This window comes from Astatotilapia calliptera, chromosome 11, assembly GCF_964374335.1.
Source record: "Astatotilapia calliptera chromosome 11, fAstCal68.1, whole genome shotgun sequence".
Taxonomy (NCBI): Eukaryota; Metazoa; Chordata; class Actinopteri; order Cichliformes; family Cichlidae; genus Astatotilapia; species Astatotilapia calliptera.
In genome coordinates, this window is record NC_137432.1 from 38,230,969 (window position 1) to 38,373,016 (window position 142,048).

At 44.2% G+C, this 142,048-nt stretch overlaps 5 protein-coding genes, 4 long non-coding RNA genes and 1 pseudogene across 17 annotated transcripts; 4 read left to right on the forward strand and 6 right to left on the reverse strand.

The window, feature by feature from the left end:
* The first annotated feature begins 1,563 nt into the window (after positions 1–1,563).
* tmem116 (transmembrane protein 116) lies at positions 1,564–10,162 on the forward strand. The gene is made up of 11 exons (XM_026185794.2): positions 1,564–1,754; positions 3,440–3,486; positions 4,070–4,133; positions 4,929–5,060; positions 7,232–7,336; positions 8,257–8,306; positions 8,399–8,482; positions 8,576–8,711; positions 8,792–8,936; positions 9,031–9,110; positions 9,491–10,162. Exons 1-11 carry the CDS (start codon positions 1,665–1,667, stop codon positions 9,659–9,661), a joined length of 1,104 nt encoding a protein of 367 aa, XP_026041579.1. The 5' UTR covers positions 1,564–1,664; the 3' UTR covers positions 9,662–10,162.
* LOC145432008 (uncharacterized) lies at positions 3,374–13,136 on the reverse strand. Of its 2 annotated transcripts, none has more exons than XR_013912350.1 (3): positions 12,997–13,136; positions 12,576–12,684; positions 3,374–3,515 (listed from the first exon to the last, which is right to left on the reverse strand). It is a non-coding gene; the product is annotated as an uncharacterized LOC145432008 (long non-coding RNA). The 2 variants fall into 2 exon arrangements; XR_013912351.1 differs by lacking the exon at positions 3,374–3,515 and adding an exon at positions 11,905–12,038.
* A 2,569-nt stretch (positions 13,137–15,705) lies between these two features.
* LOC113032144 (C-C chemokine receptor type 6-like) lies at positions 15,706–20,673 on the forward strand (annotated as a pseudogene). The gene is made up of 2 exons (XR_013912349.1): positions 15,706–15,847; positions 19,020–20,673. The product of XR_013912349.1 is annotated as a C-C chemokine receptor type 6-like (transcript).
* A 6,423-nt stretch (positions 20,674–27,096) lies between these two features.
* Positions 27,097–28,830, reverse strand: LOC145432009 (uncharacterized). The gene is made up of 4 exons (XM_080308610.1): positions 28,534–28,830; positions 28,280–28,424; positions 27,652–27,760; positions 27,097–27,272 (listed from the first exon to the last, which is right to left on the reverse strand). The coding sequence occupies exons 1-4, from the start codon at positions 28,601–28,603 to the stop codon at positions 27,147–27,149; spliced, it is 450 nt and encodes a 149-aa protein (XP_080164736.1). The 5' UTR covers positions 28,604–28,830; the 3' UTR covers positions 27,097–27,146.
* Positions 28,831–36,746: 7,916 nt separating this feature from the next.
* LOC113032727 (gamma-aminobutyric acid type B receptor subunit 2-like) lies at positions 36,747–49,431 on the reverse strand. 3 transcript variants are annotated; one of them, XM_026185789.2, is made up of 19 exons: positions 48,876–49,431; positions 47,653–47,790; positions 47,411–47,581; positions 46,467–46,568; positions 46,298–46,363; positions 45,940–46,128; positions 45,183–45,425; positions 44,973–45,033; positions 44,798–44,878; positions 44,487–44,637; positions 44,285–44,417; positions 43,696–43,794; positions 43,459–43,581; positions 43,076–43,186; positions 41,923–42,150; positions 41,478–41,600; positions 40,176–40,257; positions 39,984–40,083; positions 36,747–37,861 (listed from the first exon to the last, which is right to left on the reverse strand). In XM_026185789.2, the coding sequence occupies exons 1-19, from the start codon at positions 49,125–49,127 to the stop codon at positions 37,717–37,719; spliced, it is 2,598 nt and encodes an 865-aa protein (XP_026041574.2). In that variant the 5' UTR covers positions 49,128–49,431; the 3' UTR covers positions 36,747–37,716. The 3 variants fall into 3 exon arrangements, with proteins under 3 accessions (XP_026041574.2, XP_080164737.1, XP_026041573.2); XM_080308611.1 differs by having other exon boundaries at positions 39,984–40,086; positions 43,459–43,578; positions 48,876–49,427; XM_026185788.2 differs by having other exon boundaries at positions 39,984–40,086; positions 48,876–49,409.
* Positions 49,432–51,474: 2,043 nt separating this feature from the next.
* Positions 51,475–53,682, reverse strand: rpp25l (ribonuclease P/MRP 25 subunit-like). Of its 4 annotated transcripts, none has more exons than XM_026184300.2 (2): positions 53,537–53,682; positions 51,475–52,458 (listed from the first exon to the last, which is right to left on the reverse strand). In XM_026184300.2, the coding sequence occupies exon 2, from the start codon at positions 52,456–52,458 to the stop codon at positions 51,799–51,801; it is 660 nt and encodes a 219-aa protein (XP_026040085.2). In that variant the 5' UTR covers positions 53,537–53,682; the 3' UTR covers positions 51,475–51,798. The 4 variants fall into 4 exon arrangements, with proteins under 4 accessions (XP_026040085.2, XP_026040086.2, XP_026040088.2 ...); XM_026184301.2 differs by having other exon boundaries at positions 53,083–53,550; XM_026184303.2 differs by lacking the exon at positions 53,537–53,682 and adding an exon at positions 53,299–53,527.
* A 5,978-nt stretch (positions 53,683–59,660) lies between these two features.
* LOC113031844 (collagen alpha-6(VI) chain-like) lies at positions 59,661–113,373 on the forward strand. Of its 2 annotated transcripts, XM_026184299.2 has the most exons (40): positions 59,661–59,705; positions 64,062–64,169; positions 64,663–65,250; positions 66,162–66,719; positions 69,706–70,320; positions 70,646–71,203; positions 71,438–71,983; positions 72,254–72,826; positions 74,456–75,025; positions 78,478–78,836; positions 79,489–79,567; positions 85,531–85,673; positions 86,152–86,244; positions 86,851–86,904; positions 87,445–87,516; positions 88,965–88,991; positions 89,098–89,142; positions 90,012–90,065; positions 90,277–90,339; positions 91,663–91,728; positions 93,134–93,187; positions 93,346–93,381; positions 93,460–93,522; positions 98,101–98,163; positions 98,445–98,507; positions 100,692–100,754; positions 100,837–100,887; positions 101,393–101,428; positions 101,545–101,607; positions 101,688–101,750; positions 102,327–102,362; positions 102,878–102,914; positions 103,070–103,081; positions 103,348–103,841; positions 106,429–106,525; positions 107,442–108,083; positions 108,157–108,241; positions 110,010–110,155; positions 111,079–111,126; positions 112,570–113,373. In XM_026184299.2, the coding sequence occupies exons 2-40, from the start codon at positions 64,091–64,093 to the stop codon at positions 112,743–112,745; spliced, it is 7,470 nt and encodes a 2,489-aa protein (XP_026040084.2). In that variant the 5' UTR covers positions 59,661–59,705; positions 64,062–64,090; the 3' UTR covers positions 112,746–113,373. The 2 variants fall into 2 exon arrangements, with proteins under 2 accessions (XP_026040084.2, XP_080164739.1); XM_080308613.1 differs by lacking the exon at positions 103,070–103,081.
* LOC113017790 (uncharacterized) lies at positions 79,575–85,495 on the forward strand. Its single transcript, XR_013912352.1, has 6 exons — positions 79,575–82,660; positions 82,778–82,877; positions 82,996–83,055; positions 83,145–83,235; positions 83,402–83,559; positions 84,223–85,495. It is a non-coding gene; the product is annotated as an uncharacterized LOC113017790 (long non-coding RNA).
* LOC145432011 (uncharacterized) lies at positions 93,942–95,144 on the reverse strand. The gene is made up of 2 exons (XR_013912353.1): positions 94,204–95,144; positions 93,942–94,118 (listed from the first exon to the last, which is right to left on the reverse strand). It is a non-coding gene; the product is annotated as an uncharacterized LOC145432011 (long non-coding RNA).
* Positions 113,374–117,593: 4,220 nt separating the features above from the next.
* LOC145432012 (uncharacterized) lies at positions 117,594–118,368 on the reverse strand. The gene is made up of 3 exons (XR_013912354.1): positions 118,118–118,368; positions 117,914–118,031; positions 117,594–117,782 (listed from the first exon to the last, which is right to left on the reverse strand). It is a non-coding gene; the product is annotated as an uncharacterized LOC145432012 (long non-coding RNA).
* Positions 118,369–142,048: the final 23,680 nt, after the last annotated feature.

Sequence of the window (142,048 nt, forward strand, 5' to 3'; positions counted from 1 at the left end):
AGCAATGGTTTTGACTCGATCAGCGTTAACCCCGCCCCCTGAGTTTGATGGGTGAGGCTGACAGATAAAATTATTTCATGATGAGAGCCAGGCGTCAGGACTGCCAAAATGAAATAAATAAATATATCATTAAATAATTAATTAAATGTGTCAATAATTAATTAAATGTGTCAATAATTAATTAAATGTGTCAATAATTAATTAAAATGTGAAATACATAAATAATTAATTAAATATGTCAATAATTAATTAATTAAATGTGTCAATAATTAATTAAAACGTGAAATACATAAATAATTAATTAAATGTGTCAATAATTAATTAATTACATATATCATAACTATTTATTTAATTAATTAATTCCAATTTTAATTAATTATTGCCACATTTAATTAATTATTTAATGGTGTATTTAATTAATTCATTATGGCAGTCCTGGCGTTCCATACACATCAGCCGCTTTGCTAAAACACCGGTGTCGCACATAAGGACGCTGTCATAGCCTGTCAGCGATGTTGATTGGCTGCGTATATACGAATGTGAATCGCATCATTGGCTGGACTTTGGGATAAGGTGGCATCGTTCTGATCCCATACGGGAGCAGCCAGTCACTGACTAACACTGCAGAACAGGATTGTTAAAGTTTAAGTTTCAATTCAGGTTGGATTTTTTGTGCGCAGAGACGTGCCAGCAGTGCGCAATTGCGCACGCGCGCAGCTTAGAGGGAGCATTGACCATGCGCTCCTGTGTTTTAAATGCACTTTAGAACAGCACGCAGCAACACTACATATCAGTGTCTTCACTCACCCCTGTTCTCTGTTAACCGTCGGGGCTGGGAGGAGGTGCTGGCCGTCAGATTGGGGTCTGGGATGCGGGGCCTACCTGCTAATGGAGATAAGGGGGCGGTCTGCTTGTCTCCACTTCAGGGAAAAGGGTTACATCTCCTGGGTCTAGGTACGGTTTGCCCCTTTGTGGCACCTGGGATGTAGAGAAAGTTTGGGGAGTGTCTGTCTCCATGTCAGGTGAGCGCCGAGGATCTGTTTATGTGTATATGGGGGTGGGAATGCATGTTTGTGTCTGCGTGCGCCTGTTCGTCTATATGTCAGGTTGGGTCTTAGACTCCACCTCTCTGGGAACATCTCAGGCTCTCCGAGGTATGGAGGCTTATCTCCCCTCACCACTCTCCCTGAATAAAATAAATACATAATTATAATAAAGGTCAATCAAATGGACCAACATGGCACGGCCATGATGATCCGCTTGGCATCTTTCTTCAGGGAATAGTTCTGATGGCTAACGATCCAAACGGGACAGGGAAAAAGATCAGCAGTTCCCTCAGGAGTCCTGAGCTAATACATAAAGTATAAGTAACTGAAAATACTGAGCATATCACACAAGTACTGGAGTAGAAGTACTCACAGCTGCTGCGTCTTCATTTAATTATTTATTCAATTTAATAAAAGCGAAGCTGCGGCGTCGTCAGGCAGGTGGGTATTCCCCTCACGGGCAGGGGGCGTGGTCAGAGCCCCGGGGGCGGGGTCAGCGGATACCGTGCCATCCCGCAGGATAAAAGCTGGTCCCGACAGCCTACGGGAGGCTCAGCTGACCGCTCCAGGACCAGGCACGATCACGTGACCTTCTCACCTTCAGCTTGATTATCTGAAATGCTCAGAGAGTTTCTGATGTCTTCAGACGAGATGATTATGACCAACCACACAGCAGCAAACACCACCGGAGCCGAGGACTGGACGCAGGTGAGCTCATCGCGATCAGCACCTCCTGTGCTCTCAGAATCACTGCGCACATTCAAGCACTTTAACGAGCTCAGCAGCTTTACATGCGGCTGGATAAACGGTGTGACGTGGAAATAAACTCGAACTATGTGTTATTGTGGGATCTACAACAATACAATAACAATAAACAACAACAGTCGTGATTTGGTGCTGCATGAATAAAGATAAGCTGTTTTCCATACTTAGATTATATTGATGTAGACGCGTGATGCCGCAACTCGTTCTGTGCCTTAAAGGGACAGTACACCGCGCTGCTACTCTGTGTGAACAGACCATCCAAGTGTGATTTACTCTGAGCCACGTCCAGGATGTGTTCGGCTTGTTTTCTGTGGTGAGTCTCGGTTTGTTCCGTCTGCACTCGGAGACTCCGTCAGTTCAACATCTGCCAAAAGTCCAGTAAAACAATCAGCTCGTACTTTTGTGCTGCTGCACTAAATCGAGCATCTCTCACTGAAGGAAGTGAAATAAATTCACAAATTTCACTTCCAATAAAAGCTTTGAAGTGCTCGCGCTCACCGCTGAACAATAATAACCTGATGGTTTAATGCAGAAGCAGAGAAAGCAGTCATCATAAACACACACTGGGTTCCTCTCACTCTTCATTTGGTGCACAACTCATTAGAGACAGACTCAGTGATGAGAAACAGGGTCGCTGTATGAAGAGTTCCATGATGAGTCATATTTATATGTATTTATTCTCTTGTACATAATCATGGATTTGTTTATTTTAAAATGTCTATTGATCTTGATCATAATTAAATATATATTATATGTATTATATTTATATAAAGTAAATATAAACATTTACTTAAAACATTTTATTCATATTTATACTTTGATGTATTCTCACAGACTGTATTTAAAAGATGGGTGATTCTTAAAACAGGAAGTTAGCATTTTCTCGTGCACAGGGTCTATTCCCCGAGTTATGTGACGCGTCCATCGGAGTGTGAGAGCGTCAGATAAAATGACTTTCGTGAATGTTGAAAGCTGTCACCTGCTAACTGCTGCTCACTAACGTCCAGATAAATCTGCGAATTACACTTAGCAGTGAGGTTACCACGGTAACGTCACTGCTGCAGCCTCTGCTGGACGTCAGAGGAACTGCAGTTTGTGATGTTTGGACCGTGTTTAGTTTTATTCTGTGTAGGAGGAGGCCGCGGTCAGCGGGCACTTTGAGGGTTGTGCGCACTCGCCGTTATCTTGTTGGTCTTTTTGTGTGTTGAAAACTGAATTTCAACCCTCATCGGTGTAAGACGGTTAAACTGACATCTTAAAAAGAAGTAATAATGAGACTACAACGGTTTCCTTTTTCTCCTCTCGGAGTGAATTTCTGAACTTCCTCTGGGGTTTTTTGTGTTTCCCCCACAGTTTGTTTGTCTCTATTTTTAACACTTTCACTCCCACATCTGCAGCTGATGTTAACTGACCTCACCGAGAGACGAACACTCACTGCAGCATCGATTAAAGCACAATCGCTTTAAGAGTCACGCAGCTCTAAGAGCTCGAATAAGTAACAAAAGAGCGTTTGATGTTTGTGCTTCATCGTGAAGAAATGTGAAGTTTGCAGTGTGTGCGCGTGTGCAGACACCTCAGTGTGTGTCTGTGTGTGTCAGCCTGCTGACCGCCTGCCTGTTTCCCTGCAGGTGTACGTCGTGGTCAGTTGGATCCAGCTCGTCATGGCTGTGCTCAGGTCAGTGTCTTCATCCTCCACAGGCACAGCTGGAAAGTAAAGAAAAGCCATTCATGAGTAATTTAGAGCTTATTTGACTTCAGTCAAGTTCAGCAGCAGTAACTGTCGTCATTACTGTTTTTATCAGGAGTAAAACTGGAAACATGACTGGGAAAGTCAAGATACTCTAACTACATTTTAGTGACACATACATTTGACCTTTTGATATGTAACGTAGGCAAACTGAGTAGGTGACCCACAGAGCTACTGTCTAAAACCTGAACACCTACACGCTGTTTTTTACTGTAAAACTCTGAAATCCTGCATTTTTAATAATCCGAGTCGTCGTCTCGGCCGGACTGTTGGACGTTCCTGTACAGAGGCTTGTTTGTAATGGGCTGCGTCAGAGCACATTAGGCTTTTATTGCTGGTTCATTTACCCAGTGTGGGACCAGTGGGAAAGACCTGAGGGGTCAGAGGTCACAGCGCTCAGACAATAGAGGCAGGCGCAGTTCCAATCAGCTGTTTTTCTTTCACGCCATCTTTATTAAACACCGAGCTCTTCCAGTGAGGTTCCACTCATCATGTGTGTTTGTGTTTGCAGCATTCTGGGTTCAGGCTCCATCATCTGCTGCCTGATGTTACGGGGACTCAGCCGGAAGCCCGAGGTCAGCCGCTTCTCTGTTCTCTGACGCTTTGCACAAACTGTGTGAGATAAACTGTGGTCTGAACTTTAAAGTTAAAATAATTAAGAGGAAGTGCTTATAAAAGCTGGACGTGGCCGCTGTGAAATCACCCTTTGTGTTATCGAGTTCTCTTTTCCAAACCTCAGCCCGAGCCGCTGATTTGAAACTAGGCGTGATGAGAGGGGGCTGAACGCTGACACTGTGCCTATTGTTCAACGCTGCAACGAGGTCAGATTTCCCCGGCGCAGAGGCATCACTTTAGGACACTCAGATGTAAAGATGTACTGTCATTCACATGTTTACATTCAGTTCTGCTTTCTAACCTTCATGTGGATAAGAATGAAAACATTACGTAACCGCTGGGTGCACTCATCGTTTTATACAGAAGAGTCTCTAAGTAGGACAAAGACACCCGATCAGCCACAAAGAAGCCCCGCCCTTCTCGAGTCCTAATGAGGTTCATAAAACCGCCGTCGTGTTTATTGAGTGAGACGCGAAACCCACCAGAAAGGTCTTCAGGTGAACAGGAGACTCGTTTTCTCCTAAGCTTCTGTCCAATCAGACTTGCCTCTACAACCAGGAGTCGCCCCCTGCTGGTCATCTACATTAGCCTCGCTCCGTCCTCCGTCCAGCTTTTAAAATCCTTTCTCAGCACGCTGTAATCCCTGTGTGTGTGTGTGTGTGTGTGTGTGTGTGTGTGTGTGTGTGTGTGTGTGTGTGTGTGTGTGTGTGTGTGTGTGTGTGTGTGTGTGTGTGTGTGTGTGTGTGTGTGCGCAGCTGCAGCCTCTGATGCTGCTCAGCGTCGCAGACCTGCTGCTCGCCGTGTGCTGGCTGATCGGCTCCATCCTGTTCTTTAAAGACTGCACAAGCCGGAGCACGCACTGTTACTACCTGCACATCGTGGAACAGGTGAAACAACACTACACTGGACTGCTGTGGTTATACTGTAAGACAAGGTGACCCACGGAGTACAATCAAACTGAAAGTCCCGAGGGTCCCGAGGGTTTGTGTGTGTGCGGACCCCAGGCCAACTTTATTGATAAAGCTACTAAAATAAAATAAACAGAGACCGATCGCTGGCACGAACTCCGATCTGACGGAGCAGCAGCTCTGACAACACGACGCCACACACGATTTTCCAGATGGGTTAGGTGATTCCAGCGCGGTGGTCAGACCACACTGGTAACACTTCCACCTTCATCACGTGACCCCAACATGTTCAAAACCAAGCTCCGCCTTTGTTCTCTTTACTTTGTTTCAGGGGAAAGTTTTCAGAGTGAAGCGTGGAGCTGCCGAGGGATTTCCATATTCTCAAAGCAAAGTGTTTCCTGAGAAGTCAGCCAAAGTCGACCTCACACACAACTGAAATAGCATGTTCCAAGAACCAAAAAAACAAGAACTTTCACACAATAAAGTCAAATGTTTAACACGTGGAGCACATTTACAGCTAAAAGCAGTCATCAGATTATATCCATAGTTATCAGAAAAGAGTTTTTTAACCACACAAGAGTAAGTTTACCAAGAGGATTTGTGCTAAAGGGCAAATCACCGAAAAAAGGAAGTGGCAGGAGAAAGGTCGGGGCAGCAATCGTGATGAAAAATTGAAAGAGAAACAAAAATAAATTCAATCAGCTCCAAGGAAACAAAACTAAAGAGAAACTGGGAGAGCTGCAGAGCTGAGCTGCGTCTCGTCCGGATCGTAACCTGCTGAGCTTCTCTCCTCTAAATGTTTCATCATCAGTGACTCATCCAGCTCGTTCAGTCCCGTTTACATCAAATAAAACTGGGTGCGGTTTTACCTCTGTTTCTATGACAACCAATCCAGCACCTGAGGACGAGCGGGTAAATGACAGCTGTGTCCCAAAACGTCGGCTGCATCCTCCGGAGGCCGCGTTTGAAGGCCGATCACGTCACAGCCAGGCGACGAAGGCTGTCCCAATTCGTCGACTCCTTCAAATGCGTCCTTCATTTCCCCGAATTTGAAGGATGGGTCGGGTGTGTCCTTCGTGGCACACCATATCCCAGAATTCATAGCGCGGCCCAGCCAAATTTCAGCTGCCAACAATGGCGGCTGCTGCTAAGTTTTAAAATTACTCTTATTATCTTTCTGGGTCACAAAATAAACTTTTAGCATATTTCCAGGCGAGAAAGTAGCTTTGTAAACTTCAAATATCTGCTCGGTTTATCAAGACATCGCATATTTGCAAAAGTGCGCCGACGTTTTCGGAGACGTCTGTTACCCACCAGCTCGATAGCTAGCCGGGGGGTTCAATGGTCACTCCAGCCGGCGAGAGCGGCGGACTCCCGGCTTCATCGTTTTCAGACCCCCGCTCTGTCGCTACTCAGGTTAAACATGATATTGAAGTCACTCGGAGAACTTTCCTTTTTTCTGTGTTTTATTTGTTCCGGAGTAAATCGTTTGGCTGAGATCAAAGTTATTAGATTATTAGATTAAATAAAACTTTATTAATCCATCGGGTTGGTTCCTCCGGGATTTTCACACAGCTGAATAAACGTCAAACAGAAAACTGATTAAACAGAAGTGTGAGACGTCGAGAGTTTACTCCAGTGTCCTGTTATATTTTAGACAGCAAGGAGCAGACGTGGAGTTTATTAAACTCCACCCACACAGCGCTGACGCTGATCTGAAGGCGAGACCGTCCCATTTCACCGTCTCGCACTTCCGGCCTTCTCGGTCTTCGAAGGACCCGGCCCACGTAGACCGCGAAGGCCGGGTCCTCCGAAGGATGCGGCCGACGTTTTGGGACACAGCTGATGTCTCTGTTGCCAAATATCTATCGAGTGAGCTATTCTGGCCCAGATGACCAGGTCCAGATCCTGAACTGGGTCATTCTGGGATGAAATGGAGCAGCAGAACCAGGACAGAACACAGCCTGGAAGCAGAAAAACATTCCTGACCCACATCTCCCACTCAGAGCAACAACCCCGGGTCAGCTGCCCCTTTTGGCTCTCGCGCTCTATTAAAGTCTGAAAAGGGGGCGGGGTGTCAGGTGACCTGTTTAGAAAATCAGCGCAGCGAACGTGAGCGAGGATTTGGCTCATCACAAACTCTGTTTCAGGTTTTCTACATGGCCTCCTTCTTCTACACCCTCTACTACATTTGGAACCTCTACAAAGGAATCAAGGAGAAGTACTGCAGCTGCATGGATGGATACTCTGTACAGGTACAGACACATCTGTCCAGCTGCCAGGGCAGCAAAACACACACAACAGGTAGTAAACAAAGCTTTCAGGGTTTTGTTTGCAGCTCATAAAGCTTTAGAATAACACAAAGGGCAAACCTGACAGGGTCAAACTCTGCGCGGCCCACAGCTCCCAGACGCTCGGTAAAAGTAGAATGGTGGGGAAACCTAAGAGGATAAAAAGATGCTCCAGTGTCCTGACGGGGCACAGACCTCCCCATGTTTGGTCCTGATGCTTCAAAATAGTTTTGATCTGGTACCTGATCACTTCGGTGCAGCATGAACAGCTTTGTTTGTCTCAGTAAACATGAGGCTTTAAAATGATTTTAAAGGGCCTTGAAAAGCTTATGCACACATCCAGACTGGACGACTGTAACTGCTCTACTCGGGCCTCCAACACTCTTCTCTTTACCAGCTTCAGTTAATTCAAAATGCAGCTGCGCGTCTCTTAACAGCTACGAGAATCTACGAACGCATCACTCCAATTTTAGCCAAACTACATTGGCTCCCTGTTAAATATCGCATAGATTTTAAAATTCTTTTGTTCGCTTTTAAAATTCTGAATAATTTAGCATCCAGCTCTCTCGCTGAACACTTAGATCGGCCAATCACAGGCTCCCAGCACAACCTAGGTCTCGGTGACCGGGCCGTTGCAACCGTGGCACCCAGACTCTGGAATAACCTCCCTGTTCATGTTCGTACCGCCGAGTCGATCCAGTCTTTTAAATCACGTCCTGAAACGTATCTTTGTACTGTGGCTGTTGGTTCTAACGAGTTGGCTGTTCTAGCTTGTTGTTGTCGCCTGTCTCATGCTTTTACTGTGAAGCACTGTGGTCAACACTGTTGTTTTAACATGTGCTCTATAAATACATTCTGATGTGATATTTTGCATCCTTGTGCAGGTTTCCAACCGAGTGAGCACGGCGGGTAAAATCGTTGCTCTGGTTTCATGGTGAGTGAGCACCAAAGCCTCACTCTGTGGATGCATGCAAACACACACACGGTGGTACTGATAACAGTGTGTCCTGCTCTGTGTGTCTGCAGTCTGCTTCCTGTGCTGCTGATGCTGCCGGTAATCATAGAGGGGAACATCAGCCACTGTCAGGCCAACCTTACCGAACCCTACAGGTGAGGCCAGAACACAAAGTGTTCACGCCGCGAGCAAATCCACCGATTGCTTCCACGCAGAAGCTCAGTGGGCTTTTTTCCACATCCGACCAGGTGTCTGATGATGCACACCGGAGCGCTGTTCCTGATGTCGGACGAGCAGCCGATGAGCCGAAGCTGCCTGTACCTGCACACCTACCACATCACCGTCTTCCTCATCACCGTGCTCGTCACCCTCCTCAGCATCACGGTGAGTTCACGCTCGTCGCACAGACGCGTCTTATTCTACGAACATCACGTGGAGGTGACCTCCCCTCTCCCCCCCCGCAGGTCCTCGTGGTCAAAGCGCGCTGTATTTACAGGCGCATCGTGACCTCTAACGGTTACCTGGGCAGCGAGCAGCGGGCCTCGTTCAGCGTGATGGACCGGAGGATGGTCCTGTACCCGCTGGTCTTCGTCTTCTGCTGGGGTCCAGGTTTGTTCGGCGCGGACTCTGATTGGTTCTTGTTGGCGACAGACGCAGTCAGCGAGGTTTCAGCGTGTCTTTGTTTGTCGTGTTGTTTCCTCAGCGGTGATCCTGGCGTTTCTGCGAGTGGCGGATCCCGCGGCGTGCCAGGGCAAAGCCGGGGTGGTGCTGTACATCCTGCAGGTGAGTCGGTACCAGAGAAACACGACGGCGTTTACGCTCTGAGCTCGTTCAGCCTGTTTTTGGTGGCGTGTCGTCTTTTCCTGTTGAACAGTTTGTTTGATTTGGATCTTTTGACAGCAGTCGAACATTTTGTGGTTGAATTTGTGTGTCGGGCTCATTTTGTGGTCTTTGAATGTTCTCTTTGTGTAACTATGTCTCATTAAGCTTCCTTTTTGTGCCGTCTCGACTGCTTCACTGGTCTTTTGTTGCTTTCTGTGCGAGTCATCACGTAGGATATCTCAGGCTCATCGTTGTGGTTCTTTTTGTCGTAGTCACACGCCTCTCTCAGGTTGTTTCACGTGTCTTTCGTGCAGTGACCCGAGCGTGTCTTGTGTCCTCAGGCGTTAACCTCGGCCTCTCAGGGCTTCTTTAACTGTCTGGTCTACGGATGGATTCGCGTGTACCTGCGGCGAGCCCGCAGGACGTTTTCGTCTCGAGACGCGGACACTCAGACGCCTCTGCTGCGAGCGCAGAAGAGGAGAGGCTACCAGACCCTGCAGACGCTCGCCTGAGACACACTGAGACCGAGGGCGTGTCTCTGCCAGCTGCCTCGAGAGGAGAGTCTGAACTTTCGCTTTCCTCGAGGGGGGAAACACTTTGTTTCTGCATCAAACTTCCACCTATGATCCTGAACCACTGAGGCGAGAAAAAAGGGAAGAAGCAGGAGGGGGGGGGGGCTTTACACCGAGAGGAAGAGCGACGCCGAAAACAGGATTTGAAAGAGACGCGACATCGTCACCTGTGAGCTCCATCGCACGGACGGGCCTCACAGGGGTTTGTTCAGGCAGGTCACATGACCCCTGCTGGTCACCGGCGCACAGTGAAAATGAAGACGCGTTTCTTTGGACGTTTGTATGTTTTATGAAATGTGCAAATGACAGAAAATTATTCCTTGTGTTTAAAAAAACAGATTTAATCTCTGAGACTTTTTGTAAATATGCTCCTTTAATCACATCTGAATTTGTTTTCCTTTTATTTCTGTTGACTGCATTAAAATAGAGATTTCTACAGAACGCAGTCGTCGTTTCCTTCCTGTCATTTGCGGCTCCATTTCCACTCTTAGACTCCAGATGCTTTTCCTTACTCTTCTTAGATCAGCTCATCTGTCTGACACCAGCTCTCTTTAGACCCTCCCTTCCCCTGTGGTGGGTCTGCGCCTCCACAGGCCCCACTGGTTTAGAAACTTATTCTCAACAACAACACAATCAGCGATCGATCGATTTTACTTGCTAGCAAGGGAAGGCTGGTTGGAACAGGCTCTTGGAGCTCAACGCTCCTCACCCGACTCAACCCAACTTCTTCAGAGAGGAGCCTTCCTCACAGCTGTTTACTGAAAACAGTTACACAACAGTAAACACAAGCACCTCCCCTCATAAACCCCCCTATGGTTCTAAAAGATAAGGCTGTGTGTGTGTGTGTGTGTGTGTGTGTGTGTGTGTGTGTGTGTGTGTGTGTCATGGTTGTGCGTTTGTGTGACCTGCTGATCACAGAAGGACCATAAAAGCAGGAAGCTTACCACACAGGAAACAGATCTGCCTAAGAAAGCCTCCCCCAGCACCAGAGTAGCTGGGGGAGGTGGTCAGGATCAAAGGAATGTCTTTGATCATATAGTTTAAACTAAGACTTACAAATTTAAGAAACACAATGACAACAATTAACAACTTGACTCCAACACCCTGCCTGCTTTCTTTTGATTGGGAAGCTTGTGGAAGCCTGCTGAGGGGCTACGTGTGCTCTGTGGGTGCTCAGTGCCTGTAGAACAGGGGTGTCGAGGGCCGGTGTCCTGCAGGTTTTAATATCACCCTGGGCCAACACACCCGATTCACATGATTAGTTCATTAGCAGGCCTCTGGAGCACTTCAGGACATGTTGAGGAGCTCGTTTAGCCGTTAAATCAGCTGTGATGGATCAAGGACTCGTCTAACAGCTGCAGGACTCCGGCCCTGAGGCTGAGTTGGACGCCTGTGCTGTAGAAGATGACTGTGTCAGGAAATCTGTGACAGTAGGAAAAACACTTGAAGCGTTTGGCTTACAGAGATAGTTTGCTGCCTCAGTGTTTTTATCATAGAATGAAACATTTTTAATATTTATTTGAAAGAAATAAGGAATATGTCTCCTCTAACGCCTGTAAGGAAAAGAAAATTCAAAGGTTTTCTGAATTTGAAAAGTGGACATCTGTTCCACGTGGAGGTTCAACGAGCAGCATCAGCTGGGCTCACAGGACCAGAGCGTTTTACATTCATGACAGTCTTCTGATCTTTCCTGGAGGCAAAGATGAACGAACATATAATTATGTGTATGTAGGACAGCGTGCTGTGTTTAGAGACGCTCCATTGGAGTCATAGACGAGCAGCTCTGTCGAGTCTGATGTGCAGGACTCCTGCGTCTGCACACGGTAAGGATGTAAGGATGCATCCTCGGCGTGTGTGTGTTTGCACGAGCGGAGATTCCTCAGATGTGTGACGTCAGAGGCTTTCTGCGCCTGCTGACCAACCGAGGCCGTCGCACCACACGACCATCGCTTCTTTCACACCGGAGCCTGACCTCACTCATTATGGGATGTCCCGTTCAGAGGGATCCCTGCCAATTCCCATCGTCTGCTGCGGGCGTTTCACGGCAATCTGCACAATAATCAGTTTGCTCTTCAGGCCGACGTCAGCGTCTCTGAAGTGTTGGCGTCCGTGACGTGACTGCAGAAGAATCTGAGCCCCGTGGGAGAGTTTGCAGAGCTTCACTTCACGAAGAACTAAAGAGGCTTCAAAAGGTCTCCGGGTGAATGTTTACCGCCACGTTCACACCGACACACAGGAAGTGTTTGATTTGAAATGTTGGTTTGCTCTCGTGACATTAATGAGCTCGTTTGGATTTACGTCATGAATGATTCAAAGCCTGTGAACACGAATACAGTGCAGAGACAACAGAGTCAGAATACTAAAAGACTGAACGGAAACACGTGCACACACAGACGGAAACTGGTTTAGCATTAATGTTTTATTTATGACACTGATGTGTTGTTACGCAGTGATTGGGACGTATGTTGCTCTAAGGCAGCAGTAGGCAACTGCAGGCCTCGAGTGCCGCGTCCTGCAGGTGTTAGATGTGTCCTTGATCCATCACAGCTGATTTAAAGGGCGAAATGACTCCTCAGCATTTCCTGAAGTTCTCCAGAGGCCTGCTAATGAGCTAATCATGTGATTCAGGTGTGTTGACCCAGGGTGCGATCTAAAACCTGCAGGACACCGGCCCTTGGGGCCTGGAGTTGCCCACCGCTGCTCTGAGGAGTTTATCATAATGGGCATGTCTGAACTTAGAAACAAACACCAGGGGGCGCTGCAGGCTGTGTGTAGTCTTCGTTAAAACTGCACAGATTTAATGTATCAGGATCTTTACCAGGTAGTAAACTGAGAACAGCACATGACATCTTACACCGTGTGGTCGTTCAGATGCAGATTCAGTGAAGTTTGAGTTCATGAAGCGGACTGTGTGAACGCTGGAACAACAACATCCACCTGTGACGCTGTCTGGGAGCTTTCACCTGTATCATGAAGAAATCAGGTTTACTGCAGCATCATTGTAATAGAAGCTACGTGGCAGTTGAAGAGGGCGTTGTAGGTTTGTCCTCCACGTTTCACAAAAGCAGCAACTTTCTTCCTCCCGTTAAACTGTCTGCTCAGGTGAAACACGGGCTGCAGGGAACGCACACTTTAGTGCTTCATTCTGCCTCCATACTGCTCATCATTCACTGAAACACACATTTTACTCCACAGAGGAAATATCTTTATGTTCAGCAACTCATCACTCTTTCAAAAATGTCTGGCTCAAAGCTTCAGTTCAAACTCTGACTTACCTTCCAGGCTGAGCTCATGTGCCGAGCGCTGGTCACCACCGTGTCAGAGGAGATGCCGTAGTCCTGACCTTTGTGGATCAGCCACTGAGCTCCATCAGCGAGCGTCACTCTGAGGGAAGAGAAAACGTAACGAGTCTGACGCTGCGCTCATCAAACATCTGAGAGTCCCAGATTCGAGCTGTCAAAGCGCATCTGTGAACTCAAGGAAGCAAAGGAACGAATCTGAGGATGTAGGAAGTGCAGCGGAGCCTGGACAGAGTAAGAAATGCGACAGTTGGACGCAATCTGAGCCTTTTCAAAGAATAGCAAAGAGTTGTGATGTCAAAGCTTCGGCCAGGCCGTGGTTTGTCTTTGTTTTGTAGCAAAGGTTAAAAACGTTTCTAGCCTGGAAACATAAAAACCAGTCTGGGCTCAGGTATGATGACCCATCACTGCAGCCGTCAGCAGGAGCTGCTGCAAAGTGGAACTGAAGAAAACTGAAGGAATCTCAGGCAGCGTCTTCTTCTGCGGCGACGGTGGATTCCAGATGGACATCAGCGGTAGTGAAAGCAGCAGGTTTTTAAATAAATACGGTGAGCGTGTAGCCTGCCCTGACGCCGGTGTGGCTGAGCGGTCCAAACGTGGACTGGATCCAAGCGGTCGGACCATCCATTCAGCTTTGTACACTGGAGAGTTGTAGAGATCTGTGAGCTGCTGACCCGACAGGTCGTAGTTGCTGTATCCTCCTGTCAGAAGGAAACGCTGTTAGTTTGATGTAATCTGTGTTCTGTACAACCAGCCACGCAGCTGCTTTTAAACCTCACCACAACATTAAAACTTTTTACCAGACGAGGAGTCCACGGTCAGGGCCGTCAGAGTCAGCGCACAGAGGAGCACTTTGAAGGAACCCATCGTGGACATTTGTCCCGTCACAGCTCAGAGAGACGTTTGATAGTCCTGACAGACTCCCTGCTTGGACTCAGTTATCTCTGCTGTTTGTCTCTTGGCAGATGAGCCGGAGTTTCCACGCTGCTGCTCGTAAACAGGTTTCATCACATCAGCAGAAAGAGCTCAACCTGCACGTATGAAAGGATTTACTGACGTGGATTTCTAGACTGTAACTAAAATATGCTGAAATTTTATGACACATTTAGGACAAAATTTGTACCTTTTTATATTTAAATCTAAATGTTACGGGGAACTAAATATTTAGCTAATATGCAAATTTACTGGTCAAAGAAAATATCAAAATAAAAGCTTTACAAAAACCTCCTGTGGTGGACTGACGGGCACGTCTCAGCAACACGAGCTGCTTCACTGCTCGCCGCTTTGTGCAGTAGTGCCCCCTCAGCAGCCTCCACTTCTGGAGCTCCATAAATATTTGTATAGAGACTTATTTTCTAATGGACATTAGCACAGTGACATGAAACCAGTCAGATGTAGCTGAAGTGCAGCCTTTCAGCTTTAATTCAGTGGGTTGGACAAACGGATTAAAAATGGGAGAAACTGGAGTACTGTTAGCACAATCCCTTTGTTTTAGAGGCTCTAAAGAATTTGGACAAATGAAGTAACTGAAAATAAAATGATTGTTTCTATTACTTTATTCCAAACCCTTTGCTGGCACTGACAGCCTGAATGCTGGTTTCCTGCTGTTTAATGCTCTGCCACAGCTTTACTGCACCAACCTGCAGCTGATGTTTGTTTGTGGCCTTTCTGTCCAAAGTTCAGAGTGAAATGCTGAGCGGGGTTAGGATCAGGTGACGGACTTGGACATTGAAGAAAATTCAACTCCTGAGGTGCTTCGGTGGATGTTGTGAGTCATTGTCCATCTGTATGTCTTTCTTGAAACTGTCGAATTCGTCCTTCATTTCTTGTGTGATGTCTTTCTTAAACGTGGCAAACTCAGTTTTAAACTCGGCTTTAAGTGAGTGAATTTCCTTAATGATGTCCTGGAAGTCTGCGTGAGGGTGGCTAGCTGCATCTCCTTCCATCTGCTCGCCTTGCACGCTGTTCTCGGACATGTCTGCGCTGCCTCCTCTTGCCAGCTCCGCTTGTTTCACAAAGTCCTTAATGTTTCCTTGTCTTTTTGACCTTCTTCCACCTTCCATGGCATTTATTACACGGTTTAGCGGTGGAAATATTCGAATTCTGGTTTTCTTTCGAGTTTTGACCGGGAGCTGCAAGCTTATGCTGCCATCTTCCTTACGTCCCCCTGGTGGTCTCCCAAATTTTTTAAAATTTTCATTGTAAGTGGGCTAAAGCAGTTAATTAAAAGTAGTCTAACATAAATGCTGTAATTTGATTAGTTTAATAAAACATGTAACTTGGATGATTCGATGCTGGCGTGACCACAGTGCACGTCTGCTGTCGCTCACAGTGGTCCAAGGACCGCTCAGGGAGTTTGTGTGTTCAGACACGTGAAACATTAGAGGGAACGTTGGTCACTGCAGCTCAGATAAAATAATTATTGTGGGTGATTTTAACATCCATGTAGATGCTAAGAATGACAGCCTCAACATGGCATTTAGTCTGTTATTAGACTGTAAAAGAACCCACCCACCACTTTAATCACACTCTAGATCTTGTTTTAATACGTGGCATAGAAACTGAACATTTAACAGTGTTTCCTGAAAACCCTCTCCTGTCTGATCATTTTCATGGATGTTAAAATCACCCACAATAATTATTCTACCTGAGCTGAGCACTAAATCAGAGAAAAAGTCTGAGAAATCCGACAGGAACTCTTTTGAAGACCCAGCTGAATAAGAATCAGAAGGAGGAGTTGAGAGGCCATGCCTTATTTCCTGCTCAACTGGTTACCTGTCACAGGTATGAGTGTCGCAGTCCTGGGTCGGTGACCGAATGTTTTCTGGTATGTATTATTATTAGTAGTCAATTTCATTATGATGTCATTGTTAGTCTGTATTCAGTCAGTCTGCATCTCTGTGTACTTCCTGTTTTACTTTGTTAGTCTCCCGTCTGTTTTGCTCTTCCCTGTTTTGTCTGTGCCGGCCGTGTTCCCAGGTGTTTCCTCTTTGCCCTGTTCTCCACTTGTATTTAGTGTCTGCTTCTTCCTATGCTCTTCGTCACATTGTGCCCTCTTTGTGCTGCGTCTCCTCCCTTCGTGGCCCAAGTATTCTTAGTTTCTAGGTGCCTGTTCCCCAGTTCTGCATTTGAAGTTTTGGTTTGTTTTTGTCACGTCTATTGTAATGAGGAGTTTCCCTCGCAATAAAGCTGCGTCCTAAGTTAACTCTCTGTTCTGCATTGTGGGTCCTTTGTCTTTCCTGCACACAGCACGCTGCCTCTGAGCTGCTTCACTTTCACTTTGCTTGAACTGCCTCCCTCTCCTGCGTTGCTGGTAGGTCCTTCATTCCCTCACACTGCAGGTCATTACATCACACAGGTGTAAACAGGTTTTCTATTTGCAGGTTGTATCCGTACAGGTCGCCTCCTTCCTGAACCTGACAGTCAGGTCACCCTTTCACTTTGGCGTGTTCGTGCTTCTCAGGAATGTTAGGCCTGGATTGGTGCTCAGACTCTCCTCCTGCTGCTGATCAGCCTTTTTGTTGTTACTGTGACCTGTTACTTTAGACGTGTTTTGGCTTTAGTAATGCTGCTAAGTGTTTGCAGAGATGCAGATGAAGAACGTGGATTTTATTGAATTATTATGAAGCACGGGTGGATCTAGAGACATTTTCTTAGGCTGGCATGGAAATGAAATGGGGTGGGGTCAAATCAAAGCCTTTTTAAACACATATGTTACATATGGTTACAATGGTTCACATGCACTGAATCTGCACGTTTGTGTAACTGAATTATTTTCTTTAGCCCACATAATGAAACACCTCAGTTACACGTGTGAGTTTGAATGTTAAGTACTGTGTAGCCTGTATAATAAATAAATATGTAGCCCAGTAAAGCTACACAACATGGGGCGGTTCATTTACAAACACAAGTCTAACTGAAGCTTCACACTTTGTTAGAAAAATCTGATTGTTGCTTAAATTTACACAAAATGTCAGAAATCTGCACCGTCATGAACAAAAAGCTCATTTTTCATGATTTGTTGGGTTCACCCTCTGGGGAGCACGACATAACCGCACACTTTTCACTACTTTGTGTTTCACCCTTACATCTTTTGTTACCTCGCCTTGTTTGGTATCATTCAGCTGTAGTAACACAACTGATCTGAAATCACACAAAAACATCAAATCCTAGTCGTAGTTATATTCGCTTTACTGTAAAAACCACAAATATGTTTAGTGAATAATTTTACTAAAGTTGAAATGCAAATATAAACTGTCACATTTTAAAAACTATTTATCTAAAAGTCAGTGCGTCCGGCGTGTCTTAGTACAAACATTTAAAACTACTGAAACTACAATGAGAGAACAAGCAGGTGTCACAATAAGATGCCGCACGAATCATTGGTGTCAGTGAAGAAAATGAGTTTGTGGCCACGAGACAGAGAACAGCACAGGGACAAAGCTGCAGGCCTGACAGCAGGACGTGCATCACTGCTCCTGTTTCCACCTGGAGACAGTGTTTGCACTGCAGCCTTTGTCACATTCACAAAAAACCCAGAACTCTCCTCTTCGTGACGTCGTCTATCATACCACAGCAGAGAGTGAGAGGGGGAGTCAGATCGTGCGGGCACAGCAGCGGGTTGGACGAAGAGTTCCTCACCTCGCACGAAGAAACACTGTGTGAACTAACAGACGGACAAAATAACCAAACAACTTATTTTTGGGGGGCAGGGATAGCTCAGTAGGTAAAGTGGTCGCCCCATGATCGGAAGGTCGGCGGTTCGAATCCACTTAACGGCTACCCTGAGGTACCCCTGAGCAAGGTACCGTCCCTACACACTGCTCCCCGGGCGCCTGCTTAGTGGGCTGCCCACTGCTTCACTGAGTGAATGGGTCAAATGCAGAGAAAAACAAGTAATTTCCCCATGGGGATCAATAAAGTATCCATTATTATTATTATTATTATTCATTAGTGCCCTCACTGACACACAACACACACACAACACGCTGACTACACACTCCATGCTAAACATCTCAAAACTCTCTCACTCGCTGCCATCACTCCCAAAACTTCGTCCTAAACAACTAAATCTCACGTGTTGCCTTTTTTCTTTCTTTACTCTTTGTGTGACAATAGTATTCAGGAAAAAGCAAAGCTTTTGTATATATTTCATCCTAACTCTGGGTTTAGTCACCTGTCATTAAAATGTAAAAATAGGAAGTCCGAACGTTCAACACAAGAAGGAATAGAGACTCAGCGCGGCTGCAGCTTGTTGCTATGTCAGCTGAAATCAGTCATGTGATTCGCAGCGCACTGAGAGTTAATAACACTCACCTTCAGTCCATTTCCACAGTGTCATAACCAACCAGCTGTGTGAAATCCACGGTGTTGTTCAAAAAGTGCTCTGGAACAATAATAGGCATCGGTTGCTACTGACAACAAGAAATATAGCGGCGCCACGCTGTGGGCTGAACCATTTGTTAATGGTAGAGGCGGGGGGAGTGGGGGTAACACTGTGCAATATATTCAGCTTTAGAGTTTATATTCAGTCTTAACTGTAGCTCGGCTCAAAGTGTTAATGCGAGTTGGGAGTTCGTCTTGTAATCGGAAGGTTGCCGGTTCGAGCCCCGGCTTGGACAGTCTCGGTCGTTGTGTCCTTGGGCAAGACACTTCACCCGTTGCCTACTGGTGGTGGTCAGAGGGCCCGGTGGCGCCAGTGTCCGGCAGCCTCGCCTCTGTCAGTGCGCCCCAGGGTGGCTGTGGCTACAATGTAGCTGCCATCACCAGTGTGTGAATGTGTGTGTGAATGGGTGGATGACTGGATATGTAAAGTGCTTTGGGGTCCTTAGGGACGAGTAAAGCGCTATATAAATACAGGCCATTTACCATTTAATGCTGTCTTATATACATATACATCACTGTCATGTGCTAAACTAGGGTGGCAAGAGATCATTTCACTGTGAGTCCATCAGACACCTTTGCTGTAGTTTGATGTTTACTCTCTGCTTCCTTTATAGTGATCTACTCTGCAGAGGATTTGATGTCCAACCAACCATACACCACGGAGATGTCCTACTATGAATATGAATATAATGTCAGTGACTACCTAGATTATGATGGTTTTTGTGTTTTTCACAACAACCCGAATGTGGTGAAGGTGATCGGCGCGTACATCCACTCCATCTTCTGCATCCTGGGCCTCGTGGGGAACAGCATGGTCATTGTCACCTACGCCTTCTACAAGAGGATCAAGTGCATGACTGACATCTACCTGATCAACGTGGCCATCGCCGACCTGCTGTTTGTGCTGGCGCTACCATTCATTGTCTACAACGAGCTGTGGTCGTGGCCGATGGGGCAGGTGGCCTGCAAGCTGCTGCGCGGCTCCTACAGCGTGAACCTGTACAGCGGCATGCTGCTGTTCGCCTGCATCAGCACCGACCGCTACATCGCCATCGCCCAGGCTCGGCGCAGGCGCTGGCTGTCATACAGGTCCATCATCTGCGCCATCATCTGGATCTTCACTATACTCGTGTCCATCCCCACCTTCTACTTCTATCAGTGGTACGAGCCGTCACACATGAATCACATCATATTCGACGATGATAACCAAACTGGTTAGGACTCCTGCGTACGTCTGTGAGCTCAAGTTTGAAGGCCCAGCCATGGCGGTGAGGGTGGACGTCCCCATCACTCAGATCAGCGTGGGTTTCTTCCTGCCACTCTTCATCACGATCTTCTGCTTCAGTGGCATCATCATCACCCTGCTTAAGACCAAGAATCTCCAGCACCACAGAGAGGTGTGGGAGATGCTGGTGGTTGTGGCCGTGTTCATCATCTGCCACCTGCCCTACAACATAGTGCTGCTGTACAACACGGTCACCGTGTTTCAGGAGTACTCGTGTGATGAGGCGGACATGCTGGAGATGGCCCTGACAGCGTCGCAGACCATTGCTTACTTGCACTGCTGCCTGAACCCGATGCTGTACGCCTTGGTGGGGCTGAACTTCAGGAACCAGTTCAGGAGGATCTTCAGGGACCTTTGGTGTCTCGGAAAGGCCCCACGCCGCTTCTCCAGAGTCACCTCCGACTTCTACATGTCCTCCACTCTGCGCTCGATGGATGGGTCCAGCAACAGTGGCGCTTCTTTCACTATGTGAAGACATCCGTGGGTTGATCTCTGAAGATCCAGGTCTCTAACACCGAACGCGATTCACGTCTGTCGCACCGACGAGATTCCTCAAGATAAAGAGATCTAACGCCGAGCTGCACCTCTTATTCTGATTCATTATTTTGATCGTGAAATATCCAAACTCCTGCATTTTCTTTCTTTTGTCATTATTTTGTGAGTGATGACTGTCAGTGTTTTGTCACCTGAAACGGCGGCTGAACGTGCAGAACCGCGAAAACACGTCTGATTTGAACTCGTCTGATCTCTCCTTCATGGAGGCCTCCTCGTGCACCTTCGACCTTTTTCAGCACTGCTGCTGTTTTAAGGACGCCCTGGCGCCGTGCGCAGCTCTGCTGACGGTGTGACTCTGGGCGGTGAATCACTGTGTTTCATGCATGTTTTAGCTGACCTGGAGGTCAGAGTGCGTCTCTTCACCAATGTTCACATTCTTATAATAAAAATGCACTAAAATGTTGGTCAAACAAGAAAAATATTCAATACTCAATTACCCAGTTTATTTTTCCAAGGACAGTTTTTGCTGCTCTTAACTGATTCAAGCAGTCGTTTTGTTTTTGCACAGCCCAGCAGAAGTCTGTGCAAAAATATATGCAGAAAAGAGTCTCACATGTGTGTGACAGTAACGCACTCGAAATACTTTGGTATTGTTGCCTCTGTGTGTGTGTGTGTGTGTGTGTGTGTGTGTGTGTGTGTGTGTGTGTATTAAACAAATAAATAAATTCCCCACTCGCCCCTGCGGGCGGTTTATCCTTCAAGCTCGGGTCCTCTACCAGAGGCCTGGGAGCTTGAGGGTCCTGCGCAGTATCTTAGCTGTTCCCAGGACTGCGCTCTTCTGGACAGAGATCTCCGATGTTGTTCCGGGGATCTGCTGGAGCCACTCGCCTAGCCTGGGAGTCACCGCACCTAGTGCTCCGATCACCACGGAGACCACCATTACCTTCACCCTCCACGTCTTCTCCAGCTCTTGGTATTTCTCGAGCTTTCCTTTCAGTCCAGCTTTGTCCAGCCACTGGTAGGATTTCTGGATATCAGCCACCTCCTCTATCTGCCGGTGGTACATACCGTGCAGGGGCCTGTCCTTCCATGATGGTTCCTCGTCTCCCTCCTCTTTCTTGGGTTTCTGCTGCCTGAGGTATTCACTGAGCACTCGGTCGGTTGGGGCCATCTTTGTGATGTATTCGTGGATGTTTGTTGTCTCATCCTGGACTGTGGTGCTGACACTCACCAGTCCCCAGCCCCCTTCCTTCCGCTTAGCGTACAGCCTCATGTAAGCTTACATATATGTATATATGTAAGCTTACCACTACCAGCTCCACCACCATTATCAAGTTTGCTGACGACACCGTCGTGGTGGGCCTGATCTCTGATAACAACGAGACGGCCTACCTGAAGGAGATTAGGAATCTGGAGAACTGGTGCCAGAGGAACAACCTCCTTCTAAACGTCAGTAAGACAAAGGAGCTGATAGTGGACTTCAGCACTAAGCAGGAGAGGAACTACCAGACCCCCGTCATCAACGAGTGCCCAGTGGAGAGAGTGGACAGCTTCAAATACCTCGGAGTTCACATCACGCAGGACCTGTCATGGTCCTGTCACATCAACACCGTGGTGAAAAAGGCCCAACAGCGTCTCTACCACCTCAGACGCTTGAGAGACTTCCAACTGCCCTCCAAGGTGCTCAGGAACTTTTACTCGTGCACCATAGAGAGCATCCTGGCGGGAAACATCTTAACCTGGTTCGGGAACAGCACCATGCAGGACAGACGAGCTCTACAGAGGGTTGTGCGGTCAGCTGAGCGCACCATCCGCTCCGAGCTCCCTGACCTGCACTCAATCTACAGCAGGCGGTGCTGGACCAAGGCCAGGAAGATCGTGAAGGACCTCAGCCATCCCAACAACAGACTGTTCTCTCTGCTGAGGTCAGGAAAGCGATTCCGCTCCCTGAAGACCAACACAGAGAGACTGAGGAGGAGCTTCTTCCCGCAGGCGATACGGTCTCTCAATCACACCACCACACAGTACTGACCCACACATATGGTTCTTACACACACACTGGACTTTCTGGACTTTGGTTTTGCACAACACTGGTCACTATATTCTTCATTTCCAGTTAATACTTGTACAGCTGCTGTTATTGTGTATATATTTATTTATATTTAGATTTCTTCATACATTCTTATATAGTTCTATATTGTGTATTTTGTTGTACAGTTATTTTATTTTCAACTTTAATTTATATATTTGATCTTATTCTTCCCAGTTAAATTTACCCTTCATTCTAATTTGTGTTGTACAGTTATTTCATTTTTAACCTTAATTTATATTTTATTCCTTCCTAGTTAAATTTACCCTTTTTAATTTTTCATATTTATTTCCTATCTTATTCATAGCCTTTTCCTTTTTTGTTCTCTTTAGGTCACGAGCAGTTGTCCAAGCATTTCACTACATATCGTACTGTGTATGACTGTGTACGTGACAAATAAAATTTGAATTTGAATTTGAATTTATATACAGGGAGTGCAGAATTATTAGGCAAGTTGTATTTTTGAGGAATAATTTTATTATTGAACAACAACCATGTTCTCAATGAACCCAAAAAACTCATTAATATCAAAGCTGAATGTTTTTGGAAGTAGTTTTTAGTTTGTTTTTAGTTTTAGCTATTTTAGGGGGATATCTGTGTGTGCAGGTGACTATTACTGTGCATAATTGTTAGGCAACTTAACAAAAAACAAATATATACCCATTTCAATGATTTATTTTTACCAGTGAAACCAATATAACATCTCCACATTCACAAATAGACATTTCTGACATTCAAAAACAAAACAAAAACAAATCAGCGACCAATATAGCCACCTTTCTTTGCAAGGACACTCAAAAGCCTGCCATCCATGGATTCTGTCAGTGTTTTGATCTGTTCACCATCAACATTGCGTGCAGCAGCAACCACAGCCTCCCAGACACTGTTCAGAGAGGTGTACTGTTTTCCCTCCTTGTAAATCTCACATTTGATGATGGACCACAGGTTCTCAATGGGGTTCAGATCAGGTGAACAAGGAGGCCATGTCATTAGTTTTCTTCTTTTATACCCTTTCTTGCAGCCACGCTGTGGAGTACTTGGACGCGTGTGATGGAGCATTGTCCTGCATGAACATCATGTTTTTCTTGAAGGATGCAGACTTCTTCCTGTACCACTGCTTGAAGAAGGTGTCTTCCAGAAACTGGCAGTAGGACTGGGAGTTGAGCTTGACTCCATCCTCAACCCGAAAAGGCCCCACAAGCTCATCTTTGATGATACCAGCCCAAACCAGTACTCCACCTCCACCTTGCTGGCGTCTGAGTGGGACTGGAGCTCTCTGCCCTTTACCAATCCAGCCACGGGCCCATCCATCTGGCCCATCAAGACTCACTCTCATTTCATCAGTCCATAAAACCTTAGAAAAACCAGTCTTGAGATATTTCTTGGCCCAGTCTTGACGTTTCAGCTTGTGTGTCTTGTTCAGTGGTGGTCGTCTTTCAGCCTTTCTTACCTTGGCCATGTCTCTGAGTATTGCACACCTTGTGCTTTTGGGCACTCCAGTGATGTTGCAGCTCTGAAATATGGCCAAACTGGTGCCAAGTGGCATCTTAGCAGCTGCATGCTTGACTTTTCTCAGTTCATGGGCAGTTATTTTGTGCCTTGGTTTTTCCACAAGCTTCTTGCGACCCTGTCGACTATTTTGAATGAAACGCTTGATTGTTCGATGATCACGCTTCAGAAGCTTTGCGATTTTGAGACTGCTGCATCCCTCTGCAAGATATCTCACTATTTTTGACTTTTCTGAGCCTGTCAAGTCCTTCTTTTGACCCATTTTGCCAAAGGAAAGGACGTTGCCTAATAATTATGCACACCTGATATAGGGTGTTGATGTCATTAGACCACACCCCTTCTCATTACAGAGATGCACATCACCTAATATGCTTAATTGGTAGGAGGCTTTCGAGCCTATACAGCTTGGAGTAAGACAACATGCATGAAGAGGATGATGTGGACAAAATACTCATTTGCCTAATAATTCTGCACTCCCTGTATATACACACATATACATACATGTCTACCAGTCTGTGGTGCAGAGGGGGGGGGGGGGGGTTGGCAGCATCAGTGCCAAAGATGTCAGCATGTAACAGGATCAGCAAACTGGTTCATGAGACTGGAACCATCACTGGCCAGAATCTGGAGGTATTTGAGTGATGAGGGACATTAGAGTCACTGATCCCATCATGGACCGCCCATCTTACTCACTCCACTCCACAGTACCGAGGCAGCAGAGCTCCTTCTCCCTCAGACTGATTCAAACCGTGTGTACATGGACACATACAAACCAAACCAGGCCATAAAGAATGCTTGAGTCCCTTGAGACCTTCTCTATCAAACTGCGGTCCTTATTGCGACAGGTGCTGCTGTTTCTCAGAGGCGATTTGAACTATTTGCTAGATTTATGCTTTCCCAGTCTTTTCCCATCCGGGGTCATATTACCCAGGGCCGGGTTGCGGGGGCAACAACCTAAGCAGAGACCTCCCTCTCCTAGCCACCTCCTCTAGCTTTTCCGGGGGAACACTGAGGTGTTCCCAGGCCAGCCGAGAGACATAGACTCTGGAGCGTGTCCCGGGTCCCCTCCCGGTGGGACATGCCACCTCAGCTGGCTCCGTCTGATGCAGAGATGTAGCGCTCTACGCCCCATCTCCCCGTTATCAGTTCAATCAAAAAATCCTCACAGATGTTGAGCTGCATACAGATACAGACAGAAGAACTCGATCATGTGTTTCTCAGTGAGTTTGATGTTTTCAGGCCAAACTAGTTTCTCTGCTGGAAAACAAACTGATGTTGAACAGCCCCACTGAAGCTCTGCTGTGTCTGTGAGAGCAGCTCAGCGAAGCTGCTCTCACAGACACAGCAGCAGAATCATCTTAGACATCAGTTTACAGCACAAACAGGCTCTTACTCTTTGCCTGAGGGTCCAGGATCAGTACTGAAGCCTGGAGGAGGATTTTTGGACCGATCGCTCTTCATAGACAGACGGCTGGATCCTGGAGACTCTGCTGTGTCCTCGTCTTCCTCCAAACCGCTCATGTTCAGTCAGTCTGACAGAGAAACCAACAACACTGACTGTGAGTGCAGAACAAGAATCAGACAAACAAGTCTGTACAAGACTCGCGCCCAAGACTGGGAAACAAAGAAGTGTGACGGTCAGAGGATAATGAATCCAGAGACAGTCCAGCATTGAGCTGATCCTTCCATATTTCCCCTCCAGCTCACAGAGGGACAGCTGACTCAGAGACTTTGACCACAGAAGAAAAAGAAAATGGGACTAACGCTGTGTTTCTACTTCCTGCTCTGTCGACTGTGGAAATATTTTCAGTTCATGACTCTGGCAGAGGAATCCACGTGGTCACATGACAGGATGTGCACATTGATAATGTACTTCAGAGAGGTGGGCCTAAGTTTGTGTCTGGGCATATCTTTGTAATCAAATACAGACAGTGCTGTTCATGCAATGTTATTCATGTGAGACCAACGTTGAGTTTGTGCTGCAGGAGGACACGGATGCACAGTGAAGTGAAGGAACCTGCACACGAGCGCCCCATTCTGTCATCAACAACATTTTTCCATACACTGTCATTTGGATCAATAGTTCGTCCCATAGAAACTTTCACAGGGTGACAGATAATCATCTCACCTGATGGCAACAAGTTAAGATCTGACCCGATCCCTCAGAACACTCCCTCATCGTATGATGTGTCCACTGAGCTCAGCTGATAAATGTCTTCATCGATAGTTCTGCATTTGGACTTTAGATACCGAGCACAGACACCAGGGGGCGTCCAATCAAAACGCTCGAGCCCTGCAAAGCCTGAGCCATGAAATAACTGCCAGGAAATTAAATGAAATCTTAAAAATGTCATTTGTAAATAAAGAAGTATTAGTTTTAATGTGAGAATGTCCCTCCCACTTTGCTTCATGTCTGTGTTCAGTTACCTGTCCCCAGGTGAGGGGCGCACCCTACTATCAGCAACAGGGGGCGGAGTCCACTACAAGCCTCCCTGCAGGTGTTAATGATGTTTTTTCCTGAAGGGGTAAAATAACTTGAAACATCTGCCAAACTAAAACTCGAGGAGTTTCAGTCCACAAGAATCGCTGTGATTCTCTTACCTCTGCAGAGAGGAAGATGACTCGGAGACTCTGAGGATAGAAGGAGGATGAACACTCACCTGGTTTTCCTCCTCCTCTATCACGGAGTCTGAATACTTCCTGTTTCTCCCTCACCTGTACAGAATGGCTCCTCCCCTCTGTAGTTCCAGGTAAACATGTGGTAAAACACAGGATGTATGTAACACAGACCTAAGGGTGCTATCTTTATCTTTAAATTGCTTACTGATGGAGTTTTCTAATAGCTTTGATGAAGCCGGGGGTCCCTGAGCCCAAATAATGATTTAATAATCATCAACCCCAATCTGTTTGACACTGAAAGGTTTTATTCGTTTATGATTTTATGAAACCTCCATCCTCTGAACAGGCTCTCAGTCACACACAGACATGTGTAAGAACTGATATAATTTCATCTTGTTTTCAGTAGTCACTGTGTGAACAGCATTTCCCATAAGCCCACAGACATCCAGGGTTACAGCTGTCAGTGTAATGTGAAGAGAGGAAGTGGTGGTGTCTCTGTTCCACAGCAGGGACCTTAGTTCCCACAGACATGCAGGCTGTCATCTTTCCTCGTGTCAGAGACGCCTTTAAGAAAGGAGATCCGTAGACATTCTTGTGTATATGAATGTGTGCAGACGTTTGTCTAAAGCTTACAGTCAGTGGGGTGTTTGTTGTGAAGTCTGGAGCCTCCAAGTGGAAGAAAAGACACATCACAGTCTGTGTGAGGGTGGCCTTTATTATCAGGAGAGAAACTTTGAATCATGTTTACTGGTTCATCATTCGACGGGATCCCAGGTGGCAGTTATCAGAGACTAAGTTGTAGTTGGGTCCTCCAGCACTCACGAAGTCTGAAACTGTCTTTGAACCCTGGAATTCTCTAGAACTGACAGGCTGCAGAGAAAAACGAGACAGAAGGTCAGAAAGAATCAAAAGTAAATGTTTGGATTAAAACTCTCACTGAAAGTTTCACGTCAACACAAATTCCAAGAAGAATCAGCGTGCAGGAAATAAAGTGTCTGTTTGTAATCGGGAGTCTGCAGGATCTCGTTTTGGGTTGTTTTTGCCAAACATCTCCTTTTCACTTTGGTCTGGTTCCAATGGTTTCTGTTGGCCACCAGTATACACACCAGCAACGAGCTGAAGGTATTTACTTTTTTTGTCTGTTTTTCCTGACTGTTTGTGGACTTGTTGAACACAATAGAGCCACGTTTCAGAGTTTATGATTAGACTGTAATTAAATGGACATGCTGGTTGTATGTTTGAAGTTTACCGTCCAGGCCGAGCTCATGTGTCGAGCATCAGTCACGACCGTCTGAGAGGATAATCCGAATCCGCCTCCTTTATGGATCAGCCACTGAGAGCCATCATCTAGCGTCACCCTACAAAAGAACGAGAGGTTTGAAGATGCTGCTCTTTGATTTTCACGTTGACGGCTGTCAGAACAATGTTTGTTATTCCAGCACATGTGACGTGTCGACCTCAGTTGGTCTAACACATCTGCTTGCTTTCTGCACAATGAAATCACAACAGCACAGTGATCAGAACGATGCATTTAAGGGTTTCAGCTGTTTGTACAAACTGGAATATGCATTAAAAAAGCTCCACTGTTGTCTTAATGGAACAGTATGATGTTTGTGCCGCCATCCAAAGAAAACATCTGGAGCTTTATTGAATACAAAAATACGACAAACACAAACAAGCACAGGAAACTGTGACTCTACAGTAACAGTCTCCTCAGTTCCCACACTTACAGTGCCAAACGGCACAGAGGGAACATTTTTGTTTGTTATGTTTCAGAATTAAAGTCAAAATAACTAAAGATCTTCAAAAGCATTGAGATTATTGGTTTCAACTTCTGTTTGTTTGTGGAAATGTTTCTGTGTTCAGTGTGGACCGACCGAACCCCGGAGTGGCTGAATGGTCCCAGTATAACTGGCATCCCCTCCAGCGGCCTCTTCATCCTCTCAGCCGTCATCACCGGCGAGTTGTAGAGACGGGTCAGGTCCTGACCGGACAGGTCGTAGTTGTAGTTGCTGTACCCGGCTGACAGAAGGAAACGGGAGGTTTATTGAAACTATGCTCTACAAACATCACGCAGCACCACTGCGAGCGGCTTTAAGCCACACGGCGCTTAAACAAATGAAATACTCACGGCCAGACGAGGCGTCCACAGTCAGAGCCAGCAGGGTCAGCGCAGAGAGCAGCGCTTTGAGGGAAGCCATCGCGGGTTTGTCTCAGTCACAGAAGTGCAGCTGAAGTTTTATAGTCCTGACAGCGTGACGGTCTCCCCTCTGCGCTCGTGTTTGTCTCTTGGCAGATGAGCTGGGATTTCCACACTGCTGATGGCAAACAGCAGTTTTCATCATCAGCAGGTCATCGCAGCACTCTGCAGAGAATCAGTTTTCTGTGAGCTGCAGTTCCTCCTTGATGGGCCTCAGACATCCAAAGGGCATGAGCGATTACTGGGCTAATCATTTATTTATGTTCCTGTTTTATTCATTGATTTACTGTCTGAAGTCCACCTCAGCTGCAGGTTATAAACACCTTGAACATTTTTCCTTTTGTGAGGAGCTCCTGAATCTTCCTCAGTCATAAGGAGCCCAGGCCTTCACTGCCAGAGGAACTCGGGCTGTTCCCACAGAGTCATCCCCTCCGTGTCCATGTCAGCCCGACAGTTAGAGCAGCTTTGAAGTCTGAAAGGACTCGGGCTGGATCAATGAGCTGCGAGCTTTTGGGGTGTGAACGAGATGTCTGTGAAGGTTCTCAGTCATCGTAGTCAAAGGAGCTTGCAAAGAAAAGCGTCTGGACTTCTTTAAGTTGCTTGAAGACGTTTCACCTCTCATCCGAGAAGCTTCTTCAGTTCTAAGGTCAAATGGTGGAGAGTCCCAGATATAAACCTAGTGGGAGTTTCCCCCCACAGAGGGACAAAAGGACCCCTGATGATCCTCTAATCGCCTGAGCCAAGGTGGGAAACTGGGTGTGGGTCCCAATCAGCCAGAGTTTCGGGTGAGCTCATTGTGAAACCTGGCCCCACCTTATTATGTGAATTCCTGAGGTCAGATGGTCCAGGATGTGAGTGGGCGTTAAGGCGTCTGGGGAGGATCTCAAAACTGGATTATAGATGGCAGAGAGTTGGTGTCGTAAACCCCGCCTCTGTTCAAAGATGGTCGCTCACAGTGGACATAGATGCTTCTTTCACTCCTCTTTCAAACCATCTGTCCTCTCTGTCCAAAATGTGAACATTGGCATCCTCGAAAGAGTGACCTTTGACCTTTAGATGCAGATGAACTGCTGAGTCTTGTCCTGTGGAGGTGGCTCTTCTGTGTTGTGCCATACGCTTGTGAAGTGGCTGTTTGGTCTCTCCAATGTAGAGGTCTGAGCATTCCTCGCTGCACTGTACAGCATACACCACATTGTTCAGTCTGTGTTTTGGCGTTTTGTCTTTCGGGTGAACCAGTTTGTGTCTGAGCGTGTTGCTGGGTCTGAAATGCACTGGGATGTCTCCAAGCACGACACAGCACACAACACAGAAGAGCCACCTCCACAGGACAAGACTCAGCAGTCCATCTGCATCTTAAGGATAAAGGACACTCTTTCGAGGATGCCAGTGTTCACATTTTGGACAGAGAGGACAGATGGTTTGAAAGAGGAGTGAAAGAAGCATCTATGTCCACTGTGAGCGACCATCTTTGAACAGAGGCGGGGTTTACGACACCAACTCTCTGCCATCTATAATCCAGTTTTGAGATCCTTCCCAGACGCCTTAACGCCCACTCACATCCTGGGCCATCTGACCTCAGGAAATCACATGATAAGGTGGAGCCAGGTTTCACAATGAACACACCCGAAACCCTGGCTGATTGGGACCCACACCCAGTTTCACACCTTGGCTCATGTGATTAGAGGATCATCAGGGGGTCCTTTTGTCCCTCTGTGGGGGGAAACTCCCACTAGGTTTATATCTGGGACTCTCCACCATTTGACCTTAGAACTGAAGAAGCTTCTCGGATGAGAGGTGAAACGTCTTCAAGTAACTTAAAGAAGTCCAGACGCTTTTCTTTGCAAGCTCCTTTGACTACGATGTGAACGAGAGTTTGTAAGTGAATTTCGATGCACTCGTTTGGGTAAAACTGCTTCTACAGTCACCTGCAGTGTAGCTAAACTCTCCTCACCAGCTTAGCTGCAGCCGTCCCGTCCAAAGCTCAATGTTCGTGCTGGATGGCGTAACTTCAAAATTTCCTGAGCTGCCAAAAAGCAAACAAACAACCTACACAAAGCTTCTGTCCCAAATAATTATCCCTAATTTTCTGCTCACAGGTTTAAACAGGAGTCAGTAGGTTATAAGAGCTTCAGAGTAAAGCAGTGTGTATGGGGCTGATGTGCACGCTGCACAAAGATCAGAAACAATGCAAACCCAGCTCACAGGGAAAGGAATCGTTTTTCTACGAACGATTGTTGCAGGGAACCCACTGTCCTGTCTGGCAGTGTGGAAATCAGAATTGTTGTCTGAAGGCCAAACAAAATGCTCAACATGTACATTTGCCCAAGTGGACCATGATGGCATTTACTATAATGGATAATAGATTTAATCTGTTGATATTCAAAGATCTGTTCTTGTTAACCCCATGATGTCCAACTAATCTGTGCAACGGCATAAAGTCTGTTCCTTTGAATATATGTTCCAAGGATTTAATTCCTTTAAAACTCCAGTCAGGGAAGTTGTTCATATTATTGTTCCTTAGTGTGTCAGGACTGTTCCAGATGTTTGTATGTTTGCATGTGATCAATGAAGACCCAGTGATTTTTAGAAACTCCCAGCATGCTGTCAGAGAGGAGCTGATGTTGATGCTTTTAAAGCAAACATGTCATTTTATGTTTCAATGAGTAGTACGTCCGAAATGCCTGTTCTGTGTCTAGACAGGGATCATCTACGGGGGCATCTTTTAACATTCCTCAGATGTATCGTAGCCTGTTGGCTAAGAAGTCTCCCGTTGAAACAAGTTGACATAACATAAAACGTAAAACTGAACACTGCGGTTTTCGTCCCGGTCGTGGAACATTTGGAGAAGGCGTTCGACTGTGTCCCTCGGAGTATCCTGTGGGAGGTGCTTCAGGAGTATGTGGTGTCTGGCCTGTAGCTTCGGGCACATTTGATCCTTATGCAGCCGTTGCAGGAGCTTGGTCTGCATAGCTGGCAGTGTGTCAGACTCATTTCTGGTGGGTGTTGGACTCCACCAGGGCTGCCCTTTGTCACAGATTCTGTTAAGAATTTTTATGGAGAGAATTTCTAGGTGTAGCCAAGTGGTGGAAGGTTTCCACTTGGGTGGTCTCAGGATCTCAGATGCCAGCTTCAGTTTGGATTCAGGAGACAGACACTATCTCTACTTTCAAGATTAGGCTTCAAACTTTCCTTTTTGCTAAAGCATATAGTTAGGGCTGGACCAGGTGACCCTGAATCCTCCCTTAGTTATGCTGCAATAGACGCAGGCTGCCGGGGGATTCCCATGATGCATTGAGTTTTTCCTTTCCAGTCACCTTTCTCACTCACTATGTTTTAACAGACCTCTCTGCATTGAATCATATCTGTTATTAATCTCTGTCTCTCTTCCACAGCATGTCTTTATCCTGTCTTCCTTCTCTCTCCCCAACCAATCACAGCAGATGGCCCCGCCCCTCCCTGAGCCTGGTGCTGCTGGAGGTTTCTTCCTGTTAAAAGGGAGTTTTTCCTTCCCACTGTCGCCAAAGTGCTGCTCATAGGGGGTCATATGATTGTTGGGTTTTTCTCTGTATCTATGAAGCGCCTTCAGAAGACTTTTGTTGTGATTTGGCGCTATATGAATAAAATTGAATTGAATTTTTTGGAGATGATGTGGTTCTGTTTGTGGTTCTGTTTGTGGTTCTGTTTGTGGTTCTGTTCAGGTGATGACCTTCGGCTCGCACTGGAGTGGTTCACAGCCAAGTGTGAAGGGCTGGGAATGAGAATCAGCACCTCTAAATCTGTGGCCATGGTCCTCAGCTCAAAAACGGTGGAGTGCTCTTGGTAGTGACCGAAAGAACAAGATCACGGATACAAGATGTGGAAATGAGCTTCCTCCGAAGGTTGGCTGGCCTCTTCCTTAGAGATAGGGGGAGGAGTTCAGCCTTTCGGTAGGGGCTCAGAGTAGAGCCGCTGCTGCTCCACATCGAAAGGGTCCAGATACAGATTCAGTGTTCATTAACGGATCCACCCCGTTCCACTCCCTCTGCCCTGCCTCCACCTCTATGGCGGTGGGTGCATCCTACAGAGGTGGTGTGAATCTGCCTGCTCCTGTTAGCAGCGATGTGATCACGCTGTGATTGTCCCCGTTAAACACCAGATCGCTTTTCATGTTGTCAGAACTCGATTTTATATTCCTGACAGAAACTCGGCTTCGACCTGGTGAGTCTTCTTGTTTCTCAGAACTCCTTCCTCCCGATTGGTCACTTCTCATCTCTCTGGTAAAGGTGGAGGTCTAGCTTCAATATTTAAAAATGAATTTCACTGTTGGGAACTTTCACCTGTTTTCTACCCCAGCTGTGACTGAACTCCACAGCTGCACTGTGGTGGATCATCCACTGAAATGCTTTAAGGATATTAATCTTGATTTTGCTGACTTGCTGGGGAGTCTTATAATAATAATAATAATAATAAACTTTATTTATAAAGCACACTTAAAAACCAAGGGTATGCCAAGGTGCTTAACAAGTAAGATAGAGTATAGGAGGAGGATAATAGAAATAGGACCAAAGCAAGTACTAAGTATGCAAGCAGGTAGCTGTCAGGGACACACAGGAAAGCAACAGGTACAGAGCAAGCAAGAATTTAAATGAGCATAAAAGTGCATGCTATAAAGTCATAAAAGAAATATTAACTAGAGGGAAAGGCAAGATTGAATAAGTGGGTTTTTAGTCGTGATTTGAACAGTGCAATGGAATCAGATGCGCGGAGGTCGAGAGGAAGGTTATTCCACAGTACCGGGGCAGCCGGAGCAAACGCACGGTCACCCCGGGACTTCAGCCGAGATCTGGGCTGGGTCAGAAGTAGTTGAGTGGCAGATCTGAGTGTTCTAGCAGGAGTATGTGGCTTAAGAAGTTCACTAAGATAACTTGGTGCTAATTTATTAATAGTTTTGAATGTAAGGAGTAATATTCTGAATTGAATACGGTACTTTATGGGCAGCCAATGCAGGCTAGCTAGGACAGGGGTAATATGGCAAAATTTCCTGGTACCAGTCCAGAGGCGGGCTGCTGCATTTGGACTGTTTGCAGTCTAAGAAGAAGAGAAGAGGGAAGACCGTAGTACAGGAGTTACAATGATCCAGGATATGACCATGTTTTAATTGTTGGTGATTTAAAAGGCCTTCCTCGCCCTTATCGACACTCAGTGGGTGAGCGAGCCAACTCATGGAAAAGGTCACACACTCGATCTGGTGCTGTCAAACGGCCTGAATGTTTGAAATCAAAGACTGTGGGATCATTTCCCTGTGATGCTTAATATGATGTTGTGTAATCCGGAGTTGAACAGCGAGTCAGTTAAATGCATTGACCGCTGTTCACTTTTCCTTTCATTATCTCTGCTCTTTACGATGCCAGCCTACCCGTTAAAGAGCTGATCTGTAACCCTAACGTACTCTAGGATGAGTGACTCTGCTGCTCCGCTCAGGACTAAACGCAGTAAATCATCAACCTTGGCTGGAATAACCCACCTACACTCTCAGTCGTCACACAGAGAGAAAGTAGAAGAAGGACAAACTCCAGGTGTCTTCGGGCATCCTACACGACTACTTATCAAAATATCAGGTCACTTTTAAAGCTGCAAAATCTGCTTTTCTGTCCAACGTCCTTTCTACCAACACTCACAAGCCCCGAGTTCTCTTTAATATTGGTAATTAACCCTGGTGCCACTGTTCCTACAGAGGCTTCCTCTGCACTTTGTGATAACTTTGCAATACTTCAGTGTTAGACCTAGATCCACCTTCTAAGTGCTCTACTGTTTGTCAGCAGTCTGGGACTTTCATTGTCTTACAGGAAGTAATCAGTGAATTGATATGGGCTCAAATTGTGGTCATAAATATTTTGTACTTGTAAATCAGGATTTGTGTGTGTAAAAAAGATTTGTGTGGACTTAGCCAAAAAAATCTGTGTGAAACTCTGCACTCAAGTTTCAAGTTACAAGTACGAATTTTCCTTTCATCTCATTGGCCAATGTCATGTCAATCACAAATTTAACTATCCAATCAGAGAACAGGTGGGTTTGGCTATTGGAGGAGGGTTTCATGGAGCTTCAGGTCTTTGAAGGGAATAAATGCCCTTTTACATGCCAGCCCAGCGTTTTCCTTCATCACCACGAAGGAAAACAGTCTGTGGTCGTCCGAGTTTGGTGATTTTTGTGTCACAGGTCTGCGTGTTTAATACAGGGACTTCCACAGCCTTTTCAACAGCGCTGCGAACCTCAGGGGGGCAGTGTTGTGGAAATGACAGTCTTCACTAGTGGGGATACTTACAAAGCTTTCTTCATTATGAATTAGCATACATGTTTTTATTGAACATTTGAAGAACCAGCAAAAAGAAACAGAAACTCTTGTAGAGGACATAAAGTCAGAGATAGAAACGACAAGGAGCAGGTGCATCTAGTGCAGGTAGAGCTGCTGCACACAGAGCCCAGCAGCCAGCAACAAATCCTGGATCCTTGGCTTTTAGTTAGCAGTTAGCATTAGCAGCACATGCTGCGTCCGATGTGAAAGGACTTTTATGCTGCGCACTGTGACTCACAGCCATGGTCCCGAGTCAGCCCTGACTTTGTGTTAAACTAATCCTAAAGTAATAATGTATTTCTAACCACTGATATACCACAACTTTATCCTTTCAACAGCTGCTGAAAGTTAGGGGACCTAGCTGCTATCGGATATTTATATAGAGATCCTCCAGCTTCAAACTGTATCACCCTTCAAGGACCTGCAGTTCAAAAAAGCCAAACCCATCTGTTCTCTGATTGGATAGTTAAATTTATGATTGACATGACATTGGCCAATCAGACGAAAGGAAGAAAAATAGGGTCAAAATTCGTACTTGTAACTTGAAACTTGAGTGCAGAGTTTCACACACAAGTCCTGATTTACAAGTACAAAATATTTATGACCACAATTTGAGCCCATAAATTAAGACCTTCATATCCCCCTCAGGATGTCCTCCCTTCCCACCTTTTCAAGGAAGCTCTTCATGTTACTGGGGCTAGTATTTTACTTGTAATTAATGCTTCCTTGTCATTAGGTTGTGTACCAGCTGCTTTCAAACATGCTGTTGTGCAAACCAAAAAAAAACAAAAATCTGGATCCAAATGTTCTTTCTAACTACAGGCCAAGTTTGGAAACTCCTAGATTTTGGAAGAGGTTGTTTTCAGGCACTTTGTGACATTTCTGAAGAGTTCCAGTCTGGTTTTAAATCTCGTCACAGTGCTGAGACGGCACCTTTACGAGTTTGTATTGACCTTCTTTTTACTGTTGGCTCAGGTTGTTCTGCTGTTTTAGTCCTTTCAGGTTTGGCTGAGCCTTTGACACAGTTGATCATAACATTCGATTATTGTGACTTGAACACGTTGTTGGTCTTGAGTCACAGTTTTATGATGGTTTAAATCATACCTGTCAGAGCAGTCTTTTTCTGTTGCTATTAGAGAATACTCCTCCTAGTGTGGTGTACCACCTCCTGCTTGTCATCATTCCCAGACTGCAAGGAATTTCAGAGTGTTTTTAAATCGCTCTTAGAAATTAGATAAGAAAGTGTCCACAGGTGAGAAGATCTGTTTTTATCAGCTACCTGAAATTGCCAAGACGAAGCCTCATCTTTCTCTTAAAGGTTTAGAAAAACATATTCATGCCTTCATCACCTCTGCAGCTCTCTTTATTTGAGCGTTGAACACTTAGTCCGAAATGCAGCTGCTTGTCTTTTAACAGCTGTTAGAAGTCATGATCACATCACTCCAGTTTCATATGAAGTGGCTGCATTATTAGCTTATTACCTGGTAGCTAACGGTGCCACGAGAGAAAATGAGCGACATCAAGAAAAGAAGCAAAATCTGGAACCGTTTCAATTTCATTAACAGCAGGCAGAGTGTAGAGTCTGCAAGAAAAGGATATCATAGAGAGCCACAAACAACCTGCGCAGGCACCTGAGAGCTGTCCACCCATCAGTGCAAGGGGAAGATAAAACACAGTCAGTTGAGTGTGATATCAATGAAGGTGCCAGTGTGTCTACTGCTGCTGCTGCATCTGGAGCATCTTGCAGTACACACCACAACCACCTAAACCAACCCAGAGCTCTATGAGACCCAGCAAGACAGAACTCAGCTGATAAAGACCTGCAAACATGACTGCACTTTATTTCCAACTATTTTCAGTTGCGGATGTTAAAGGATTCAGAAAAAATATTCATTTTGTGGATAATTTTATATTGTTGTTGATAATAAATTAACTAAAGCAACAAAACAACCTGAAGAGCCGGTTGTGAGCTGAAAGAGCCGGCTCCCTAAAACCCCCAGAATTCCCATCACTAGTGCCGTGTTTCCAGATGAGTCTTCAATCCCGCCCACTCACATTTCAAAATTATCAACTGCAGACGAGTGGGCGGAGCTTCATATCTGACAGGAAATTACCTCACTTCTTTATTAGAAGAAAAGAAAATTTGAAAACATTTTAAATGTAAATAAAACACTCACATTTTTTAAATGCCCAACAAATTCATTATTTTTAAATCAAATTGTTTTTTTAAATGTTTAAAATGTTTATGTAATGTTTGAAAGAGGAAATAAAAACAACAACAAAGCAATGAAACAAAAACGTCGAGGCCATTTTACTTTTATTCCATTGTCTCCTCAGAATCAGTCCAGCTGTTATGTCAGACTAATGTCTTTATGTTTGGGGTCAAACTGACCTGAAACCTTCCAAACATGACTGCCATATCATTTAAATAAATCAGTAAATTAACTTAATTTTTTAAGTAGCAGGTACTTAATATGCAAAATAGTTGAACTTGTTTAAAAATAATAAGTTAAATTAAACTTAAATTGAACAAAATGCAAAATGAACTAAATGTTTTTTAAAAATCAAGTTTACATTACTTAATTTATTTAAGTACTTTGGGCGTTTGGGTTCACAGTGCGGTGGTCGTGGCACTCCCAGATGGCAGCAGCCTCCCCAACACACCTCAAACACCGAGGTTAAAATATTTGCAGGTGATTTGAATGTTCTGGCTGATTTGTGTAAGCGCAGCATAAAGTCCCATATTTCTTTCCCAAGGAGGTCAAAGTTGCAGCTTCCTGCCATCAGGTGTATAATGAGTTATTGTGCTGATCGACAAAGACTTCCTGGCTGCCGAACAGGCTGGAGCTGCTGGAGCTGACGCCACCGATCGCGGGCAGGTAGGAATGATGGAGGATGGGCAGCTGGACCGACAGGCGGCGCCGCATGCTGACAGAAATCACAGACAGGAAGAGAAGCAGTAAAACTTCTTCCACTTCAAATATTCACGCGCCTCTAATGTGTCATTTTTCTGTTAAATACATTTATTAAGGACACTGATTGGCTTAAGTTTATATTTATGCAAGAAAACTGCACTGAAATTTGGAAAATGTCATTATTCACAGAAATATGTTCATCTTCAGATGAGGACAGGGCGCTGTGGGAATGCGACTAAGTAACCCCAGCAGAAGGGGTTACATGAAGGGGATCTCTGGAATATTTGATACCCGACATGCAAACTGACGGTGAAACATCTGGTAACTCGGTGTACAGACATCGGCAAGATGTAAACGCTGTCACAAGTAGAGGTCGATAAGGTACAACACAAATTCTACAGCAAGGGGGAGCCAGTGTTCACAGAGATGCTTGATGAACAGTCACAAGGAGTAGCATCGAGAAGGAAACTAGAGGCCACGATCAAGGTAGAACGGAGCAATTTCGTCAGCTATCAGAGCTGCAGAAAGGTGTGATGAAGAAAAGGACACCTAAGAAGTACAGCAAGCAGTCCATACCTGAGGCCTTGGAAACTGCCAAGCAAAGACTCACAGCTTTGGCTAAAGCGGTGCGCCAGAGAGATGGAAGGCAGGAGAATAAACCAGCTGTTCTCCACAGACCCGTCCAAGGTGTACTCTCAGTGGCAAGGGACCAATATGAGAACAACACCACCGAGGCTGGAGACGGAGCAATACTGGAAGAGTATATGGGTGAAGGACGCAGAACATAACAAGAAGGCCTTAGTGGATCTAAGAGCAGAGCATGGCAACCTCCCTGAACAGGGACCAGTAACCATCACAGTGGCAGACATACCAAAAAGGGTCTCCAGTATGATGAGTTGGACATGACAGACACCTATACTGGCAAAAGAAGCTGACTGCACTCCATTAGCATCAATTAGCACAAACGAACTGCCTGCTAATCAATGAGAGACGCCTGGAATGGCTAACTGAAGGCGGGACACTCCTGATGCCAAAGGAGCCCAGAAGGAACTGGCCCATCCAACTACCGGCCAATAACCTGACTCAGGACCATGTGGAAGAACCTGCGAGGCATCATAGTGGATGAACAGACACATGGCTCAATACGTGGATGGAGAAACACCAGCTACTAGCAGACCGAGCAGTCACCCAAGACTGCAAGACCAGACTGACCAACCTGTGCACTGCCTTGGTTTGACTTCAAGAAGGCCCATGACTCGATGCCCCTCACTGCCTAATGCCAACACCTGTACAAGATCAACAGGACCCTGAGAGCCTTCATCAGGAACTCAATGGGGATGTGGCGTACAACACTAGAGGCCAACTCCAAGCCCATAGCACAAGTCACCATCAAGTGTGGGATCTACCAAGGAGATGCTCTGTCCCCACTGCTGTTCTGCATAGGCCTGAACCCCCTCAGTGAGATCATTAACAAGACTGGCTACGGATACCGACTACGGAACGGAGCAGTTGTCAGCCACCTCCTGTACATGGATGACATCAAGCTGTATGCCAAGAGTGAACGAGACATCGATTCACTGATCCACACTACCAGGCTATACAGCAATGACATTGGATGTCGTTCGGACTGGAGAAGTGTAGTCGGATGGTAACAAAGAGAGGGAAGATACTCTAAACTTCCAGAAGTGCAATCCCATAGACATAGAGGACAGCTACAAGTACCTGGGCATCCCACAGGTAGATGGGAACCATGAAGAGGCCGCTAGGAAAGCTGCAACTACCAAGTTCCTGCAGAGGGTCAGGCAGGTCCTGAAATAGACGCCACTAACATCAAAACAAGGAAGCTCCTCACCATGCGTGGAGGGTTTCACCCTAAAGCCAGCACCCTGAGGCTGTACGCTAAGTGAAAAGCAGGACATGGAGGCAGTAAGCGTCACTACCACAGGATGAGACAACTAGCATACACAAGTAAATCAGGAAGATGGCCCCAACCGACCGCGTGCTCAGTGAGCCAAGATCCTGTGGGACTTCCAGATAATGTCAATGTAATTATCGATACACGTTTGACTTTACAGACACATGAGCAAGAAAATGTTTGCTATGTTTCCCTCAGGTGTTTTGTGTGTTGGACTCACTGTTCGGGTGAGTTGATGTCTTTCAGGGTCGAAGCTTCGCTCTCGCTGTTTCTGTTTTTCGCACAGATCTGAGCTTCATGAGTCACTGATCCGATTTCGGCTGCTTCACGGGAAAAATGCTTTTATGTACTTATCAGGAATCACACACTGACAGAGTACATATGTTTAACTCTCAGAGCGAGTGATGATTACCGTGTTTGTCTCTCATCAGACGCTGAAACGTCCCCGATGTCTCAGAAAGCTCCATTCTGATGATTTCTATTTCCACATCCAGCTGCAAACAAACAAACCACACACGTAAAAATGCACATCTGGGAATAAAACATTAAAATCCAACCAATATTTAATGAAGCGCAGACAGCGACAGAGACAGACTGTCTCAGTGAAGCTCCATTTAAGTAGTTAAACACGCTTAAGCCTATAATTTGCTATAGCTCCGCCTCTCTACTCCACCACAGTGAGTTTTAAATAACAGATCAAAGTCCAGATGTTCAACTTTAATTTAAGGAATTAAAAAAAAAACTTTGCATGAACTGTTTAGTAATTAGAGACATTTTCTTACACCGATCTCTGTTTTCAGAGGCAGTGCAGGTTCTTCCTGCAGCACCTTCAGCTGGTTTGTGTGTCTCTGCCTTCATTTTTGTATTTAATAACTCTACTGCACTAAGAACATCTGGATGACTTGCATATGGAAGAAAACCCCATTTCATGCCGTGAGAAACTCTTGGGTTGCTTTGTGCAGTTTGATTTGCTCGTTATCCACGTGCACTGTGAAGCTCTGTGTGAATGTGAGCAGAGAGTTCAGCCCACTGCTTCGGTCACATCAGCAGTAATCAGCAGTGAGCTGGCTCCAGGCAGCCATGCATGCCCGTATCATCACGCTGCCTCCGCCATCGTGAGTGTAACCAGCCTTTTGCAGCTTGCTGTGAACTTCATGAAGCTGTTTCCTGCTTGTAGACTCGGACAATGACACGCCACCTCTTTCAAAGTGTTCTTGGCTTGGTTACATTTTGTGATGTTTGTGTATGAAAGCGATAAAATACTATTTCAACACTTTGAATAAACATCAGTGATTTTATCTGCTTCATTTCCCCTGACATAACAGGATCAAAGTGAAGCTGCTCATTGGTCCAGTAAAGTTTAACTCTCAGCGTCAGTGACTGTGTATAAACAGTTTAAGCAATATTTGAAACCCCTTGAATTCAAAGTGGAAGCCTGCACTTCACTCACGTCTTCATTATTAGATTTAAAATCCACGTGTGGTAGAAGTTTTTGATAGTTTTGATTGTGTACAGATGCAAAACGACAAAAACTGTCTTTGTCCAACTAATTATGGATCTAAGTGGAGAAAAAGCTCGCCAAATCTTCAAACTACATCAAATTTAATTTGAAGGAAGGAAAAACAGGCGTCGGTTATAAAACTGTTCCTTCTGTGTTGTGCTTCTATTCTCTCGCTGCAGCTGACTGTTCACAAAGGCAGGTGTAACGCTTCACCTGTGCACTTTCACTCCTGAGCTGCTGATTCAACCTGCTCAGCTGATCTTCATCTTCCTGTGCAGCATCACCCTGCAGCCCGGACGCCCGCTGCAGGCCGCCGCTCCAGCACACAAACACAATCTGCAAGTAGACAAAGGTCAGTCATCATCGTTCATGTGTGATGAAGGAGGAGCCACGAAAACAGCGGTGTCTGCATCTGTCTGCGACCTAACAGCTGACTGCCCTTCAGCCTGTCATGGCCTCCCGTTGGGTAACATTTGCTCATTGCCATAGAAAACAAGCAAGAGTCCAACACGCAGCATCGGTCCTGCCAGATGTGCAGCATCTGTTGGTGTGACCTAAACTGCGGACATCTCTCGATCGTGAGTCTTTTACCCTCAGCGGGTTTGCGTTTGACTCAAAGTCTAAATGAAAGAATGAAAATACGAGGCGTGACGCTGACCTTCGGTCCAAACCACCCGCTCAGGATGAAGAGGTTGCAGCAGAGGATGAGGATGCTGCTCACACAGAACTGAACTGGAGGATTGTGGGACATCAGCAGCGATCCCGACACTCCTGACACGCTGAACGCCGTCAGGGCAAACGTGCTCAGCGCCAGGTGTTTGCCGCTGCCCGCCGGCTCGTTGACCTCTGCGGTCCAGATGTTCAGGGCCAGGAAACATCCGAGAAGCTGAAGACAAAACATCAGGTTTTATCAAAGCGCAGAAATCCAGTGACCCTCATGATGAGCTGCTGATGCTCTGATCCTGCAGCTCTGTCTTGGATGGACTCTGTTAAACTTGGATCACAGCTGCCATAAAAATCTGGTTTCAATCAGCTGATGATTAACAGTTTTAAAACTGGAAAAGTTACAACATTACTGATATTAGAGCATCTTTGTTATTTTTGTTCTGAAACTTATCACAAAACAAACTCAAACTGAGAAATCTGTGAGATCACAATCACTGATTGGTTTTCTAATTGATTTTCAATAAATCAAACCTCTAATTTGTCACACATGTCTCAAAACCAATTACATGGATGCTAATTTATAAAATTCACATTTTAAATATCAGCATAAAAATATTTATTTGCTTTTTTTAAATATATACTACTTGCCCAGGACGAAGTCTATTTTTATGGCATGTGATGAACAGTATGGCCGCATGGGGGTGCTAATGAGGCTACAAACTGTTTTCTTCTTGCTCATTATTCAGTGAACTGTGCATGTGTTTTAACGTCCAGGAATAGAAATGTTGATGTTAGGAAACTTATGTTCTTATATTTAAAAAAAAAAAACAATTTGTTTTTTTTTATTATACATCTTATTTATTGTGATGCTAAAGAGGCTCTGCAAAGATAAAGAAGAAAATAAATAGAGGTAGGACGGCTCAAAATAGGACTTCTTCCATCTGCAACAATTTATATTTGGTGCTAAGGCTCTGTTCATTGTACATGAGAAGCAGAGGTGGTAAAACAGAGCAGGAGAGTGGTCCATACAGGGTGTGCCTGTATTATTATTATTAATAATAATAATAATAGTAGTTCTTAAAGATTGCAACTTGGCCTAAACTGCAGCGTAACATCAGATATTTGATAAGGACTTTGAGTCTGACCAGCAGAGGTGCTTTGTATCCATAGACCACAGTGAGCCACAGCTCCATGTTAACACTGCTGCAGCGTTCAGAGTACGGCCGGATGATGACGTCCTCCTCAGCAGCGTCGCCCTGAAAGACCAGAACAGTTGGTTTGCGTCAGTCCACACAAACAAATGATCTTCAGTTTACATCTGCAGCAGGGGCCAGGGTCCACTCAGCAGCAGTAAGGGTGGATATGGATGGATGGACAGATTTCTCAAAGCAGTAAAACAGTAAATATATTTTTATTTCTAATTTTCACTAAATCACTGACTGATAAACAATAGTGGTGATGAAAGCTCAGATGCATTTCCCATCAGCCCCTTTGCTGTGATTTACAGTAAATATTTGCATTTAAAGACCTCTGTGTTGTGCTGAAGCACCACCCATCTGAGGGGGTCCAGGATTTGCCAGGAGGTTAAAACAAGCGTGTCCACCAGGAATAACCAGAATAGGACGCAGCCTGCTGACGGCGCTCGGCTCTGCTGTGGGACGTACAGAGAAACAATCAGAAACAAGACTTCAGGGATTTCATAGTTTTATAGTCTGAGGCTCACAGGAGTTCAGAAACTACGAGCAGACTGTAGCAGCTGATTTACCTTCTGATTGATGCTGGACACCGAGTAGACCCTCCACGCTTTAGTGAAGAGCGCAGCGAAGCCCACAGTGTGCCCCACGGCGAGAGTCCACAGACGGACCTGCAGGACCCAGAATATCATTTATCATCTCTCACAGTTAGTGAAACCTCCAGCAATCATAAACTGCAGTTCATCTAACATCCAGCAGAGGCAGGAGTGAGGCCAGGTACGCCTCCACCCTCCCACCGTTTAAGCTGTGAATGTGAGGTGAATGGTTGTGTGTCTCTGTGTGCGACAGGCTGGCGACCAGTTCAGGGTGTGCCTGCTGGGATGGATGGATAGACAGATATTAAGGAGGAATTTTCATAATTGATTATGATTATTAAATATTTCAAGGAGCCCCGTTCACACATCACAACATACTTTAATCCTTTTTGCATCACCCTGAGCTAAAAACTGCTCTGCGTGTCTTCCTGATTGAGTTAAACTCTCTGGTAAAAACTCCAAACCACGAATACTCGATTTTTCCAGCCTCGTGCTGTTTCTGGGACAGAGCTGTGTGTTTTCAGTTCGCGGTCGCCGTGTAAGACTCAGGTCAGGCGGAACTCACAGAACAAAGAACCCCAAACATCCAGTCCGACAGCGAGGCTTCGTCCAGGCCGGAGAACAGCACCGAGGAGGAGGAGAGCAGGACGCCCAGCAGGAGCAGCTCGTCCTGGGATGCACCGCCCGAGCCGAGCCGCCTGCGGGCAGAGGGCGCTCAGTTTCTCACTGTTTGCTGTAACGTGTCGGTGAACTTACAGACGTCGTACCGGCGTTTGTGGTTGACGATGACGAAGAAAAGGACGATCAGAGCGATGATGATGGTCACACCGGCAGCCGATGATATGACGATGTACAGGAGGAGGCTGATGTGACGGTGCTGCAGAAGGACAGCAGGCTGGTCTGTAGCTGGTCCTGGACCTGCAGCATCAGCACATCTGATCAGTGTTTATCTTTGGTTCATCGTCACCGAGCAGCAGGTCGGCTTTAACGGTGCAATTCACCGCAGCTTTACATTTTAACTCTTCATCTCTTCCAGTTTTGATGCCTTTCAAAATAAAATGTAAGTTTAGTTTCTGACCTTTGAACCTGAGCAGGTGGTGCATCAGGCGGAGTTGTTGGGTGCTGGTATTGAACTCCCCCACCAGGACACCACTGCTGACTGAGCACACACACATCATGGATTCATCACTGACTGACGGTGATATAGCACGAAATCATTGTTTACATCAAATTAACTTTGGGATCTTTGGCACCTTGAAACTGGAGCAGCTCGATCGACGTCATTCTCTCCCCGTTCCGAAAGAAAACCGGACCCTGAAAGCACAAACATGTTCACGGTGAGGCGCACACCGGGAAAAAGGAGAGCTGGTCTTCAAGCCTTTCAGCTGGACGTCTACGCTCTGTTTTGAAAGGCCTGATGACCACGTGTGGTCAGTGACGCTCGTTACTGTGTGTCTGCTCACTGTGACTCCTTCGAACCGCGTGCTCCTCACGGCCTCCAGCAACATCCTCGCCACCTCCTCCTCGCTGACCGTCACGTTCCTCCGAGGGCTGTATTTCTCTTTCTGTTTCGCCGCCTGCGTCGCCTGGCTCAGAGCTTTGGCAACGACCCAAACGGCATCATAGGCGAAGGAGTGCAGCGAGCTGACCTCTGACCCCTCCTGGATCAGCTGCCTGAGATAGGAGTCCTGGTAGTCCTGAGGAGTCTGCAGGACAAGGCCACCATTAAAGGACCTGCTTTATTCTAAGGATGATCAAAAGTCCAAAAGTTGTCCTTTGATTAAAGCTCAGTTTGGTTCTTCTCCTGTGAAGAGTGCTATATCTAAATAAAAGTTATTATATTTGCATTATTATTACTAGTATTTCAGGCTAACTCTCCATCTGTCCTGCACAGATTCGGGGGGCTGCGAGGAACCTGAAGCCGTAACCTGCAGTTCCACTAATGACCACTTGAGGCCGACTTTGAGTGAGTCAGTGCCCATAAATTTGACTCCCATGTTTTTGGCTTCATTTGTAGATGAAACCCTCACAGTCTGTAGGTTCAGTTTGCTAAAAAGCTCCTCCCTTGTATCCCAGTGTAATCATTTCTCGCTCGAACAGCCAAAAAGCATCAGTGGGGCCATCTTTTGTACCCAGTGTGAGGGAGAGCAGTGGCCTAAAGCCGCTGCCTGCGGCTCTACAAGCCTGACTGTTGCATGTTTGTTTCAAACTGTTTCTGACCCGTCCAGAGACTCCCGGCGTGTTGGCGTTGCCGAGCTCTCGGACCTGCAGCCGGATGGACCCGTCTGCCGCCACCAGGAGGTTGTTGGCCGTACAGCCAGAAAACTTCCACCCCAGCCTCCACCCAGCTGCTCCTCCGCCAGCTACGAGCCACTGGTACCGAGCTCCAAACAGGTTCAGTCTGTACGCCTGAGGAAACAAGACAACAGGCTCGTATTATCCACCAGGTCAGGTCCGTGTCCATCACAGGCTTCTACGCTAAAATCTGGAAAAGCCAGAAATGTTATTACAGAAACCCTGGAAGATTAAAAGGCCCTTAAAGTGTGTCCACATACTTTTGGCTCTGTAGAGTACTTACACAGCAGAACACCTCAGACACAGACTCATCTTCCAGCTGTGCGATGATGATGCGAACGTCCTCATCCTTCAAAATAAGAGCGAGTAATAATCCTTGAGTTTGGGATGAGGCTCAGCTGCTTTGACGGCACTAAGAGACTGAAGTGAGTGAAGTAAAGGGACGCCTGTACCTTCAGTTTCTTCAGGCGGCCGCAGACGTCTCCAGAGAGGCTTTCTGTGACGGCGACGTGAACGCCGGCTCTCAGCAGCTGTCTGATCAGATCCTTCTTCATCTGCACAAATAAAAGTAGTCGGACGTCTCACAGCTGCTTCGTCATGAGGCTGTTATTCCCTAACATTCACAGACCCGTCCCTCTCCTTCATTGTACTGTGAGTACTTCATAAGTGCAAAAACTGCAAGTTCACTTTAAGCCTTAAAGGTTTCCTCAGAGTTCAGATTCCTTCAACTTAAATCGGCCGGTTAGTTTGACCCACATTGAAAATAAGAAACAACATAAAAGGCAGAAGAGACGAAGTACTCACACGTGAATCTGAAAACAAAGAATTTCTTTCTTTAAAAACATGACTAAGATTGTTTTATTATCCACCCCTCCTACTCTGCTGCAGTGGCAGAGCTCATCGTGCTCTCCTGGCTCCTGCTTTTAGGTTTTAGTGCAGCTACGATTCAGAGAAATGAAATAAATATAAGAGGCACTGATGATGGTGGTTAAGTCCACGATATCAGAGTTTCATGAAAATCTTCATTATTTCAGAGTCACCACTATAGACTGTATATAAAAGATGGACATGGCTATTGTGACGTCGGCCCCTGGTTACAACAGCCTGTCTCTGAAGGTTCAGCTGTTTTCATCATTGAGATCTTAGATTTTCTAGGTGGAGGTGAGAGGCCAGAGGACACGGCGCGCTCTCACGGTAAAGGATTGGTAACCAGAATGCAACGCCGCATTAATTCCAGCCCTCCTGACTCTTAGGAGAACCAGCAGGTCATCAGAAAGATGTTCAGTGAGGTCAGAGATCAGGTGCACAGTAGTTTCATGTTCTCACGGTAAACGCGCCCCCTGCTGGGCATTAGAAAGAGTGCATGCTTAAGGCTGAAGCTACGCCCCACGTTCACCTCGGAGAGTCTGGGTCCTTCCTGCGTGACCACGCCGACTCTGGTCCACTTGTAGCGCTGCAGCAGCTTCACGGCGGCCTGGTTCAGCGCTCGGTCTGACGGCACCGTGCTGAACAGGTTTCTGTACAACTTCCTGTTGGACAGGCCGGGAGCCGAGGCCGCAAAAGACACCTGGGAAAGCAGAAGTTACCTGTCATATACACGGCTGCATTACGTCACCACTGTGAGGCTGAGGTCAGCACCTGCACCAGGCCGAGCGCCGGAAGAGCACGAGCGATGAGCGCCGTTACAGGTGGACACACCCCTCCAAACAGCAGCAGGTACTTCGGCCCCGCCCACATGGCATCAAACAGGGCTTTGAGCGCTTTAGCAGGGTCGCACTGGAAGACAGGTGAGAATAGATGTGACACGGGGTCGAGTTCATGCATGTTTCAGCTGCGAGAACATGGAGCAGAGGTTCAACGGAAACATCATTCAGCTTTGCAGCACCACCTGTGCCAGGTGTAGGCTTCCAACAATGGACCTGGATATGACCTGAAATATTTTTAGAAGTCCAAAAAGGTTGATTCTGTTCATGTGGACGTTTTCAAACACTTCATCATCACCCAAGTTCCTCAGTCTCAGCTGACTGCAGGTTCTACTGAGTGTCCGCGTCAGCGTGACGGCTGTGAGGTCACTTCCTTTATCATTAATAAGCACATTTTCATGGCCACTGGTCAAAGGTCACGAGCAGCGCTCGTAGATAGCTGGGGAACGGCTCCAGTAACATCACTGAAAACGTCCAGATGAACAGAATTACTTTTGGGACGTCCTCACCTGGATGACGCATCAAGAAACTCTTTGGATAACTTTTCCTTTTCTGTTCAGATCTTTTAGTTGTTTGTTCATTACATGCATGTGGTCGCTTTAGAGTCCACATCTGAAAAACGTGCATGTTTGATAGTTTCAGAGATACGAGGCTGAGAGTAAAATCTGCTGCTACGGATCTATTTTTGGTGTATTTATTTATTGATTTCTGTTTTGCTTTGCAGTGTGAAATTCTGCAGTGAAAGAAAAAGAGAATAATAACAGACGTATTTGTTCCAACACGGGAAAAAAGATCAGTTAGAAAATTGCCCATATTTAATAGCCTTTGCAGATAAATAAACACAGGCACAGCTTCGGAGTGAAGCTAACGCTTAACCTCCTTTATCTTTAACTTTCTTTATATGACCAGCAGATGGCGACTCATCTAATTACATAGACGTTTATGAGCTCTGAGCTCAGTAACACTTTCCTGGTCTAAAACACGCTTTTTTAAATTATTGTCCCATTAGAGTTTAAAAAGGACCAGAGAGCAGGAGCTGGAGCCTGGTGAGCACGTGCTGTTGCTCAATCATCTCGTCTGGTTTCAAGAAGCTAAAGCAGTTTTTAGAACAGAGTTGTGCCCCCATAGAGGCAGCGAATCACCGGGTCTGAGACCCACCTGTGAGTCCAGCCGCTGGAGCTGGATCTCGTAGTTCCCCAGCGGTGGCGGTTGTTTCTTTAGGTCCTGCAGAGCCAGTCTTACAGCCGGAGCCACGTCTGCCGTCAGATTCTCTCCGCCCAACCTGGAGTTGCCCGGCATCAGCCACAGCATGGGCAGAGGGTGCCGACCCTGAGCCGGCTCCAGCCCCATCGTCAGCCAGAAGACCAGGAGCAACCCCAACCCCTCCTGTACCCGTCCAAACCGACCCATTCCCCACTCCGGCCGCAGACGGCTGCAGGAAAACTGAGTAATCCTCTTGTGCTGTGAGCAGCTGAGAGGCTGAGGAGGCCGACCGAAGAGATAAAAGGATCAAGAGCAACACAAGATGCCACCGGGATCACCAGCAGACTGCTCACACACACACACACACGCACACACACACACGCACACACACGCACGCACACACACACACACACACACACACACACACACACACACACACAGCTTCAAGCCTGCATGCTGAACTCAGGGAGGCAGATTCAAAGGCTTGTATGGAGAACAGCAGAGTTCAACAAGCTCAGTTTCTCTTTGAATCCACTTCCTGTTTGGTTCTGTGGTCCCGGGTCAGTGTCACTTCCTGTCCCCGCCCACTTCAGTTTCACTTTTGTTCAGTTACCTGGTCAGCATACACACCTGCCCGGCAGCTGCACTCCTTATGTGCCATCATGTGACCCGGTTTCGTCACCATGCCGACCGCCTCCACCTGTTCGGCTCCTGCTTTGGATTAAAGATTTGGATTTTGTAAATCTGTAAAGGAGACGACAGCTGGCCAACCTCCTGAGATGACCTCCAGGCTTTGGTCCTCCATTCAATTCCAGTGCCTTTATTTATAAAACACCAAATCCCACCAACAGTTACCAGGGCCGGTGTCCTGCAGGTTTGAGATCTGACCCTGGGTCAACACACCTGCATGACACGATTAGTTCATTACCAGACCTCTGAAGAACTTCAAGACATGCTGAGGAGGTCGTTTAGCCGTTTAAACCAGCTGACACATCTAAAACCTGCAGGACGCCGGCCCTCGAGTTCCCCACCAAGTAAGGAAACCAGAGGGCTGCAGCTCCTCGGGGGAGGACGGATCAGTAAGTCTAGTGCAGAGTCCACAACCCATGCTGTGTTTTTGTCACTTCCTGTAGATGCAGCACTTATTGAAAACCCTAAAATCACCTGTTTTGTAAGGTTTCGATCACTGAACAAAGTATGTGTGTGCGACCTCGGCTGCCTGTGGGATCAAACATCCAAAGCACTGACTGAACTCAGTTTTCTCTGGAAATCCAAGTAATGAAGTCCAATAAAAACAGCTCCCTGTGAGAGCCAGTTTGATGTGAGCACTGACATTTTGTGGGTTCAGCACTTACACACACTGTGTGTGTGTGTGTGTGTGTGTGTGTGTGTGTGTGTGTGTGTGTGTGTGTGTGTGTGTGTGTGCGCGTGTGTGTGTGTGTGTGAGTGTGAGTGAGAGAGAGGTGGCAGGAAACTGTTGTTAAAGACGCAGCGATCAGGCGGCTCGTCTCCAGCTGGTCAGCCTCACGTGTCTGAACGCTCTCGTCTGACACGCTAATGTGGAAGCTCCACGCTGAGAGCAAAGAGAGCTCAAACACAACAAACCTAAGCAGACACTTGATTTTTGAAGAAAGGCTAAGTAGCTATTTGATCAAAATTGCAAATCAGTTTGTAAAAAGGGTCACCAGCACCTTTATTGCCTTAGGAAACTTGTTCATTTCCACATTGACCAAAAAATTTTAACTTTGTTTTATCGTTCTTTTATTGAGTCTGTTTTATCCTTTTGTTTGGTGGCATGGTTCGGTCAGACCTCTGTCACAGAGAAAAACTCTAAATCAGATAGTGAGATGGTCCAGTCGTCTGATAGGTGAGCCACAGTCTTGTTTAGCCTCCCTGTACTCTAAGCAGGTACAGAGGATGGCTTTATCAATCCTTAAAAATGGTTCCCATCCTCTAAAGGGTGAATTTCAGCTTCTTCCCTCAGGACGGAGGTTTCTATTTCCGAGATGCAGGACAAAGCGTTATAAAAATAGCTTTGTCCCCGTTGCTGTCACTGAATTAAATAAGAACTGTTTTTGATTCGAAATATTAAAATTACTATATATGTGCCACAGTGAGTTTTATATATTTACTAGGTATGTGTGTTTTTAAAGGGATGTCAAATGCTGTCATTTTTCTGTAAAGCAAATTTACCTTGCCTTTGGGTATAAATAAAGTTACCTTACCTTACTAAAGCTATCCAGAGCTCAGCAGCCTCGGTACGAGCAAAGGATCAAAACTGTTAGGGAGGGTGGCCGTCAAAGGAGGCGTCAGGTCAAGGCGAGCTGCGTGCAGAGAAGCTGCATCGCCCACGTTTAGCAAAGCGGCATCATTATGAAATGTGGCCCCAGCTCTGCACAGCAGGGCCTCCTCTCCATCTCTTATATTACGTTATTCGGCTGGTTGCTAATTAAAAGCTAATCGAGCACAAATAAATTCAGCCGTGATCCCAGAAACTGAAATTAAAGGGAGAAAATAAACCTGGTTTTACCACTTTAATAACCCACAAACAAACTTTTTCTTCTTGTAAATAAAATCATTTATTTTACAAACAGCAAAGTTCAGTGTGAGAAACACTCGCCTCCTGCTTTCTTATCAGCTCACACACAAATTAAACTCGGGGACTCTGAAACTTAAAGCTGATTTAACTCTGCGGGACCTCCGTGTGAGGTCATCTTCTCAGACGTGTGCAGTTTCCACCAGACCGGCTCTTCCTAGATTCAAACGGACACAAACTCCCCGTTCGTGGTCGCAGCCGTGATGAGAGCTGCGTCTCCAGCTACGACTTTTCAGGAGGACAAAGTTTCCGAGCTCCAAGCAGCTGCTTCAGAAATCTGAATCAACTCTGTCCTTTGGCCGCCTCTCTCGACCGACCGCTCTGACGGACGGATCCTTTCCCTCTGCCGCCACCGCCCCCTCCTCGCTTTCTCCTGTGTCCAGGTCTCTGCCCGCTGAACCCTCCGCCCTCCTCCCTGTTGGCCGCCTGCGTCCACAGGGCGTCGTAGCGGCCCGGCGCCTGGTACCCCGGCTGGTTGGAGTCCAGCGGCTCTCTGGAGAGGAGGATCCAGATGACAGGCAGGTTCCTGCTGACCGTGAGGCTGTCGAGGCCAGCGGCGGGCTCCAGCGGCTCCCACACCTCCTCCACGGTGCCGTACAGGAGCTTGGTGAGCTGGTGCAGCCCTTTCACACGCCGCTTCACGATCTCCGCGCACGTGATGGCTTTGGAGACGCCCTTCCCGCTCGCGGTGAAGACAACATGTCTGCAGAGCGGCCGGCCCGGGGCCTCCTGCGGTGCTTCTACGCCGCCTTCCTCGGGTTGAGGTCGTACTTCCTCGTCAGCCGCTCGGGTTTTGGCCTCCATGCGGCTCAGAGCGTAGCGCAGCAGGTTGCGGATCTTGCTGCCATCTTTGACGTGGATCTCCGGCGTGTCGGCGGCGAGGCCGGGGAACGGACAGACACACGGCTGCTCCACGGTGCGAGCTTTGCTGTAATTCTCCATCTGCAGAAACACAGACGACAGACAGGCGTTACACCGACCGCGGTGCTGCAGTCACTGTGATGGAGGCCGGCCCCGAAGCCAAGCGTGGGCCCGAGTGCAGAGCGATCTCTGTGCTCGCCGTCTAAACTTAAAGCACTTTAGCTGAGGATGGTTTGTGTCACACATCCAAACCTTTATTTTAGGAGCGATTGCAGTCCAGCACATCCTCCCAGAGAAGTCACATTACCCTCCTTCCTGCTTCAAATCAACTGTGTTTATACAGCAACCATTAAAGAAATAACTGCCCTCTGTAAGTGACAGCTCTGAACAGTGACAAAGGTCTGACAGAGCTGCTGCTGCTGTGAGCCGAGCAGACACTTTCTACCTTCCTGTCCGTGTTTCAGAACCTACTCAACACCAAGCAGCTGCTCCACCCAAGTGTCCTGCTCCTGCATCATGAGGTGGAGGCTTCCTCAGCTGCAGGGTCACTGCTGCTCAGACTGAATCATAGAGCTGGTGCTAAGTGAGGACGCGCGGCAAACATTAACTTGGCGAATGGTTTCACTGATAGGTTAGTCGGCAGATTAGTACTTTTAAAGCGCAAAATAGAAAAATATAACAACGATGTGACATCATTAGAAAAACCTGAGAAAGAGCTGCAGGGGTGAGAAACACGCCTGTGGGGTCTGCACGGAGCTCAGTCAGGGGACAGCACGGACGCGGACTCAGTGCAGCCACATTTTCACCCGGTCCAGTAAAACCAGCAGGGCTCCAGTGTAGATAAGGGAGAGTTTATTGAGCAAACGACAGGAGAAGTTCAGCCATGAACCAGTTTGTTTCTGTGAGAGCGAAGCTTCAAACCTGTCAGAGGTTTTAACGGAGACTGGCGCGATAACTTCAAGCTGCTTTTGCGCCCTGAGGCTGGAGCCGAGGACACTAAACTTCCCTCGGTGTGGCCGCTCAACTTTCCCGACACGCACCGCGGCTGCTCCGCTAGCTTAGCACTGCGGCGCTAGCTACAATGCTCCGAGCTAACCGGGGAAGCTAACGGAGACAAACCGCCTTCATTCACAGTCAACGTTACACGCTTATAGCTTACCGTAGTCTTCTCTCACACTACCGCATGTTTACTTCAGCTGCACCGCTTACCTCTACCGTAACACGATACGAACTGTCGTAAACTGCTGTGACGCCCCGTAGTTCAACTCTGTTCACCTGGACGTTTTCAGTGGGACAAACGTTTCGTCATCACCAGGTGACTTGTTCAGTCTCAGCTGACTGCAGGTTTCCAACCTCATAAACAGGACATCTGCATAATGACTGTGAGCTCAGTTCCTTGATCAATAATATGCAAATTATTATGACAATTGATCATCAACCACTGATCAAAGACCATTTAGCAAATATCCTGTTAAAAAACGCAACAAATTAAAAAACCGCAACAATATGATGTGTTTAATATGCTGCTGAGAATATGGCCCAGAAGAAGCGTATAGTATAGCTTTTATTTTGGAAAGAGACATTTCTCTGTAATAAACTCTCTTTTCCAAAGATGAGGGATTCCTCGATCAGATAGATTTATTATTTTTTAAATTAGTTTGTTGTTTCAGCAACATTACATATAAAAACTGTACTTTTGAGTTAAAATATATATTTATAATTTTAATCAATGACAAATTAAAAAGGCATGAACATTTTTTGTATCGAAAAATTATCGAACCGTGAATTTTGTGTATCGTTGCAGCCCTAGTAATTATATCTATAATTATAAATGTGCTATACACGAGAGCCCTGCGATACCCATATGGAAAAGATATACATAAATCTTATAAAGTTTGTATCTGTCTTGTGTGAAACTTGTATGAAAAGCATATAAGTGTGAAAACAGATATAAGATCCCTTGAAAAATTATATAATGAAACTTGTATGTTTCTGATACTTACTAAAACAATGTATGAAAGTAATGCGAAAGTGGCCACTTTCATGAGTAAATCATGTAAGCCTTATATGATTTACTCATGAAAGTGGCCACTTTCATGAGTAATCACATATAAGTTTTTACTATTTCTTTTCCGTATGGGCAGGCTGCCGCCTCTCACCCTGTTCACACAGAATTTCTGCAGAATTTCCTCAGAAAACAAATGTTCTGCTCCCAACATGAATTCTTCCCATCCAGCTCTCTCTGTGTCACACACACACACACACACACACACACACACACGCACACACACACACACACACACACACGCACACACACACACACACACACGCACACACACACACACACCTTTTATTGTAAGAAGTGATTCATGTTTAACTCTACAGTTTCCTTTTGCTCATTAAATCTCTGTTAGTTGCTTCGGAGCTAACGTCCAGAGCAACTAAGCTTCAACTGCTTTTTACACAATTCGTTTCTAGACTGTTTGTTTGCTCTGCAGTGTTACACATTAACATAGACGAGGGCTCGGGAACATTACAGTTAGCAGCCCTTCCTCCATGAGCTCCATCAGAACCATGAGGGAAAATATGACTGAGTGGGACTGCAGAAGCTTTGTGAAGCCTTGGAGCAGATTTGTTTTGGACAGCAGCCTCGCTGTGATGGTCCCAGTGTGGAATTCATCTGGATTCATTCTGCTTGTGTTCAGGCAGAATTTCTGCAGAATTTCCTCTGAAAACAAATATTCTCCTTCCAACATGAACACTTGCCATCCAACCCTCTTTCTCTCACACACAGTGTTTTCCAGTGTGAGCAGGATCAGAGCAGACATGTGTTTTTAGTCTTCAGCATTCAGCCAAATAGCTGGTTAGAGTGCAAAGTTTGGGTGCAGGATTTTCAGGACTGCCTTAACCTGCAGTCTGTCTAATGGCCAGCAGGTGGAGACAGGTGATGTTAGGGCTGTTCGATATAACGATATATATCGATGACGATATAAAAACATCGTTTCATTTTACGCTATCGTTTGTTTTGTGGTGTCGCAAAATAAACTGTTTACAGCAATATTTTTTCATGTTCTGATGTCACTGCAGTGGCTATATTCATTTCTTAAAGTTCTCTCTTTCTCTTATATTTAATATAACCACACTACGGACGGACAAGCGCCTGTTTTAATGCGTTGTCGTTAGCAACAACGACGGTAACACCATCGCGTGTCCGCTTGTTTATGTTCCACATAAACCTTTCACAATAAAGCTCAAGATCCTGTGGAAACCTTTCAAAATAAACTGAATCACGTGAAAGAGCAGAGACGGATGAGAAGCAAAAAAGAGCCGCCAGGTGCCAACAAATAGACCTTAGACTCAAACATTAGAACAGGCTTTTCCCCGCAGCACGCCGTGTACAAACCGGATTCCAAAAAAGCTGGGACACTAAACAAATTGTGAATAAAACTGAATGCAATGATGTGGAGATGGCAAATGTCAATATTTTATTCAGAATAGAACGTAGATGACAGATCAAAAGTTCAATCCGAGAAACATTTGAAAGGAAAAATATGTTGATTCAAAATTTCACAGTGTCAACAAATCCCAAAAAAGTATTATAGATTTTTTGATAAACAACAATTTGACAGATATTTGGAGAGTAAGAAATCCAGGAATTAAGAGCTTTTCCTGGTTTAAACCAAATGGAGCTTGTAAGTCTAGAATAGACTATTGGCTAGGAAGTGACATCATTCTTAGCCACACTGTAAAAGTTGTGATGTCAAATGCACCTCTATCTGATCATTGCTTTATTGAACTGTGCTTAGAATCCGAAATTAGACAATCAAATAAAAGAACTTATTGGAAGTTCAATGCCAAACTTTTACAAAATGAAGACTACTGCAACATAGTCAAAAAAATTATAAAAGATATTATGGCTGATCATCTAATTGTAGGATATATCAGTAAATGGGAATTCATTAAATTCAAAATTAGAGAATTTAGTATTCAATTCAGTAAAAACACAAGTCAAAAGCAAAGAGAATATGAATGTAAATTATTCCAAGAAATTACTTATTGCTGTAGTAAAGATGATCTAAATACCCAAGAAAGGAGTAAACTTATGGAGTTGCAAACTAAATTAGATCAGCTCTACCTAAATAAAGCAGAAGGAGCTTTTGTGCGTTCACGGGCCAAGTGGATTGAGGAGGGGGAAAGAAATTCTTCATATTTTTTTAATTTAGAAAAGAGCAGACAGAAAAGAAATTTTATATCTTCTCTGTTAATTGATGGCATTGAATGTGACGACCCTAAAATTTTGGAGAATGAAACTTATACATTCTATTCCAATTTATACTCCTCACAGTTCTCCCAAGCAGATTGTGATGTCTTTTTTGATCAAATAGATAATCTGATCCCTAAAATTGATGAATCGTTTAAGGGATTATGTGAATCTGACTTCAGAATTGAAGAGTTAGATGCATCTGTTAAGAAAATGGCACTTAATAAATCCCCTGGTCCAGATGGGCTTACAGTTAATTTCTTCCAGTTTTTTTGGGAAGACTTACGGGAAATTTTATTCAAAGCTATACTGGCCAGTATTGAAAAGGGAGAATTGATGTCTAGCATGAAACAAGGATTAATTACATTAATTCCTAAACCAAACAAATATAAATGACAATTGGATAACTTAAGGCCCATAACTTTATTAAATACAGATTATAAAATTTTCTCTAGCTCAGTTGCAACAAGGCTCAAACAAGGGGTTTCAAGTTTAATTAGTGAGACACAATCAGGGTTTTTGAAAGACAGGAACATTCATAATAATATCAGATTGGTTTTAGACTTACTGGACTACAATGATCTGATTAGTGATGACAGTTTTATTCTTTTCTTGGACTTTTATAAAGCTTTCGATTCAGTAGAACATCCTTTTATTTTAGAAACACTAACTCTAATCTAACACTAATTATTAACCAAAATGGATAGTTTATCTAGATTTATATATCCAGCTTACTCTTTATCAATATCGAATAAAGTTATTAAAACAATTAATAGCTTGAATTTTAATTTTATTTGGAGGAATAAGTGCCATTATATATCTAAAGATGATTTGGTTAAACCATACATTGAAGGCGGTGGAAACGCAATTGATTTTGATATAATGAATGGTGTTTTGAAACTTAAATGGTTAAAATCCTTCCTAAATAATCCACACTCCATTTGGTTTTTTATACCAAGTAAGGTCTTTAACACACTGGGGGGTATCGACTTTCTCCTAAAGTGTGACTTTGAAATGACTAAACTACCTTCTAAACTCTCTGAATTCCATAAACAGGTCCTTCTTTATTGGAAAATGTTGTTTAAACATAATTTCACTCCACATAATAGCCCAATTTGGAACAATAGATATATACTGATGAACAGAAAATCTATTTTTATTCAAGATTGGTTATCAAAAGGTGTTTGGGCAATTGCCCATTTTGTAGATGAGGAAGGACATGTTCTAGGACATCAAGATTTTTGCCAGAAATTTAATATCCAATGTTCTAAAAGTAAATTTAATCGGGTTATAAAATCCATTCCATTGTCACTTAAAAACATAGTTGTAAATGATATAATATATTCTGACATCTCCCCCAAGTTAAGGCAATTATATATAGATGGTATTCGATTTTGTGATGTTAAATGCAACAATAAGTTTCTTAGATCTTCATTAAGGAGTCTTTATTCTCCAAATTTACTTAGACGTAATTACATATTAAAAGATTTCCAAAGGGAAGAAATTGAAAAAATAAGAACTGACACCTTCCCTATCCCTCCTAAAGGAAAGAAGTCCAATTTAAAATCTTGAATAAAATTTACCCGACAAATAGACTCCTTGGTGATAGATTCAAATTAGAAACGGGTAATTGTGTATTTTGTGAAACAGAAGAGGAGGATTTGGACCATCTATTCTTTTTGTGCAATTTTATACAAATATTTTGGTTGGATTTTCATACCTGGCTTTATTCCAGTGGGATTCAAATTACCCCATTTACCTTAAATATGATAATGTTTGGAGTGTTTTTGAAAGAAAAGAAAGCTAATTATGGTGTTAATGTGTTATTAATCTTGTGCAAGCATTTTATACATAAATGTCGCTTTTTTAAGACTAAACCATCACTAGCTTAAACGACTTAAACCTGTTGGTTAAATCTTTGACTTTAGTTAAAAAGAAAAAGGCTGCTTTTTTTATTTCCTTTATGGAAGACTTTGATTTAGTGAGTTAATAATTTGTTGAATTATGTGACCCCATCTTTATATTTTATTTTCACTATGTATGAAAGTTGCTAATATGTAAGAAAGGTCTATTCTCTGAATCTGTAATATATGGTGCATTTTGTTTGTATGTTTATATTACTAATAAAAAAATAAAAAATAAAAAAAAATCCCAAAAAAGTTGGGACAAGTAGCAATAAGAGGCTGGAAAAAATAAATTTGAGCATAACGAAGAGCTGGAAGACCAATTAACACTAATTAGTAGGGATGGGTATTGTTTAGGTTTTATCCGATACCGGTGCCAAACCGGTACTTTTGAAACGGTGCCGGTGCTTAAACGATGCTCAAACCGTGTCGCTAGCGGCCACATAGCACATCATTATATAGCAGCTAGCCCAACTTCAGTAACCCTACAAACGTCACTGCTGTTTAGTTTTCTGTCTTCATTTATGTTTGAAGTGATAGCAGAGCTGTACGTTTGAATTTTTCATAAATCTCTCAGTCAGAGCATGCTATATCATGCTTAGGTGGAAGCTAGCGAGCTAACTTCCTGCTAACTGTGTTAAACTTCATAAATCCTGTTTTCATGGATGCCTGGATGTTAAACTTAATTGTTACACCTGGTAAAGCAGCAACGCTGATCATTTTATTGAAGATGAAAGAATTTAGACAGTTTTTAACTCTCAGTGATGCTGCAGTGTTCGTTTGACTTTGAGACCTGCAGCAGAGTTTGGGCCCAGGCACAGCTAATGATGTCAGACTTAAAGACTGGATAGGGCACAGTAAGAAGCTCAGAGAAGCCAGCAGTTAGAAACTCTTCGGCACGACTCTGAGATTTTAAGCTAAAGGTTTTAAGCTAAAAGCGCACAGATGCTTCAGTGTGACCAGAAAATCCTTTTGATTCACAAGTCAAACATGTAAATCCACCTCTAATGAGGAAGATGACGGGAGGAGCCGGAGGAGGTGCCACCTTTCCTCCTCCACCCCCCCCGCCATCGCCCCTCTCCTCCTCTAAAAGCAGCCCTGAGCTGCAGCTCTGGATCAGCTGTGTTTGGTTGCAGAGGTGCTGATGCTGCTGCAGCAGAGCTGTAAGTGGGTTCACGTCTTTTTCTCTTTAATCTTGCAGTCAAAGAAAATATGCAGATTTTTCTGAGTCAATTTGGGAAGTTTGGAATTTCCTGTTGTGTCAGAGAGGAAATGATTGCATGCGCAGTTTACCGTCTGTCTCCTCCTGAAATATCACCTGATGATGTCTGATCACAGGTCAGTTTTGTGTGATTCCAGCTGTGATGTTGTGAAAGCAGCTGCTTGTCTGCTGAGACTTTTAGTGGAGCTCAACCTACAGACTGAGCTGCAGCAGCTCACGGTGTGTCAGAGCAGACGGGATTCATTGAGAATGTGCTGCCTGATGAATGTTGCTTGGATGGACTGACACTGCTGACTCAGATCACTGGAGCAGCAGCTATTTATAGTTTGTAGATTCAGATGACTATTGAGCATGTTTTCAGATCTGCCCATATCTGTCATATTATAATTCAGATCGGTACATTTACATATTTTTGTATCTATAAAAAGGAAGCTGACACTTTCGAGACTTTATCAAAGGTGTGAGCGTCACAGCGAGGCCTTTGTGTCAAAGTAGCTGAAGATAAAACAGAAAAACATGAAGGAGGTTTTCCTGTTCTGGGATTTTATAAAAATATTCTGCAGTAGATCAAAAACGAAAGAAAACCATTAATCAACACATGAACATCACCTCTGACGTTACAGCGGTTTTATTAGAGACACGGCGTTTTGCATTTTGCATAATTTAAAAAAGTTTACATTTGTTCAGAACTGAACCGCAGAAATTAGGTTTTCTTTTTGGAAGTAAGTAAAAGGAAAAAAAAACAGCGGCCGACAGCCTGTAAGCAACGGTAGACTGGTGCGTAACAAGCAAGCGAATAATGCAGAAAACAGAGAGAGAGAGAGAGAGAGAGAGAGAGAGAGCTGTGCATCGCGGTGGAAGCAAAACAGTAAAAGAGTGAATCATGACGATGTTCATGTGAAGCGTAGTTTGGATCTTCTTTTGCTGCTGGTTCGGTCAATATTGTTTGGAGACACATCAAACTAACAGCTTTAGAATCGGCGCATAAAGGACGTGAACACAAAGCGCCGACAGATCAGAGTCAGCGAGCTGTCGGCTTCCAGCCCCGACCGTGAGAAAGTCACATCTCACTGATTCTGATCCGCGGGTCGCGCTGTGTGTTTACGTCTTTGTGTTCCTGCTCTCATTTACTGTTTTAGCTGTTTGGTGGTTCTTGAAATTTTGTCAGGTTCAACCTGAGATTCTGGCGTTTTGGGCAAAATAAATTTATATTAAAAAAATCGATTCAGAATTTTAATGAATCGATTTTACGTTATCCAAGCCAGAATCGATTTTTAATCAATAAATCGATTATCAAAACCCAGCCCTAATGCTGAGGTGCAATTCAGCCATTTGATTCATGTTACAGCAGCTCATGAGTGAATGAACACAGTGCAGTAAAAGTACATTTTTCCAAACATTTAATCAAATTAACCTGAGTAGGGTTGCAACGTCAGCATGCAGTCAGGTTCTACAGAGTCTTGCTACTGATTTTATTCAGGCGTGTTGCAGCAAGCACATGTGGCCCTGAGGACTGAACTTTGACCCCTGGCGTAGAGAATTAAGACGTGCTGTTTTACCTCAGCGGGCTTTTGTGGTGACTGCGTGTGATGGTGTTTGTTGATGAGCTACAGAGATGCAGCCTGCTTGTTCTTATGTTCATCAGCTCATGTGTAAAAACTCATTCTGCCTACGAAGGAGTACCAGGGCCATATTTAAAAAAGAATATTTAAATAATCTCCAAAGGCTGATTCTGTTCATCTGGACTCAGCGTTTTGTGGGAGAAACGTTTCGTCATCATCCAGGTGACGTCTTCAGTCTCAGCTGACTGCAGGTCTCAATCTTATAAACATACATTTGCATAATCACTGAAACAGCCCACTGAAGGAACAATGGGCTGGGAGGCAGTTCCTTCATCATGATTATGTAAATGTGCATAATTTCCACTGAAAATGCTCCGTCCAGATGAACAGAATCAACTTTTGGAGAGTTACTTACCTGGATGACTAAGCATGCATCGAGAAATGTTTAAATAATGTTATTACTTTCTTATACTTTTGCTTTTTATTTGCTTTAGCATTTAATCAAAGTTTATATTTCATGAAAAAGGTTGAAACTGGATTTTAGATCTCTAATCTCACTCCTTTTCTCCAGAATCTGTTGTTAATAGTAATTTTAAGAATAAAGTCAAAATATTATATTTACTTTTCTTTCTCGACATTTTGCTACAGTACGTTTGCGCGAGCTTGCATTTGCAGAATGAATGAGGTTTGACTTCTCGTCTTTTTATTTATTATTTATTTTTGAAATTCTTCAGTATTTCATAGAATTGATTAACGATTCTGATTTGAGTGTTTTAGAATGATTAAAAATCAAAGAAATATTTCTAACTGGCAGAATATAAAAATGTTGGTTCTTGTGTTGTCTGTGTTATAACTAACTCATCTTTGCATTTCAGATTATTCTCTGACTCGAGCGAACCTTTTTTATTTGCCCTAAACACCAAAAAAAACTTTAACCAGTGCTCGGTAACGCCTGACATAGGAGGTCAGGTGGACAGGCCTCAGTGTGGTAAAGGTTAAAGTTCATAACAGTAGAATTAGAAAACTAGAGAAGATTTCTCAGGGTGGCATGGAAACCAAAGCCATTTCTTTTACACCTACTGTTACGTCCTGTAATGTGCATTGTACATATATGGTTACAATACATCAAAGCAGTAAGTATAGGGCTTTGGAACTGACGTATCGGCACAATGTATTGTGGGAGCGTGGCACCATATTTCTGGCGTGAGCTGGAAGGAAGGTTGTTAGAAACATGCTTAAAAGCAGCTCAAAAGAAAAAGGACGGTACAGAGACAGCTTGTGTCCAGATGCAAAGAGACGGTATTTGCCAAAAATAGCGAGCACTGGAAATGTGGACCCGTATGAAGTACAGCCGTGGAGTAGAAACCCTGAAGACCAACCGCTAGTCACCCAGCCTGATATATTTTCTTATCTTGTCTGTGGAGTCAGCGCGTACAAGGTGAACCAGTTTCACAATTATAAACCTCTGGAGGGACACATCCACGTTTGTTGAATAAAGAAACACATTTTTCAAATTACATAATATCACCCACCACTAACACTACTCGGTTTAATGTATCTTTTGAAAAATTGCCGGTATTTACAGCACAAGACTTTTAAGAGTATTTAACAAGAGCAAGTTTCATTTGTGCCTGGTTTTACTACCAGACTGTTCAGCAGACACAGCAAACCTTCACCATCTTACCCAGGAGGGTCCCCTCTTCACCCTCACATGGAAGAAGTAATCTGATTGGCATGGTGGTACATTTGAAGCAGGGATTTCAGAGTGCCCGTGTGTAGCGCTGGAAACCAGTCACGATGTGTTTCATCCATTTCATTGGCAAGTTTTTCTGCAATAATGCCAAATAGCAACTCTATAAATAGAACATAGTTCTGCAAAATCACTCATTAGGATGTTTGTTCTAATTTGTTATGACCCCAGATCCCATCGCAAATAAAACTACCCTCATGATGCTTCCAGGTGGGGAAACAATGAAAAGATAAACTATTTTCAAGCTTATTCTCCTGCCGGTTGTGTGTCTGACGTTACGACCACACAGCAAGTACGTGTTAACCGTGTGCTTTCTCTCCTCTTTCGCTAGCGCTTTGTTTGGCCCAGAAATATGGCGCCTCAACCAAAAATCCTGGTCACACCCCCTCCCGTGACATCACGCTCCAAAGCCTATACATCGGTCATGTGATTTGGAGGCGCCGGCATTAACAGCAATAACCTTCATTCCATTTCCAGACTGGAACAATAAACCTCGTGTGTGAAATCTGGAAATGCCCACGGTGTTGATTCAAATGCGCTCTGGGACAACCACAAGCATCGGCTGTTACTCACATAAAGATGTAAAGTTGGTCCCGAGCTACAGGAGGAACCATTTCATTGGTGGAGGGGTGGGGGGGAGGGGCTCACTATGTAATATGTTCTGTTTTAGAGTTCACATTAACTGTTAATTGTAGCTAGGCTCAAAGTGTTAATGCTAGCTTATTATTATTTTAGGGAGGCACATGCCAGCCCATGCTAGCCCTGTAGATCCGCCCGTGGGCAGAGTCACAGGAGAACGTTCGCTCCAAAAACGTGCACGGCAGCACGGCTTAGGTTTGCAAAGCTTCATCTGGACAAACGACTAGACTTCGTGAAATGAACTGATTAAAAAATAAAGTCACGTCATTATGCGTGAAAGCAAGTTCACGTAATTTATAATGTCTACAATGTTGTTGGCACTCTTTCCGTCTTGTTGCTGGTGTAGGAGGAGAGAACTACGTGAGCGGTCCCAACATGACGGGGAGGGCAGGTCTTCTCTTCAGCCTCATCACGGCGGCACTCTTCTGTGGCGTCGCTGCTCAGACAGTCAGAGGTCGGTACTTGAACGCAGCATGCCGGGCTGTGTCTTTGAAACCTGAGTTTAGATACAGGATAATCCAGGTGCTCATGTGCTTTTGTACATTTCATGTGATTGCTTTCAAAGACAAACTGTTAACTATCAGGGGCACGGTGTTGCTTCCAGACTAAAAAGTCTATTTTATCCTTTCTAAAGGAATTGAGACACCAATTTAATTCATTTTTCTGCTGATATATTTCTGTTTACTCCATTAAAGTGTGATATTTTTCCGTTTTTCACAATGGTATAGCATCCAATAGTAAGCAGCAAAAAACCAAAAACAAATCAAGCTCATAGCGTGTGCCGTAGAGGGTTAGTGGGATTAATAGTAGAGAACAGGAGACAGAACATTTGTTTCATGAGTTCATCACAATTAATGGAGCTTAGTTGATAATGTTATTCTGGGACTGTGTGTCATCTCCCTGTAATACTTGTGTATGAACACTGATTTTCTTTTGCTGCTATCCAGAGTGTGAAAAGGTCACCGTCGGTGACATCGTCTTCCTAGTTGATGGCTCGTCCAGCATCAATGATAAAAGCTTTCAGGAGATCCGCACATTTCTCCGCAAAACCATCCAGGGCTTTGAAATCGACCCCGACAAGGTTCAGATCGGTTTGGTGCAGTACAGCGACGATCCTTATCCAGAGTTCCAGCTGACGGATCACAGGGACAAGAATTCCCTGCTGGCTGCAGTGCAAAACCTTGCCCACCAAGGAGGCGGCACAAAAACCGGCAAAGCCATAGACTTCCTCCGGACGGAGTACTTCACCAAAGAGGCCGGCAGCCGAGCCGAGCGCCGTGTGCCTCAGATTGCTGTGGTCATCACAGATGGCAAATCAACAGATGACGTATTGGAACCTGCCAGTAGACTGAGGCAGCACGGTGTCATCGTGTTCGCCATCGGGGTCGGAGAATTCAGCAGGACACAGCTTATAACCATCGCTAACTGGCCCTCGGAGCGCTTCGTCCTCACCACTGTCAGCTACCAGAAGCTCCAGGACCAGACCAACAACCTGCTGAAAACGGTCTGTCTCAGTCTGGAGGATCAGACGCTAGGTAAAGAAAGCTGATTGGTTGATACAGTGATCTCTTTATTGCACGATTAATTATATCTAAGAAGCACCTGAATACAGTTTTGACACAAGAATCAACAGAAAGCTGAAAATGCACATTTTGCTTGGTCCATCCTCAGCTGTGCCTCTGAGCACTGTGAGGTGGTGTCATGGTCCTGGGTCTGTTGACCCAGTGTTTTGTGTTCACTTGTGTTTTTCGTCATTTGGTGTTATTATTTATGTTTTAGGTTCCTTGTGTTTATTCTATAGAACCTAGGTTGTTCTGTTTAACCTTTTAGATTCCCCTCGTGTCTTGACTCCTGTGTCTCCTTCTGTGTATATTCATTTAGTTGTATGAGTGCTTGCGCCGTGTTTCTCCTTGTTTGATTTTGTCATGTTTTCCTATGTTCCCCAGCTCATCTTGTCCTCTCTCTCTCGTGCTCCTCTGTGCTCTCTCGCCCCTCCAGTCTGCGTCTCTGTGTGCTTCCCGTTTTACATTGATGGTCTCCTGTCGCTGTACGTCATGCTCTGTTCGCTCTTCCCCTGTCTTGTTATGAATATTGGTCTCAGCTGTGTTCCCCGTGTGCTCCCACGTCCCTCGCTGTCTTCTGTGTAATTATGTCAGCGTCTCCCTCAGTTCCATGTCACATCCTCCCTCATGGTTGTGTGCCTCTCCCTGTTTTCCTGGGTCTAGTATTAGTAGAATTTCCCAGTTTAGTTTTGTATTGCCTTTTTCCGTTCAGAAAATAAAGTTATATTTTGAGTTCACGTCCTCTCTTCCGAGAGTTCGCATTTGGGTCCTCTCCAGCCTGCGCACAGCCAGTTCATGACAGGTAGTAGATCACATGAGCGCTAAGCTTGTTGTATACTGAACATGAACTTGTACTAAAACACTTTTGCTTCTGTCTTCCTCAGCTTTGGTCGACAGGTTTGCAGATGTTTTCTTCCTGGTGGACAGTGGAATAGCTTCCAATCAGTTTACCCTGTTTAGAAATGAGCTTTCCAGACTGTTGAATCGACTGGAAGTTGGAGCGTCTGGTTACCGTGTCGGCTTGGCCCAGTACGGTCAGGACGTCAAAGTTGACTTTCGTCTCAACACTTATCAAACCAAGCAGCAGATCGTGACCGCTGCTCGACGTTTCCGACTGCGTTCACAAACAGGCCAACCACAAAATCTTGGACAAGCTCTGTCCTACGCTAAAGAGAACTTCTTCACTGCTGAGGCAGGAGGCCGCGCACAACAGGGAACCCCACAGTATTTGGTTGTAGTGGCTGGAAAAGACTCGGATGATCCTGTGTTTTGGTCTGCTGAAAATCTGAAAGACGAGGGGGTAATTATTGTGGGGATGGACGCAGGTGCGACAAAGGCTGCTCTGTACCGCTTTGCCAGCCCTGGCTATATCTTTGATTCTTCAAGAGTAACTCTGCTGATTGACCTGCTCACGGCCCGGAGAGTGGAGACTGTCACTGAAGGTGAGAAAGCCGCCATCAGTTCATCATCATCATCATCAGTAACTACACAGCAGTGTTTCTGAAGCAGCTATAAATGCAACGATGGTTTATTATAAGTAAGCCAGAGTTTTCCAGAGGAAGCAGTCAGATCATCCCAACTAACGATGCAGAAAGTCTCCACACAATCATCTGAGGGTTTTTTTTCAACGTACCTTTGCTCTTTTAAAACGAAATAGCCGTTCACTGTAGTTTAAGACCCGTTACTATCAACTGTGATCCAGGTGTACAAAAACCTGGATCTGGAACATGTCAGCCTAGCCTTTTCACTCGCATGTCACAGTAGACCATAAAAAGACTCAATGAAGGAAGGAAATCCCCCATTTCTGTTCTTTTATTCATGAGGCTAACATTTTAATATTTTGCTTAGGTTTTATGCTTTGTTTGGTGAGTGAAACTCAATCATGCCTGAAATCTGCCTGCAGCATTATCAGGATTCAACGTTATTATCATTACACAGGAAAACGAAGCACAGTTTGCATCTAATCAGAAATGCAAAAGCAGTAAGTGCAATAGGAGCAGATTATATACAGATATGTGTAGGATAAAAGATGGAAATAGTTATGACAGATTATGTACATATAAGTTAAGTATACAGATATTTATATTGCTCTACAGACGAGCAGATATACAGATGTGCTACATACAGTATATACAGATGTGTCGATGTGAGGTAAACTGATCTACAGAGTGGTATGAGTATATCTACAGCAGTGGGAGAAGACTATAATGAACAGTGTACTCACTATACCAGAGACTATTCTATGTCAGTGTCCCAAACTGTAGCAGTAACCAATGTAAGCATATGGTGAATGTTGAGAATGAAATTATCAGTGGGAAGGATAGGAGGAAGGTGGAGTGTAGAGGTTTAAGTGAGTGTGGATGGAAAGGCTCAGCGGCGGACTGAGTTCAGTAGGGTGACAGCTGTGGGGAAGAAGCTCTTCCTAATTTTACGATATAAATATATATTCTAAATGCTTATTTTCTGTTTATATTGTTTTATAGAGTCCAGTGCAGGAAAACGCCCCTGTGAGTTAGACTGTAGGCCAAAAGTCACAGGGTAGACTGCACGTCTTGTGCAGAAAACAGGAAGTATAGAAAAAGCGGAACTAAGTAAACTGAGTGTGTGTGTGACGTGCAGCAGAACTACATAACCATGCTGGCTTGTAATGCTTTCAGACCTAAGCGTGTGTGTTCGTGTGACAGGTCTCCATTTCCAGAAATATACAATAGAGATCATTTTTCGAACTTGACCACTCTGAGTCGTAAGTCTTTCTTTGTCGCCAAAAGAATTCAAAAGAACAGAATTTAATAATTGGTGCCTGTGACCCGGATTCTTTTGCGGCTGAGAGGACAAATTATTCTTTTAGTCTTTCCAGACTAAAACCAGCATCAAGCCTTCACCTGCTGGTTTTAGTCTGAAGGCTCCTGTAGCGCCTTGTGGAGGACAGGAGCTGGAAGAGTTGATTGGCAGGATGAGAGGAGTCCCTGAGAATGATGCGTGCTCGGCATAGATACCTCGTCTTGTGGACATCCTCAATGGCAGGAAGTGGAGTGCCTGTGATGCATTGTGCAGCTTTCACCACCTGCTGCAGTGCCTTGTTGTCAGCAACAGAGCAATTCCCACAGCACACTGTGACACAGTTGGTCAGGATGCTCTCTATCACTCAGTGGTGGAAGTTACTCAGTATGACAGCAGACAGGTGTTTTTTCTTCAGTGTCCTCAAGAAAAAGAGGCACTGATGGGCCTTCTTGACCAGGCTGGAGGTTGTAGTTGAACAGGACAGATTCTCAGAGATGTGGGTCCCCAAGAACTTGAAGCTGGACACCCGGTCAACAGCTGTGCCATTTATGTAGATGGGGACATGGGTGTCTGTCTCCTGTCTCCTGAAGTCCACAATGAGCTCTTTGGTTTTGCTGGTACTCAGGAACAGGTTATTGTCAGCACCACACAGCTTTAGTTCTTCACTGTAGCAGACTCACCTAGGTCTGCAGTCAGAGGAACGGGCTCGGCACACAGCAGAGCAGTTATACCCTGACCTAACATGCTGGGGTCTGTTGGTCAGAAAGTCCATGATCCAGGTACAGGTGGAGCTGCTGATTCCAAGATCCACAAGTTTGGTGATCAGCTTGGAGGGAATAACTGTACTGAATGCTGAGCTGAAGTCAATAAACAGCATTCTTGGATAAGTATTTTTGTTGTCCAGGTGTGAGAGTACACAGCGCTGTGGGTACAGCATCCTCTGTACTCCTGTTGCTTCGATTGGCAAATTGGTGAGGATCCAGTGTGGGGAGCAAGCATGCCTTGAGGTGTGCCAGGACCAGTTGCTCAAAGCACTTCATAACTATGGGCGTGAGAGCAACAGGGCGATAGTGGTTCAGGCTAGTTGGTGATGAGTGTTTTAGCACTGACACGATGAAGATGGTCTTGAAGCACGCTGGCATGTCTGCCTGGGCAAGCGACAGGTTAAAGATGTCTGTGAAGAGCCCTGCAAGCTGCTCTGCACATGCTCAAAGCACACGTCCTGAAATGCTGTCATCAGGGGGTAGGGTTTCTTTTTCTTTGTTGTCATTAACAAAACGAGCATAGAAGTCATTTAGCTCATTGAGGAAGGACAGATCCATGGCTGTCTGTGTGGAATTGCTGGGCTTGTAGTCAGACATGGCCTGAATGCCCATCCACATATGTTGTGAGTCAGAGCTGACAAAGTGTTCTTCAGATTGTAGCTGTGCTTCGCCTTCTTGGTGCCCCTCTTCAGGTCATTCCTGGACGTACTGTAGGTCTGAGCGTCCCCTGATCTGACGGTATTGGTACGTGCCTTTAGTAGAAGCCGCACTTCCTTATTCACCCATGTTTTCTGATTGGGGTACATGTGACAGTCTAGGCTTCAGATTCACATCACATACAGTTTCAGTTGGGTTGACTAAACTGAGTCTGCTCCTTTCACAGATTGCAAAACGGCTAACCAGGCAGACATTGTGTTCATTGTTGATGAGTCTGGAAGCATTGGAGAGGAAAACTTCAGGCTGATACGTGACTTCCTGCGCTCGGTCATCAGCAGCCTGGAAACTGGTCCATTTAAAATCCGAGTAGGCATTGTTACATACAACAACGTGTCGACTGCACACATCTCCCTCAACTCATTCAGAGACAAGGCAGACATTCTGCAGTTCATCAGCTTCCTGCCTTACCGTCAAGGTGATAGACACACTGGAGCTGCCCTACACTTCGCCCTGAAAAACATCTTCACTGAAAAAAAGGGCAGCAGGGAGGATTTCCCGAAGGTAGCGGTGGTAATCACAGACGGTAAATCCCAGGATAATGTGAAGGAACCTGCGATCGCTCTCCGTCGAGCTGGTGTCACAGTTTTCGCTGTCGGAATCAAAGACGCCAATAAAGCCGAACTGCTGGAGATGGCATCTTACCCCAAGTCTAAGTTTGTTTTTACTGTGGACAGTTTCATCAAGCTGAAACCCCTGAAAGAAACTCTGCAGGCAACCCTGTGCAACACCATCTTCCAGATCGGGGTCCAGGACAAGGAAAGTGATGCAGAGACTAAAGAAGGTTTGAACTAAGCTTTCCTGATAAGTTGCCGTTAGTTTTCCCTGAGAAATGTTAACTTTTGTAGTAGCATTATTGATGCAATGCTCTGTGTTAGTGTTAGAGGTATGTCAAGGTGGGTGACTGGATCTTACCTGATAAATTTCCCAGATAAGAAAAAAGAGTAAGAAACCGCTCATCCATTATTAAGTTATAGTTGTTCATAAGCAGCCTGTAAAAATGCTGGGTGTAAACATGGTTTCTCAAACATTTCAGACTCTGAATGTTCAGTTCAAACTCGCTTTCTTTGACTGTGTGAGAAGATCTAACTCTTTGTTCTTCTCTTCAGCATGTGATAAAAAGGACCTGGCTGACATTTTCTTCCTGATGGATGACTCAGGGAGCATTGAAAATGCAGATTTCTCAGACATGCAGAAGTTTATCATTGAGTTTCTTCATACCTTCCGTATTGGGCCAGACCATGTTCGCATGGGTCTTGTTAAATATTCAGATTCCCCCTCTCTACAGTTCGACCTAACACAGCACTCAGATGCTAAGACAATGGAAAAGGCTGTGAAGGAAATCTTTCACAAAGGAGGTGGAACAAACACAGGAAAAGCACTGTCATCCATGAAAGGACATTTTCAGAACGCAAAGACGAGCCGTGGCTACAAAGTCTCCGAGTACCTGATCGTCATCACTGATGGAGAATCCCAAGATAAAGTTAAAGATGCTGCAGAAGAATTAAGGACGCAGGATGTCATCATCTACGCCATCGGGGTGAATGCCTCAAATGATAATGAGCTGAATGAGATTGCTGGGGATCCAAAGAGAAAGTTTTTTGTCAGTAATTTTGATGCCCTGAAAACTATCAAAAATGACGTCATCAGAGAGATCTGTTCGGAAAGTGAGTTAAATTAAGTTGGGCTTTGCTTTGTAGCACACATCATTGAGATAATAAGAGGAGAGGATAGAGAACAGGACCATAAACTATTTCAAAAACTTGATTAGATGTATACATGATTTCCTCTTTCTTTTATGGGACTTTCACATGTTCAAAATTGCCAATTCTAGATTTAGGTAGGGAAATAACTGTAAAAAGAGAAAACCACACTAACCTCTATTTGTTTTTCATCCACAGCTTGTATACCAAGCGACATATTTTTCTTAACTGACAGTTCTGAGAGTATCTCTGCGGAAAACTTCCAAAAGATGAAAAATTTCACGAAATCTGTCATTAGCAAGTCCAACATTGGACAGGATAAGGTGCATGTTGGTTTATTGCAGTACAGCAGCAACAGACGCCTGGAGTTCGACCTCACCACACACTACAACCTGGAAGGAATGCTAAACACCATCGATGTTATGGAGCAGATGAAAGAAGGCACTCGCACTGGCAGGGCCATCACAGAAGTCTCACAGTATTTTGATGCAGCCAGAGGAGGGCGGCCTTGGCTGAAGCAGTGGTTGGTCGTTCTAACAGACGGTGAATCCCATGATAGCGTCAGAGAACCAGCTCATGCTCTGAGGGCCAAAGGAGTGGTGATCTATGCCATTGGAGTGGATAAGGCTAACAAGCAGGAACTGTCGGAGATCAGTGGCTCATCGCAGAGGGTCTTCATTGAGAATACCTTTGATGCATTGAAGGAACTAGAGACCAAGCTGGCCTTGAAGTTCTGTGAGGAAGGTAAGAGAGGCTGTTTAAAACCATCTGTGATGTGTGACTGTCTAAAAGGTACAACCAAAGGTGGAGTCTGTGGAGGTGCTAAATCATTCAGTCAATTAACTCAAAAAGTTTTTAAAATATTAAACCCATTAATACCTCAGCACAAATGGTTAATGATTGATTTGGTAAAATAAAAATGACTTTTAAAATGTTTGTTTTGCTATTTTAGTTTTTATTGTGACAACAAAAAGTTCTGTTTTTGCTAACCTCCTCTCTTTTTCCTTCATCCAGATTGTAAAAAGACAGTAAAGGCTGATATTATTTTTCTGGTTGATGGTTCTGAAAGCATAAAGAAGGAACAGTTCAAAAGTATGCACACCTTTATGGCTTCAGTTGTGAACCAGACCACAGTTGGTAAAGATCTGACTCGTTTTGGAGTCATTCTCTACTCTGACACACCCAAATCCAGCTTTACTCTAAATGAAATTTACTCCAAAGGAAAAGTCCTTGAAGCTCTGCAGCAGCTGGTACAACCAGGCGGAGGCACCCACACAGGTGCTGCTTTGGCATACTCGCTGCCGTACTTCAACGCTGAACATGGTGGTCGGAAAGAAATGCCTCAGATTCTCATGGTGATCACAGATGGAGAAGCTCAAGACTCTGACAGACTGAAAGCAGAATCTGATGCTCTGCGACAAAATGGGATCACAGTCATCAGTATCGGAGTGCAGGACGCAAGCAGGGACCAGCTGGAGACCATGGCTGGTGGTGACACATCCAAAGTTTTCTTTGTCGATAATTTTAAGGATTTGGAAACTCTGTACCAGAACATTTCTTCTGTGTTCTGCAATTCCACTAAGCGAGGTAAGAGTGTCCCAAAGGGAATTATTATGCTCCCTTTAGTTGTCTTTGAGTCAGTTCAGTTTTATTTATATAGCAATTACCTCAAGCTGCTTTATATATTATATTATATTATTGTCACGATCCTGGGTCTTATGGAGGACCACAAGAGCCACGAGCATCGAAATAAAGATTTCTGTGCTTAAATAATGAATTGTAGAATAAATTTTGCATTTGTGGAGTCCGAAACGTCATCAAACAGCCCTACAGACACAAAAACATGTGAAAATATAAACAACCAGACTATCAGCAGAGATTTAAGTACTTTAGGACCTCTGTGAAAACCATTGACAGTATATATCACAGAATTTAAGGCCTTTATAATCACAGAGCATACAGAGAGGTCTGTCCAACCAATCAGAGAGCTCCTTACATCCCACGGTGTGGCTAATTTGAATAGCCGCACGATTTTTAAAATGAAGTTGTTAATCCAGCAGCTAATCCAGCAGCTAATCCCGGAGCGAACAGGAAAGGGAAATGGATTTTGAAATGCAGTTTATTAAATTGGAATTCCAAAATGAATTTACAAATGCAGAATTTATTCTACAATTCATTATTGAAGCACAGAAATCTTTATTTCGACGCGCGTGGCTCTTGTGGTCCTCCACAGGGTCTTTTGACCCAGCGTTTTGAGTTTTAGTTTAAGCCCTTCAGGTTTTCTACGTTCATTTTTTTTCATGCCTAGGTTGTTATACTTCTTTGTTATTAGATTCCCCTTGTGTCTTACTCCCCTGCTAAGTCTCCCTTGCCCTTCATGTGTTTCATGTCTGTCTTACTTTGTCAAGTTCAGGTTGTCATGTCTGCGTCTTATGTTTCCTGTTTTATTTTGAAGAGGTCTTGTGTTCCTGTGTTCATCGTGTTCAGTTTTACTCTTCCATGTCGTTATGTCGTTGTGTTCATGTGTGTCAGCTGTTCCCCGTGTGTTCCCACTTCTTCTTAGCCTCCTGTGTGTATTTCTATTTGCCAGGGTTTTTCATAGTTCGTGTTTCCTTTTGAGTTTACCCAGTTTAGGTTATTGCTTAGTTTGTGTTGTTTTCGCCCTTTTATTTTGTACTGTTCTGTCTGCTTTAATAAATGGTTCATCATCAGTTAAGTTTGAGTTTGAGAATGTCTGCACCTGGATCCACTCCACGCAGTTTGCCTTGGCAAACTGTGACAATTATAATATTATATTATATTATATTATATTATATTATATTATATTATATTATATTATATTATATTATATTATATTATATTATATTATATTAAGATAAGATAACCTTTATGAGTCCCACACGTGGGACATTTATATTATATTATATGATATAAAATAATTTCCCCTAGGAATCAAAGTATTCTGATTCTGATTAATATATTATAATAATTATATAATATATGTATGTTTAATGTTTCCCAAGTTTTTCATTAATGTCTAATTTTTTGGTCAACCCTTCTTCCGGTGTCACAATAGATACAAAAGTCTAACCAAAGATGGCATCAGGTTGTTGGTTGGCTGATTGATGGAAGCCTGACGATGCCACAGTGTTAAATTCACAGCACAGTTGTGTATTAATGGCATCAAATGTCTCTTTCTTGCTTTTTCTTTGGCAGTTTGCAACCAGACAGACTTGGTCTTCCTACTCGATTACTCGAGCAGCATCAACCAAAGCCAGCACACAATTATGTTAAACTTCACAGCAAGTGTGGTGGACAGCTTTAATGTCAGAAAAGAGTTTGCACATGTCGGACTTGCACAGTTCAGTGATAATCCTAAACATGAGTTTTACCTTAACACGTACAACGACAAGACGGAGCTGATTGAGCATATCCTTAACATGAACTATAACGGTGGAAACACTAATCTTGGAAAAGCCTTGGATCACATTAGGGACTACTTTCGTGAATCAAATGGAGGCCGCACAGGTGTTCCCAAGAACCTGGTGTTGATCACAGATGGTAACTCTCATGATGACGTGGAGGATGCCGCAGAAGCGCTCAGGAAAATGGGGGTTACAGTATTCGCCATTGCTGTTGGAGATGTCTTTTACCTACAGCTCCTGCAGATCACTGGCACACCAGAGAAGGTCTTTGATGTCGAGAACTTCGACAGCTTGGCAAATATCAAGAAAAAGATCATTGATGAAATCTGTGACACTGAGCCTGACGACGAGCCCAAAATTGGTAAGTTGGAAAAAAGAGATGTACATGACTAGTAATTTCATAATTAGGCGAACAGAAAATCTTTGAGTGAATCCTTTAAAAGAGAGACTAAACCAAGACAGCCAGAAGATCCAATTTCCATATTTTAAATGGTGACGTAATGTGGGGCACCATTTATAACAGCAACTGCTTTCACACCACACAGTTCAGGGGACAAGTATCCACAGCTGGACTGGCCATCGGGCATACCGGGCAACTGCCCGATGGTGATTTTTCGTTTTTATGGGCCATTTTTGTTTGTAACGGTGTATAGAGTGAAAGGTGGTAGCCTATTGGTCATGATTGACTCTGGGCTGGACCAATTATAGCCAAGAAGGTTGATGCACCCTCCCCCTTGCTTGGGCAACGACTCTGAAAGCAATCTTATCGTAGACAAAGAGAAGAAAATGGTACTGAGGTGAAAAGGAAGTGATTTGTCCCGGACTTCAGCTACAATGAAAAAGACACAAAGCTGGAGTTATTCTGTCTTTGCTGCACAGCTGCCTCTTCTTCTCTCATTCTCCCCCCTCCCTCTCCCGTTTCTACTTCAATCATGAAACTGATCAATGATCAGCTGATCGGCTTTTCTCTCTTGTTTGTTTATCGCCCACTTTGCACCAGAAAGAGGAAACCAGCAGATGTTGCGCTAAACAACAGCAGCACGTTTAAGCTTGATCAGCTGTTGTTGGAATTTATTTAATATTAATTTCTAGTATCAGCTGATGTTTTCTGGAGCCACAGCTGTAAAGCTGCTGGTCATGATGTCGGTTTGGTTATGTGGTGAGAGGGAAACATGAAGATGAAACCAGGAGATGTCCTTACTGAACCATCAGAGCTGAACAGGTGATGGAGAAACAGGTTTACCTTTTAGGTGACATGGATGAGTTGAAGTTAAGTAGCTGACAGCTGGTAACTGTGCAGGGGCGGGTCTAGCAAAGTGTTGTCGGGGGGCAGGTAGGGCATTAACAGGGAGAGGGGGGCACAAAGAAGTACTTTTCTTTCTTATTCTCATTTAAAATGTCTCGTTTTTATTAAATAATTATCTGAATCTTATGATCGAAGTAGTCATGTGATGTCAAATGCAGTGTTGGCCAAGTTACTTGAAAAAGGTAATCAGTAACTCCCCAAAAACATAATCCCATTACTTTACTGATTACTTATTTTCAAAAGTAATTAATTACTTAGTTACTTAGTTACTTTTTAAAAACACGATTTACAACCTGAAGAGGTGATAAAGTGATAGATCTTTCAGCCCAATTCTACTTTTTCTACATAATCCATCATACAAAATGTAATCAAATGGAAAAGTCTCTTTTTAAAACTTGTTTTATTAGTTTTAATCTTTTAACTTTATGCATCAAGCAAACATTTAATTATCTGCAACATTCTCTGACTGGAAGAAATTAGTTTAACATTTAAACCTATTTTCTGCACATTCCAGCACATGAAATAAAATATTTTTTGTGTTTACACTCAGTCTTTCAAATAGATGCAAGTAAAACACAGCAGAAAATAAATAAAATCAAAGACTCAGCGGTCCTGTTGCTCTATTTTCACCTGTAAAGCAGGAGTGGGGCAGGCGGAGGGTTACCCTGGTGCAGGTGTGCCGCGGTCAGTGGAAGAATCCGCGAGTTGCTTGTTGGAAGTTTAGGGGTTTTTTCGCTGTAAAAAGAAGTTTTCTTCCCACGCACAGCGGACACTAATGTTTTTGTCACTTTTTATGGAATCAAACTCAAAGTAAGGTCAGTGCTTCCACGCTTTAAACGCTGCACACAGCTGTTGTCACGAATGTCGCACTCGCTTGTCACACTCGCTTACTGTCATGAGACATTCTCGCAAAAAAATTATGGTTTTAGTAACGCAGTAACGCAGCGTTCCTACAGGAAAGTAACGGTAATCTAATTACTGTTTTTGCAATAGTAATCCCGATTACTTTTTTCAAGTAATGAGTAAAGTAAGTATTACTCATCTCTGGTCAAATGTATGTAAGTCATCTCTAGTCTTCTCTGTCTGGATTTCAGGTTTCCACCATGTGTTGTAGATTTGTTTTTGGTGTTGGGGGGGACGGATGATTCAACCACCCAACCCTGCCCTGTTTCTTTTTTTTTTTCCTTTTTGTTTTTGCTTCTTGATAAATAAAGGAGAAATGTACTTGCCTATTCTACCTGCTTTTAAACCATTTAAAATTAAAATTCATAGTTTTATATGTGAATTATATAATGTTAAATTACTATTAAACAAATGACTAAGTATTTTAGGCTTTAGTTCACTTCAGCCATATTCCATATAAATCAGGTAACATACAAAAATAAAAATAGCTTCAAATGCAGTCATGACAATAAAAGAATATGACTTTAAGGACTTAACAACATTACTTCAGTTATACTACACCAGCACCTCTTATACAGGCACACTATTGCCCCTATCAGGTCAGTGAGCTGGGATTTGTTATTCTAAACATGAACTACTGTTACAGCAACAGACAATCGGGTTTGTTTTTCATTACTGGAAGAGATCAAATTATTGGTGGGGACAATTCAATAATCGCTGGATATTGGTGGGGACATGTCCCTTCCGTCTATGCCAAATCTATGCCCTTGGTTATAGATGGTTCAGGAGGTTAACTTGACCAAGCAGTCTTTTGGTTTCAGCTAAGTACTGTTTAGAATACCAGAATAGGGAGGATGGTGTAGGTTTATTAGATTGATACATATATACCAGAATCACTGTCACAACAGTGTTTGTTTTCATTCAAAGGCTTTATGGCTTTACCTATACCTCGTGAGCCCGTCTCTAGTCAAAATGCCCAGGCCGATTTTTTGTCCCAGTCCAGCCCTGCAAGTATCTACCGGTGGTGGTTTGCTGCGTGCATTCACCCCACTCTAGTAAGTGAAATGCACGTCCTCGAGTATGAACACACCCAGTCTTCGGTTTGAGTAATTTGTGCTTGGTTTGTCGAGAGCTGCTGTTGTTATTGTAGATGCTGTTAAATATTCCAATTTTTTGATCTGTGGGCTGAAGGAAGAACAACACTCGGTGTATAAATGCTCAATCAACAATCTCTTTATTCCATACAAACACTTTTGAGCATAAACCATCCGGATGGGAGATGTGACCTGACCATTTCTCACATTCTTATAGCTTCAACCATAATATGGCATAAAATAGCATAATGATCTCACAATGCCTAATGTTTTCCCTCTTATCATTTAAAGACTGTTGCTGGTGCTGCATTCACAGTAAACATAAATCATCCAGTATCCACTCTATTGCCTAATGTGGCTAAAGTTAGCAGTACCAGCATGAGCATCAGTACCTTTGATTGTTTAATCCTGTTGTTTGATAAGTGAGCCCCTCTTGTCCACATGTCACTGTCTTTAGCTATAAAAGGTCAAAGACAAACATCCTTTCCCTGCTTTTCTTCCCATGTTCAGATTGTACCATCGACGTTGCAATAGGATTCGACATTACTGACACGAGTGGATCCAACAACATGCTGATCAGTGACTACATCCAACACCTGGAAGAGATTGTCCATCATATTTCACATATTTCAACAGAAGAAAACTTGTGCTGCACTGGCGTCCCCCAGTCCCCGGTCAAGACCCAAATCGCCTTCCATTTGGTAGACAGTGATGGCAGGGCCTTGTATGATACAAATTTTGCAGACTTCAGTGAAGACGTGTTGAAGAAAGTCTTGAGCTGGAAGTTGTCCCAGCCGACCTACTTTAACTCTGAGCTGCTGAATTTCTACAAGGAGAAGTTCAAAACCAAATCCAAGGCTACTGTCAAGGTGAGACATGTTTAGATGAGGGCTGTCAGCGTTAATCTCGTTAAAGTGATGTTAACACCATGACTGCAGCAAATCTCTGTTAGTGAGCTAGCGCTAGTGAGCTGCACGGTGCTAACACGTTAATGAGCTAACCGCACTAACACGTTGATGCCGTGGGGTGATCTGCGGTAACTTGCTAAGGGAGATTTGCCGCTTTAATGTGGTTATGGCGTTAAAGTCATTTTAAGGAGATTAACGCTGGCAGCTCTAGTTTAGACCTTTCAGAATCCTTCAGTTCTCATTTTCACCATGAAATTATCCGAGTAACTGAATTGATATCCTGTGTTGTTAACATGCAACGGTGCTATTTTTCATCTTGTTAAAATTTAGCACATAAACTGCAGCCGTGGCTGTTGGGTAGCCAAATACTGCACACTACATTCAATTACATTAATTACTGTTACCCAGCATGAAGACTGCTAATGGTAAAGAGCTTTGTTTATAACACGGGAGTATATGGGGACTGACTCACTGCTGGAGCCTCTAGTGGACATTAGAGGAGCTGCAGTGTTTAGCGCTTCTGCTATGACTTCATTGTTCAGCCCTGAACATTACCACTTCATGAGGCATCATCCACATTAAACTGTCGGACGTGGTTTACTCTGTCGTTTAGGTCTTGATGATCTTCTCTGATGGACTCAATGAAAACGTCATGAGTCTACAGCGGGAATCAAAGCTGCTGCGAGAGTCTGGTAAAAACATGCATTTACTAAGATCACTTCATTCCCAACTTTGCTTCTGGTTTTCTCATTGTGTCATCTTTACTTTTCATTGCTCATCTTAATTGACATCCCCATGCACTTTGATCTGATGTTAGCACACAAATTCTTCAGTTATTACATTAGATGTATGGGCTAGTGTCCCATGTGTGTCCTAAAACATAAAAACGCATGCTTTAATTTTAATTCTGGGCTACGAGGAAGTCCCGTGGAGCAGAACAAGCGGAAGCACAAGAACTTTCCTAAACAACCAGGAAAAAGTGGTTTGTGTAGAATGACAGAGAGCTGAAAGAACTGAATATAATACTACACTGTAAAAAAAGTCAGTAAAATATACAGCAAAACACCGTCAAATTCCAACGGTAATGGAGCGTAAAACCAAAAACTTCCTTTTACTGTATTAAATAGATTGAATAACCGTTAATTGTGAGACTGGATAAAACTTTGTTTTTTACTGTAATAAAATGTTGAAATTATAAATATTTTCTGTGAAAACAAATAAATATGCATACATTTTACAATTACATATTGTAATGTTGAAAATGTCTGAAAAACTTACGGTATTATTTGAGTAAAACTACATCTTTTGGGGTTGTGCACATTGGAATTCACAGTATAAAGCTGTAGATTTTTAAGCAAACAAAAACATTCATTTTTACAGAAACAAGATGTTAAAAAATAGGGTCCACCATAATAATACAACCAGTGCATACCATTAAAAAAAAAGCAAATATCAGCAGTGAAAGACAATAAAACTGATAGTATTTTTTTATTTTAAAATTCAGATACTGATATACAGATTAAAAGTTAGGCCTGCAGTATATCATTGTTAACCTTCTGATAAAAAAATCAACAGCAAAAGAAGATGTTAAAAATAAAGTTTATGGTTGTGAATAAAATTGATTTCAATAATCTTTTTTAATTATTATTTTAAAACAACTTTATGTTGTTGTGTTTCACGCCATATTATCAGACCACCTTAAGTGGGTCGGCCTTAAATTTTGAATTTGTGTGATCGCTGTTGATTGGTAGCTAAACTGCTGGTAAACTGTGTACAGACGTTTTACGTTCGAATTGCAGAGAAAAAAAATCTGGTAGCAACATTGTGCAGTATGAGCGAACCATTTCACCAAAAAAAGGGGAAGCAAGGCAAGACGTGGCTGCAGCGGTCTGCAGACGTGACTTCTGATCAAATTCGAACCTCCTAAAGAAACAAAGAGCGACGTTACATTGTGGGATGACGTCACCTGAAAATGACCAATAGCGCGGCGCGCTGCTGAGCTGTGTGCCAACCGCTCTTTTTTTCATGCAGGAGACTCAAGTTGGCTTCGCTAACGGACACAGTTTTGAACTCGTATATTAGCGCCATTTATTGCTGCTTGGACCACAGCATCTTCGGAATTTGTAGACATCCTGGCAGCTTACAATTAGTTCGAGGTGAGGTGAGTACATGCAACTTCAAGTTATCTCTGTTATAAAAATCCACCAGCCCAGCGTTTATAGATAATTTTAGCAGTTCGTTTTTTATGAGTGAGGTTGTGAATTTAGTTAGCATTTGTGAGTTGAGTTAGCATTACTGTTGCGAGGGAAGCATTGCTCTGGATTAGTTTCTGTATATGGCGTGCTTAATTCGCTAGGGAGGAATTACCAAAGTACATGGAGTTATGTTAACGTGTAATTTCTGTGGTAAGGTAGTTCAGTCATCAAGGGGCTACGTGCTTCATTGTAAACTGCATCGGAATGAGCCACGTTGTTTCTTTCGGTGTATTGAAGCAGGCTGCAAGCAGACATACACCAGGTATGGCGCGTTTAAGGCTCATTTTTACCGAAGACACTGCCCCCACCCATGTCACTGGTGTGGTGGTGGTTTCTTCGTTTACATGTGCAATGGCGATGTGTGAACGTCAGTGTCAGAACTCTAAAGAGTTAATAGCTCATCTGAAGAGCCATATTGTGGAAGGACACGTGGTCACTTGTCCAGTAAGAGGATGCACAAATACCTTTAGAGTTAAATCATCTTTTACTGCTCACATGTCACGTAAACACAGAGTTTTCAGACAGCAGCATTGGTGATTTATATAGAGAGTCTGCATGTCAATCATCATCTGTTCCAACCACATCAGATGACTTTGTACCCTTGATTTCCGAGCCTGCTGCACAGTCTATTACACATGAAGATAACATGGAAATGCCCCCTGAATTCTGTGATCTTTTTCTGAGAAACGTTTCACTATTCTACTTAAAATTGCAGGGTCAGTTTCTACTGCCTGCTTCAACCATACAGAACATTGTAGAGGAAATGCAGAACATGCATGAGTTGGGACAGACATACAGTTTGGGTAAACTTGCATCACTGTTAAAAGATGACACATCATTATCAGAGGAGGACATCAACAAAGTCTGTGAGTCTGTCAAAAGCTATGATCTTTTTTCTGCATGTCATACCGGGCCATTGAGGACAGTGCACTCCAGAGCTCAGATCTTTAAAAAAGCCTTCAACTATGCGGAACCAAAGAAAATATTTTTAGGGAGAGATGAAAACAGAAAAGATAGGTTTGCCTATTATGTGCCTTTAAGAGAGACTTTGAGATGTCTGCTAGAGTCTGATCTGTGGCAGAAATCAGAAGAGCCCTCTACTGAGCCTCCTGCTGATGTTCTGTGTGACATAAGTGATAGTAAGCTGTTTTAAATAAAATGATTTTTTTGGTCAAAACCCATTGACTTAATTGATTTCTATCCATTAACATCTTACATGAAGTATGGGTACCAAATGGTTCCACTGAAACACAGTGTGCTGTCACAATAATGGTGCTGTTAGTTTGGTACTTACGAAACACTGTATAAAAGTGTAGTATCAAGCAAGATCAGCTTCATATTTTAAGACCAAAGGTACCACTTGGTGTAAATTGACCTTTATTCACATTCTTTTATCAGACATCTTGGAAATGGGGGGCAGCATAAGGAGTTCCATTACTAAGGTGCTGCCGGACCTGTCTGCCTCAATCCTTGAAATTGTACTGGAGGCACTACAATCATTAGGAGTGGAGACATCTGAGAAACAAACCAGTAAGTATTATGATTTCATTGCACAATAGCCATGAAGGACTTTCTGTTTTTTCTATTATGCTTTGGCCAAGGTCCAAAAAGTACAATTAATCTATTGTTTGTGATATTGTTTTACAGCACCAAATATGGAAATTTCAAGCCAGGCCAGCATATCGTCTCCATCTGTTTTAAGGTTTAAGGGTGGTGGCACAGCTAAGACCCAAGAGTCTCTTTCAAGGTTAGTAAAGTAAACAGATTCAAGAAGATATTTTACACATTTCTTTGTCGTCTGTCTCTAAATCTTATTTTGTCTTTATTATGATTAAAAAGGTTTGTTTTGTTCCTGCCCTTTTCAGACACTGAATTTGAGCAGAAACCATAAGGATACTCAAAGGACCTGTGACTCTCAGGAAATGGTGAGATTTCAGGTCATAATCTTTTTTTTTCCATTAAATTAATTTTCCTTTTTCCCTTTACAATATTGCTGTTTTGTTTTTGTAAACAGCATCAAATGAGAGAGACAGATGAAACAGTTTCAAGACAATGGCAGGAAAAAAATGCTGAAGATTGAAACAAACCTTGGCTGGAAATATTTGGTATGTGTTTTACCGTAAATCAAATTGTTGAAAAACATTCAGCTACACTGTAACACAGGGAAACTTGATTTGCACTTATTTTGTTACTTTAATTTCTTGTCTCATTATTTTTGTCAGTTATTATTGTTTATGGTGTATGCCCTTCTTGTTTTCCTTCTGAATGCAGAAGGTATCTAGCCAGTCCACAATGAAAGCTTCGTTGCACCCAATGAGTCTTCTGGCAGAAATGATGGCGGCTGTATTCTTTGGTTTCCCTAAACATCACACCCTGCCTGTTTATACGAGGCTCTTCAATTAAGTCTGCACCCAAAGATTCAATAAGAGGTAAGCAGTGGTATTATTCAAGTTTTGCTAAAGAAAGATGGACAGGAGACACTAATCTTAATCAGCCGAGCTCAGGTTCATGTCCAGGTGAGCAGTTTCATACGCTATAAAATGTAGATTGAATGATAGGTCTCATCACCATGCATTCAGCCATTAACTTCAAGTTCTATGATAAATCAATACGAAACTTAAATACGTTTTCCAACAAATTATGATTGTGATTAGGGCTGCGTTGTCTATGTATAACTTTTACATAAGTAGATTTAAAGTATAACTATTGCCAAAACGCAACCTGGGCTGTTTTTTTTGTTTTGGTTTTTTTTACTGTATCGATTTTGATGCGCTCAAATTTATGCCCCGGCCCCCTAGTATTCCCATTCACTGGCTATTGACCACAAAACAAAATCACGGTCAATCTCAAAAACGGCTTGTTTGTCGTAATTATGCTTTTAGATATATGTTTGTCTCGTTTACAGTAAAAAAAAAAAAAAACTGAAAAAAACAGCCCAGGTTGCATTTTGATAATAGCTATCCTTTAAGAACTGTATATTTTACACTTAAGAAATCATTTATCATTAGATCTGGTTTTGGCAGCACGTTTTGTTCATTTCTGTGCATTTTGCTCAAGCACTGATCAAACTTTGTCCATTTTTTTTGCTGCAGAGGGGATCCTGCCAGTCCAAAGTGAACTCCTGATGGACATTGAAGTACTCCTGCAGAGCTTGTATCTTCAACACCATGCGCATTAGAAACTCCACCGAGTCCTTTCCTTCACCAAGGCAGGACCCAGTGACTCATTACTGTTGATAGGTCAGGGGCAGGTAATATTTTGTTTCATGTTTATTCATTCCTCCATGGATTACCAGCCATATATATGGACACATGCTGTATTCTCAAGATCTATGCTGTTTTGTAGGAATAGAGAAAATAATATGTTTAGTCTGTTTTCAAATGGTATGTCAAATTTTCTCATTGTTTATCAGTAATATTCTCTACCTTGGTTGCATATGAGCATCTTTAGATTTTTCTATATTTAGCGGTTGCAAATGTAAAATGTACGGTAAACCATTTATGTTCCTCATATTGTACTGTATTTTTAGCGGTAAAATACCGGCAGCTGTGGTTGCCAGGAATTTACCGTAAAATGTATCTGGTCAAAATAAAATGCTGTAATTTGTTATACAATTTCACTGTGTTTTTTACTGTCAAAGGTTTTAATAAGGTTTAACATATTTCTGTTATTTTTACAGTTATTTACAATAATAGGGTCTATCCTATTACTGTTAAATTAACAACAAATTACTGTAAATATTATTATATTATTACTTTTTTTTTACTGCAAATATCCGTAAAAAGCTATGGAAAGTTGCATTTTTTACATTAAATTGCTGTATAATTGACAAATATATTTGGTTTTTTCTATCATGATTTTGGTAAAATAATACGTTGTCTACCTTAAAAATTAGGGTTACAAAACCAGTATACCGTATTGTCTTTTACAGATTCCACATTTTTTACACGGTATATTCCTGGCAACCACAGCTGCCGGTATTTTACCGTAAATTTGACAGATTTTTTTTTACAGTGTAGTGCAACCCCTCGGCCTCTGAGGAGACACACCTAAGATATCAATTTCCTACGTCGTCTTGTTCTCAAGTTATTACATCTGCAAGATCTTCATCAGACTTGCTGTGGCTCTGAGGTCACTGAGATTCAAACTAATCAAAGATTTTAATAGAAGCAGCTATGATATCAATTTGAAGCTCGAGCTGTAGCGTTCACATCAATGCCTTTTACAGCTGAGGGGTAAGAAGCACTTGGATCACCATCAGACTGGATCCATCTAATCTACGAGGAGAAGTTACTAAATATTTCTAGACCTAATCAGTTTGCTTGATTCAGATCCAGTGGAAATGTACGTGCACTGTGTTTGTGAAGCCACGCCGTTCCAGTCTGTTGTCCTGTCTGCAGGAGTCAGCGCCCTGCTGGCCGTGGCTCTCAGGGGCACTGACCACATTCAGCTACAGAAGGTGGAGTTTGGCCGCGGATTCGGGTACACCGATCAGCTCATAATCAGCATGCCGAGCATTGGCAGCACCATATTCCAACAGATTGTAAGTCAGTCCCATTGCTCATGAGTGCGTTTCTACCTTTTCTAAATGACAAATAAAGCAAGTTTTAATCTTTAGTCTGAGTAAAAAGGAGCCACGTTCATGTTATTCATATAATGTAAAAAATGTGAGTGAATTTTATTCAGAATAACCAGTAAAGGAGTCATGAGGTGAGATAAGAGGACCCAAGTGCAAAACATGCGGGTAGGTTGAAAGAAAAGTCACGTAAGCAACAAAGAAATCAAAGGGACAATAATCCCATCAGCCATTCAGGAGGCGGCTGACGGGAGGATTGTGATTGGACCAGTTCCCTGTTTCCATTTTTCCTGCTGACATAATCGTTCCTCTTAAAGTTTATAGCGAGTAATATTTTGATGAGTCCTGATTCTCTGAAGACAAAACGTTCAGTAACCGACGTTTGCCTCTTCACAAAGATCGTGCATTGTTCATGTATGTCCTTCGCCCCCTCGTCTGACTGCAGAGCACCGTGACAGCCCGGGAATGCTGCGGAGTGATGTGCAAATGTTGGGGAGACAAAGGCCCCCGTGGTCTTCCAGGCCCACGAGGGGCAAAGGTGAGTGTGAAACCCCAACTTTACACCAGGAATGTTTCACTATAGAACACAGAGAACATATCTCACGTTTCAACTGCAAAAATTCATCATTGCATGAAACTGAGCAGCAGGCCAGAGGTCTGGACTGCAGGCGTGCTGATGCAACAGATGCATTCTGCGCTTTAGCATCATCCCACTCAAACATGAAAAACACGTCTGCACGGAGCAGCTGCTGCTCTGATACCTGTGTATAGCGTTCAGCACTGACGGAGCCTGTCCAGATGTGCCAGCTGCCAGCTCCACAGGGCGGATGCTCCCTCTCCCACAGACCCATCCATGTGGATGGGTCTGACCTGAGATCAGTTTCCACTGTGCCTCAGTCCATTTTAAACGAGCTCCTCTCTGCACGATGGAGCTTTAACCTGTTCATGTGGACGGCAGCCGGAGCTGCTCTGGTGTCCATGACACGATTGTCCAAATATCATAAACTCTAATAACTAAAATATCATTTTAATATATCACGTTACTGACCAGCTGCCACTTAATCTAATTAGTTGTGAAATGTGTCCTGAAGGCTTTTCCAGCCCTTTGCTTTCTTTCTGATGGTTCTGTTTGCTTTATAAACAGGGTGAGGAGGGAGAGCGGGGTCATCCGGGTTTCCCGGGAGAAGAAGGAGTCAGTGTAAGTGCTTCTTCTTCATCCCACCACGAGCTCTTTCCGCTGTAAATGAGACACTCGCACAATCTACATTTTCAGATTTTCAATGTAAAAATTTCCAGATTGTTTTATTTTATTCAGTTATTTGTACATAATGTTCTCTGCTTTTGCACAGTCGAGCAGCGCGTCAGCACACGTTTCACTGCGTGTAACTATGCATGTGACAAATAAAGGATCTTGAACCTGATTAAAAAACTTCAAACCTGAATTCATTTCCATTAAAAATTTGCTTTTAATTATTTATTTTGAATTTTCTAGTTTGTAGTTTGTGTTCTTCTTGTTAAAGTTTAAAATTCTTGTTAAAGTTCTTTTTTCCTACAATTGCCAGCTGCTTGCTCCTGTTTATGGGGGCTACCTAAAAGCAGTTGGCAATTACATTTTACTTAAATGCAAATGTATTATTGAGATAATATTCATATAACCTGATAACTGAAAGATGGACCTACAGGACGAAGCAGACTGAGAGCTCGAACCAGGTGCGCTGACTTTGCTTTTGTGTTGCAGGGCGAGCGCGGTCCTCCTGGACTTCCTGGACTTCAGGGGATCCGGGGCTGTCCTGGAAGCAGAGGACAGAAGGTACGCGATGTGTCATACCTCTGAGAGGAGCACTGCTGAAGTCTGATCATTACTCCATCACGTGGAGAAAATGACGCTGCAGTCGAACAGACGAGTTCATGGAGATGTTTTTCATGTCAGACTGTGTGACGACTGATTTTTAGCATTAACTTTTGTTCTTATCATGAAAAACAAGAGATAAGATAAGATAAAACTTTATTAATCCCTCGGGTGGGTTCCTCTGGGAAATTCGGTTTCCAAAAAAGCACAGCACCGACAGAAGTAAATACAATGACATGTATAGATAAAATATACAAAGGGGATAAATAGAATAAATAGGAATAAAATAAAAATAAAAATACAAGTGAATTGCACATTTCAAGTATGGAGTCTATTGCACCGTTGACTATTAACAAAGGTATTGTACAGTGAGGTGAAGAGGCACTACAGCTTAGTTGTTCCCCCCTCCTTTCCCCTCCCTCTCCCCTCCAGAGAGGAGTTAAACAGTCTGATGGCGTGTGGGACAAAGGAGTTTTTAAGTCTGTTAGTTCTTGTCTTGGGGAGAAGCAACCTGTCACTGAACAGACTCTTCTGGTTGTTTATGGCCGTGTGCAGAGGATGCCCAACATTGTCCATAATGTCCATCAGTTTCTTTAATGTCCTTTTCTCTGCCACTGTCACCAGAGTGTCCAGCTTCATGCCGACCACAGAGCCAGCCTTCCTGATCAGTTTCTCCAGCCTGGATGAGTCCTTCTTTGCTGTGCTGCTTCCCCAGCACACCACAGCATAGAAAAGTACTCCAGCAACCACCGACTGGTAAAACATCCTCAGGAGCTTCCTGCAGATGTTAAAAGACCTCAGCCTCCTGAGGAAGTACAGTCGGCTTTGGGCTTTTTTATACAGGTGCTCTGTGTTGCATGACCAGTCCAGTTTATTGTCCACCCACAGCCCGAGGTACTTGTACTTGTTGACCACCTCCACCTCCTCCCCCTCTATCTGAACCGGCAGTGGACCTTCTCTGGACCTCCCGAAGTCCACAACCAGTTCCTTAGTCTTTGAGGTGTTGAGTTGCAGGTGGTTTGTGTGACTCCATGCGACAAAGTTCCTCACCAGACTTCTGTACTCCTCTTCCTGATCATCCCAGATACACCCCATGATGACTGTGTCATCTGCAAACTTCTGAATGTGGCATAATTCAGAGTTGTAGCAGAAGTCAGAGGTGTACAGGGTGAAGAGAAGAGGGGACAGCACAGTTCCCTGTGGTGCTCCTGTGCTGCTGACCACAGTGTCAGACGTGATGTCCTTCAGCCTGACAAGTTTGTTTATAGTTTGTTATAAATATATCACACAAATATTAAATATATCAGACGTTTAATCGAATCCAAATAACTGAAAGATTCCTGTGAAGCTGGGCTGAAAAAGTCAAACATGAGCGCTTTAACCATTAAATCTGCTGTTTGTATCTGCAGGGCTACCGAGGCCTCTCAGGCAACAAGGTGAGTGACTGAGGTCTGCTGACACTGCTGCATTTACTGGAGAAGTGACAGTTTATCATAGATTGAGCAGTGAGACGTAACAGCTGATTGTGCTCCAACGCTGCAGGGGGACGACGGGGAGGATGGACTGAACGGCATCGATGGAGAGCAGGTATGAACATCTGTGACTGAGGCCTTCTGATCACTGACGCGTTGCTAACACTGTTACTTTTTCACTAACCAGTAATCTAACTAATAATTATTTCTATTGTTAAAACAAGAAAATTACTATTTTTCAACACACAAACGGTTGAAGCTGTCTTCAGCTTCCCGGGAGCTGCGGGGGGGGCTGATGAGGTGGCTCTTCTGTGTTGAAGCCAGAGGGGGGTTTGGTTTCCCTGATGTATAAATCCTGGCACAGCGCGCACTCCGTTACTCTGTGTCGGGCACCTGCAGGCCAGTGGACACACTGGTTTGAGTCAAGGAGGCCCTGGAGTGGCTAACATTAGCCTCAGCTAATGTTAGCTAATGTAGCTAATGACTAACATCAGCTAACATTAGCTAATGTTAGCTAATGTAGCTAATGTCTAACATCAGCTAATGTTAGCTGCTAACATTAGCTGAGGCTAATATTGTAATGATTTTTCTCCTCTTTGTGAAACAGAATGTAGCCTGACAAACATCTGGGCTGAGGACAATGTCCCACTGCTGACTGAGGCCTTTGTTCCTTGTGCTGTGTTAACACACACCTGAACACAGCTGTGACAGACATGCTGACACCTGCTGATGAGCAGTGAATTTATCATCACCTGGCTCCTGCTGTTCAATATAATCATTTGAATGCAACTGTGGATTAAATTATACATATAAGTTTAAATTAGATAAATGAATTATTACATATGAAAATTATTCTTTATATTAACATTTACACATGCTGTATTATCCTAGTGATTTACAAATCATGGTAGGAGAGTATGATGGTTTATGTCACGTGACTGTGGAAGAAGAAGAGATGACGCGTTCTTCTGGTTTTGTTTGCAGGGAGAGACGGGACTCGGTGGACTGAAAGCAGAACGAGGACCTCCGGGAAACCCAGTAAACAAAAACCACTCAAAGTTTCTTTGCTTCGTGCTGCATCAGCTCTGATCGTTGTTACCTAATGAAACGATTGATCCATTTTACTGTTATTGTTTCTGTTTTCGTTTTTTTAAATGTGTTTTGACTTCAGCTCGTAAAAATGAAGCTGTGAGCTGTTGACCTCTGACCTCTGGGTAGGTTGATTGACAGGCTGAAATATCATCTTTAGGGCATCCCGGGGACAGGAGGCGAGAAGGGGCTGAAAGGACAGAAGGGACTGAGAGGAGACCCGGTGAGTTTCGGTGCTTTCATTTCAGAAAGGTCGGCAGTCACATGGACTTTTTTTCCTAATTATTTAATATGTGGGAGCAGGAGGGGGACGAGGAAGAGGAGGAGGCAGGTCAAGTTCAGGTCAATCAGACTGCTAAAGCAAAATAAACCTTTCATATTTCAGGTTTTTTGTTTTTACAAAGAAAACCTGTTTCAACAGCCTGAATATGAACAATGTCCTGAAATAATGACTCTTTAGTTTCTGCACATATTTTTATGATACAAAGATTATGGTGAAGATATTTGATCGTGTAGTTTGTCTGTGCCCGTCTGATCTGTCTAACAAATACAAATAAGCTGGGATTTATCGAGAGCTTTTCCAGCCTGGTGTGATCACACACTACATTCACTCATAAAACACTTTATTTACAACAATAATCCACAAACGTCGTGCTGCCATAAAAACCCATCACAGAACTCTGCATGTCGATGTTTTCTCAGGATGTTTTTGTGTGTTTAAACGTTTAAATGTCACTAATGTCAGTTAAAACTAGGGCTGTTCGATATAACCATATATATCGGATGACGATATAAAAACGTTCTTTCATTTTACGCTATCGTTTGTTTCGTGGTGTCGCAAAATAAAGTGTTTACGGCAACATTTTTTCATGGTTTTGATCACTGCAGTGGCTATATTCATTTCTTAAAGTTCTCTCTTTCTCTTATATGTAATATCACCACACTACGGACGCACAAGCACCTGTTTTTATGCGTTGTCGTTAGCAACAACGACGGTAACAGCATCGCGTATCCGCTTGTTTATGTTCCACATAAACCTTTCACAATAAAGCTCAAGATCCTGTTGAGACCTTTCAAAATAAACTGAATCGCGTGAAAGAGCAGATTATTTACAGATGAGAAGCAAAAAAGAGCCGCCAGGTGCTAAAAAATAAAGCTTAGACTCCAACGTTAGAACAGGCTTTTCCCCGCAGCACGCCGTGTAATAAATACTCACAAAGAAAACGGCGGCCGTTACAGCTTATGTCTAAAACGTGTCGTTTCATGCATCCGTTAAAACACTCGACGCACAGCTGGAAACACTTCACGCAAGTCGAGCTGCCCGAGATTCACAGACTTTACAGAAAATGTTACATTTTTGTGATTTATATCGTTATCGGACGATAGACGTCAGATATCGGGATATGAGATTGTGGTCATATCGCACAGCCCTAGTTAAAACTGTAATATCGGCTCTTTCTTCTGTCGGAAAACCCGACAGCTGATCGCAGCTGGGAAACAGCTGGAAGCTCCACTTCAAGAACCGAACACTGTTTTTGTCTGACAGGGCACCCCGGGTGTCGACAACAACAGACCAGGACCCAAAGGAGACCCCGGCAGCCCAGGGAGACCAGTAAGACACGTCCACATCTTTATGTAAAAGCTGAACGTTAGCCGCCATGATGCCACTAGTTTACCGTAAATTATCTACAGAGACTAAAGCTGATTTTCTTATCAGGCTGTAAACGTTTTTAATATGGACTGCCTCTAAATTAGCACTTGAATGCTCAGAGCACTTCGTACAACATGCCTCATTCACACAAGCACTTTTTCACTCTCTAACATTCACCCTCTGACGATGCATCAGGGAGCAGCTCGGGTTAGTATGTTGCCCAAACCTCCAGTTAGTAGATGACCTGATCTACCTCCTGATCTACAGCCAACACGAGTGTCTATGGAGACTGACTCACTGCTGCCTCTTCTGGGCATCAGAGGAACTGTGCGTTTTTGATACTAAAGTATTTGTTGGGTTTCAGGGGATGCAGAGCCTGTTGTTCACCGAGGATAGGTTTCCAGTCTGTCCCAGAGAGACACACAGTCATTCACACTCATACTCACACTTCATACCTTCAGAATCACAAGTTAACCTAACGAGCATGCCTTCGGACTGTGGAAGGGAGCTGGAGGACGCGGGGCGAGCGTGTGACACCCTGTCACTTTCTTTTCAGAAGAGAGGATGCCATTGGATCAGACAGTCAGTTCTGTTCTTAGCTGACAGGAGTGCGTGGTGTGGTCTTCTGCTGCAGTACACATCTGCTTCAAGTTTAATGTGTTGTGGATTTAGAGACGTTTCCTCTGACCTCTGACATCAGTGAGGTCGTTTCTCTCAGAGATCTGCTGTTGACGCTGCATGTTGTCTTTTCAGAGCTTCCTCTGTAAATGATTGTGTGCAAAGTCCCGACAGATCAGCAGAATAGTCAGACCAACCCGTCCTGTACCAACAACCATGCCACATATACACCTATATGCATTCATTTGGTGCCACGTGATTGGCTGATCAGATATGTGGCCAGTGATTGAACATGAATGTGAAGCCAATACAGAAGCATCCTAACCTGGTCGGCAGGGGGCGAGTCCTCTGGTCTGATTGGATAGAAGTCTATGACAAAAGGAGCGCTGAACACTCTTTGGTGGATTTATGGTTCCAGTTGCTAATTTAAAGTGTTTCTGAATAAAATGTGATTAATTTTACTTTTAAATCAATAAGCCCACCTGATGTACATCACAAATGAGTGAAGACTATATGAGCTGGTCCTGAGTAGCTCACTCAGGATACAACGACCAAAATGTTGAAATTACCAACCAGTGACTGACACCATGCAGCCCTGACCTTCTCTGGTGTACGGTCTGAGGAAAGCCAGGCCAAATGGTCACAATATATAATTATAATATTTTGACCAAAGTATATAATTCTGTGGATGGACGGGCAGAAGGACAGATGGCTGGATGCAGTTATCAGAATGTTTTTTAATCCACAGGGTGGTCCTGGTCCAGACGGGTACGGGGGTGACAGTGGACTAGATGGAAACCCGGTGAGATTTCTCAGAAAAATCGTTCTTCTGTTTCTCTCTAAGAGAAGCTGTTTTCATGAAGAGCAGTGATCCTCACACAGAGACTCGGGTAGGAAGGTGCTGCTCTGTGCTGCAGAAAGACTTCAGCATGATGATGGTGACATTTTTTTCTTGTGCAGGGTCGTAATGGAAGAAGAGGTCCCAGTGGTGAGAAGGTAGAAGACGATATGAAGCAGCATCAGGATTATACCGTATATCTGTGACTGTACACAGACGTCTGACTCTGTTTGCAGGGGTCACCTGGTGAGAAAGGAAATCGAGGCCCTCCCGGTATCCCAGGTGCTGCTGGGCCACAGGTGAGAGTCCGGTTCTGTCGTGACGGTCTGCTTTGTGATTGGACGCACGGCAGGTTGACCTTAATTGTGAGACCGAACATATTTAACTCAGAAAAGACTGCTGTAGTTTAACCCCTCCTCCCCGCACTCAGCCTTCCTCTCGCATCGCTGCTCTTACTATGAATGTTGTGGGAACGCTGACAGTCATTCAGAGTGGGAACACCCTCTGGTCAAGACCTCAGTTCTGATAAAAAGAGTGATCAAACATGCAGCCAGAATTATGCCAGAAGCTTATCGACAGCTACCAAGAGCGTCTGTGAAGAACTTTGAGACATTTAGCCAAAAATTAGTATGTTTATTTATATTTGAGCCTGTGTGTGTCACGGTCTGGCTGGCAGACCGTGGGGATGTGGGGAAAGGAGGACCCAAAACGCAGACTCTGCGATGCAAACAGTGCTCTTTATTCACAGTGAAAAACTGTAAACACAATAACTCCCCGTTGCTCCCTTGAACCCCGTGTGCGTGCTTCCCTCCGACGTCTGTGCTCGTGCTCGTGCTCCCCGCTGTTGTGTTTCCGCACACCCCGTGCGTGCTGCCTTTCTGGACCACTCTTCCTCCTGCAGGGAAACCATAGAGGCAGCCGTCAACACTAACCCTCGGCGGGCATATACGAACAACACAGACATATGCTGACACACTAACTTGGTACGATAACTCAATGATCCCGCGCCGGTGGGAGCTCCAACACTCTCCTAAGTAGCTCCCCCGACGAGCCCTGATCACCAACAGGTGTGGCAGGAACTTCAGGTGTGGCCAGTCCTTCGCAGGGCCACACCTATCAGGCCTGCAGGTGGCTGTGCTCCATCCTCCAGCCACACCCGCAGACATACACACGTATACACCCACACCCTGCCTATACATACGAGTGGGACACAGACTAACACAGCATTGTGGAGAAAGCACACATCACCAAATACTAATAATACTAACAACAATAACAACAGTCAAAACTGGTCACGGACCCCCGAGTCCTCCAGAGCCGGGTCCGTGACAGTGTGGATTAGAGAAAATCCATTTGGTGCACGCTAGTGCTGGGCCATATCATACCATCCACGGTAACACCGGTGTAATGTTGGGCAACGATAAGAAAATGAAACATGGCGATAGAATATGGGTAAAACGCACATGCACAGTGCCTTTGTTTACATACGCACATGGCGGCGACGCAGAATGAGAAGAGCGAAAGTGGATCGTTGAATGAAACGATGAACCAGAACTGGTTTGTAAAAACGCTGCAGCTTCACTGGTGTGGAACTGGTTTAGCTTTCGTCCGTCAGATACACAACAAAGCACTATTTTTGGTAGCGCATGCTAGCGGGCCGTCGTTATTACCGCGTTGTTTGGAAAATACGGCGCACTTAAAATCCATCCTTTGATTTTTCTGAAAGTCGACAGAGCCCCTTATAATCCCGTGTGCCTTATGTATGAACTCTGGTTGTGTTTACTGACCTGGAAACGATTTTATGTGCACGGCGCTCGAAAATCTGTCAGATGTTTCAGTACGACTTTGCTAAGCTACGAAGCCGCACCGCTTGATGGATTGTTGGAGCATTACGGCTGTCGTAGGCGGAGCCTTGCGGAGTGATACGTGCTGTGCTTCAGCATAATGTTACCGTATTGTGTGTGTATGACCTCTTTTTAAGTGTTGTGGATATTATACATGGTTACACTGAGGATATGTCGGCCAGTTTCCACTGGAAACGCCTTTTGGTTAAACTGTCAGTTTGCACTGTTAAATGTTTATATAACTTTAATGCAGATAAAAAACAGCTGCTTGTTTCAGTGAAAACACATGGATGGGGTTTTTTTTGTTTTGTTTTTTGCACTAATAAAGTTGAGGAGTTCTTCTTTGGCTCTCGGAGGAGGCGGACGCACTTTTTCTCCTCTCCCTCATCTTCCCTGCTTATGTCCTTGTCTAGTCTCTTTTTTTTCTGTATTCCTTTTCCCTGGAACAGAGAGGGAACAAAAAGGAATTATGAATTTGATCAACTGGTCCCTAAATGCAACTGACACCCCTTCCTCAACGAGAAGTCTGGGCTTGGGTGAGCCTGAGTGCTGAAGATATCGACCTATTCTGAACCATGGTAACAGGGTTCTGGCTGATCGGAGCTGGCTTGGCCCTGACTTATCGAAGAATAAAGAAAGCGGAACCGGCTGTTCAAACCCCCACAAGGCTGCCCGCTGGGATTGAAATGATAGGAGAGGTTTGTGTATTGTAGGTACGGTCGGCAAGGTCTGTCATCTCGGTTGTGGGCAAAAGACCTGCAACTGACACATAAAGGCTATCTCATCTCATCTCTCATCTCAATTTGTCTCGTGTCAATTATATCGTCAGTTATATCGTTATTGCAAATTTTCAAATGCATATGGTGATAAATATTTTTGGTCATATCGCCCTGCTCTAATGCACACTCTCTACGATCGTTGCACACTGGAAAAGGTTTAAAGAAATCATTAAAAATCCAAAATGACCTGAAATTCATGCCCGTGATGAACATCTGACCACAACTGTATGTAACCACTACGCATCATGTTCAAGTCGCTGGGCCTGTAAAGGGATCTCCACTGCGTTGTAAGACCCCTCGATATGTTGGAACTAATAAGCTGTTTCAAATATTGAAGTCTCAACTGTTCAAGAGCCGTGATTCAGAGCCAGGCTAACAGAGTTTACAGCTGAGGCAGTAAGCTGTAAATGTTCTCCCGCAGGCTGCATCTGGTTGAATTTAGCATTAAATTCCTGAAGGATCATTGACAGTAACTGTACACATTATTCCTTAGAAGTTTTGTTTTAGTTGAATAGGCAGAAATCCCCACAGGACTCGAGAGGTGCCAGTTTAGTCTGTGTTTTTGCATCACTCCGGTTACACTTTGGCTTTCGCTCAGCTGGATTTGGCAGATTTGTGCTGGATTTGGCCCATGGACAGACTTCCAGAGAAATTCAGTGGAACTATTCATGAATTTCTTTTTTCTCTGTCAAACCACAAAGCCAGATAGGATGCAGTTGCAGCTCTGCTTGGTATTAGTTAGCAACTTAAGAAAAGCTGTTTCTCATTTAGGGGAGTGTATTTGTGAACACATGTTGTATAACAGTCTCATGGGCAGTGTTCACGTCGACAGAAAGTGATATTCTCCGTCTGCACATTCAGGCTGCCGTACGTTCATGTGATGAGCTAAAGCATTAGGAGGTATCACACAGACACAAATAAGCTCACTGTTGATCTGAAATGTGGCCAACGTCAGATCGTACTTCCCCAAAACATGACTGCACTGATCCACACCATGACTGTTTTCTCAAAGCAACATATGAAATCCTGCGCTCTTTAAGACGAGAGCGGCTGTGACGATGTGTGAATGACGCCGTCCTGCTGTCACGCTAACACAGTGTTTCTGTTTCTTATGTTCTCTTTGCTATTGTTTAGTTTCCTCGTTCTTCCAAGTGTAATCATTTGTACTTCCTGTTGGTTTAGTTTGTTCCCTCCCTGGTTAGTCTGTCACGTCTCTCGTATAAGTTCTGTCTCTGAGTTTCATTCATCTGTTTTCCTTCCTCCCACCTCATTATGTTTCATCTCTCCCCCATTCCCCGTGTGTTTCCACCGTTTGCCTTTGCCCATTGTTGCATCGTCCCATATTGCTGCGAGTGTCCCCCCTTTTCCTTGCTCTTAGTTGCTTGTTCCTCACTTTCTCAGTTGTCTAGTTTCACGTCTGAGTTACGTTTTTTTGTATTTGGTGTTTTGCCTGCCTTAGTTAATTTTTTTGAGTTTTGAGTCCTGCGTTGGCTCCTCCCTCTTCCTGGCACACAGTGCTTAAATGACACCAACCAAATTCTTAAGGCAGGTGTTCCACGCCATTTGGTCAGGGACACACAAAATTATTCCAGGTGAATTACTTAGCCTCAGGCCCTGGTGACTGAAAAACATCTGGTCTTTCCATAAGCTGTGTCCCAAAACCTAGGCCGCATCCTTCGGAGGCCGCATCCTTCGGAGGCCGCATCCTTCGGAGGCCGCATCCTTCGGAGGCCGCATCCTTCGGGTTGTCACACAGCTGAATAACCATCAAACAGAAACTGATTAAATCGACGTGTGAGATGATAGAGAATTGACTCCAGTATCCTGTTATATATACATAGACTCCCGGTATCTGTACTAGGATGTACTTCATGCATGATGTCATGAAGTTTGGCCGTAGAAAGGATTCTGGCAGGCGCATGCAGACAACCACACGCTGTCTGATCAGATTGCACTGATTTGCTGTGTTTGTCATAGCTCTGTAATTATTGTTTGATGGAATGTTTTCCAGGATTGACATCCTAGCGCCCTTGTTTTTTCTTGTTCTTTTAATTTCCTAATTTTATTATTATTTTTCAACACTTCTTTGTTTTAGAAGCAATACAAATAAAGTGTAGTGACATATATATTATTATCAGCGTACACTACAGATGACTACTAGTGTACAGCTATGCAGACTATCCATCAGTCATCATTGATTGGAAGAGCAGAGGTGTAAATAATCACCAGTTATCAAACTGTGATGACCCTGCAGGGCCCTGCTGGGGACAATGGGGAACCTGGACCCAAAGGAACACCTGGTTTTCCAGGAAATCAGGTGCGTTCATCAACTAGGCTGTATGCATGCACTGACCAACGAGTTCAATTATGATGTACTGATTGTGTTTTTCTAATGAAGCATGTGTCTGATTAAAGGGAGTTTTGCATGAGGAAAAATACCAACATTGCTTTTTTAATTATTATTATTGCTTTAAAGGTCATTTAAACATTTAGACATTTAAAGACTTTAGAAGTATTTCCAGTGGCTGCAACATAAAGAGTGTTCAGTGTTTGCATGATGTGAATAGAGTGAACAGTGGCAGCTCTGCTCCTCCACAGGGTGAACATGGATCTGTTGGAGAACCAGGGCTACCTGGACGTCCTGGCCCTAATGGGCAGAAGGTGGGTGACATCGCTTCCTTTCTTTGCATTCAGGAAAGCTTTTAACCAGAATACCCATGTAGCCAGCGGGTAGAAGTCAAAACCCAACCCCTATCCAACTACAAGCTTTAATGGCCCCAATGAGATTTTGTGTCACAGTCTGGTTGAAGCAAACTGTGTGAATGTGAGTAGATAATAGTGGAAACAGACTTAATATTAGCTGAAAGCGAGCTGTTTATTGTAGGCTGGTAAACAGTAGTGATGGGCAGATGAAGCTTCATGAAGCACTGAAGCTTTTCATCCAATTGGTTCACCCCAGCGCGAAGCTTCTTGAAGCTTCATTTGCTCTAGCAGGACACCTACTGGACGTAAAAATAATAGCTGGCATGAATTTGAAGAGTGTGGCCTTTTGCACACAGCCTGTAAATGTCAACAACAAAAGGAGTGTGTAAAACATGTATATTGTAGTGATGGCAGTATACTGTGTATATTTATACTGGCAGTATGGGAAATGATTATTTGGAAATGCTTGAAATGAAAACGATCATTTACTGTGAGGTGAGGTGTGGTTGGGGTGTGGACAGTGGTTGTGCTTTTGTAACGTTGAGGTATGGACAGCTACACACTGAGGCTTTGAGCCTCAGTCCTGCCTGTTCACATTTTATTCTGTAAAAACTAAATTTTCACTGCTTTTACGTCCTTTTTAGTGGGGAGAACATAGCTGGGATTTAATGATTTAACAAGTCTTTTGAATCCTTTGTCCTCCACAATGCTAAATGGCTGGGAGTCCTCAATCACCATGCTGACCAGGTCTTCATCTATTTGAGATTGTTCTCCTGAGGAAAGACAATAAAGACAAAGCACAGATATAAATATCACACACGTAACTTATAACAGTTGTATAATATTGTTATATCATTTAGTAACATTACTGCATGCTATATTATCATTGCATTTGATGGCTCACCTGGTCTTGCTCCACAATCGGTGTTCCTCTTATTCTCATGCAAAGCTCTGTAGTGCCTAAGCATGGATGTTGTTGTTATATCCCAGCTCCCTGGCACATAGCAAACACTTCACCTTGTACAAAAGTAACGACAGCTTAACATAAGTTTTATTGCACCATCAGTATCATGAAAATACATCTTCTGTAGAAATGTACATACTTTGTTGGGAGGAATAAGATCAAAATGTTCCCACACAGGGGAGGACATCCTCCTCTTCTTAGCTGGCTCCATTCTCTCCTGACTTTCTCTCCTCACTCTCATAAACCTCCAAACTGTCTCCAAACTCTCTCTAACCGCAACTCTCCATCAAACACCCACATTTTGAATGAAGTCTGAGGGGTTTATATCGCTGTCATAGCTCGCGGCAAAGTTCGAACCACTTCATGAACCAGTCACGTGGTACAGCCGGGCAGCGAGGCTTCGGACGTCATCATTTTCAGCTCCTCCCATAAATGAAGCAAGCCTCGATACGCGCATCGCGGAAACGCCCCCTCCATTACTCGACACAAGCTTCGAAGCCTCGATACAGAACGTCCCATCACTAGTAAGCAGCACAAAAACAAAAGGCAAAGGAGAAACTAACAATAACCTAAACTGGGTGAGCTAAATATAAAAACACTAGAACAAGGACCTAGAAACCTGAAGACCTGACATGAATCCATAAACCTAGAGGCATGGAAACAAAGCAGACGATTGGACGAGGAATGAGTGGAAACACACACTAAATACACACAGGAGGTGATGAAGCGGAAACACAATGACGGCACAGGGGAAGTGAAACTAAACACAATGAACATGGGACACCAGACCTCTTCAAAATAAAACAGGAAGCATAATGACACGCAGACATGAAACACGTGAAGGCTGAGGGAGACTTAAACACACGGGGTGAAGACACCAGGGGACTGTAATAAACAACAGCAACCTCAGTATAACAGAAATGAACTTAGATAACCTGATGAACTTAAACATAAACCATAAACATCCAAATGTATAAAAACTCAAAACGCTGGGTCAAATGGCCCAGGATCGTGGCCATAAACCACAGCAGCAGTTTAAACGTTTAAAATGTGAATAAAACTGGATTCAGCCTGTAAATAATGTACTCTTTATTTATAAATGGAAAGATATTTTGGCAGGGTTTTGTTGGATGGGGGTGTAAATTCTGATGGAGAAATGTCCATGGTTGTTATTTAAGGGCCAACCAGGAGAACCAGGTGTGAAGGGTGCTCTGGGACCACCAGGACCCAGAGGAATGCCGGTAGGATCCCGAACATGAGCTGAGCTTGTGTATATCTGTAATTCAATGCAGTTATCTCATGCAAGACTTTCTCTGTGTTCAGGGTCTGGATGGTCGTGACGGGTTTGGACCTGAAGGACCGAAAGGTTCAAAGGTAGAGCTGAACCTTAATTTGACATCAACCAACAAAAACTGAATGAATTCTGTTTTCATCAACAATGAAAAGCAGTAAGAAGAACGCCACATGGTTTTAGTTTCAGCTATTCGTTTGATGGAGGAGAAGATGTTCTGGTTCTCTCAGGATACACCGTGGTTTGTGTCACTGGTGACCCGCACCCAAGCTCTGTGCTGGCACAATCCAAAATGTTCCCTCCCAAGTTTTCATAAGAACCTGAAGAACCTCAGTTTTACCAGGATTCAGAAAAAGGAACGTTCGTCCATTTTTCACTGGCAGTGGTGAAGTGATTGAGGTCTGGGAGGCTGTTGAGATTTGGGGGCTTAGTGGAAAAATACAGCTTAGTATCATCTGCATAGGCATGGGGATGTCTTTGGTGCTGTTCAGCTGGACAATGATGTGGGTAAAACAGATTTACACATGTGGCCGAACATTTTAGAAAGTCTTAATCGTGAAATCGTTGCTTCTTCCTTTCTCTGTACAGGGAGATGCTGGTTTTCCTGGTTACCCTGGTTTACCGGTGAGTCCTTCCATTTTCCACACACTAAAACTTTGATGCCACCATGTGGTTCAGCCAAAGTAAGCTAGAAGTATGTTGGACTCTGTGGTGATTGAGACACGGCATTTTGTCTTCAGGGCGACGACGGTGCGAAGGGACCGAAAGGGTATCCAGGATCCAAGGGGAACCGGGGTCGTGGGGTAAGAAAGGTTTCTTTGATGTCGCGTCACTGAGACGTTGGCTTTTTGCTTCTTCTGTGATTTATGTGTGACCCATACAGGGGAACTCAGGCATGCCAGGAAAGCCAGGTGAGCCTGGAGGTGACGGATATCCAGGACACAAAGTACGTTTAAACTGCATCTTCACCTGCCTACCTTCACTCTCATTAGCACGTCTAATAATTCTTTGAATGATGTTATCTTCTAAGCAAATCTTTCAATAAGAAAAAGCTCATTTAGTTTTTAAATTAAATTAGACAGAGGACATATTAAAAGATGGAGCTGCCAGGCAGGATGAAAAGAGAAAGACCTCATAGAGGTTTCATGGATGTATTTGGCGAGATCATGCAGAGGGTTGCTGTGACAGAGCAGGATGGTATCTGAGCTGGAGGCAGATGGCTGTGAGCACGTCCTGGTTACTGATGGACGATTTCAGTTCAAAAAGCTGGTAATGACACAGCATCACAAATTGCTGGGATCACTGTCCATAGGAACAGACATCACACAAGATCCATCCATGACTGGCAGACTCCAGCAGTAACGCTGCATCCTGTTCCGTTGTCAGGGAGGGACCACATCAACGTAAAACCGGCACCATGTAAAGGAAGCGGGTCATCACCCTGTGGAAGCCACAGATAAAAGTCACATTTGATTATCCTCCCAAATAAACTTACAATAATCTCTGTTTTTCCTCCATCCAGGGCCCGAAAGGTCCTCCTGGGAGCAGAGGCCTGTCTGTAAGTCCACCTTTAAATCGCTTCACCTGCTTAAAATAACAGAGCGTTCTCACTCCCGAGGCGTAACATGTCGACGTTTTGTCACGTCCCGCGGCGTTCCTGAGGAACGCGAAAGGAGACCTTCGGCGTTCTTATGGTACGCGGCGGGTTATTGCTGGAATCCAGTGCAATGACGCTCCCGCGGTAGTAGACGTTCCAGCCCTGTATTCCAGCCCTAAACCTAACCTTATCCCTAGCCCTGACCATAACCTTATTCCTGACCTTAACCAGGACTTTAATGATGTTAAATAGCGTGTTTCTAAGCGATTTGAAGAAAGAGAGCGAACATGTGTAGGTTCAGTCCAGACGGTTCTCATATTTCCTCTTTTTCCGAGGTCGTCATTTAGGAACGTGGTGGGTAGCCGAAAACGTAATATGGTGACGATTTGTCACCTAGCGTAAAATGTTACGCTTTGGGAGTGAGAACGGGTTGAAAATAAATATGTTGTTACAAAGAACATTTTCTGTCGTCTCAGGAATGCGAACTGATCAACAAAATCAGGGACAACTGTGGTAAGTGTCATCGCTTTAAACACGTTTGCAAAACAATGATCAGCTGTTTGTTTATGAGTTTTTATGTAGAGGATGGAAACTAAAACGAACGTTTGTGGAAGCAAACTGCAGAGTACGAGCGCTGTGATAAGTGAATGTGTTTCTGCTTCACACAGCTTGTTCACACGGTACGTACGTCTCCTCTTAGTGAGAACAAACATGGTGAGTACAGCACAAAGACTTTGTCCACAGATGCCGACTGACTGAGATCATCGGGACATATTTGCACCTTTTTATCTGAAACTGTCTCCAACTGCTTGGTGGATTTTACTGAGTAGCAGAAGTCCTTTGTAACTTGTAACTAGTCGTCTTTGAGTATCTGTTAATCGGCCTGAGCGTGTTTCCAACACCGCGGTCGTTTCACTTCAGCTCTTCCTGACGTTACCTCCTCCAGGTGAGTCACAGTGTCCGGCCTACCCCACCGAGCTGGTGTTCGGCTTGGACATGTCTGACGACGTGACTCCGACGGCCCTCGAGAGGCAGCGCTCCGCCCTCCTCCACCTGCTGGAGGACTTGAGCATCGCTGAGAGCAACTGTCCACAAGGCGCTCGCGTGGCTGTGGTTGGATACAGCGCCTACACCAAGTACCTGATCCGCTTCCAGGACTACCATCGCAAGACTGCGCTGATAGAAGCTGTGAAGAACATCGCCCTAGAGAAGACGTCCAACAAACGCCAGCTGGGCGCCGCCATGCGCTTTGTGGGTCAGAACATCTTCAAACGAGTGCGAGCTGGGTTCATGGTGAGGAAGGTGGCCGTGTTTTTCACCAATGGAGCGTCTCAGGACAACACTGACATTCTTGCTGCCATTATGGAGTACCGGGCTCTGAACATCGTCCCAGCAATCATCTCCCTGAGGAACGTTCCCGCGATTAATCAGGCGATGGAGGTGAGTTTGATTTAGCCTCCATCAGGTCCATGGTGAACATGCTAAAATTAGACGATACATTACAAATGAATTCTCAAACATGTTTCATAGTTTTTCTGTTGTTGGAAAAAACGATGTTGATGAATTAACCTGAACACTTTAAACTGCACCATCATGCACAAAATCATCTTTCATTTAGTCTGACTTAAAACCTGACTGAGACCATCTGGGGATGGGAACCAAAAACAGCTTTTGTAGGAAACCTGTTGCTGATGCTGCCCAGACAGACTTTACCTTCCACAGGTAACAAACAGCAGTCGGGCTGCAGCCTCCCTGTCTACCTGCTCACGTTTCTAAAGTAGAATCAGTCTTTGCTTCGTGTTCTGCTAAGAGAAAGATCTCAGAGATGTGAGTCCTCGTTAGGGATTTGCTTTGGTGCAGCCTGAGGTTCATGTTACTAAACTGTGGTTGTGAGACAGCTTTTTTTAATGTAACAGGTAGTGAAGCAAATTACTTTTTCCCAGGAGCAATCAAGTAGCAAACTGCGTTACCTTTAAGAAAAGTGTTCTGGTGTCTTGCTAATCATTTTATCTTGACTCTGGATTCTGTAGAAAGAATAGAGCCTGGAATGTGAAGTGCGTGACTCCCTGGGGTAGCTCAAACACACAGCTTTGATCAGAAAACTCATAAGCTGGACATTATTTTATACAACCGACAAGGATTCAGGGTCACCCCAACTATCAGTTTCTTCTTTAGTCTGAAGTACTGAAGTAATAATCTGTAACCAAATATTATGTCTTGTTTGTTATAACAAATGAGAACTGCTTATTAACAGTTTTTTAAATGAATTCAAACTGTGTCTTTGGTTGGTTAATAAGCTGAAGTGCTGCCACTCCTCCTCCTCGGCCTGTGCGATGAGGAGTCTGGCTGTGACTCAGTGGGTCAGGATAACTCAGTATGTTGATACCAGCATGGACTAGCGTAGATCCATCCATCCATCCGCTTATCCTTTTCAGGGTCGCGGGGGGCGCTGGAGCCTATCCCAGCTTTCATAGGGCGAGAGGCGGGGTACACCCTGGACAGGTCGCCAGTCTGTCGCAGGGCCGACACACAGGGACAGACAACCATTCACACTCACATTCACACCTAGTGGCAATTTGGATTGTCAAATCAGCCTATCCCCACAAGCTGCATGTCTTTGGACGGTGGGAGGAAGCCGGAGTACCCGGAGAGAACCCACGCAAACACGGGGAGAACATGCAAACTCCACACAGAAAGACCCCGGCCTGATGGTGGAATTGAACTCAGGATCTTCTTGCTGTGCGGCAACAGTGCTCACCACCGTGCCACCGTGCTGCCTCTTTTTTTTTTCTTTTTTTTTTTTAGCGTAGATGAAAAGGTTAATAAATGAAATGGGAGCTGCTGTTACGATTGAGGTGGAGGACTCACACGCAGGACACACCGGGTGTATATACAAAAAGGTGAGGGGTCAGGGCTCCAGGGAAATCCAGGGGCAAAGTGCTCATTCCTCTTCAGGCAATCCACACACGCGACCAGCCTCTCTCTCCGACACTCACCACACAGGAAGCAGTCCAGGGAGTCTGTACACAGGGAAACGTACTGAAGGTTTCTGTTTGAGGCTACACTTCCTCCTCGTAGTCACCAAACTGGCCTGATTTCCCACTTTGGACACAGTCAACCAGGCCAACAGTACCTTTGCAAAGCACCACAGGGCCTGGCTGGCTCTGTGGGGAGCCAGGCCTCCAGAGCTACAACCAGGCGACCAGGTGCTAAAGGAGGCAAAGGAATAATTGGACAACCGACAAAGTGAGCAGAAGAGAGCCAGCTTCTCAGACAGTTACTGCTGATGTTGCTGCTCTTTAGACAACTGAACAAGCACCACTGATGTGGTGCACCAGGAGCAGGAAGTGATGCAATAATGCAGCGAGCGTGCCACCCTATCTGTCCACAAAACCTACCATGCCTCTCAGTGTGAACATACAGGAGTGTGGAGTCGATATCGTAATATCTGGTTTGGATGAAGATGGGACTTCATAAATCAGTAAGCACTGTTACAGCAACGGCGCCCTGAGATTATCGGAGTGTTTGCCTTGGATTAAAAAACATTTGGCTCTTGATGCTACAGTCAGGGTGTCCCCGTTTCCTTTTTAGACCTTACAGTGTGATGACTTCTGGAGGGTTCCACGGTTTCATCATCTCCCTTTTAAACTCTTTGCTCTCACTTGAGCCAATACATCTGGGACCTTCTCAGCACATGATGTGAGGGCCTTTTTCCCAGCCTGTTTGGCCTGCAAGCACAAAGTCGTTCCAGCTCATTGTGCACTTAGTCTCCCTGTGCGGCTCCAGTTACGTTTACAGTGTGTAGCCAGAAGTTAGTGTACAACAGGAAGAAACAGCTGTGGTGCCTGAAGCCTTCTCTCATGGCTGTCAGTTATAAAGCACATACAAGACAGATGGACCGAAGAGGGAAAGTTTAATAAAACATCATTTTCTTTAAGCTGCTTGTCGTCTTCCTTCAGTCGTTGAGGAATCTGTTTGTCATGAACGAGCGAAGCGGTCGGTAACGGTAGCTGCTGTCTCCTCTCAGGCTGACGACACAGGAAACTCCATCTTCACGGTGCTGAGGAGGCCACAGGAGCCGGCTGCTGACCTGAGGAGGGTCAAGAGCTGTGCCGTCTGTTACGGTAACGACTGATGCTCATACCTCATCTGCACTGCACACTTTTTTAGTTCGAGTTAGATGAGCTGTGTGGGATCAAAGTGAATATGAGGAAGCTTGACTTTACAGTCCTCTTAAAAATGTAAATCGCCACATCTCACTGCTCTCAGGACGTGCGGCTACTTTTATTGATGCCATTATCGGCTCTGCAGCAGGTGACTGTGATAGTAGGTAGGGGTGGGACTTTATTTATACCGATATGTGACAGAAGGAAGGGGGCCGACACTCCGAGGCAGCAAGTGTAGCTTCAGGCCGAGTGCACAGACAGAAACACAGGGATGAGACCGCAGAGCTGAGTGCAGAGTTTTTAAAGCTGGCCTGGTTTTATTTTCAGCCATTTTTCCACGATGGAGAACAAAACGATTCAACTTGTCCAGGCCTTAAACGTGATGCGTGTTCTCCCCTGCGAGTCTCACAGCCCTGAATGTGCACTTGAAGCCATTTTTGATTCTAACTTGTTGGATCTGCTGCTCACCGCCAACAAGTTGCTGCAGTTTTACGACTTTCCCTGCTGATTAAAACCTCCCTGAGTCATTAAGCAATAACAAATGAAAGGTTTTTATACGACTGCAGTTAAAAACAAAACTTCCAGAACTTTTTCTGTGATTTCACACATTTCTTTCTTTGTTCATCGTGTAGAAAAACAGTTAAATATTTAACTTCTGTACACTGACAGAGACTTTGGTTGATACATAACTTTATGCCTTTAGGTGTCTAATCCTTCCCTGGATGAAAAACACTTACACAATATCAGACTTTTTTGTTTCAGTTTTGGTAATACATGAGAAAAATCACTTTTTACAATGAAGTTAACGTTAAATACACGAGCAGCGTATGTGGATGAATAAAGGTGTTTTCAGTGGCTGCTGCTGTCTCTGCAGACCCCTGCAGGCGTGCAGAGGAGTGCGCCTTCATCCAGGAACCAGTGCTGCCTCAGCAGGCGGATGTGGACCTGGTCATGGTGCTGGACAGCTCCAGGGAGATCCAGGCCGATGAATACGCCGGTGCCCGGCAGCTGCTGAGCTCTGTGGTGGAGCAGCTGGCCGTGAGTCCACAGCCCCGCCGAGCCGGCCGCCAGGCCCGAGTAGCTCTGGTCCAACAGAGCACCAAGGTGGAGTTCGGCCTGCAGACCTACCAGAACGCTGGAGACATGAAGACGTACATGATGCAGAACATGCAGCAGCAGGGCGGCTCTTTGGCGCTGGGACAGATGCTGGACTACACCCTGAGGGAGGTGCTGCTGAAGGCCGGCCAGCCGCGCAGCAAGAGGGCCGTCCTGACTGTGGTGGGCACCAAGACGGCCTACAGAGACCAGGCCAAGCTGCGCTACATCTCCCAGAAGGCCAAGTGTGAGGGGGTGGCGCTGTTTGTGGTGACGGTGGGTGATCGTTACAACCGGATGGAGGTGGAGGAGCTGGCCAGCGTGCCGATACAGCAGCACCTGATCAGACTCGACAGGCTGAAGGCCGATGAGCAGGGCTACGCCCAGCGCTTCATCAGGGTCTTCCTCTCCGCCCTCAACAGTAAGAGCACGCTCAGATCTCCCTGTCGTCTGTAACCAGACACACACTGACGGGCTGTTCGGGTTTATTTCAGAGGGACTCAACACTTATCCTCCACTCCCATTTAAACTGACCTGCAGCCAGCTGTCAGAGCCAGGCGACACTCTGGACACGAACAGGTAACACTTTCCACAGACTCACACAGACTCACACTGAGCCACAGCTTCCACAGACTCACACTAAGCCACAGCTTCCACTGACTCACACAGACTCACACAGACTCACACTAAGCCACAGGTTCCACAGACTCACACAGACTCACACTAAGCCACAGGTTCCACAGACTCACACAGACTCACACTGAGCCACAGCTTCCACAGACTCACACAGACTCACACTGACTCACACTGAGCCACAGGTTCCACAGACTCACACAGACTCACACTGACTCACACTGAGCCACAGCTTCCACAGACTCACACAGACTCACACTGACTCACACAGACTCACACAGACTCACACTGACTCACACTGAGCCACAGCTTCCACAGACTCACACAGACTCACACTGACTCACACAGACTCACACAGACTCACACAGACTCACACTAAGCCACAGGTTCCACTGACTCACACAGACTCACACTGACTCACACAGACTCACACAGACTCACACAGACTCACACTAAGCCACAGGTTCCACTGACTCACACAGACTCACACAGACTCACACAGACTCACACAGCTTTGTCATCAACAACACATCTGTGTAGCTCACACAAACACACCTTAAAGCAGATAACCCATAAGCTGGAGACAATGTCATCTCTTACTGTTTGGCACTAATTAACTGGAATAAGTTTCTCTTTATTGCTTCATGAACTTCTTCACAAATAAATTGAAGACAATAAGAACAACCCCAGGTTTCTCTTCAGCTCTGTAGCCAGGCTGACAAACAGTCAGAGCTCTGTTGAGCCAACCATCCCTTTAACATTCATGAACTTCTTCACAAATAACATTTTTATCATTAGAGAAAAAATGACCAGTAATCATCCCACAGATGTAATATTATCTACAGCTACTCTTAGTACCATTGATGTTAAGTTAGACTCTTTTTCTCTAATTGATCTTTCTGAGTTAACTTCAATAATTACTTCCTCCAAACCATCAACGTGTCTTTTAGACCCCATTCCTACAAAACTGCTCAAAGAAGTCCTGCCATTAATTAATTCTTCGATCTTAAATATGATCAACCTATCTCTAATGATCGGCTATGTACCACAGGCCTTCAAGCTGGCTGTAGTTAAACCTTTACTCAAAAAGCATCTCTAGACCCAGCAGTCTTAGCTAATTACAGGCCAATCTCCAACCTTCCTTTATATCAAACATCCTTGAAAGAGTAGTTGTCAAACAGCTAACAGATCATCTGCAGAGGTTTATTTGAAGAGTTTCAGTCAGGTTTCAGAGCTCATCACAGCACAGAAACAGCTTTAGTGAAGGTTACAAATGATCTTCTTATGGCCTCTGACAGTGGACTCATCTCTGTGCTTGTCCTGCTAGACCTCAGTGCAGCGTTCGATACTGTCGACCATAATATCCTATTAGAGCGATTAGAACATGCTGTAGGTATTACAGGTACTGTGCTGCAGTGGTTTGTATCATATCTATCTAATAGACTCCAGTTTGTTTTTTATGGCCCCGCCCCTCCCTGAGCCTGGTTCTGCTGGAGGTTTCTTCCTGTTAAAAGGGAGTTTTTCCTTCCCACCGTTGCCAAGTTCTTGTTCATATGAGGTCGTCTGATTGTTGGGTTTCTCTGTAGTATTTCTATGCCTTGAAATATAAAGCACATAAATGTTAGTAAACAGCAGTTTCGGAGCAGCAATAATTAAACGTGTTATTCAGAAAGCTATTGTGATGGCTCAGCGAGTGCCGCTGCTCTGTGTCCAGTCAGGGCTCAGCAGACTGGGAGCTGGAGATTTCCGATCAGCCGAGAAACTGGTTCCAGGAGCAGACGGGAATCTTGGCAAGAAACCTGAGCGTCATCAACACTCTGAGCAAAAGAAAGAGGTCGTTTTCAGGAGCTGACCTCACAGGTAGAGCACTCACACACACACATAAACACACACACACACACTCACTAATTAGTGCTCAGTAACATTCAAAAACATTTTGGAAAGAAAAGCATCTGCACTTTCAGTTTCTTGAAGACGTTTCACCCGAGAAGCTTCTTCAGTTCTCAGAGCGACTGGTGGAGCGTCCCAGATTTTTAAGCCCTGTGGGAGTGTCCCTACGAGGGTCGTGGACCTCCTATTGATCCTCTGCCTGGGTGTGAAAATGGGTGGGGGTCACAATCAACCAAGATGTTGGGTGAACCCACACGTGTAAAGAAAGCTCTTAAAACATGCGGTTATCCTAATTGGGCTTTCATCAAATCAGCAAAGAGGCTGATTCCCTGAGGTCAGAAGGCCCAGGATGTGATTGGGCGTTAAGGTGTCGGGAATGAAATCACATGATAGGGTGGAGTTAGGTTTCACCCAAACCCTTGGCTGATTGTGACCTGCACCTGTTTTCATACCTCGGCTCGTGTGATTAGGTACAGGATCATTAGGGGGTCCGTCGTCCCCTCTTGGGCCGGGGCTTAAACCAGTTGCTGTAAGAACTGAAGAAGCATAAACGTCTTCAAGCAACTTAAAGAAGTCCAGACGCTTTTCTTTCCAAGCTCCTCAGACTACGATGAGCTGGATGACTGAGAACCTTTACAGACATGTTTCTAATTAGTTAAAAACAAACAGATTTTAACCACGAAGGGTTCACATTCAGTCGTCAGTGAGTCCACATCATTAACAAGCACACACTCGGATCACTGGCCTGTTTATGGCCGTCTGTGTTGCTGTTTATTTCTCCCCTGTGGGTGTAACTCAGCCTGTGGTGTTGTAAAGTGCTCTAATGAAACCTGCTTCACTGAAGCTCTGCAGCTTTAGCTCGCACTCCCTGCTGACTGTTTGGTCTCTGACAGATGTGGACGTGGAGCCGACGAAGCAGCTGGACAGCTTTGTGTCCACAGGTGAGCATCCACCTGCTCTCAGTCACACTGTCCTTTCTCTTCCTCGCTACGATGACGGGAAGAACGCTGAGTTTGAGGAACGCAGATGATCTCAGTGACATCGCACCTACAGTCTGCAATCATCAAATAGGGAGACATTGACCAAAACATGAGCCACAAACATTCAGCCTACTTCAGTTTAACCAGCCGAGAACTGAGGGAAAGTCTTTTAGTGGGGTAGCTCAAACCGGTCAAAAGATACAGACTAAAATAAATTCCCCTTCAGAGGACATAAACGAGTGTGCTGGGTGTCAGGAGGTTACAGTGTTATTAGTAAGAAGCACAGCTGCACTTTGCAGCTCGATACATAAACTGTGCCCAGTGTCCTGCTAGCCTACCGTGTGAGGACAACGACTGATATTTCCCAGCCTTCAGAGCAGACGGCAGATATCCGAGCTCAGACTTCCTGTTCAGTTCACTCTTCATTGTTTATGCATTTAATAATAGTCTGCAAAAATCAAATCAAACACCCTGGCAAAGAAGGCCCAGAGCTGCTGCTCTACCCTCCTCAGTGGAGAGCGTGATCCTCCTGCCAGGTGTTTGTACTCAGGGGCCACGACTGAGAGCAGGAAGGCTGCACTGAGGGTCATTAGCACCCCCCAAAAAAATCACTGGCTGCCCTCTGACACACCTGGAGGCCATCGCCAGATCCTCCTGTCTCAAGTAAACCAGGGCCATCACAGGTGACCCCGCCCCCCACCTGTTTGACCCACTGCTCTCTGGTCTGCGCCTCAGGTCAGTCAGCTGCCACACCTCCAGACTCACTAACAGCTTCTTCCCCGACCCCTGCCCACCAATCTGAGGCATGGTCTGAGTGACCCTCATCACTCAGGACGCTCACACACTCACATTCCTCTAGAGCAGGGGTCGCAACCTGCGGCTCTTTAGTCCTTATACTGCGGCTCCACGTGGTTTGGAAAAAAATGACAAGTAACTGAAGTGTATTTTAATTGTCTTGGTTCTTTTTTAACTTGTAGTTCGCAATTGGAAGATTATCGTGATCTTGAAATACAAAAATAAAATGATATGTTAGTATTCTTCATCGCTCAAAATAACCGTACCCGCCGAAGCGCCGTGGATTTATCGAGGCTTTCAACCCCAGGCAGGCCAAGCATGGATCTTTGGATCCACAAACGTAAGTGAGCAGCTCCTCCATGAACTATGGTAACAACAAGCTGGGTCCAAACTGCTCTTTGGGTGTTAAAGGTTGCTGACCCCGATCTGTCTGCTATGTATTCCTGAAGCCCTTTACTATTGATATATTTTCTTCCTCCGTTGCAGAGCGCCCATAATTTTGCACATGTACAATGACAATAAAGGGCTCTTCTATTCTTCTGTTCTGTTTTATTGAGTTTGTTTTTCTGTGAGCTGATTTTGCCTCCTCGCTCCTGTCACCTCTTGCAGGCATCTGCTTCCTCGGCAAGGATGCTGGCGACTGTGTGAATTACACGGTCAGGTGGTTCTTCGACCACAAACGCAGCGTCTGCTCCCGTTTCTGGTACAGCGGCTGCGGAGGCAACGAAAACCGCTTTGCGACGCAGGCAGAATGCGAGAGAGTTTGTCTGTCAAAGCACAGATGAGGCGCCGGGCCACCGATCTGCACTGAGAGCTGACACAGCAGCAGAGCGACCTCAGAGCAGCTTCGTCCACAGTGGGTTTTGTTCTGGGCAGTTAAAGTGTAAAGACTTAAACACACACAAGGAGCCGCCTTGTCCTCCACCCATGTATGATTAGTTTAGTTCACTCCTCTGAAACTACTTTACTGAAATGGAATAATCTTTTTTATGTCACAGGGTGCTATTTTTAAAGGTATTTTCATTTTTAAATACTTGAAATGCTTCCAAGAAAAGACATCACGAGAATGTGTTGAAAAATGATTTTATGCCTAAAACCTTTATGAATTATGTTTAACAGATGCCAAAGGAAGCAGGACTGTGATGCAAATTTCTACCAGGCGTTGGTGCAGTGCCTTTGCAGCTGCAGCCGGGCAAACAAAATCTGTGAGAAAATTTAGAAACATCAAAAACTAAAGTTAAAACAACGCCAGCTCAAGAAACGCTGCCCCCTGCTGTTGAAAATATTAAAACCTGCCTTTAAAATCCAAATATTTCCAAAGCTCGCAGGCGCCTTGAAGCAGCTCCTCTGAAACAGCTGCATGTATTTTGTACTGTTTGTTTCTGAATAAAAGTTTGTGTTTAGATAAAAGTCCGACATGTGTCCGTGTCTGTGTGCCTCTTCAGGATTTCAGTGAAAACAACCCAAACCTGACATTAAAACAGATAAACGCAGCACAACAAAGTTTAAAACATTATCCACCTGATATGTTAAAGCTCATATGGAATATTCAGTGATCCTGTCACGCGAGGTTCAACCTCTGCGTTCAGGTCAAAGACGGTACTGCTGTGCTGTGTTCCTGCCTCAAGGTGGCGCTGCAATGCCTAAGAAGCAGTCAGCAGGCCCAGGCTCCCTCACTCAGTAAAAATGAGTTATTGGTAAGCGCTCAGCAGCGACGCTGCCCACTCTGCAGCACAGGGACGCCACACGTCTCTGCATCGAGTGATCGTTGCAGCGTGCGGCAGTGGAAGCTGCGCTGCTCTGAGCTCCATCGCTTCCTGTTAAAAACAGTCTTTTCATACAACAGTTTTTGAACTTAACGGGTTTTCCTTTGGATAATTTACTGTACAACGAGTTACATAACAGTGACAGGATGATAGAGTCGTTTACTGGGATGCACCATCGTGAAGGCTGGAGTTATCCTCCAGACTGGTATCTGATGTTTTTGTGGTCACACGCTCAAAGACTTTATCACAGGTCATTTTTTATTGTGAAGAAAGATGGAAACACAAACATCCCCATCAGCCTGAAGTCTCATGGTTTATTTATTTGATCATTTTAAGACTTCGAGCTCAGTAAACTGGTGTCTATTAGACAAGTTGTGGTTTTAATCGTCTTTGCTGTCTTTAAACATTACATTTCACTTCCAAATGTGAGCACAGAAGTAATAACAGTAACTCACCTGAAAGGAGTTTCCCCCCTCTGTTGGTAAAAAGCAGGTTTAATACCATGATACATAACACAGGACGATGCTGCTCTGCCTCGTGGGATTCTTCAGCAATCCTGAAACACTGACTACACTACTCGGGCCCACAGAGCAAAAGTAATGATTTTATTCCACCTTATTTTATTTCTATAATACAAAGAAAGATTAGTGTGATTATTCATTTGTGTTAAGTCTTTTTGTTTTATTGGATTCCAGCCTTTGTAAAAGAAAATCATGCGTCTTTGGGTTTGAAGGCTGTCACATGACCTTCAGCGCCGGCGGTGTCACCGCTCCAGGACGGTCCACCAGCAGCGCTACGAGCCAAAGGGAGCATCATCAGGAAGCAGGCATGTCCCTCACTTTGCACAGACTGTAAAGATGAAATGTGATGTTATTCATTAGTCTGTGAATTCCAGTTTTGCCCCATTAAAAATGCACAGAAAGATATTTAACCAGCGTGAAAAACTCCAGGCAGACGTTGTCTTACAACAGACACATAACTGTGCAGGCAGCACAGAGCGGACCCAAACGCAGACTCATGCACTGAAACATGAACTCAAAATACAGCTTTACTGCTCAGAATGGAAAAGGGAATACAAAACGATACTGGGAACACTGGGAAACGCACACAACCATGAGGGAGACGCTGACATGAGAGACGGATAACGAGGAACAAACACGGAAACACGAGACCTTCACAATAAAACAGGAAACAGAGGAACATGAGACAGAGGGCAAAGACACGAGGGGAAATCTAATAAACTGAATAAACCTTGGACCTAAAACACAAATAGTAACACAACATGACAAAGGACACAAGGAACTCCAAACACTGGGTGATATGACCGAGACCATGACCCACAGGCCTGTCACAGGTTTCCTAACGTGTTCTCAGCCTGTATGTATGTAGTGAGCTACAAAGGGGTTAGCAATAGACATAAAAATATTGATTTGAAAGTACTCACAGTCATAGATCAAGAGATTAGATTCATAATTATTAAATGATCTATACTTGACAACAAGCTGTGTATCGTAAGTGAATATGGCCCAAATGTTGACGACGCCTCATTCTTCCACTGCACTCTCTGAACACCTAAATTACTCACTCGACCTCATCTTCGGACTAAATAGAGAGAAAGGCTCAACACAGCAGGAAGTCAGCGCAGTCCACAAATATAATCAAACTGTAGATGAGCGATGCTGGCTTTGCGACTTTGGCGCTCCCTTCACCCCAACAGTAAGGAATATTCTTTCTTTGTCACGGTTAGCGCTGGCCAACCGTGGGGATGTGGGAGTGAAGACCCAGATGCAGGACTCTTAATGATGACGAGTGCGTTTATTTACAGCGATGTAAACAGTTCATTGGCTCTCGTGCCACGTCTTCTTCCCAACTGCCTCGTGCTCTCTGCTCCCGTGTCTCTACACACATTTTAAAGAGTTAACTGGAAATTTTTATTTGCAACTTTACACAAAACTCCTCAACAGCCTGTGTCCGAACAAATGAGCAAACATCGTCCAGCGTCTGTCTCCTGAGGGGCACCAGGCAGGGATGCCCACTCTCCCCTTCACTGTTTGCAGTGTTTGTCGAAACACTAGCAGCAGCAATTAGACAGAATACAGTGATTAAGGGCATAAAATGTAAACATAAAATCAGTCTATGTGCAGTCTCTCCAAAACTCACAACAGATGCTTCAGTGTGACCAGAAAATCCTTTTGATTCACAAGTCAAACATGTAAATCCACCTCTAATGAGGAAGATGACGGGAGGAGCCGGAGGAGGTGCCACCTTTCCTCCTCCACCCCCCCGCCATCGCCCCTCTCCTCCTCTAAAAGCAGCCCTGAGCTGCAGCTCTGGATCAGCTGTTTGGTTGCAGAGGTGCTGATGCTGCTGCAGCAGAGCTGTAAGTGGGTTCACGTCTTTTTCTCTTTGATCTTGCGGTCAAAGAAAATATGCAGATTTTTCTGAGTCAATTTGGGAAGTTTGGAATTTCCTGTTGTGTCAGAGAGGAAATGATTGCATGCGCAGTTTACCGTCTGTCTCCTCCTGAAATATCACCTGATGATGTCTGATCACAGGTCAGTTTTGTGTGATTCCAGCTGTGATGTTGTGAAAGCAGCTGCTTGTCTGCTGAGACTTTTAGTGGAGCTCAACCTACAGACTGAGCTGCAGCAGCTCACGGTGTGTCAGAGCAGACGGGCATTAACGCTTCAGCCCAAAAAGACGAGCGTGGTTCTTACCTTGGCACGCCTGTGCAGCCGCCTCTTCAGATTGGGATTCATTGAGAATGTGCTGCCTGATGAACGTTGCATGGACTGACACTGCCTTATGCCCCTCATGCTGTTTCAACTGTTATCTCAGATCTTTGTGCTTTAATCAAAGATCTTTTTTATTTTTGTTAATTTTGAAAATAAAAATATTTCAGTAATGAAATAAATTATATAATAATAATTATTATAAAATTATATAATATTTCAGGGTTAAAGTTGAAATACTGTTTACTCTTTAATCCTGAAATAGTACTGTGAGATCTCAGATTTTGTCTTTCTTTCTTCAAATTAACAATACAGTGCACTAAGGGTTTTGTTCTCTTTGTGTCATTTGTTGTTCTGGCCTCTAGTTTAAGTCACTGTCTTCTGTTTCATGGGTTATATTCCTTCTGTCTATCCTTCAGTGTCACGTTTGAGTGTTTGTGATTTGTGTCTTATTTCCTGTTTTATTTTGATAGTCCCAGTCCTATGTCAGTGTATTCAGTTTTACCTGCCCCTGTCTCGTTAGTCCTAATCTCTCCCAGCTGTGTCTCCCTCCTGTTTCCCATTCCCTGATTACTCCCTGTGTATATAAGCCCTCTGTTTGCCTTTGCTCTCTTTTGTGTCGTACTTTCTCCATGCCGTGTGTTTGTCGTGTTCCAGTGTTTCTACTTTTTGTTTTTGAGTTATTTTTATGAGGGTTTTTCAGCATTAAGGCAGCGTTTTGAGTTCCAGTCCTGTCTGTGTGAGTCCTGTACAGTTAGTGATGGGCAGATGAAGCTTCATGAAGCACTGAAGCTTTTCATCCAATTGGTTCACCCCAACGCGAAGCTTCTTGAAGCTTCATTTGCTCTAGCAGGACACCTACTGGACGTAAAAATAATAGCTGGCATGAATTTGAAGAGTGTGGCATTTTGCACACAGCCTGTAAATGTCAACAACAAAAGGAGTGTGTAAAACATCTATATTGTAGTGATGGCAGTATACTGTGTATATTTATAGTGGCAGTATGGGAAATGATTATTTGGAAATGCTTGAAATGGAAATGATCATTTACTGTGAGGTGAGGTGTGGGTGGGGTGTGGACAGTAGTTGTGCTTTTGTAACGTTGAGGTATGGACAGCTACAGACTGAGGCTTCCTGCCTGTTCACATTTTATTCTGTAAAAACTAAATTTTCACTGCTTTTATGACCTTTTTAGTGGGGAGAACATAGCTAGGATTTAATGATTTAACAAATCTTTTGAATCCTTTGTCCTCCACAATGCTAAATGGCTGTGAGTCCTCAATCACCATGGTAACCAGGTCTTCATCTATTTGAGATTGTTCTCCTGAGGAAAGACAATAAAGATAAAGCACAAATATAAATATCACACACGTAACTTATAACAGCTGTATAATATTGTTATATCATTTAGTAACATTACTGCATGCTATATTATCATTGCATTTGATGGCTCACCTGGTCTTGCTCCACAATCGGTGTTCCTCTTATTCTCATGCAAAGCTCTGTAGTGCCTAAGCATGGATGAGGTGTTGTTGTTATATCCCAGCTCCCTGGCACATAGCAAACACTTCACCTTGTACAAAAGTCAAGACAGCTCAACATAAATTGTATTGCACCATCAGTATCATGAAAATACATCTTCTGTAGAAATTTACATACCTTGTTGGGAGGAATAAGATCAAAATGTTCCCACACAGGGGAGGACATCCTCCTCTTCTTAGCTGGCTCCATTCTCTCCTGACTTTCTCTCCTCACTCTCATAAACCTCCAAACGGTCTCCAAACTCTCTCTAACCGCAACTCTCCATCAAACACCCACATTTTGAATGAAGTCTGAGGGTTTATATCGCTGTCATAGCTCGCGGCAAAGTTCGAACCACTTCATGAACCAGTCACGTGGTACAGCCGGGCAGCGAGGCTTCGGACGTCATCATTTTCAGCTCCTCCCATAAATGAAGCAAGCCTCGATACGCACTTCGCGGAAACGCCCCCTCCATTACTCGACACACGCTCCGAAGCCTCGATACAGAACGTCCCATCACTATGTACAGTATCTCAGCTGTTCCTAGGACTGCACTCTTCTTCACAGAGATCTCCGATGTTGTTCCTGGGATCTGCTGGAGCCACTTGCCTAGTTTGGGGGTCACCGTACCAAGTGCTTTGATTACCACTGTGACCACTGTTACCTTCACCCTCCACATCCTCTCCAGCTCTTGATATTATTAGAGCTTCCCTTTAAGTCTAGCTTTGTCCAGCCACTGGTAGGATTTCTGGATATTAGCCATCTCCTCTACCTGCCGGTGGTACATACCGTGCAGGGGCCTGTACTTCCATGATGGTTCCTCGTCTCCCTCCTCTTTCTTGGGTTTCTGCTGCCTGAGGTATTAAGTTGGAACAATTCAATTTTATTTATATAGCGCCAAATCACAACAAAAGTCACCTCAAGGCGCTTCATAGATACAGAGAAAAACCCAACAATCATATGACCCCCTATGAGCAGCACTTTGGCGACAGTGGGAAGGAAAAACTCCCTTTTAACAGGAAGAAACCTCCAGCAGAACCAGGCTCAGGGAGGGGCGGGGCCATCTGCTGTGATTGGTTGGGGTGAGAGAAGGAAGACAGGATAAAGACATGCTGTGGAAGAGAGACAGAGATTATTAACAGATATGATTCAATGCAGAGAGGTCTGTTAACACATAGTGAGTGAAGAAGAAACACCCAGTGCATCATGGGAATCCCCGGCAGCCTACGTCTATTGCAGCATCACTAAGGGAGGATTCAGGGTCACCTGGTCCAGCCCTAACTATATGCTTTAGCAAAAAGGAAAGTTTGAAGCCTAATCTTGAAAGTAGAGATAGTGTCTGTCTCCTGAATCCAAACTGGAAGCTGGTTCCACAGAAGAGGGGCCTGAAAACTGAAGGCTCTGCCTCCCATTCTACTTTTAAATACTCTAGGAACAACAAGTAGGCCTGCAGAGCGAGAGCGAAGTGCTCTAATAGGGTGATATGGTACTACAAGGTCATTAAGATAAGATGGGGCCTGATTATTTAGATTTAACAGGAAGCCAAAACAGGAGAAATCTGCTCTCTCTTTCTAGTCCCTGTCAGGACTCTTGCTGCAGCATTTTGGATCAGCTGAAGGCTTTTCAGGGAGTTTTTAGGACATCCTGATAATAATGAATTACAGTCGTCCAGCCTGGAAGTAATAAATGCATGAACTAGTTTTTCAGCGTCACTCTGAAACAGGATATTTCTAACTTTAGAGATGTTGCACAAATGGAAGAAAGCAGTCTTACATATGTGTTTAATATGTGCGTTGAAGGACATGTCCTGGTCAAAAATGACTCCAAGGTTCCTCACAGTGTTACTGGAGGCCAAGGTAATGCCATCCAGAGTAAGAATCTGCTTAGAGACCATATTTCTAAGCTTTTCAGGGCCGAGTACAATAACCTCAGTTTGATCTGAATTAAGAAGCAGAAAGTTAGCGGCCATCCAGGTCTTTATGTCTTTAAGACATTCCTGCAGTTTAACTCATTGGTGTGTGTTATCTGGCTTCATGGACAGATAGAGCTGGGTGTCATCTGCATAGCAGTGTAAATGTATGCTATGTCTTCTAATGATACTGCCTAAGGGAAGCATGTATAATGTAAACAGAATTGGTCCTAGCACTGAACCCTGTGGAACTCCATAATTAACCTCAGTGTGTGAAGAGGACTCTCCATTTACATGCACAAACTGGAGTCTATTAGATAGATATGATACAAACCACTGCAGCACAGTACCTGTAATACCTACAGCATGTTCTAATCGCTCTAATAGGATATTATGGTCGACAGTATCGAACGCTGCACTGAGGTCTAGCAGGACAAGCACAGAGATGAGTCCACTGTCAGAGGCCATAAGAAGATCATTTGTAACCTTCACTAAAGCTGTTTCTGTGCTGTGATGAGCTCTGAAACCTGACTGAAACTCTTCAAATAAACCTCTGCAGATGATCTGTTAGCTGTTTGACAACTACTCTTTCAAGGATGTTTGATATGATATGATATTGATATATCTACCACAGCATCGCAGGCAATACAACTTTATTTATAGCACATTTAAACATCAAAGTGCTTCACAACAAGGTTAGAATATAAGATATAGGAGTCCAAAAAACCCTAAAAAGTACAGATAAAATAAGCAATAAAACTTCAGAATATAATTTAAAAGAGAATTACTGAGTATAAATATAAGGTGGGGGTATTTATACAGTGGAGCATCAGTAGAAGATAAATACTATAGGATAAAATATAGGGGATGTGCACTAACTAGCTGAAAACACTCGGTCAAACAGCCAAGTTTTTAACAGCGTGTTAAATGAATAGATGGAATTAGAGGCGCGAATAGCAGCAGGAAGATTGTTCCAGAAGCTCGGGGCTGCCAGGACAAAAGCACGGTCACCTCTTAGCCGGGATCTAGGCTGCACTACGAGTCTCCCAGGGGTATAGGAGAGCTCTGGACTACTGCAGGACTTTGCTGGTAGATGACGCAGGCGAGCAGTTTGAGTCTAATATCCAAAGTACCAAACAAAGAAAAGAGTAAACAAAAATCACAAAATAAGAAACTGAAAGGGCAGCTTTACTCTTACTTAAATGTAATTGGGAATAAACACTAAAACTAGAAACCGCTGAAGGGGACAGTGAGGGTGATCAGGCAGACAGCTGTGCACACAGCTGGCACAAATCAGGAGTAATGAGCAGGAACTCGATATTAAACAAACACGACTGATTTCACGAGGAGACAAAAGGACGAAACACAGAAAGTAAAATAACTAAATGGAAAGATAACATACACGTGACCAGACTAGATACAAGGAAACTTAAATGTCTTTAATGTCAGTAAAAATGTAAAATCTGCTCTTTCTTCTGTCAGAAGGCCGACAGCAGCTCCACAAACAGCTGGAAGCTCAAGAACCGAACACGACTCTGGATTTGTTTGTCTGACGGGGCACCCCGGGTGTCGACGGCACCAGACCAGCACCCAAAGGAGACCCCGGCAGCCCAGGGACACTGGTAAGACACATCCATACTCTGCATGTAAAACATGGAAGTAGTGACCATGACATCACCCACTGGTTGGTGGAGTAGTCCTTTGAAGCCACGACTTTATGGTCGAGTTTTAGGGGATCAGAGGTAACTGCACGAGAAGGTGTCTGCTGGTAAGGAGACTCGTTTTAGGAGCATCGGGTGGACATTAGACGAACTGCAGCTTTTGGGGGTCTCAGTTATTTATAGTGTTAAATGTTGGGGCTGAACTGTAAGGTTCATTTTTCTACATCCATCTGGATCAGTGATGGATGCTGGAGATGATTCTGGTGAGCTCATCAGACTTACGACATCTCGTTCATGCTGTTACATGAAGGCTGATTTGCAGTTACAAAGCACTTGGCCTCTTGTATAAACAGATTTGTTTAAGAGTTTCCTGATGTTTTTCATTTAGTTACATAACTGGTCTTGAGTATGTGAAGTATTGCGGTCTGACAGGGTTTTTATTCATGGGCCTTTTTGTTTGTTCTCAGTGTTTTTGGCAGCTTTCGCAGAGTATTTGTAAAGCTCGTTGTACCAGTGTAGCATCAAACCTGTGTCATTAATCACTGATTGCTGGACCCTTTTGCTACTCCACATTCAGCTCGTGCACTGGGGGAGTGAACATTTAAGACATTCCCGGGCAAGCGGATCTATATAATCTCTCTCATTGGTTCTGGGTCTGCCGCCGGTGTTCCTCTCAGTTGAGCATTGTAACAGGGCGGCCCTTAGCGGCTGGAAACACAGTAAGATGGACCAAGGCAAGTGTAGTGGAACAATAAGTATTTATTTGCCTTACAGCTCCTTACAAACAATTCACTTGTCGAGCTTCTTCACAGCACATCAACCCTCTAATGACAGCCTTAAATATGTTCAGCTGTCACAGACTAAACCATTATTCCACTTTCAGGTAAATTCTTAAATCCCAACCTTCCACCACAGTATACATTATACCAGTTTGAATAAATACATAAATACATTTCACAAACCTTGGATTACCCCAGAAATTAAAGCCGTCCTCAAGCAGAAGAGGAGGGCCTTCAAATTTGGAGACAAGGAGGAGCTGGAAAGGGTGCAGAGAGAGCTGAGGGGACTGATAAGGAAAGGGAAGGACAGCTACAGGCAGAAGATGGACAACCAGCTTCGAGAGAACAACGTTGGTGAGGTCTGGAGGGGCCTCAGAGCCATCTCGAGGTGGGCAAACGAACTGAATCATTACTTCAACAGGTTTGATTCATCATGAGGCGGTCTCCAACCCTCACCCACCCCCACTGCTGCTGCTCCACCTCTGACACCTCCTCTACTCACCCTGCTCACTCCTCCCCACCCCCAACAACAGCAAGACTGTAAATAATGAACAGGCTGTCAACTTTAATTCAAATGCTCATTTTAAGTGCAGACTAAAACATATTGATCACATAATCCCAGCACACAATCCTGTCAATTAAAAGCACTAACAATTAAAGTTTTTTGGGTTTTGTCCCTGGATGTCTCTACAGTACATCAGGCAGTCATTGGATTTTCATCCAAGTTTAAAAACTTATATTTATATTAATATAAATATATTATTTAATTATATTGAATTGTCTTTTTTTTTTCCAATTGCTTTTAAAGCTTTTGAAAATTGGAGGCTGTGCATGAAACTGTCTGACATCCCTGAACAGTTAATAAAACCTTTGATAAACCGAAGCTGAAAGTCTTCAGTCACATTTTAATCTGTTGCCTTAATCGCACAGATACAACTTTAAAGATTTTATAAGACCTTTTTTGTGACGCACAGGGTCGCTCTGGTTTACAACGCTGTTAATAAATACATTTGATTCATGTTTTTCTTTCTTGTGCAGGGTCGTAATGGAAGAAGAGCTCCCGGTGGTGAGAAGGTCTGTTACTGTGCACAGATATCTGACTCACCTGGTGAGAGAGGAACCCGAGAACCTCCCAGGTGCTGCTGGGCCACAGGTGAGTCCTATCGTGATGGTATGCTCATGTAACACTAACAAAGCGCTAATGAATGAATGCATATCAGGTATTAAGCTAAATATCGGGCACTTTGAATCACCTTGTTGTTGAATTGTGCTATACAAATAAACTTGCCTTGCCTTGCCTTGCCTTGCCTATTATTAATCAGAAGATGTAAGAACGGCTACTGGAGTTGATTGTCAATAATTAATAAATACAACACAAAAGCTTTTGCAGGTATCATGTATTTCAACAAAACAAAGAAAAAGCCAGTTGGGGTGCACAAACACAACTAAATAATCCTGTAGCTTATATTAAGCAATATAGGTTCTCAAATCAAAAAATGTTCCCCATAAATAACACACATCTGTATCAAAACGAGTCCGGCTCGCCATCCTTTTTAAACCCAAAAGGGTCACCTGGCCTGTATTAAATAAACAGGGTCAACAAGAAATCACAAAAATAATATTAAAATGTTAATGCCAGGTAAGCTAAATACAAGTTATTCTTGTTCCTGTGTACACAACTTATAAATAAAAAAACAACATATTTAACCAATTAGGATTTAACAAACAGTTCAACTGCAATATACAGATTGTACAACTTCAAAACATTTATCCAACAAATATCAGTCAACTCAAAACAGTCCTTCAAGTAGTTTGGACCTGGAGGTTGCTGTGGTCTGCTCTTAGATCCACTGGCCACTGAGCTCTTCCTATAGCGAATACCATCAATCAGCTCCAATTTATTCAGTTCTCTACGGAGAATTTCAGGAAGCTCTTCCATGGCTGTTGGGGGAACCTTTTCTCCTGACTCCAACTGGTGAATAACCTCCCGGAGAGTTGGATCGGTTCTCTGTTTTTGATAAATAGATATGGTGGAAATAACAGGAAGTCCATGGGAATCTTCTGAGTAATTCTCAGGAAGCACTGTGTTGATGGACAGGGATTCGACCAAACTATTCTCAGCTTGGGTCCTGACAGCTTTGGCAAATCGCATCAGCGACTTCAGCTGATATTTCATCATCACTGTTGCTTGAGAGATGTTGTTGAGCAAACTGATTATTAGTGCCTCATCTTTCTGAGCAGGTTCAGGTTTTTGCTTGCCAGCTCGATACTGTATCTTGAACGAGAATGTAGAAATACAGCCAGCCAACGATGGCCGGTAGCATCCAACTTTGTTGATGTCTAGATATAGGTAAGAGGGTTGTTATCCGTGACCACTGTAAAATTTGCTCCATGCAAGTAATCATGAAATGTTTCTGTCACGCTCCACTTCAGTGCCAAAACTTCAAGCTTGTGAGCTGGGTAACGACTTTCACTGGATGACAATGCCCTACTGGCATAGGCTATCACCTTAAGTCTCCCCTCTTGCTCTTGGTAAAGGGCGGCGCCCAATCCAGAGGTACTGGCGTCAGTGTGGAAGATGTAAGGCAATGCCGGATCAGCAAAACCTAGAACTGGTGCAGTGCTAAGTTTGTCAATGAGAGTATCAAAAGCCAAGTGGCATTCAGGACTCCACCTGGAACCAAAGATTGCTTGGGATCAAACTGTGAGCTCTTAGAAGTCTCATTTCTGGAGCTTTCGTGAGTGGATGGGTATCCACATGTGAGGTTGTTGAGTGGCTTGGCCTGTAGTACCCAGCGAATCCCAAGCACGGAAACACATTTTGAGCCAGTGAGCGCTGTAAACGACCTTGGTCCCATATTCCTAATCACGTCCCTGTGGGATATATAAACTTCTATCTCTAACCACTTTTTTACTCTACTTCTCATCCAGGAAGCAAACACTAAAGGCTCATTCAGAGCAGCTGCACACACTTAGTCCTTCAGTCGTTTTTGGCCGAGTAGACAGAGTTCTCATGAATAATGATCCTTGGCATCAGTTATGTGTTTAACTCCAGCGTGGTGTAGCTGTTGGACTTAGCTCATAAAGAGACTTCCAGAGAAATTCACTGGAGCTGTGTGTGTGTGTGTACGCAACTTTAAATATTGTCATTCATTCATATTGATGACAAGGATATACACTCGTAATCAGGCATTAATGTTGCTGCAGGGAGCCGGGGGAACGGCGGCGAACCAGGACCCAAAGGAATGCCTGGTTTTCCAGGATCTCAGGTGAGTGCGTCACTTCACCGGTGCAGATAAGCCTATAGTGACTGATTTAAACAGTATCACTGCTCATGATGTTAACAGAGTGTGAGCTGTTCCTCCTGCAGGGTAAACATAGACCAGTTGGGGAACCAGGGCCAGCTGGAGGTCGTGACATCACTTCCTATGGCACCCAGCTGTAAAAGTGACTGTGTTTGTAGGTTTTTCAAATTGAATATTGTTGCATCGGACTCTCTTCAGTCAGAAAGTGGTTTCTGTATCTTCATCTAAATGACGTCGAACTACTTCCTGTTCCTTTACAACAGAGAAAGCCAACAGCACATAACGCTCCCTGTATCTCAAGTTCCCAGTTTATTATTCCGTTCACACATATTAACATATGAGAGCAGATGGTTCGTAAATGTTTTGACCAATCTGTTGTTGTTTCAGGGCCAACCAGGAGATCCAGGTGTAATTCTGGATCACAGGGACCCAGAGCAATGCTGGTAGGGAATTTAACGTCTCATTTAATGGTTTTTCTTTATTTTCACAACTATTTACATTGTAGGTTCTCATCAAAAATACGAGTGCACACTCATATGGAATTATTTAGTAAACAAAACAGTGTGAAATAACTCAAAACATGTTTGATAATGTAGACTATTCATAATTTCCACTCTTTGCTGTGATTACTGCTTCGCTCACTCTTGTCATTCTCTCGGTGAGCTTCATGAGGTCGTCTCCTGAAATGGTTTCCAACAGTCTTGAAGGAGTTCCCAGAGATGCTGAGCTCTTGTTGGCCCTTTGCGATCACTCAGCGATCAGATTTGGACTCATCAGACCAAAGCACAGATGTCCACTGGTTTAATGTCCATTCTTTGTATTTCTTGGTCCAAACAAATCTTTAGTCGTGGTTTCTCAGCAGCTATTTGACCATAAAGGCCTGATTCACACAGTCTCCTCTGAACTTGTAGAGATTTGTCTGCTACTGGAGCTCTGTGTGGCATCTATCTGGGCTCTAATCTGAGGCTGGTGGCTCGGATGAGTTTACCCTCAGCAGCAGAGGAGACTCTGGGGCTTCCTGTCCTGGGGCGTCCAAAGTTCAAAGTTTTTTATTCAAAATATTTAATTGAATATTTTATGGATATAGTTTACACAGACAAAAAGAAGACTGAAAACACAAACTGTTTATATCTGTGAAGGTTCTCAGTCATCCAGGTCATCGTAGTCAAAGGAGCTACCTTGCCTTCAAGACTTTGAAAAGGACAAAATCATTGACCGCCTTACATATCACCGCCTTTACCCAGGGGATGCCATACCCTGCATCTATGGACTTCCTAAGATCCACAAGGAAGCTGTCCCACTCAGACCCATAGTCAGTAGCATAAACTCAGCCACTTATAACATTGCTAAACACCTTGCTACCATCCTTGCTCCTCTCGTGGGGAACACCCCACACCACATCAAGAACTCCACCGACTTCACCGACAAGGTCCAGAAACTTACCCTGGATCCAGATGAAACCATGGTGTCCTTTGACGTAGTCTCTCTCTTCACCTGCATACCCACCACGGAGGCCGTGGAGACTGTCAGAAAACGACTACAAGAAGACAGCTCCTTGGAGGACAGGACCAACTTCAACCCCGATCAGATCTGCACACTGTTAGACCTCTGCCTCACCACTACATACTTCAAATACAACGAAAGCTTCTACAGACAAAAACATGGCTGTGCCATGGGCTCCCCCGTGTCACCTATTGTAGCCAACCTTTACATGGAGGAAGTGGAAAGGAAGGCTCTTGGCTCTTTCAAAGGAAGAGTACCCAGCCACTGGTACAGATATGTGGACGACACCTGGGTCAAAATCAAGACACAAGAAGTGGATTCCTTCACTGCGCACATCAACGCTGTGGATAAAAACATCAAGTTCACCAGGGAAGACACAAAGGACGACTGTCTGCCTTTCCTGGACTGCACTGTGCACATTGAAGAGAACGGCAACCTCAACATCGAAGTTTACCGGAAGCCCACACACACGGACCAGTACCTCCTCTTTGACTCCCATCACCCTCTGGAACACAAACTTGGAGTAATCAGGACCCTACACCACCGGGCAGAACATGTTCCCTCTAAGCCTGAAGGAAAAAAGAAGGAACACACACATGTAAAGGAAGCACTCAAAACCTGCGGCTATCCTAAATGGACGTTCTTAAAGTCAGCAAAGAGGCACAGAAAAGAAGATCAGACACCAGCGAGGGAGGATAAGAAGGACAGACGCAACAACATTGTCATCCCCTATGTAGCCGGTGTATCAGAGAAACTCAGGAGAGTTTTCTCCAAGCACGACATCCCAGTGTATTTCAGACCCAGCAACACGCTCAGACAGAAACTGGTTCACCCGAAAGACAAAACGCCAAAACACAAACTTAACAATGTGGTGTTTGCTGTACAGTGCAGCGAGGAATGCCCAGACCTCTACATTGGAGAGACCAAACAGCCACTTCACAAGCGCATGGCACAACACAGAAGAGCCACCTCCACAGGACAAGACTCAGCAGTTCATCTGCATCTAAAGGTCAAAGGTCACTCTTTCGAGGATGCCAATGTTCACATTTTGGACAGAGAGGACAGATGGTTTGAAAGAGGAGTGAAAGAAGCATCTATGTCCACTGTGAGCGACCATCTTTGAACAGAGGCGGGGTTTACGACACCAACTCTCTGCCATCTATAATCCAGTTTTGAGATCCTTCCCAGACGCCTTAACGCCCACTCACATCCTGGGCCATCTGACCTCAGGAATTCACATGATAAGGTGGGGCCAGGTTTCACAATGAACTCACCCGAAACCCTGGCTGATTGGGACCCACACCCAGTTTCACACCTTGGCTCAGGCGATTAGAGGATCATCAGGGGTCCTTTTGTCCCTCTGTGGGGGGAAACTCCCACTAGGTTTATATCTGGGACTCTCCACCATTTGACCTTAGAACTGAAGAAGCTTCTCGGATGAGAGGTGAAACGTCTTCAAGCAACTTAAAGAAGTCCAGACGCTTCTCTTTGCAAGCTCCTTTGACAAACTGTTTATAATAATTACAAAACAGAACTTGTTGGAACATTGTTTTCCTCTCATATATTAACCAGACAAGTAACGAGAAGAAGGAAAAAACAAACAAAAAATATGAAAAAAATAAAACAAAATAAAATAAATTTTAAAAACAACAGAAAAAACAAAAAAAAACCCAAAAACAACCCCCCCGGCCTCAACAAAATAACAAAAGCCACAACCCAGGAGGGATTATGATATTAACCAACCCTTTCCATAAGAACCACACAGAAGTTGGCTACAACATCACTGAGCTTCACATTCCCGTTAACTCAGACAGACATCAGACCACTATAAAGAAGAAAATCCGTTAGTCCGCTGGAACATCCTTAAGTTTAGAGGCGTTTTCCAGAAAAAGACCCCGTGTTTTATCAAATGTGCCCTTTTGGTTCTGGATGGAGCAGTGGATCTTTTCCAGACTGAGACATGACATGACATCAGGCCTGTTTCAGGCCTGTAGCCTTGTTCAAAGTCCAGAAAACCTCCTCCCAAGGTTGGCTGTAGCTCAGGTGGCAGAGCAGGTCAGCCACTAATCAGAAGGTCGGTGGTTCGATCCCAGGCTGCCTCCTGGCTGCATGCCAAATATCCTTGGGCAAGATACTAACCATGTTTGCCTACTGGTGGTGGTCAGAGGGCCCAGTGGCGCCAGTGTCCGGCAGCCTCGCCTCTGTCAGTGCGCCCCAGGGCAGCTGTGGCTACAATGTAGCTGCCATCACCAGTGTGTGGATGTGTGTGAATGGGTGAATGACTGAATGTAGTGTGAAGCGCTTTGGGGTCCTTAAGGACTAGAAAAGCGCTGTACAAATGCAGGCCATTTACCATTTACCGATGTAAATGGCATAAGGGCCCAAGTCCAAGGGTCCAAGTCACTTACGCAATAGATCGTCCGGACATCGCGCCGAACGAGGCTCACAACCTCCAATTAATTGACCGAGCTCCAACTCTTTGATAAGCACAAAATGCAATGTGTATAAAATGGTCTTAGCTGTACCTGCAATAAAAAGGTTAATGTAATGCCAACAGCTTCAATAAATGTTTTACTGAAATGATTAATTTGATTAATGCAATGGTAATAATGATGAGTATGAGTAGCAGTAAAATATTTCCCTTATTCCACACTAGGAGAAACGTTTCATCACTCATCCAGGCAACTTCTTCAGATTGCAGCCATTCACCAACTCTATGTGAATGGTACTCATGGCCTTTGATCATTCGTTGTTGATCAATGTTCATGACAATTTGCATATCGATGATCAAGGAACTGAGCTCACAGCCCATTGTTCCTTCAGTGGGCTGGTTTCTCCCACTGAAAACCTCCAGAATCAACCGTTTGGGATTTACTTACCTGGATGATTGAGCATGCATCAAGATATGTTAACGCACTTTGGCAAGGACTGCCTAAGGTTTGTACATCAGTATGAGCAAACGGCACATATGATCACAGATTACAGGACCCACCGGAGATTCAACCTGAGACAAAACAGGATTACTCCTGAAAGTCTGCAAGTGAGCTCTTCAGTCAGTGGCCTCCGAGCAATAACATCTCCAGAAGGCACAGCACCAGCTGCTTAATGAACAAGTGAGACAAACACATTTTGCCATCGACGTTCTAAAATCTAAAGAGGAGCGGATCCGACAGACTTACCATGCTTCTAGATGAGAATACTTATAAAAAGGTGTTTGAATTCACCAAGAAGGCTTGTCTAGCACAGCACAAGAAGTCTAAGACCAGGCAACAAAGGAAGTCTGACTTACTTGTTGTACGCTGGAAACCACAGCAAAATACGGAGAGTGTCCTCAAGAGGGAAGGATGCCACACTGAGGATGTGGACAAGTGGGTGAAGAATTTGTCTGACAGACAGCCAAACAGAGGAAAAACATCCTTGCTAAAGGGTTTAACTTTGTTGTCACACCGAGACAAATCCCGCTAGTGGAGCTGATCACAGCCACAGAAACAACCATTTAAAACAACAATATTGCAGAAGTGAAAGCAGAGCAACTACGGACGAAAGTTTCGGCCTGTCTCAGCAATGCAAAGCCCCCAGCATCCAACATCACCATGGAGGAGAGGAAGGCACATCACTTAGTGATGTCAACAACATTATCATCCTTCCGGCAGACAAGGGTAGGTGCACAGTATTGCTAAACCAGAAAGACTATCATGAGAAAATTTTGATGAACCTGAGATACAATGATCATGTCAATGGTCATTTTAATCATTCTAAATATGGAAATTAAGAAAAAGCATTTATATCTGAACACAAACTGCAGAGTATGAGCGCTCTGATATGTCTGTGAAGGTTCTCAGTCCTCGTAGTCAAAGGAGCTTGCAAAGAGAAGCGTCTGGACTTCTTTGAGTTGCTTGAAGACGTTTCATCTCTCAACCGAGAAGCTTCTTCAGTTCTAAGGTCAAATGGTGGAGAGTCCCAGATATAAACCTAGTGGGAGTTTCCCCCCACAGAGGGACAAAAGGACCCGTGATGATCCTCTAATCGCCTGAGCCAAGGTGTGAAACTGGGTGTGGGTCCCAATTAGGGTTGCAAAGGGGCGGAAAATTTCCGGTAAATTTCCGAAAAGTTTCCGGTAAATTTCCATGGTAAGTTAAGCTTGGGAATTTTGGAAATATTCCATATTGGAAACTGTCCATGGAAATAATGGGAATTATGGAAATTAATGGGAATTTAGGAGAACTAACTGGGAATATATTATTTCCAAGCATAAATATAAACAGAAATCATAAGAAAACCTCCATGCAAAATGTTTTCAACAGATATTTAAACAGATTTATTTGTAAGTACAGTAGAATAGAACACGTTTCAATAACTTGTTTCATGGATGAATAAAAACAGAAATGTTGAGTTCAATATTACCATCCCCTAACCCCGCTCATTCAAAAATGCCCCCTGTCCAAAAATCTCCACAAAGTCCCATTCAAAAGGTTAAATGAAAAATGCCACTTATCCTCCAAAACGCCCCATTAAACATTCAAATCTTCCTTCAAGCAATCCTCTTTTCTCATTTTTGCTCAGTCAATAGACTCTTCCTGGACCTCATCATCATCCAACAACATGTCCACTTCCTCAGCATCCAACTCTGAGTCTTCCTCTTCAGTGTCACTTTCCAGCCTTGTTGAGGATGGCTCTGTGTCAGGCTCAAAGGGCCGTAGGTTTGCCCGAATGCCGACCAGCTTTTCCACTCTCACATTTGTGAGCCTGTTGCGAACCTTTGTGTGGGTGTTCCCAAACAGTGACCAGTTGCGCTCGGAGGCGGCTGATGATGGTGGGATTTGGAGGAGGATGGAGGCTACAGGTGCAAGGGCCTCAGATTCACATAGTCCCTTCCACCAGGTGGCTGCAGATATGTGCTGGCATGACTGCCATATTCCATCCCCTTTCCAAAGGCCTTGCTTTGTTCGATACTTTGCCAAACTGCCTAGAACTTTGCCTTTATCGAGACCCAGGTGTTCAGACATGGCTGTAATGACCGCATAGGCACCGTTGATCTCTTCCCCGGAAAGTATGCCCTTGTCATATTTGGGGTCCAGCATGTATGCTGCTGCATGCACTGGCTTCATGCAGAACTCCCTCCGCTGTTCCAATGACTTGACCACAGCCGTTTCCTCTGCTTTCAGTAGTAGGGAAGTGGGCAGAATTGTCTGGATTTCTTCTTTGAGTTCTGCAAAAAGGCACTGGACATCTGACAAGATGGCACCATCCCCCTCTATCTTCGCTATTGCTGCTGCAATAGGTTTGAGGATTTTCTGACTGCTAGATACTCTTTCCCAGAACACATCATCCAAGATGACCTTCTTGATGTCACTGTCGATGCTTACAGACTGGGATATGGCCATCTCTTGCAGAGACTCCTTTCCCTCCAGAAGGCTGTCAAACATGATAACAACACCACCCCATCGCGTTATGCTGGGAAGCTTCAGTGTAGTACTCTTGTTCTTTTCCTTTTGCTTTGACAGAAATGTAGCGGAAGTTACTTGTTTGCCTTTAACATATTTCAGAACTTGCTTCACTCTCTTATTCAGAGTGTCCATTGTTTTTAGTGCCATTATGTCTTTTAGGAGAAGGTTTAGTGTATGGGCTGCACAGCCAATAGTAGTTATATGAGGGTAGGTCTCCTCCACATGTGCCCAGGCAACCTTCATGTTGGCTGCATTGTCAGTGACCAGTGCAAAAACCTTATCTGGTCCAAGGTCATTGATGATCACTTTTAGCTCATCTGCAATGTATTGGCCTGTGTGTCTGTTTTCCTTTATGTCTACACTCTTGTAGAACACAGGCTGAGGAGTGGTGATTATGTAGTTAATAATTCCTTGTCCCCTGATATTGGACCATCCATCAGTGATGACTGAAATACAGTCAGCTTGGTCAATGGTCTGTTTCACCTTTGCTTGAACTCGACTGAACTCTTCATCCAGTAGATGAGTAGACAATGCATGTCTGGTTGGGGGAATGTATGCTGGTCGGAGAACATTCAAAAATCTCTTCCAGTACACATTGGATGTCAGCATCAGGGGTGAGCCAGTTGCATAGATTGCACGAGCGAAACACTCATCTGCGTTTTTCTGGCTAGTGTCATCCATAAAATCAAAGAATCCTCCGATGCCAGAGGGACCAGGAGCTGATGAGTGGGTATCTGACTCTGATACAGCTGAAACAGATTCATTTTCCCCTTGAGTGGAATTCCTGGCTGCTGCATGTGTTGGGCCTTGAGGAATTTTTTTGCACTTTGCAATGTGCTGCTGCATTTTTGTGGCATTCTTCACGTACGTCTTATCACAATACTTACACATATATACAGATTTCCCTTGTACATTAGCTGGTGTAAAATGTCTCCACACATCAGATAGCGCACGTGGCATTTTTCTGTAAAATAAAACAAGAGCTTGTAAAAATGCTAATGCAATGCAAGAGATCGTAATAATACAATTGCAATATGATAATAAACAGATATAAATAGTAAGGCTAGCTAAACAACTGGAATGATCTTCAAAACAAAACAACCAAATGAGGAAGCTAGCATCTTCTTTATGTTATACTAGCTATGGCTTATTTAGCATCTAACAGATGCTAGCATTTTATTTAGCATCTAACAGATGCTAGCATTTTATTTAGCATCTAACAGATGCTAGCATTTTATTTAGCATCTGATTAGATGCTAGCATTTTATTTAGCATCTGATTAGATGCTAGCATTTTATTTAGCATCTTATCAGATGCTAGCATTTTATTTAGCATCTTATCAGATTGCTATCTACCAGATTAATACATTTTATGTGATATTCACAATTTAAACATTTAATGAATATATTTTCCCATAATATCATCAAAACTTACCTCACTTGTTAAGTCCACAGGCTCAAATGTGTGCCTTTAATACTCTTTGTCCTTCAGGCTCAAAAGTGTGGTCCATGTGTACATGTGATGGAGGCATGCACAGTGCCAGTAGGTGGTCTCAATAGCCATGCAGCAAGCTTGTGCTCTGTACATGTGATTAAGGAATGGCATGGATATTCAAGTGTATTTGAATTGCATTTGTTTGTTTTTGTCAATATTATGCTAAAATATACTTTCCTCAACTATATTTAAGTTCCCTAAGAAGAGCCAACCTTCAATTTTGAAAATTCCCACTTTATTCCCATAAATTCCCGTTAATTCCCGTTTATTCCCATAAATTCCCGTTAATTCCCATGGAAAGATTCCATCTTTGAAAATTCCGGGAATTTTGCAACCCTAGTCCCAATCAGCCAGAGTTTCGGGTGTGTTCATTGTGAAACCTGGCCCCACCTTATCATGTGAATTCCTGAGGTCAGATGGCCCAGGATGTGAGTGGGCGTTAAGGCGTCTGGGAAGGATCTCAAAACTGGATTATAGATGGCAGAGAGTTGGTGTCGTAAACCCCGCCTCTGTTCAAAGATGGTCGCTCACAGTGGATATAAATGGTTTCTTTCACTCCTCTTTCAAACCATCTGTCCTCTCTGTCCAAAATGTGAACATTGGCATCCTCGAAAGAGTGACCTTTGACCTTTAGATGCAGATGGACTGCTGAGTCTTGTCCTGTGGAGGTGGCTCTTCTGTGTTGTGCCATGCGCTTGTGAAGTGGCTGTTTGGTCTCTCCAGTGTAGAGGTCTGAGCATTCCTCGCTGCACTGTACAGCAAACACCACGTCGAGAGACCAAATTGACCATTAGAACTGAAGAAGCTTCTTGGATGAGAGGTGAAGCGTCTTCAAGCAACTTAAAGAAGTCCACACGCTTTTCTTTCCAAGCTCCTTAGACTGCGCTGTGATAAGTGAATATGTTTCTGCTTCACACAGCTTGTTCACACGGTACGTACGTCTCCTCTTAGTGAGAACAAACATGGTGAGCACAGTGCAAAGACTTTGTCCACAGATGCCGACTGACTGAGATCATCGGGACAAGAGTAACATATTTGCACCTTTTTATCTGAAACTGTTGTTTTGGACGGATGTCTCCAACTGCTTGTAGGATTTTACTGAGTAACAGAAGTCATTTGTAACTAGAACGTTCCTGCGATTAATCAGGCGATGGAGGCGAGTTTGGCTTAACAGCGGCTGATAAACTCCAATGTTTCATCTGAGATTTAGAAAAAGAAAGCACAAGTGTCACTGAAGAGACGAAGCATCATAAACCATGTTTTAGTGATAAAAAGTGAGGAGTGTCTCTGACATGATCAGTGTGGAGTGGATCTGAGTGAGAAAGTGAGGGATGGTACACACACCTTGGCTAGGAACTTCTTAATCAAAAGTTAGACCCACCCTTAATCACACCCTTTCTATCAATCTTTCATTAAAGGTCATCATCCCCTTTTTAAACTCTTCTCAGCACATGATGTGAGGGCCTTTTTCCCAGCCTGTTTGGCCTGCAAGCACAAAGTCGTTCCAGCTCATTGTGCACTTAGTCTCCCTGTGCGGCTCCAGTTATGTTTACAGTGTGTAGCCAGAAGTTAGTGTACAACAGGAAGAAACAGCTGTGGTGCCTGAAGCCTTCTCTCATCAAATTTCCCACGTGTGGGACTAATAAAGGTTATCTTATCTTATCTTATCTTATCTTATGGCTGTCAGTTATAAAGCACATACAAGACAGATGGACCGAAGAGGAATTCTGTTTGTCATGAACGAGCGAAGCGGTCGGTAACGGTAGCTGCTGTCTCCTCTCAGGCTGACGACACAGGAAACTCCATCTTCACGGTGCTGAGGAGGCCACAGGAGCCGGCTGCTGACCTGAGGAGGGTCAAGAGCTGTGCCGTCTGTTACGGTAACGACTGATGCTCATACCATGAGTAGTAAACACCACGATGCTTGTGCATCATGGTGTTTGGATGGTGCTAACTTTCACGTCTTTAGTTTCACTGTTGTGTAATTTATTTGTAATAAAGCTGGCTGGTCATGGTGCTGGACAGCTCAGGGAGATCCAGGCCGATGAACATGTCGGTGCCCTGCAGCTGCTAAGCTCACACAGCTTTGCCATCAAAGACCGAGATGATCAGAAACTGGTCTGTAAAAGTAGATGACCGAGTTCAACGTGGAGTCAGTGATTTACTGAGCAGCATTTCAGCCAAATATCTGGTGTATGGATACATCATCCTCTCATTAATCTGTCTTCAGAGGGAAGATACTGCTGGAATTCTTTGCTTCAGATAAGAGCGAACGTCCTGGAAGTGTTCGTTTGTTGGTTTAGGCAGGCTGTTTCGTTTTTTGTAAATGTCCAGATTAGATTTGTGTCTTTTAAATATAAATCTAGCTGCTGGGCTGAGCGCCAACTTGATTTATATTTATCTTTAATATTTTCTGAGACGCATCAAGAATATCAGACAAACTCATCTGTGTTATTTTGCGTGTCGTCTGACTGCACTGACACCTGATCGCTGACAGGCTGTCGGTCAGGTGCGCTGTGTGGCTAAAGAACGGTTTCTCAGCACTACACACAGCCCTGAGAAACTTTCATGTGACCGTAGTTATTTAACTTCACTCTACAGAATTTATTTAAGGCATTTTGACTTTTAATTCTACGTTATAGTCCTACGTACACTTCTTCAGCAGGCAAACTGTGCTTTGTTCAGAATTGTCTGTATTTAATTAAATGTTGTGATTCTCAGGCTACGTCCACACGTACCCGGGTATTCTTGAAAACGCAGATTTTTCTATGCGTTTGCACCTTCTGTCCGCACGTAAACGGCGTTCTCGGTCACTGAAAACGGAGATTTTTAAAAACTCCGGCCAGGGTGGATATTTTTGAAAACTCAGTTTTTGCGTTTACGTGTGGACGAGAAAAACGGAAAAAAACGCAGCGTCAAAGATGTGCGCCTTTTTTGACGTCCCACTGTGCGCCACGTTATTGTTTCGGTGAAATGAATTTCTACAATACTGTTAATTCTACTCTCTGCAGTGTTTAAATGCTTACATATACACACAGTTACTGTCCGTCCACACAGACGACTCGGTTCTGCTTCTATGCCCCAGCTTTGTTTACTTTTTCCCACCGAGGCTTCTAGACTTCTGATTGGCCAACATTTCTGCACGGATAGGAATCTAGCGCCACCTGCTGCTTTGGCATGTTCATAGCAGCGTTTTCCTTCATTTCTGCCTTTATGTGTGGACGGGATTATTTTTTAAAACGAAAACGGAAAATCTGCGTTTTCAAAAATACCCGTGTACGTGTGGACGTAGCCTCAGAGTCAGCTTTTATTAACCAAGTCTGATAAATCTGATCAGCTTCTAAACCACACTTGTGTTCTCTTCAATAAGCGTGGCCGAGCTAGGATTGTTGGGGGGACATCATAGAGCTGCATTTTAAAAGCCTGTCATGGTTCTCAGTCACTAAAGTGTTAGCAGACAATAATTCAAATCATCGAGTCTGTGTGCTTCAATGGGACGATGCACCTCTGACTGTAAACTGATGTTGGCTGTTAAAATGTATCATCCAGAAAAATATTGTGATGACTCTTCTGCTCTGCGTTCAGTCAGGAGCAGGCGGGACGGACGAGCATCAACAACACTGAAGACAGGAGACAAGTCACAGTCAGGTAGAACACACACACACACACACACACTCACACACACACGCACGCACACACACACGCACACACACACGCACACACACAGAGCTAACTGTGTTTTCCGTCCACCTGTAATAAAAATGAAGACTTTAAGCCTGAGTACAGTTCAGAGAAAACATCTTCCAGCTGTTGAAGCAGAAATGATCTATAGCAACAAAAACAGCTCTAGTATCAGGGTGTAAGCATGTTCAAGGTTCTTTATTTGTCACATGCATAGTTATACAAGTACAGTGGGGCAAAAAAGTATTTAGTCAGCCACCGATTGTGCAAGTTCCCCCACTTAAAATGATGACAGAGGTCAGTAATTTGCACCAGAGGTACACTTCAACTGTGAGAGACAGAATGTGAAAAAAAAATCCATGAGTCCACATGGTAGGATTTGTAAAGAATTTATTGGTAAATCAGGGTGGAAAATAAGTATTTGGTCAATAACAAAAATACAACTCAATACTTTGTAACATAACCTTTGTTGGCAATAACAGAGGTCAAACGTTTACTATAGGTCTTTACCAGGTTTGCACACACAGTAGCTGGTATTTTGGCCCATTCCTCCATGCAGATCTTCTCGAGAGCAGTGATGTTTTGGGGCTGTCGCCGAGCAACACGGACTTTCAACTCCCGCCACAGATTTTCTATGGGGTTGAGGTCTGGAGACTGGCTAGGCCACTCCAGGACTTTCAAATGCTTCTTACGGAGCCACTCCTTTGTTGCCCGGGCGGTGTGTTTTGGATCATTGTCATGTTGGAAGACCCAGCCTCGTTTCATCTTCAAAGTTCTCACTGATGGAAGGAGGTTTTGGCTCAAAATCTCACGATACATGGCCCCATTCATTCTGTCCTTAACACGGATCAGTCGTCCTGTCCCCTTGGCAGAAAAACAGCCCCATAGCATGATGTTTCCACCCCCATGCTTCACAGTAGGTATGGTGTTCTTGGGATGCAACTCAGTATTCTTCTTCCTCCAAACACGACGAGTTGAGTTTATACCAAAAAGTTCTACTTTGGTTTCATCTGACCACATGACATTCTCCCAATCCTCTGCTGTATCATCCATGTGCTCTCTGGCAAACTTCAGACGGGCCTGGACATGCACTGGCTTCAGCAGCGGAACACGTCTGGCACTGCGGGATTTGATTCCCTGCCGTTGTAGTGTGTTACTGATGGTGACCTTTGTTACTTTGGTCCCAGCTCTCTGCAGGTCATTCACCAGGTCCCCCCGTGTGGTTCTGGGATCTTTGCTCACCGTTCTCATGATCATTTTGACCCCACGGGATGAGATCTTGCGTGGAGCCCCAGATCGAGGGAGATTATCAGTGGTCTTGTATGTCTTCCATTTTCTGATGATTGCTCCCACAGTTGATTTTTTCACACCAAGCTGCTTGCCTATTGTAGATTCACTCTTCCCAGTCTGGTGCAGGTCTACAATACTTTTCCTGGTGTCCTTCGAAAGCTCTTTGGTCTTGGCCATGGCGGAGTTTGGAGTCTGACTGTTTGAGGCTGTGGACAGGTGTCTTTTATACAGATGATGAGTTCAAACAGGTGCCATTCATACAGGTAACGAGTGGGGGACAGAAAAGCTTCTTACAGAAGATGTTACAGGTCTGTGAGAGCCAGAGATTTTCCTTGTTTGAGGTGACCAAATACTTATTTTCCACCCTGATTTACGAATAAATTCTTTACAAATCCTACCATGTGGATTCATGGATTTTTTTTTTCACATTCTGTCTCTCACAGTTGAAGTGTACCTCTGGTGCAAATTACTGACCTCTGTCATCATTTTAAGTGGGGGAACTTGCACAATCGGTGGCTGACTAAATACTTTTTTGCCCCACTGTATAACACACAGTGAAATGTAGCCTGACACGCTCCTCGACATGTGCAAAAATTGGGGGGGGGGGGGGCTGTAGAGGAAGAACATTATATATATATATATGTATATATGTATATATATGTATCCTATTCATGTAGCCCCTTCCGCCGGGGTTACTTGCGTAGTAGCATTCCAACAACGCCCTGTTTTCGTCTCTTGCCCACCGATGCCTTCTTGTTCCAGTAGCCCACTTTTCGTCAGGGTGCCCTGGTTCCTCAACACCTGACCGCGGACCTTGTTGATCCGGGCGACGTCCAAGCCGGCATGCCTTCATATTTATCTGTCTCGCTCATGTCTGCGGTAGGCTTGCTTAGCATAGGGGGTCTAGCCATACATATACATATATATATATATATATATATATATATTAGGGGTGCAACGATACACAAAATTCACGGTTCGGTTCGATACTTTGGTGTCACGGTTCGATATTTTTTCGATACAAAAAAATGTTCATGCATTTTTAATTTGTCATTTATTAAGATTATAAATATATATTTTAACTCAAAAGTACAGTTTTTAAATTTAACCCTAACCCTTGTGCGTGTTTTTTATTTTGACAGCGAATGCGCACCTGCGGACCACTTATGTGCAGCCCTGGTTATTTAGCTCATCATATTGCAGCCACAGAAATTCTTTTGTCCATGAAACCATAAAGCTGCACTTTCTTTTTGCCTTATAGTCTGATTTGTCATAACTTCTCCGTTTTGTGGTAAGCTTTTCTTTGGCTGTCACTTCTTCACCCTGACCTGTCTTATTTGGCTCAGCAGAACTGAAATGCTTTTACACACGGACTCACATAAGCTCAGCGATTCTCTGCGCGATCAACCTCTCACATGTTTAAGCTGCGGGAGATTTCACTTGTCATGTTTGCATAGTAAGCTAACGATTAATAAGACGATGTCAGAGGAATTGGTGCACAAATTATCATCACTCACAGATCAGTGCTGTCGCTCTCTATACACAGTTCACGCGATTGCAAAGTGAAAGCAAAAAAACAAGCGCAAATTCAAACGCGACTTCAATATGTCACATATTGACAGTGGCTCACCGATGCCAATGACATAATTACCCAGCTACATTTCTGAAAGAATGCAAAAGCATTGACATATATTTTTCCTACAATAGCCCGACGGGCAGGGCAGAGATAGATTTTGGTAGCCCGACTGAAAAAATCGCTAGCTCCGGGACGTCGGGCTAGCGATATTGCAAGCCCTATATCTGATTGAGGAATCACTCATCTTTGGAAAAGAGAGTTTATTACAGAGAAATGTCTCTTTCCAAAATAAAAGCTATACTATCCGCTTCTTCTGGGCTATATTCTCAGCAGCATAAGGAGAATCATGTGCTAACAGCTGTCTAAATGACTCGGCTAAAGTTAGTAGCATGCTTGTTGTTTTTGTCTTTGCACTAGGATGATGTCGGCGTAAATGTGCAGTCATATTCGTTGTGTTCCCACTAGTGCTTTCAGGTTAATCTCGTTGAAATGACCTTAACGCCACAACACGGCAAATCTCCGTTAACGAGTTACCGCCGATCGCCCCGTGCATGGGGCTAGACGGCCAACACGTTAACGAGCTAACTGCGCTAACACACTAGTTCACACCAATGTAATTAAGCATTGCATGGCACATCCAACATACTGTTTTACTTTAGTCCATGACTCGCTTACCTTCAGGGTCATACGTCACATGAAAACCAAAATAATTCCAAACGCCAGATCTGAATGAGGATGGGGGAGGTCCATGTTACAAGGAGAGCTTAACTTCTGCCTTGCTAGCTTGCCCTGCTCTCTTCCTTCTGACTATGCTGTCTGTGTTGAGCGCTCAGTGGATCTGCGCTGGACAGTGCAGCCTAGGCGGAGTAGTCGAACACAGATTCACTGAGCGCTCAACACAGACAGCATCGTCAGAAGGAAAGTTGATAAAATAAATTACAAATGTTGTATTGTTCGATACATATGCGTACCGAGCCGAAAGCACTGTATCGAACGGTTCAATATCGATACGAATATCGTTGCACCCCTAGTATACATGTATATGTGTATACACACACTGGGTGAATGTGCAGTAGTTGCAGCAAGCAGGTGAATTCTGTACATTAATATGAATAGACATCTGACTATTTTACAGGATAGACAATATAAGCATATTTAAAATTAAAGGAATTGAAATGTACATTGTGCCTTGGTTTAATGTCTGGAAGAGTCCTGTCTCAGTCAATTATAGATGATGTGAGAGGGCGGGTGTGTGTGTTTAGGGCACGGATGGCTTGGGGATAGAAGCTCCTCTTGAGTCTCTCTGTCCTTGCCCAGAAGATGCGGAACCTTCTACCAGATTGCAGAAGTTGGAACAGTTTGTTGCCAGGATGGGACGGGTCCTTCAGTATCTGCGCTGCTCTAGTCCGGCATCTCCTGGTGTA

Excerpts from the sequence above, each read along its gene's own strand:
- tmem116 (XM_026185794.2), top strand. The coding sequence starts at position 1,665 with ATGCTCAGAGAGTTTCTGATGTCTTCAGACGAGATGATTATGACCAAC. Across the intron at positions 1,755-3,439 it reads GAGCCGAGGACTGGACGCAG|GTGTACGTCGTGGTCAGTTG; the intron begins GTGAGCTCATCG and ends GTTTCCCTGCAG. Across the intron at positions 8,712-8,791 it reads TCACCCTCCTCAGCATCACG|GTCCTCGTGGTCAAAGCGCG; the intron begins GTGAGTTCACGC and ends CCCCCCCCGCAG.
- LOC145432009 (XM_080308610.1), bottom strand. The coding sequence starts at position 28,603 with ATGGCTTCCCTCAAAGCGCTGCTCTCTGCGCTGACCCTGCTGGCTCTG. Across the intron at positions 28,425-28,533 it reads TGTGGACGCCTCGTCTGGCC|CCGGGTACAGCAACTACAAC; the intron begins GTGAGTATTTCA and ends TCCTTCTGTCAG. Across the intron at positions 27,273-27,651 it reads ACATGAGCTCGGCCTGGACG|CCTGTCAGTTCTAGAGAATT; the intron begins GTAAACTTCAAA and ends TTTTCTCTGCAG.
- LOC113032727 (XM_026185788.2), bottom strand. The coding sequence starts at position 49,127 with ATGGGTCGGTTTGGACGGGTACAGGAGGGGTTGGGGTTGCTCCTGGTC. Across the intron at positions 47,791-48,875 it reads TCCAGCGGCTGGACTCACAG|TGCGACCCTGCTAAAGCGCT; the intron begins GTGGGTCTCAGA and ends CCTGTCTTCCAG. Across the intron at positions 44,879-44,972 it reads CGAGCTGCTCCAGTTTCAAG|TCAGCAGTGGTGTCCTGGTG; the intron begins GTGCCAAAGATC and ends GTGTGTGCTCAG.
- rpp25l (XM_026184300.2), bottom strand. The coding sequence starts at position 52,458 with ATGGAGAATTACAGCAAAGCTCGCACCGTGGAGCAGCCGTGTGTCTGT.
- LOC113031844 (XM_026184299.2), top strand. The coding sequence starts at position 64,091 with ATGACGGGGAGGGCAGGTCTTCTCTTCAGCCTCATCACGGCGGCACTC. Across the intron at positions 90,340-91,662 it reads AGGGACTGAGAGGAGACCCG|GGCACCCCGGGTGTCGACAA; the intron begins GTGAGTTTCGGT and ends TTTGTCTGACAG. Across the intron at positions 100,888-101,392 it reads AAGGACCGAAAGGTTCAAAG|GGAGATGCTGGTTTTCCTGG; the intron begins GTAGAGCTGAAC and ends TTCTCTGTACAG.